General features: G+C 45.1%; 2 protein-coding genes across 2 annotated transcripts; both read left to right on the top strand.

Annotated features, from left to right (window-relative positions):
• Positions 1-9,389: 9,389 nt before the first annotated feature.
• Positions 9,390-82,446, top strand: LGI1 (leucine rich glioma inactivated 1). Its single transcript, XM_044299227.1, has 8 exons — positions 9,390-9,589; positions 9,826-9,897; positions 32,505-32,576; positions 33,293-33,364; positions 50,730-50,801; positions 62,716-62,885; positions 81,367-81,531; positions 81,626-82,446. Exons 1-8 carry the CDS (start codon positions 9,390-9,392, stop codon positions 82,444-82,446), a joined length of 1,644 nt encoding a protein of 547 aa, XP_044155162.1.
• A 7,507-nt stretch (positions 82,447-89,953) lies between these two features.
• SLC35G1 (solute carrier family 35 member G1) lies at positions 89,954-137,562 on the top strand. Its single transcript, XM_044298061.1, has 3 exons — positions 89,954-90,284; positions 133,257-133,434; positions 136,660-137,562. Exons 1-3 carry the CDS (start codon positions 90,023-90,025, stop codon positions 137,417-137,419), a joined length of 1,200 nt encoding a protein of 399 aa, XP_044153996.1. The 5' UTR covers positions 89,954-90,022; the 3' UTR covers positions 137,420-137,562.
• Positions 137,563-144,179: the final 6,617 nt, after the last annotated feature.

The following is a 144,179-nucleotide window of genomic DNA, read 5'->3' on the forward strand; positions in this document are numbered from 1 at the left end:
CCGAAAAAAAACTGATCCGTCACCGTTGACTTACATTGGTTTTCATGACGAATCGGTCTTTATCAGTATCCCATGACGCACTCAAAAACGCTGCTTGCAACGCTTTTGTGTGCATTATGGGAACGCAATGAAACGGAACGGAATGCGTTCTGGTTCAGTTCACTTTTGTCCCCATTTACAATGAATGGGCACAAAACTGAAGCGTTTTCCTCCAGTATTGAGATCCTAAAATAGCTGTGATGACAACTCCCTCTTGGGTTGTAGTCCAGCTTTAGACTCCTGAAAGATAAAGACACACTCGTCACTGCTGGCACTTATAGTTGGCTCATAGACTTTGATCAATGTATTATTTGTCAGTCTCATTTCTATATCTTGAAGATTTTTTTTGGGGCGCTTAGGACATGTCACCGCAAAGATTTAATGTTCGGAATAACAAAAATACAGATAATAGCTGGAAGGACTATTGACCTTTCCACCAGAGATAGCAAGTAGTGGACATTGAGATTTTGGTAGTGTTTGGTGGCAAAATAGTGGAACAGTCACTTTATTGATAGATGCCTGTAATATTTATCTATGTTTCTATATTTTATTGGAGGCCCCCATTTCGAGGTCCAATGTCCAACAACCAGGTGGTATTCTCTACATAGTCTCCTCATCTCTTAAAACTCTGTTCCTCTCTTTGTAACAGCATTTCCCATGAGGTCAGATACAATAGTACTCGCACTATACACAAATCACGACACATCAGGTTTGAAAACTTGTACCTGTTGTGTCTTCAGTACTGGCCAATTATTTGCGGTTTCCCATCAGAACATCCGGGATAGACTATAGGAGGGACAAGTGGAGCAATTGGCTCACAATCTCCACCATAGTGTAGTCAAGATGCCAGGGGCGGATTGGCTATAGACCTTACAGGGAAATTTCCCCTCCTCCCAGCCGACCAGTGGAAGTTTTTAGGGATGTATTTTGTGATGGACTGTGGTATTTGGCTCTGTTGGGGTGGTATAATGTGCCACAATATGGTATTGCTGGCCCCGTCTACTTGTGTTGGCCCTGCCTTCCATCAATTTGGATGAAACTACAAAATGGGGCCACTTTTAGTATTTTTTCCAGGGCCACTTTAAGTTCCCAGTCCGCCCCTGTCAAAGGCATTCCACCACCTTAAAACGTGCATCTCAATTCAATGGCATGGAGACTATGGGAGTGGAGAGGATTCAAGAGGAACTTTTGTCAGCAATGCACTGAACTTACAGCAGAGACTTTCTCACCACTTCTACTGGAAAGCTATCAGTATTACTTGCAATTTCAGAAAGAAATATGCAATGAGCAGGATGCGGGGTAACGCTGACGCCACTTATGCAGTAGGCCAGGATACGGGTATTTAATGTTCTGTATTTGTCGTGACGCCAATTGCAGCGTGCGCAGGGTCCTCCCAAGGTGTTATAATGCACGTCCTAGGTTAGGAACGCCAGAGTGGTGTAATGGCCTATAATATCTGTATGGTAATGATCTTTGTGTCAACGGTGTCTCCTACCTGGGTACGGCTGGAATCCTGGCTCCTGGCTCACTTGCAATAAATTTGAGTGTAGTGATAGTAGGAGTAATAGAGGAATTTTGTAGCAGAAATGATGTCCAGACCTCTAGATGAAGTTCAAACTTTTCTTTACTGAAGATAACTTTTATCCAAGCAGTATACAGCTTTGGTCTTTGGTCCCAGCAGGTTTTAGCAATTGTTGGCAGGACTAAACACTTCTGCACTTTAAATGTGAGCTTGCAGGATAATTCGTCTGCTTGGTAGCTCTGTAACTGTGGCAGGGATTAATCTTCTGCACCTTTCTGTACTTCTGTGTGGGGACAGACTAGCTGAGGAGGATATGGCTTCTCCTAGGTCTCTGGACTTTACTCAAAGATAGTTTCTCAGGTGATGCTTGGTTCCTGGAACCCTGGAGGTTGTCTGCTTTCTTCTTCCAGCTGAGGGTGAAGGTTCTCAGACTGGGTATGTGATCAATGTCTCAGCCGAGACAAGATCCTTGCTTTCTTCCCTATGCAGGGGGACTCCTGAACTCTATCACACAGCCTTCCCCAACAGGGGTGGCTGGCACACTGACTCTAACTTCCTACTCCACCCATGCTGCAGGATGTGGGAACAGCCCACACCTCCACAGAGGGGGAGCTAAGCTGGAATCATCCATTCAAGCCTAGATATACTAAACTAAAACTAATACCTGGCCAATGGATTTTCTGCAACCTGCTGGTCAACCTGGAAAATTATAACAATAATTGTATTTAACATGGTTTTACATGCACATTTGTAAGAACATTATGTAAATTACATCTAATGACAATGTAAAAGCTTATAGAAGATAGTAGCGGGGTAGAGGCGTGTAGTAACACAACTCTGGGGTGTTACAAATATATATTGATTCCTGGATACACTCAGCACCTAGATATACAGAGTATATAAGGCAAAAAACAGCTTTTTCAGGAGCTATGTGGAGGACCAAGATGTATAAAATCGACCAGTCCAAGCCAACGGCAACCATGACAAGCTTTGTAAAGCACTTGGCACTAGGACGTGTTTTACACAGAGCTCCAGCTTCTCAATGTCATTGTGTGATTGGGAAATCAGATGCCTGTGCACTCAGGGGGGAGAGAAGTTAATAGCAACGACCACCCCCTGAGAGCAGCAATCTGAAATCCCCAGCTGCTGGGGCATCTGTTTCTATGGTCCTGAACTTGGTCATTTTAGTAAATCTATGGTGTAAAGTTACTGGCGCCTGAATGTATTTCCTTCCATCACTTTACACTTGCGTCTTCACATAAATTCTTAACACCAGTTAATGTCCATGACTTTGGATTAAGGACAGAAACTATTAAAAAGAAAAACACAGTATACCTATTGGCATGGCAACCATCTGAAGTCAATGTGCTCAAAACAAGGTTCTGATATGCTATGTCCAGATTTTAATTTTTGCACATCTTTTATTTTCTGGTTGTTTTTCTTTATTTTTAATTTTTATTTTTTACGCACTTATATAGCGCTACTGTATTCCGCAGCGCTTTACAGACATTATCATCCAACTGTCCCCAATGGGGCTCACAATCTAAGGTCCCTATCACTATGTCTTTGGAGTGCGGGAGGAAACCCGAGAACCCAGAGGAAACCCACACAACACGGGGAGAACATACAGACTCCATGCAGATGTTGTCCTTGGTCATTAATATTCTGTTTAATTTGTGTTTTCATATTTGATGTTTATTATATTCTTTAGGTTGTTTGAATTGTGTAATACTTTCTGGTAGACATTCTATGTAAAAAACGAACACCAAAAAGGCTAATAGACCCCTATAGGCTTCACAGATGGCAAATGAATATCCTTTTTAGAATCGACCAGGCAGGTATATATTGCTATGCCTTTATTTTTTCCTCTTTTGCTGTTGTACTATACAGCTGGGCACCAAAAAAACTAAAAAAAATTAATAAAAAGATTCCTGTAAGTAGTACATCTGGTATTTATGATGTATTTTTTGTGCATTTTTGCATTTGGCACATATGTCGTTCATACCAACATCCAGCACAAGTACCCCCACTTCTGGCCCGGATTTACATAAACTCCACTCATTTCAAGCTGGGAGAAGCTGAATTTGCGGGGGTTGTCTCTGAAAACTGGTGACAATCTCAGAAACCTCTGGACTGTGGGGGAGAGTTATCAAAACTGGTGTAAAGGAAAAGTGGTTTAGTTGCCCTTAGTAACCAGATTCCACTTTTAATTTTCCAAAGGGGCTCAGATTTTTTTTAAAGTGGAATCTGATTGGTTGCTATGGGCAACTAAGCCAGATCTAAATTACACCAGTTTTGATAAATCTCCCCTATGATCGGACAACGTATGTGGTAAATGTAAAGCTAAAATACATTGCGGCAGATTTATGAAAACTGTCTAAAGAGAAATGATCCTTGTTGCCCATAGCAACAAATCACAGCACAGCTTTCATTTTTCAGGGGCAGAATATGAAATGAAAGCTGTGCTGTGATTGGTTGTTATGGGCAACAAAGAAAGTCTCTGTTTTAGACAATTTCATAAATCTCCCCATGTAAGCAGCTTTTTTGTTTCTGTATTTATTTTCACACGCAGCAGAACGGGGACTTTTTAGGCCAATTCCACACAGAGTTTTTTGGATTAGGTTTTGACACAGATCTGCCTGCAGCATTATTTGCCAAAGTCAGAAGTGGAATCGGAAGGAACCAGAAATATAAAGGATGGATTTATACTTCTGCCTGGTGGATCTACCTCTGGCTGAGGGTCCATGTGAACCTACCTATAGGGCGCCTGCACACAGTGTAGATTTGTAGGCAGGAAATTTTCCCAAAAACATCACAAAAAAGCACAATTTTTTACAGTTTTGCAGCGTTTTTTTCTGTGGTTTTTGGTGCGGATTTGCCGCAGATCTCATCCTTCCATTAAAAAGGGTGACATCTGCACAAAAAAAAAAACGCATTAACTATTGACATGTTGCAGAATTCAAAATCTGCACAGCAGGTCAATTTCCTCAACTAATAAAAGAACACACTTTGCTGGTATTGTAATATGTCGTGGATTTTCCGCACAAACATTAGTCCGGAAAAAACGCATGAGTTGCCAAAATGTGTGGCAAATTTATCAAATGCTGCACAATGTTTGATAAATTTGGTACATCTTTAAAGGGGTGTTCCGGGACTCCCATAGAAATGAATAGAGCAGCCGCTCGCATGTGCGACCAGCTGCTCCGGTCATTTCAGGGGAGAAGCAGGGGATCACGTTCTCGTGATCGATGGGGGTCCCGGCGGTAGGACCCTCACCAGTCTGTAAGCTATCCCCTATTCTGTGGATAGGGGATAACTTACCTATCGGAATACCTTTTTAAGTCCAAGAGGGGGATATGTAAAAGGCTTTGCACTAGAAAAGCGTAGTGTTTTTGGCTGTTTTGTTGGTAGAGTAAGGCCCCTTTCACACGGGCGAGTATTCCACGCGGGTACAATGCGTGAGTTGAATGCATTGCACCCGCACTGAATCCTGACCCATTCATTTCTATGGGGCTGTACACACGAGCGGTGATTTTCACGCATCACTTGTGCGTTGCATGAAAATCGCAGCATGCTCCTCTTTGTGTGTTTTTCACGTAACGCAGGCCCCATAGAAATGAATGGGGTTGCGTGAAAATCGCAAGCAAGTGCGGATGCGGTGCGATTTTCAAGCACGGTTGCTAGGTGACGATCGGGATGGGGACCCAATCATTATTATTTTCCCTTATAACATGGTTATAAGGGAAAATAATAGCATTCTGAATACAGGGGTTAAAAAAAATTATAATAATAATTTAACTCCCCTTAATCCACTTGCTCGCGCAGCCGGCATCTCTTCTGTCTTCTTCTTTGCTGTGTGCAGGAAAAGGACCTGTGGTGACATCACTCCGGTCATCACATGATCCATCACCATGGTAAAAGATCATGTGACGGACCATGTGATGACCGGAATGACGTCACCACAGGTCCTTTTTCTGCACACAGCAAAAAAGAAGACAGAAGAGAAGCCGGGCTGCACGATCAAATGGATTAAGGTGAGTTAAATCATTTATTTATTTTTTTAACCCCTCCAGCGCTATTGTACTATGCATTCTGTATTCAGAATGCTATTATTTTCCCTTATAACCATGTTATAAGGGAAAATAATGCAATCTACAGAACACCGATCCCAAGCCCGAACTTCTGTGAAGAAGTTCGGGTTTGGGTACCAAACATGCCGATTTTTTTCTCACGCGTGTGCAAAACGCATTACAATGTTTTGCACTTGCGCAGAAAAATCGCGCATGTTCCCGCAACGCCCGTGTGAAAGGGGCCTAATATCCACAACAAATTTGTGATGTGTTTGCAACAATTTTTTGTGGTTTGCACTGTGCCTGGCATTTTGCATTTTACATAGGGGTGCACAGGTGTTTTGTGGGTGGAGCTACATTTTTAGCAAAATTTATCAATTGCAATTTTTTCTAAAAAGTAGAAGTAAAAACTGATCACTTGGTAATTCCTGCAACAAATTTAATAGATGGTGCAAAAAAAAAAGCACACACTCCCAAAAAGTGACTTCAAATATTACCCTCGTAATGCCTTACACTTCTGTCTTGTCGCAGTTGATAAACTAATGATGCCCTTCTCCCCATCTACTTTTCAAAACTGGAGTGAGTGGTGTAAAAATGCAAAGCCTTATTACTATTTATGCCAGAATTCTGGAGTGCAGGGCTTGATAAATTCCCCTCCTACGGGATCACTGTTCTCCAGGAAGCCCAAGTCTACAGTATTAAAGGGAATCTCCGGCCATTTCACCTAATTGGTAGTTGTAACTAATCTGCAGAAGAAAGTGCCTTCACATAGTACTTACTCGTCCCTCTCTCCTTGATGCCACCGTCTCCACATGCTGTGAGATCTTCCGCCCGGGTCCCGACCAGCTGCCACATCCGGTCAGGACCCGGGCTGCGAGCAAAGGGGAAATGGCAGCATACGTGTAGCGAGGGATAGGTACCACGTAATAGAGCCTCCTTCCACAGGTTACTTACAGCTATCAATTAGGTGAAATGGCTGGAGAACCCTTTTCTCTAGGGACTTTCATCGACTCATTAGTGACTGTCTACTGTAAAAGATTAACAATAGGGAACCACATCTTGTGCAATGAAGCGAAAACTTGTACTAAGGAGACAGGATACCGACAGAGGATTAATCACATAGCAGCGCAACTACAACTGATCAAAACACAACATAAAACCAGAAAGTAAAGAAACCTCCCACGTTGTAAAAATGGGTATCATTGATTTTGGGCAGTATTATGGCTTTGCCGTTCAGGGGTCCATGGACGAAGGACATCTGCCTGTACGTTCTTCTCCTATTTCCGTGGGTTTCTCCCATTACTCAAAAAACGGCTGATTGGTTTTCTAAGACGTGCGCATGTGTCTATAACTATAAAACTTTTCGTCTGCTACTGGGCAAAAACCATTTGTCCTATACTAAATCGAGTGTGCGGATTACAAATCCGAAGTCAGAATTGTTGTAACACTTCGCAAAATTTTGCTATGCATGAGTATGCCTAAATGAATTAAGCCCTTGGAAAGCATTGAATAATGAACAGAACGAGTTTTACTCCAACAGTTACCTGATCTACATCAGAGTTTGCGTAGTAAACAGTGTATGCAAATGTAAAGGAATAACAACATTTCAAAAAGTCTTGTTTTTCAGTTTATAAGTCTTAGGCTAGTTTCACACTTGCGGCAGGACGGATCCGACAGGCTGTTCACCATGTCGGATCCGTCCTGCGGCTATTTCGCCTTGCCGCCGGACCGCCATTCCGTCCCCATTAACTATAATGGGGACGGGGGGCGGAGCTCCGCCGCAGCACGGCGGTGCACGGAGGAAGCCGCCGGACTAAAAAGCCTGACATGCAGTAATTTTAGTCCGGCGGGCTTTCTCCGTGCACCGCCGTGCTGCGCCGGAGCTCCGCCCGTCCCCATTATAATCAATGGGGACGGAGCGGCGGCATGGCGAAATAGCCACAGGACGGATCCGACATGGTGAACAGCCTGTCGGATCCGTCCTGCCGCAAGTGTGAAAGTACCCTAACTTGAGCAAGGCCCAGTACTGTTAAAAATGTTTCAGGCATCTGCTTTTGCGTTTGCGAACGGTCATATTTTCCCGTTGCAAAAACCAGCAGTAGTCCCCCATCATGTTGGGATTCCAGCGGCCTTTATACCGGTTCTTCATTGTAAAAATATCTTTATGGAACCGCTCTCCATGTTTGTCACTTAAGCGTCCCAAATTGGGTGGGAAAAAGTCAAGATGGGAATGTAAGAAATGCACTTTCACTGACATTCGGCAGCCAAGTTGTTCATATGCTGTAAGCATGTTGTCTACTAATTCAGCATAGTTTGCAGCTCGTCTGTTCCCAAGGAAGTTCTGCACTACGAGCACAAATGCATCCCAAGCTGCAAGACGCACTCGCTTTTCAGATTCTTGCGCTGAGCATAAGTAGTGTATTTGCCACATGTGTAGCGGAAATTGTCTGGATCGTTAACACATTTGCGTTTATCCATCTTAAGTTTCAAAACTGATAGCACTATAACAGATCACTTTATCAAAATCTGTCCAGCTTGCCTTATATAATTACTGCTGACATCAGCCTGAGTGCGTCCGAACAGGTCTGGAGTATCTCCAATATAATGCATTCATATTATAACTGAATAGGCTTTGCATGTATAACTTACAATCTAGACGTGTCAGGCGAATTCCGAGTCCGTATTTGGAATCAGCGCGCTCATTTTAGCATAAATCACATGTTTTTTCTCTCAGCAGCAAAATCGTTGTTGCGCGGTGTAACGGAGAATTAGATTGTGAGCCCCACTGAGGACAGGGACTGATGGGAGCGGCGATAGAATATGTTGGCGCTGTATAAGTAAATGACACGATAAATAAATGATAGCATCCAATAGACAGGACATCAGAGCGTGCACGCAACTGTTTAGTAGCAATGCAATATTAGTAGCATTAAAACTTCAATATTAATCCATTTAACCCATTACCTCCTGGTTTGACTTTAAGACACTGTTAAAAATGCATTTCTCCTCCGCCGCTATAAATTGACTAGCTGGAGGCTCCATTATCGGAAGCAAGGCGTACAGTAAATACCTTGGAGCAAAGATCTAAACCAGCAATTTACTAAAAGCATATGCTTGTCCTCAGTCAATAAAGACATCTGGTTGTCTCCAGCGGCACTGGGCTGCACAGTGATGAGCCGGATAAGAAGATGATTGCCCGCGTCTTAATGCCCAGTGACATTGTGTGCTTTCACTGCCTTGGTTATCAGCATTGCTTTCTTGATATCTTGCCCTATAGGAAACCCTATCTCCATAGGATTTCACACTGGAAGGATCCAGTGAAAATGATGAATTCCCTCCCCTCCTCGAAGCCCCGGGAAGACATAATGCTGTACTATTTTTGGTTCCCAAGAAAAGGGCCTCCCTTTGAAAGCAGCAGGCTGTGCATTTTCTAAATGACATCACTTGGCATTCTACTGCTGTGTGAGCCTGATATTTACATGGCAATGCATGTATCCCTTGTTCTCTCCCTTATTGCCAGGCAGTTGGATATTCCCCATCTCGCAGCACAGCACTAGTCTCTCCTCTGCACACACTACACACACACACAGCATACAGATAAAGCTGCAGGTTCCTCCAAGCCAACCCAGCGGCTGAGAAGAAGAAGACAGCCTAGGGGACAAGCCGAGACCCTTGTGTTGGCCTTACAAAAGACCACAGCTGCTGTTCATGGTTTGGGATATCCGTCTTACTGGCTGCAGTCAGAAATTACCTGGAGGATGGGGAATGGCACCAGGCTACATAGAAGATTTGCTCTATTCTATTGCATTTCGGTTGGTCTCCTATTGATAAATGAGATTGAAGGGAGAAGACCGAGCAAGTCAAAATGCCCAACCTGGTGCACCTGTACCAAAGACAATGCCTTATGCGAAAACGCCAAGACTATTCCTCGCACCTTCCTTCCTGATGTTATCTCACTGTAAGGGCTGTAAGCATTTTCTTCTTCCTGTACAGGCTTTCTGTATGAGGTGCTATAGGCACGCAGCGATATGTGATGCATGCTGCCTTGCACATTGTATTAGAAGCTGGTTTTAGGTTATTGTGGCTTTTTTCGTGATGCATTTTGAATCTAGATTGTGCTACTGCTATTGTTTATTGCTATGGTCTTTTTGCGCCTTTTTTTACATTACATGTCTACCTATGTGTTTTTTGCAGGTCCTTTGTCAGGTCTGAATTTACAGAAATCCCAGAGGGGAGCTTTTCACATATTCCATCTCTGCAGCTCCTGTAAGCAAGGTTTATTTCCTATATCCCAAGGCTACTTGTGTGTGGTATATGATGATGTGAATGCGGTCACCTGTTTAATGGGCGCTCGTTTTGTTTTGTAGAGAAAATTGCCCTACTGCAAAGCGACCGAGACCTTGTCTTTTCCTTTAATTGAAGGCACATATAATTACATTGAGTGCATTGACTACACAGCGTTCTGCAGATCTCTAGGCTGGGAAGGAGGTGCTGGGAGGCTGAGTATTTAAGTCTGAGCAATGCAGCAAACATACATGCTATCGAGACTCTCTGCATGTCCACTTGTCTTCTCCATATGCTGTCCTTATAGACCTTTATTGAGAGTCTTTGTGCATTTGTCATATAGTTTTTATTTGGCCAGGATCATTTAAACAATTTTTCATACTTCCCGTAGATTCAGGACTACATCATGTATCATTGTACAATTTTTGTTAGTTTTGTTGTAAGTGGCAATTTAGTATATTGTATATATTTTTCTGCACAATCCTACTGAAGTGAAGAGACATGATTGGCACATATGTGGTTACTGGGTCACAATGCATAGGTGCCCATGCCACGTGGCAATTCAGCCTGACCTATAATATAGGTTTAGTTGCCGCACGCCGGCCCACAGCTGGAGAGGATGGCAGTGATGGCTGCAGCAATGAGGGTGGTTGTAGTTCTCACGGTGGCTAAATACCCTGCTCCAGCACTTCTGTAGGCTGGATGGGCAGTGAATGGAGGGGCGCAATGGGGGAACACCCTGGACTTTAGGATCTCCTGCTTGTTGGTGGCTAGGGTGCCCTTAATGTTAGGTGGACAGGAAGCTGGGTGCAAGACAGGAGAGAAGGTGTAGGGCCGGCGGATGGTAATGACCAGGCCCGTATGGTTATAATAAATAAAATCTCTCTGCTGAATAGCTGATGGAGGTTGTAGTACAAACACTAGCAGTATGAGCAGTTCTAAAGTATATAACACAGCAGGTTTCTTCCAAAGGCTGTATATAGGAGGTAGCAGCAATGATGGTCTACCCCTGAGTATCTTTCTATATAACATGCAATCTTCCTAAGTTGACCAATGTGTGAGGTTCAGATCCTAGATCAGGTGGCCACTTTGCCAAGAAGAGAAGAAAATTTATATTTTCAGAAAGTTGAGCACCTATTTAAGGTCATGCCGAACTGAGAGAGTAAGGTAAATGCACGTTTATGGCAATAGAATTTACTGCTTGTTGTAAAGGTTAAAGGAGTTGGCCCGTTTATATTACCAGCTGCACATATGCTGGGAACAGAACATGCGTTATTAAACTATCGGCCCTGAATATCTACGTTTATATGTTGCGCTGTGAACATGGCTGCAGATTGAGGATCTATCCCCTGTATAAATGAATGGAGGCCGCTGATGGGATGAGAACCTCCATTGTTGGCTATGATCCCTGTGCAGCGCCAATACGCAGGTTACTAGCTGCATGCATGTGCTTTTCCCAGAATATGTACACCTAGCAATATAACCTGGCCAACCCCTTTAACCTTAACCACCAGCAGTAAAGTCTATTGCCATAAATGTGCGTTTACCTTACTGTCTCAGTTCGGTATAGCCTTAAATTGGTGCTCATTAACTTTATGGAAATATTTGTTTTCTTGTCTCCTTGGTAAAGTTGTTTTTCAGGCAACTTTCCACTCATAGAAATGGTGTTTTCCTGGAAAAGGCTTCTGTTTCGGTCTACTTTTCAACAGCACATACAAGCAGGTCTTGTCTATTGCCTGTTCAGAAGCAGGCCCTCAACTAACTAACCAGGGGATCATAGGACCAGCCGACTACTAATGACTGCCAATTAATGTCTTCGTAACCATATATAACCGTTTGGGATACATAGTGCACTACACATCTCATTAAACACATTAACAGCTTGTAGAATGTGACATTAAGCCTTTAGCAGTGATCCAGTGAGTCACTACATAGTCATTAGGCAACCATATTACAGACGGTATTAGTTATCGTTACAGAGGTTGTCTGATTTGCATGCAAACCTCTCCATTGCCCACAAATGTGATGCAATAATAAAATAACATATACTCATAAAATTTCCCCTTTATGCCATTGTGTTAATTGGAAATACAAAACACACATGCAGTAATATGTTGTATGAAGAAAACTACATTGACGCAAACCATAGTACTAAAGCTGTTGACAGTTGCATCTTGCATATTCCTTTCAGAACTGGCTGGTTGGATTTAGGGCCTGTTCACATAATGGTTATCCTTTTTAAATAACCCTCGATCATTTTTTGGAATGTATCTGTCAATGGATCCATAGGTTTTCCATAGTGTGGCTACTACAACCACGGTTAAAAGCCTCCGTCCATCCCCACTGAAAAGTTTCCGTCAGGATAAATTTTTTCAACAGGGTAGAAAGAGTGAGACTGCCTTATTTTTCGGTCCAGAAGGATCCATTTTTAATGGCAAAGTTTCAATACACTGGAAAAACTTTGGGGGGTGTTTATTAATTTTGGTCTGTTTGGAGTCAGGTTTAAGACTGTTTTTGGATTTCTTTCATGCTCCAAATCATAGGTTTGGCGCATGGTAGTATTCATTTTTACGCAATTAGAAAAGTGGTTGATGACACATAGATGTTGTGTGCTAGGCGTATGAAATTACGCTGGGAGGGCTGGTGTGGCGATGCAACGTTTTTGTGATGTTTAAAAATTATTGCACTAAATATATTAAACTGTTGTATATTTAAACATAATCTAAATCCCACCTCACATTTTAAACCGGCACAGGATGCCAAATGTTGCAAAATTTTTAGCAAAACCACGCATACGCCAAAATGCGCGTCAAATTTCCCCCAAAAAACTGACATACCACATTTGCTAAATGTCCCTACTGGACTCCTAGACACAGAAAGAGCTGGGATTTAAATTAAATAATTTCGAGTTATACTGAATGTCCACACATGAACACCATTTTTTGTATTCTAATTAGGTCCAGTATTCTGTGCATATTAATTTTATCATTCATTTTTATTGGAACCCATTTTTTTCTGATACACTGTTCCAAAACCGCTGTACAGCTACAGATTTTAAGGAGTTTTCTGGGTCTTACATATGGGTTTCCTATCCTGTAGATAGTTTACCAACATCCCAGTGCTAACCACTGAGCTACCATGCAGCCCCTCATAGATCATCAATATGTATGTCCCAGAAAACCCCTTTAAATGATGAAATTCTGCTGCCTGTCACAAGCACTAGAGGGAGCTTTAGCAGATTACTACATCCAAATAATTCAACAATAAAAGAGTAGGAAGTACCTAAACTCCACATACTGGTGGCTGAAGGTAGCCATTTGCTTATACTTAAAGAGAACCTGTCACCGGGATTTTGTGTATAGAGCTGAGGATATGGGTTGCTAGATGGCCGCTAGCACATCCGCAATACCCAGTCCCCATAGCTCTGTGTGCTTTTATTGTGTAAAAAAACGATTTGATACATATGCAAACTAACCTGAGATGAGTCCTGTACGTGAGACGAGTCAGCGACAGGACTCATCTCAGGTTCATTTGCATATGTATAATTTGTTTTTGTTTTTTTTTAAAAAGCACACAGAGCTATGGGGACTGGGTATTGCGGATGTGCTAGCGGCCATCTAGCAACCCATGTCCTCAGCTCTATACACAAAATACCGGTGACAGGTTTCCTTTAAATCTATATGAATGAAGGGAATGTGAAGTGTGAAATATATTGAGATCCATGCCTAATAATGATCCTCTCAAAATCAGAAACATTAGCAGAAATAGAAGGTGAATGATCAGGTCACCAATGTAAAATGGAGTCTTAGTGATTCTACCCTCTGATAGCGAAGCTTTAGATGGGTCTTTAATGGAAAACTCTTTATATTTCCTTATGCGCGGGTCCTAATCATGTAGTGTCCAAAGAATGAAAACGAGCAATAATGTCTATCTCAGAGAGGTTTTACTACTTTCCTTTAGAAAACCTGCATTATGGTTGAATAGGGTCTCTGAACAGGCTCTGAGCTTTGGCTTAGGGCCCTCGCTGTACCCCTATCTGCCCCTGATTTCATACAGAGACATATGTCGTTTTTTGTTGTCGTGTTCATGCTCCTGTTTGGAAGCTCAAAAAAGAAAAAAGGTAGCAGCACTTACGAATCTATAGCAAAAAGTTTCTATGGTGGTGGTGCCCGCAGTGTTGGCTACCAGTCTGTGGTATCCCCAAATCATCCAGAATAAATCAAATATAAAACTGCAGCACTCGCCGGTCTTCAATTCATGCTGGTTTATTCATCAAAAATTGGGACTTTTCGACCTCCCGGTCTTTCTCAAGCAAACCTGGTTTGCTTGAGAAAGACCAGGAGGTCGAAACATCGCAATTTCGGGTGAATAAACCAGCATGAATTGAAGACCGACGAGTGCTGCAGTTTTATTTTTGATTTATTCTGGATGATTTGGGGATACCACAGACTGGTAGCCAACACTGCGGGCACCACCACCATAGAGACTTTTTGCTATAGATTCGTTAAGTGCTGCTACTTTTTTTCTGTTTGGAAGCACTACATAATAACGCTGTGCCATATGGTGGCTCCACATGGAGTTCCTGTGGCTTTGTGTGTCGTTGTACAGGCTAAATGCACATGGCACTGATATGTATATGAGCACTGATATAATGGACAACATCTGCATGGTTTCTCTACCAATGTCTTTTATAACCTCTATAACTACAATACTAGGAAGTACAGCAGACTGTACCTAAGGAACTTCTGCTGATGGCAGCCTTTTATCCCATCTGTAAAACGCACATGGAACCAATTGGAAAGAGATAATGCATTTTAAGTGGATGAGTAAAATGGAAGGATCTAGAAGATACACTAACATCACTTTACAGCAATTATAGGCTGATACTTGAGGAATAATATTAAGATCAATTAAAGAAAAAATCCTTTCAGTTCTTCATAACTCTATATCCGGTATTCCTAACTTTTCTGTACAGGCTCCTCAGCAAAGAGAACAGAGTGATGTCTAGTTCTCACCATGGTTGAAGTCTGTATAACATTAAACACCACACTGCTTTTGGCCACACTGCACATGTGAATACACAATAAAAAAAATGATCATAAAAAAGTTTGTAAATGGTTGATTGGTTTATAGAGTTCATAAAAAAAATGTTGTTGAGTTCGAAGCAGGAAAAATAGGCAAGTGTAAGCATCTGAGAGATCGGAGAAGGGCCAAATTGTGATGGCTAGATGACTGGGTCAGAGCTTCTCCAAAACTGCAGGTCTTGTGGAGTGATTCTGCTATGTTGTGGTTGTAGATGTTCAAGGAAGGACAACTAGGTGAACTCGCGACATGGTCATGGGCCCCTGAGTCTCATTGATGCTTGTGGCTAGTGAAGGTTAGCTTGTCTGGTCTGATTCCACAGAAGAGCAAGAGTTGGCCATGATAGAAAGGTGTCGGAAGACAGCTTGGGGCTGCTTTAAAGTCATGGCTGATTGGTATACAATCCACTGAGTCCCTGAATTATCAACAGAGGACAATCTGAAGTTTGTCTTCAAATTTGACTATTTGGGTAAAGGAAACTGTCTATTAGCCAAATTTATAAAAGTGCACAGCACTTGTAAAGTTCAGCAAAGGACAATCTATTATAATGTGACTTATTTTCACCCATCACAGCTACGACAGGTCAGGCGTGGAGTCCAATTTTTGATAAACAAGGCCAAAAATCAATGTACTCCACAGGAACACTCACAAAGCTGGATTTCTGAAGTTGACTTGGCAATAGCAACAAATAACTTTGTCCTGTCACAGACTATTGATAAATTTGTCTTCCAAGCAAAGCGACAGAAGAGTCGCCACTGGTGGCATGTGTGCCATGACCGAGACCCCTGAATCGCTGCAGGATTTTTTGCCATTCACAGATTGCAGTCATGGCACATGTGCAATTCTTGCTGCGACCCCATTTATTTCTATGGGATCACCACTACACTGCGATGCCCCTGCAATCTTTGGTGCGATAGTTGTCACACGACCAGTGTCGCCGTGTAGCCGTACCCTGGGTCCATACACATGATTTTGGTCTAGCTTGTTTTGTGCAGTAAAAAGCCATGCATCGAAACCGCTGGCTTTTCCCCCCTCAAATGTTTGCAGAGACACGTAGCTGTAGGAAGCTCCATTCCCGAGTTATGATAATTGTTCTTGATATGCTAATTAGACCTTTGGCCCAACGAGGACGTCGGCATTGTTTTTGTTGCACCCAAGCTCCGCTCCCTTCTGTTGCCAGTCCACAGAAATGAGTGGAACCTGGGTGTAATATGAGGAATGTGGATGCCCTCATTGCACCAAGGTCTAATTTGCATAATACATATAACTAATTAGCAAATTATCATAACTTGGGAATGGATCCTCCGATCAATAATAGAAAAACAGTGTTTCAATCAGGCGAACCACAGCTATGTGTCTATGCAAAGAGTTTGTTAGGGAGGTCTCTGTGAGACAGATTTGCTGTACGGTCCATCTAGGTGTCACCAGTTAGGGGGGTGTCCCTACACTCTATGACACTGGCAGCACTGATTGGATAGTGTCAGACTATGCTCAAAGGGGTTTTCTGGGAGAAAAATATTGATGACCTATTTTCAGTATAGATCATCAATATTATATCAGTCATGGGGTTCAACTCCTTACCATCTCCCATGATTACTTGTTAGACAGCTGTACAGTATTAGAATGTATTGGCTCAGATGAGCGGAAGTTATTACTTCACAAAGTCTCGCATGACTTCGAGTAATAACTTCATAGATTAATTTTTACTGCAAAAAAAACATTTCCTGGACTCTGGTTCGGTTCCAAGTGGTACATGCACACTCATGCACATTTCAAAAATAAACATGAATTAACACAGACAGATGTTTTCAAGTTTTGCCTACAGTTAACCCCAGCCCACGTCAAGGGTCCTTTTTTTCTTGTGAGTTCCTACACTATCTACATATAACCCCCCCCCCACCAAAAAAATTCTAATAAAAAAATCACTAGAAAACAACAAAAACTATGATAACCAGAGTCCAGATCACTTCATGGTCTGCCATGAACTACGTCCATCTGCCACAGCAATGCACCCTCAGGACTTGAAAAATATTCTTCAAAGAGGTCGTCCATGAAGGGTCTGGTCCCATCCTCCAGATGAAGAATATGTACTAGGTTCTAATAAATCAAGTTCTGAGGGAACATCATGAATCCTGATGAATCCTGCTTGAATAACCCGGGTGCCATCTGTAAGGATGACAGTAATACTCTCCACTTGTGTGTAAGTATTCCAAACGCACACTCAACCTACCGACGGGCTCTACTCAGCCGATAGTTGAAGATACGTCTGCTGTCATCCAGGTTGCGTCTGGGGAAGGGGCGCATGACATGTGGTGCCAAAGCAAATCCTTCATCAGCCACAATTACAAATGGTAGTCTTCTGGGTTCTGGGACAATTGGTTGGTTGGCTTGAAGTCTTTCACACATTTTAGAAGAACTGAAAATGCGCATATCTGCAGTGCTGCTATAGGCCCAGATAGCCACAATGATAAAACTTGTAGGTACTGTCAGCCAAGGCCAAAAGCACTAAAGAAAAATATTGTTTATAATTGTAGTACCGGGACCCTGAGTGAGGCAGCTTCTTAACACGTATGTATTTGCCATCCACTGCCTCAATGCAGTTTGGAAACTGCGCTTCAACATAAAAACCCACAGCTATTCGGATCCAATCCTCAGCCTTGGGCACTGGCATCACCGCTTCCCGAAGTCGCTGTCAAATCACATCACAGGTTTGACGAACTATGAGAAATAGTTGAGACTATGAATTCCCAGTTGCCAAAAATCTGGAAAAAAAAGAAAATCTGAAAAAAAACAAAAAAAAACTATTACTGCTACACAGAAATACTCTCACACCAAAAATACACACCAAACCTAAATATGCACATTATTACATTGTAGCTACACTATCACACATATTAAAATGAGGTAAAATAGTATAATTTGCACACTCGCCAATAAGAAAATAATTTACAAAGTACATACCTCAATGTCACGATGAGCCGTTCCTCAGGAGAAATGCAGCTCTTCATATTTGTGTCCTGGTATGTGAGGACAGTAAGTCCAGTTGCATTTTGCATGCGCGTGAGAACAAACTGAATGTGGTACCCAGACCCAAACCTGGACTTCTTCACAGAAGTTCAGATTTGGGATCGGTGTTCTGTAGATTTTATTATTTTCCCTTATAACAATAATAGCATTCTTAATACAGAATGCTAAGTAAATTAGGGATGGAGGGGTTAAAAATAAATAATAATGAAAAAATAAATACATTTAAACTCACCTCATCCACTTGTTCGCGCAGCCCGGCTTGTCTTCTTTCTTCTTCTTTGAGGACCTGGGAAAAAAGGACCTTTGGTGACGTCACTGCGCTCATCACATGGTCCATGTGAGGCAGTATTGGCAGGTTCTATGTCAGAGATTCTAATCTTATCTAAAATGGCATTAAGAGTTTTAATTAATCTAATTTGTGCCGTATAACTGATCTGAGGTTGAACTTGATGGATATGTAAAATACGTATTGAGCAATGATCAGCTCCTAAAGTTTGCATTAGGCTTCATGTACATGACCATAATTATTGTGCGGTCTGCAAATTGTAGATCCACAAAATACGAATACCATCCGTGTCATATCTGTATTTGTTGCGGACCCCTTGACTTCAGTGGGTCTATGGTTTGCATTTTGCAGCCAATTAAAGGACATGTTCTATCGCTTTGTGGAACGGACATATGGATGCGGAAAGCACCGATCATCTGTGTGCTTTCAGCATCCGTCTGTCCTATCCGCAAAAGGATAGACTATGGGGGTCATTTACAAACAGATACATGCCACTACTTTGGAGTATGACTGTCGCAGATTGCGGTCCGAAGGTTATTTGCGCTGCAATCTGCAACTTTTTCTGCTTTTCTGCTGCTCACGTGAGGTCTAAGAAAGGGGGAGTGGGTGGGTAAAAGGGTGGGCCGGCAGCCCCATCTCATTTATCATTTTCTACGCCTGTTTTAGGCATAAAAAATGGTTTAAATCTTCTCCAGCAAATGAGTCAATGAAAACACTGGGGAACATTTATCAATAATGGCGTAATTTGCGCAATTTTTTTTTCTAACTTCACAAGACAAAAGTGGCGATTTATTTCACCTCATATCAAAAGGTGCACGCCACTTGTAAAATGTCTTTAAGTATCAACTTGATTATCCGCCTATGTCTCTTGATTTGTGACTTGATTTTAAAACCAATACCACTAAAATGAGGCTTTTTTTAAACTGAAATGCGCCATTTCAGCCACCCCTGTCCAGGCCACACTTGCGACTTTTGAAACATATTTGCGACATTTCCAGTTGTAAATTGCGACTTTTGTCTCAGACTTGGGCCTTTTTTATTATTGTTTTGTTGAATGACAATTTACTGACAGAATCCTGCTTCTTTGCTCATTTATATCGTACTGTTTTAATTCTTACATTTCACTTGTTCCCACTACAGGTTGGTTTTTGTTTTCATAAATGCGATATTTTGACAAAAAGTTGCATATTTATGTAATTAATGCGACTTTTTACACAAACCACCACCACGTAAGCTGGCTTAATTGTTCGGGACGATTTAAGCCATTTCTGCCCATAAGAGGATGATAAATGAGGCGTAATATGCGCCAATTTGATAGCCCCTCCCGCTTTGACATTTATAATTCACTTCTGATGCAGTGCATTCTTTATGGTGAAAATTGTGGGGAGAACAGTTTATATATCTGGCGCAAATCAAAACGCCATTCCTTTTGGTGCCTTTTATTCCATAATTCTGGTGCAACATGCTTAATACATGCCCCCAATGGGTCTGCAAAAAAGTGTGGACGGTACATGGGTCACATCTGCTGTGTGCATGAGGACATATATGTATATTTTGCAGAAGTGATTCATGTACTGACACAGGAAGGTCCCCAGCCATATATATAGCCGTATATATTGTGGCACTGAGCTGTTTGTTATGTTGTCCATGGATACAATGGTGTCCAATGCAGAGGTCGGGCCAAAGGGCTATGAGGTCACATAGCAACAATCTGTCTGATGCTATGTATAGAAAGAGACTTTAGAAGAAACAAACCACAAAAACAGAAAAAAAAACTAATAACTGATCTGTATGATTACAGTGGTAATATCAGGGGCAGTCAGAAGAAAACAAAGACGCTACATTGAAATGCGATCCATACATTACAATATATTGGCAGCATACTTCAAACTAGAAAAGCTACAATTTCTGGGGAAATGATGTGAAGTGTTCTTGCCTCCACCAGTAGTCTACAACTGGAGTGGGTGGAGTAACTGGGTGGAGTGGCTGGCGTAACGGTAAAAAAGGTTGGACTGGGCAGAGTAACTTTATGGAGTGGGCAGAGTAACTGTGTGGAGTGTTTGGAGTGAGTAAAGATAGTAAGCATTACACTAACCAATTGATTGATCAAATTTAAAAAGTGCATATGGCGAGCTTGATATAGAGTGAGAAATGCATTTCAACTTCAATTTATTTATATAGAATATTTAATTGCAATGTTGTTGCCCAAAGTGCTTCACAGTTACATTAAAACATACATTTTTAAAAACAGCAGCCGATTTGTGTAGGTGGGCTTGAAAATGAGGGAGTGGTGGCAGTTTGGAAATCATGTCCTGATTTTTCAGCTCACACTCTAGCTTTTGTCACTCTGCTGGCTGCTCACACACCTGGGTTCCTATGGCAACTTACTCTACAGCAAGGTCAGAGAGGAGCGGTTAAAAACAAACTGCTCCAACTTGCTCACTTCACTGGCCGTTGCCATCTTTAAATGGTTGTAGTTTAAAAATTATAAATCCTACAGCGAAGAGCTTTATATTGTGAAAATCACAACACCCAGACCTACATTTTGATGCATAGTATGTCTCTGAAATATTAAAAATAAAGGCACAGTCACAGTTTATAAATTGCCCTTTAAATTTGAGGTGGCTAGAGTGGAGATTTAAAGAGGACCTTTCACCAGAATAAAACTTCTAAACTAACTATACAGGCATGTAGAGCGGCGCCCAGGGACCCCCCCTGCACTTACTGTTATACCTGGGCGCCGCTCCGTTCTCTCGTTATTGCCTCCGGTATCTTCATCGTTAGGCTCCACCCAGGGGAACCTGCCGTCATGCCCACGAGGAAACCACTACAAGTCCGAGCCTGTCCTTTCTTAGTGTGGACTGGAAATCCATATGAAAATAACCCATGGTGGTATGGGAAAAGTGTTGCGTCCCACGGACAACTATAGCACATCTGTTACATGTGCACTTGGCAGCTGAAGGTATCTGTGTTAATCCCATGTTCCATATGTGCCCGCATTGCTGTAAAATCGATGTGTTAATATATGTAAATGAGCCTCTAGGAGCAACGGGGGCGTTGCCGTTACTCCTAGAGGATCTGCTCTCTGCAACTGCAATGCCCTCTGCACTTTGACAGGTCCAGGTGTGATAATTGTTTTCACTGCCTGGCTCTGCAATCAAAGTGCAGAGGGCACAGCGGTTGCAGAGAGAGCAGAGCCTCTAGGTGTAATGGCAACGCCCCCATTGCTCCTAGAGGCTCATTTGCATATATTAATATTAAAACCTCATTTTTCTCAGCAATGCGGACACATATGAACATGGAACCAACACAGATGTCCTCAGCTGCCAAGTGCACATGGAACAGGGTCAGCTAGTGTCATAGGTACATATCTGCTGACAGATGCCTTTTAAGTCATCATACGTCCTGGAAAACCCCTTTAAATTCCAGTTAATTCCTTTGATTTACCGTTTAATTTTATTTTTGTGATGTAAAACCATTGGAAAACATTGCCAATAAAAGATGCCGCCATATCAGACCAACGTGCCATCTCGTGTATCGAATTAATATTCTTTCTTCATAAAGCTGCATCATGTTCTTTGAAATACTGAGCTCCTGGGGTTAAACAATTGTATTAGGACACAGAAAACACGCAGCTCCGGCCATGTGGAGAAGTAAATCTCCGCGTGCCTCATGTTGTGGCTTAAGGATAACATCTCGATTGTGCTGTAAATTTCCTAACATCTCGAGACGGTTGCTAGGCAGCTGCCGAGGTGATTAGAAAGCCCAGCATGAAAGAGCGGGAAGAAACTCTACAGCGGCGAGAACAAGGGACTACTTCAGACGTGTCCTAGATCTGTAGAAATATACATTACCGGGTGCATGTTCCTCCAATGTTTAATAGAATACATTTAGCAGGTGGACTAGTTTCTAGGGGAAGAGATGCCTAGCAACACCTAGAAAAAGCTGTAGTTGCCAACAAGTATCCATAGCAACCAATCTTCTTTTAAAGTATGTTTTAAATAACTGTTAAAGGGGTTGTCTGGATTAGAAAAACTAAAATTAAAATCAGATTTAGATACACTATTAGGGAATATAGGATCTCCTCTATACAGGATCCTCATCTTTTTAACCAGAGTGGAGAGTGGCGATGAGGAGCATCACTCTCTCTGGAGGACCTAACACATCCATGCTTAAAGAGGTTTTCTGAGATCTTTTTACTGATGACCTACCCTCTGGATCTGATTGTAGGGGGTCCAACTCCCAACACCCCCGCCGATTAGCTGTTTGAGAAAGCATCAGCGCCGCCACCTTCTAGCAGCTTTTCCTAGGCCATGTGACATCATGTTCATCGGCCACATGGCCTAGTCACAGCTCAGCCCCATTGAAATGAATGGGGCTGAGTGGGATACCAACCACAGCTGCTATACGAGTGATGGCTAACCTCCAGCACTCCAACTGTGGTGAAACTACGACTCCCAGCATGCTCCATTTATTTCTATGGAGTTCTGAGAAAGGCCAAGGAAGTGTACATCTTGGGAGTTGTAGTTTTATCACAGCTAGAGTGCCGAAGGTTAGCCATCACAGCGCTATACAATGTACGGCTCTGTGCTTGGTGAGCAGGTAAAAGACCACAGAGCTAAAGTGAGAACTGGTGCCTTCTCAAACAGCTGATCTACAGGGGTCCCGGGTGTCGGACCCCACTGATCAGATACTGGAGACCTATTCAGAGCATAGTTCATCAGTAAAAAGATCTCAGAAAACCTTTTAGTTGCTGTGCAATGCTTGGATATTGATGACTTGTCCTTGGGATTGGTCAACAGTATCAGATTGGCAGAGGGTTCAAACAACCGACACCCGGCCGTGAAGAGGGTGTAATTACACTGCTCCGATCTAGACAGCAAGCAGGTTAGAGGACATGTGTGAAGAAGTATGCCAGGTGTCAGACCCCCGATGATCTGAAGTTGATGGCCTGGCCTGAGGATAGGCTATCAATATCAGAATCCAAGGTAACCCTTTAAAGTAAATTCTTTCCATCTATGTTGTTTTTTTTCTTATGAAGCATGACATCCCTTCAGATGAACATGTATTACAAACAAAAATAGATAAAAATTGTAAAATCAGCACATATTCTGCTCATAAAACATTACTGCCTGATATGAATATGTTGGATCGGAATGTTTAATAGGATCTGTTCTATACACAGCAGTCTGCTGAGCGTGCAGCTGGATAACGTCTGTTTACAGGGTAACAAGGATTGTAAAGTTCAGTAGTGATAGCACAGGTAGGCTAGAGTAAACTTCTGCCTCTACACAGCAACGGTCCACAAGCCAAACTATTAGCCACCGTCCATATATATTCTACTACGTCAAGTTAAACAGACACTCATTGAAAAAAATAAAAAAAATAATGCACCAGAGGAGTTATGTAGGAAGGTACAAGGGGTCGTCATTGAATGGTAGGTATGTGTCACCGAGGTTCCTGGCCTCGGTGAAGTAAGAGCCGGTATCTTCATGTGTCAGATGCAGATAATGCTGATTGACACTTTTGCTATTTAGTATGGCTGTAAATAGCTGATCCTTGATGGCTCTTATTGGGAGTAGTCAAAGTGCTGGGTGGGTGACTACTCCCCACGTTCCAGGTCGGGTTTTGACAGCACCTGGCTATCCTTAAAAAGGCAGCTGGGCTCAGCAGCAGGGAACGCCCTGTGTGTTGTGATCTGAGCCATGTGCTAGGCTGAAAAGCTGAGACATGGGTGTTGGGAGAGCAGGCCACCTAAATCCTGCGTTTAGACTGCTGGAGGCAGAACTGCCGACAAGGTGATGTTATTGTACTTTAAGCATGAACTTTCTCCTCGGTGTGAACAAACACCAACCCTGCAAAGAATGTTGTTTGTTTGACCTTATGTGTGAATAAACACGGACATTTGAATTACGAACTTGTACTTTGCCTCTGTACTGCACCCGCTTATCCCAAATACCAGAGCGAATCCCACAGTTATTACAGTATTAGAGCGAAAGGAGAAGTTGTTGGTGAAAACTGTACAATTGAAGGGAGGCTCTGGGACCTTATTGGGCACCTCTAGCCTGGATACAAGATGAGATATGGTTGGACATGGAGGCATACAGGTTCTGTATGGTATCTGCGGCACATTTGCCCACAGATGTTACAGCTGGGCCTGTAGATCCTGCACACTCAGATTGACGAGTCCCAGCTGCTCCCATAGATTCTTGATTGGAGATAAATCTAGAGACCGAGGTGTTGTGGATTAGACATTTCTGGGAAATCCTTGCTGTGTGTGGGAGAACATTATCCTACTGTTTATGCCTTTTAATCCTACATGATATGTCTAAGGCTACATTCACACTTGCGTTCGGAGCGGATCTGTCTGGTGTCTGCACAGACGGATCTGCTCCTATAATGCAGACGATGGGATCCGTTCATTATAGTTTAGAAAAAATTCTAAGTGTGAAAGTAGCCTCAGACGGATCCGTCCAGACTTTACATTGAAAGTCAATGGGGGACGGATCCGTTTGAAAATTGAGCCATGTTGTGTCAACTTCAAACGGATCCGTCCCCATTGACTTACATTGTAAGTCTGGACGGATCCGTTTGCCTCCGCACAGCCAGGCGGACACCCAAACGCTGCAAGCAGTGTTCGGGTGTCCTCCTGCTGAGCAGAGCGGAGGACAAACGGTGCCAGACTGATGCATTCTGAGCGGATCCGCATTCACTCAAAATGCATTAGGGCAGTACAGATGCGTTCGGGGCCGATTGTGAGAGCCTTCAAACAGAACTCACAAGCGGAGCCCCGAACGCTAGTGGGAAAGTAGCCTAAGGGTCCATTTACACGTCCGTATGTGTTTTGCGGATCCGCAAAACACGAACACCGGCAATGTGCGTTCCGCGTTTGGCGGACAGCACATTGCTGCCACTCTCATAGAAAATGCCTTTTCTTGTCCGCAACTGTTGACAAGAATAGGACATGCTCTATTTTTTGGCAGGATCCGGAAGTGCAGACAGCACATTCCGGCCCTATTGAAAATGAATGGATCCGCACCAAACTGATCTGCTCCACTAGGGGTCTTCTGAGCCCTCATGTAACCACTGCTCCTAACACCTCCTAAGAGGTAGGACAGAATGGCCTAGATGGGGGGAAATTAATTGAAATACCAATTTTCCTTCCCTCAGTCCAATAATGTGCCCCCTCTCAAAGTCTGCCAGTTGGACAAAATGTCTCTGTATCTTATAGCAGGCATGTCTAACAGTCAACTATTTCTCACCGAGGTACAATACCTAAAAGTAACCTCTGAGAGTCTTTTTATAGGTCAGTGGTAGAAGCACTTTTACATCCTCTTGTGGAAAGGCCGAGTGTCTAATCAGACCACACCTGTAATCATTTACACATCGCCTGAGACAACTGCATGCCGTTTTGCAGCAATCTGACACTTCTATCTGGGTGCATTATATTTTGGTCAATGAGTGTAAAACTCCTAAAAATTTGAAGAGTATTTCTTCCTAAATTAGAAAAAATAAAGCACCACCAGGGTTGATTTTAGCACTATCTCGTGGATTATCTCCCAGCTTTCCTATACTTCTGAATGGCATGAATAGGTAGTGGGAATGGTCAAGGGATCAAGTCACATCTTGGAAGGACTCTTAAATGTGCACCTTGCAAATTTTCTCTGGCGTTGATTTGACTGATGATTTTCCCCATCATATTCACATTTTTTAAGATCTTCCAGATTAGCAAGAAACTGTAGATGTTACAGACGTTGTTGCAGCCTCAACCACACAGCATTGTCTGGGGACCTCATACCTCCCTTTTGAATGTAGAGTAGGGAGCCTGTAGGTTCTGCCAAACATTGGGAAAAGCAAACCACTTCCAACACATTTCACAGGACCTGCAGGCTGCGTAATATATGGTTGAATTATGGACCCTGTCCATGTCCGTTTTTCTTCTGGAGTGTTACTAGCTTTTATGCTTCAATGTGTTTGTAAAATGGGTCATTTCTGTCCTGAACCTTTCTGGCTACATGACATGATGCTAAAGTCCATCAACATTGTGTGAAAGAAGGATAGGAAGGGGCACATCCATGATTCGTACGCTACCTCTCGGTATTGCAATAGATAGAAACAAAAAAGTAACTAAATACAGTGGTCCCTCAAGATACAATATTAATTGGTTCCAGAATGACCATTGTCCGCATCCGCATTTCTGGAGAGCACCATCCATCTTCTGGTCCACAGCTCCGGAAAAAAAAAAGAGCATGTCCTATTCTTGTCGAATAGGCATTTCTATGGGGGTGCCGGCCGGGTGTATTGTGGATCCGCAATGCACTACGGACGTGTGAATGGACCCTAAATGGTATTACTACCCAGAGTGTTAAGAAGCCCCTTCTGAGACATTATTTTGTTGGAGGAGCCCTGTACCGAAAGTAAGGCTACTTTCACATTAGCGTTTTCAATCCATCATAGGATCTCAATAGCGGAAGAAAACGGTTCAGTTCATTGTCAATGGGGACAAAATTTAACTGAACGAGTGCATTCTGTTCCAATTGGTTGTGCTCCCATCGCAGACAGAATAACGCTGATAGCAGCTTTTTTCTGTCCGCGATGTGGTGCGGAGCAAGACGGATCTGTCCTAGCACAATGTAAGTCAATGGGGACGGATCCGTCATGGCCATAGAAGACATAATACAACAGGATCCGTTCATGACGGATGCATGCAGTTGTATTATGGTAACGAAAGCGTTTTGGCAGATCCATGACGGATCCGCAAAAAAACACTAATGTGAAAGAGGCCTAACACTCCTACATATGTGGTGGGATTGTGGTAGGGTAAGAAAATTTGACCTAGCCCCTGACACTAGCTTTGTGAGATATGGGAACGTATAAAGTAATCGGGTGGGAGAGTTGGATAGTTGCAAGTATCTTAACAGTGGCCAATGTGCTGACCTTAAAGGAATGGAGAAATGGTAGAAGAAGACGCACCATTAGTGACGTAGTAAGATTAGTAAATACCTGTCTGCTATACGAATTTCGGCTACAGGGAAACGGCAAAGATACTAAAATAGTTAAGTTCCAAGAGAGATGGAGCGAGTAGAGCAACTGATAAAACCTAATTAAATAGGTGGTCTCAGTTATTAAATATGGGCAATATAGAAAAAAATATCTAAATAGGTGTAATGAGATGGAGGGGAAAGTTTACAATTTTCTTCTCTATTTATTATCTATTCTTTCTTTTTGTGTTTTTTTCTTTTTTTGTCTCTCTTGTTCTATTTCTCTAAATTGAATATGGTTGATATGATATCAATTGACAGTGTAAATAGACAACATAATATAAATAAAAATTAAAATAAAAAGGTGTCTGGCCCGCTTTAGAAAGACCCACTGCAAGAAGATGTTGTCAGTTGAGACAATGTTAAAGCAGCAGATCCTTCTTCTAGGTTGGTTTCACTTAGGGCTCATTCAGACGTGTGTTTTGTGGTCCTCAAATCGCGGATCTGCAAAACATAGATACCGGCCGTGTGCGTTCTGCATTTCTGCTGGATCTGAACAAACAGGTGTAGATCATTACCTTAGTCCAGGCATCCTCAAACTGCGGCCCTCCAGCTGTTGCAAAACTACAACTCCCAGCATGCCCGAACAGCCTACAGCTATCAGCCTACAGCAGGGCATTGTGGGAATTGTAGTTTTACAATAGCTGGAGGGCCACAGTTTGAGGATGCCTGCCTTATACCTTATGTCTGTGCAGGCTCCAATCCTGGTTTTGGCTCACAATCACTGATAGAAATCTCTGAACCAAACACTGATGTCAGAATAACGCATGACAGACACATTGCAACTCATCCGTTTGATTTACTACTTTATTAACTTAAGAATAGAGGATGATTTTTTTGGAGGATTAAGCATGCTGGGAGTTTGCAATGTACTCTAAATCTAAATTTTAAGGTCCTAGTGCAGTGGTGGCGAACCTATGGCACGGGTGGCACAGGTGGCACTCAGAGCCCTCTCTGTGGGCACCCGCACCCTGGAAAAAGTCTATGGTGTACCGATATGCCTTAGACTTTTCCTGCCATTCATCAGCACAGGGCGCAGTATGAACAGCACAGGCAGCGCACTGAATGTAGCCAGGCTTTATAGCTAAATGATAACGTACATGGGAGATATACTATATTGGACTGTAGTATTCAGGGTAAATTGCCGTGTTGGCACTTGCGATAAATAAGTGGGTTTGGGTTGCATTTTGGGCACTCGGGCTCTGAAAGGTTCGCCATCACTGTCCGAGTGCAATTTGTGCTTTAGAGAGTTACTGGAAAGGTTCTTTGTACATCAATAGCAACGGCGCCACCTTGAGACAAATCAAACAATACAATAGTGGAGAGTAGAGTCATAATACTAGCTGTTTTTTTAATACATTATTTATAGTGATAACGTATGTTATGAGTCACTAATATCTGAATGACTCCTATTGGCCCCCACCCTTACTGCCGCCACAATGTATGCATCCCTCCTAATGCTATAGCCAATGTATAAGGCTACTCTAGCAAAAGGAGAACTTTCCAACTCCATGTGGATGGATTACTGCAAGTAAGCATAAGGGCACAATATGCTGGCTCATTGAGTGCCAATATCTTCATATTGTATAACGGCTACCCATTGTCTCTACCCATTGATTGCTCATAGTTTAAAGGGGGTTATCCAGGACTCAGGTGTCTTCTTAGGCCAGTGATGTCATGTTTATCGGTCACATGTCCTATCTGAAGCTCAGTCTCATTCAAGTGAATGGGACTGGGTTGCAATACCAAGCACAGCCGCTATACAATGTACCGCCCTGTGCTCATCCGAATGCTGCAGCCACTTGAAACAGTGCATTGATGGGAATGCCGAAAGCTGGACCCCCACGATCGGATATTAATGACTTTCTGTATAAGGATGAGTGAATTGGTTCTACTGGTTCGGAATTCATTCCGATTTTTTCTAAAAGTTTGGATTCAGACGCAAATCGCATATTTTAATTCGACTGGCATGAGAAAAGATTAGCATTCTTTTCATTTTTGGAATAAAAGTTAATTTTAATATCTTTCCCAAAAAGCCAAATGTATGCAAATTAGTTTGCCTGGCAAAAAAGAAAAGAGGGGATCCTATCTAATGCCAGAAGAATTAAGATATGCAATTTGCACATACTCTTCCTAAAAACCAAGAGTAGTATTGCCTGGCATACAATACTCATGCATATTTTTTGTCCCCCTAATGACAAAGAGCACCCCCACAAAGCCAGTCAACCAAGTAAGGCACATTTTTCGTGAGACATTCTGGTTCTCTTATCCTTCTAGAAATCGGACTAGTTTGTTTCATTGTGAGAAGCGTAAGTTTTGTGGAATGTTCTAGTTCTCTTGTTTCAGTTGAATATTATTTTGGAGGCGTCTGGTTCGTCTGAAGTTAATTGTGTGAAAAATGGCGAAATTCCATTGCTCATTCTTAAAGGGGTTGTGTGCATTTGCTATACTGATGATATATGCTCAGGTAAGGAGCAGTCTCATTGACATGAATTAGGACACTTGCTTGCTGCTGCACGGCAAGTAGGAAAACAGTAAGGAGAGCACAGCACCCATAGCTGCGTTGCGTTATCTTCACACAGCCGATTGGCAGGGGTGCTTTCTAGCCTTTTAAAAATGTTTTTTGTAGCAAAGCTAGGAAAATAGCTAAGGTAGCCTCCTATCTACAACTAGGTCAAAAACCTTTTATCAGAGCAAATCAGATGGGAACAGCTTTTCTATTTGCAAGGCCTTAGGGGGAACCTCTGGGTGGGTACTATTTCCATTATGAAAACCAGTTGATATATACGTGATGACTAGGGATGAGTTGACTTCCAAGGTACCACTTGGAACCGAACTAGAGTTCGGGAAATGTTTTTTTTACAGTAGAAATTGATTTGTGAAATCATGCGAAGTCTCACGAGACTTCGCACAGTAATAACTTAAGCTCATAGGAGCCAATACATTCTAATACTGTACGGAGCGCTTGCTCCGTACAGTATTCAAACGAAGTATTATGCGAATCGACTTCGGATGTTTCATTCGCTCATCCCTAGTGATGACTATTGTAGGCTAGACAACTCTCCTCTTGATGTCTAGGGGAAAATATATGCAAATTATCATGGCTAACATCAGATAGACTTAGGAATGCTTATTTAAATATATTTCCCAGAAACTCAGAGGGGCATTGCCTGGCCTACTGTACTCCACATACCAGGGGCTCTTCATCATGAGAAAGAGTACCCCTTAGATAATGCATATATATGGTCAAGAAACACAGTTTAGTATACTTCATTACTGAATCATTACTGCAGTCCCCGCTTCTATGCAAGTCCTATGCTGTCTTGGCACAACAGAAAACACTAGGAAAGTCCTGCTCAGCCAATGTATTTCATGCCAAACCTATGAAGTTCAGTATCCATATTTCACTATTGTATTTCATTTCTCAGAGACCATGCAGAACAAAATAAATTGTTACATGCAAAACATATATGTCACCTGAATATGTATGACGGTCCTTATCACTAACCCAATGGCAGATGTTAGGGGGGGGGGGGGGGAAGTGTAAGGCAGTGGGATTTCACCTGAGGCGGCTTTCTCTCCATTGCCAGCACAGACATGATTAGCTGATCTGACCGTGCATGTGTATGGCGAGAGCAGGAGAGAATGAGTGTTTGTCCGACAGTTATCTCATGTGGACGATGGCTATATTAGATTAATGTCCGCTGAACCTGCCCATTTCGGTGGACTTGTCAACCGTCTAATGGGTATGGGAGCCTACACACTCTCTCTCAACAGCCAATATCTGCGAAATAAGGGTCAGTGGATTTCAACATGTCTGATCCTTTTTCTCTTAGGCAGCTAGGCTGTCATCAGAGGTGTCTGACAGTGGCTTACTTCCCTCATCCTATTCAGGAGAGAGCTCAAATACATGTCTGACCGCTATCTGAAATGTATGGCCAGCTTAACGTGTAACGGTCGTTTCAGTTTATTTTTAGTAATGTGTAGGAACAGGGATGTTAAACAATTTTTATTAAGGAAAGATTTTTTTGTTCTACAAAACAGGGTGTGAAGAGTCTTTTTAGCAAAGCTCTAACAGTATTGCTAAGAAGAGTCTGTCTTCAGCTCTACTGAGCGTTGATGTCTGTGTGTAACTCCCAGCCGCCTCTTGTGATTACCCCAGCCCTGACTGTGTACATGTGCTCCAGTGGCATAGCTAGAACTGACTGGGCTTCACAGCTATTTTTTTTAACACGACCCCCTAATGCACACCTCAAACTAGACCCCCCCAAAAAAAAAAAAATTACCTCTCTTCTCGTCCTGTGGGCGCTTTCGCTCTTCGTGCAGCACTGTGTCTAGGCATGTTCAAACTGTGGCCCTCCAGCTGCTGCTAAACTACAACTCCCAGCATGCCTGGATAGCTTACAGCTATTAGGGCATGCTGGGAGTTGTAGTTTAGCAACAGCTGGAGGGACGCAGTTTCGACATGCCTGCACTACACTGTGACCCGACATGGCACAGTGTTAGGTCATAGACCGCTCCTGCGCACACTACGCCCCTTCCTGAAACTGTGCGCTGCCAGGACTTAGTGCAGCACAGGTACCTGGGAGTGGTGAGTAATACCAGTGCTAGGACTGGGAGCACTATACTCACCACTCCCTGGGCCCTGAAAATAAATCCATATGTCCTCCACCTGGGACCCTTTCTAAATTTGGGCCCTGTAACAGCCGCTTCCCCAGCTTCCATGGTAGCTACACCCCTGATGTGCCCTATCACTGCCCATCATCCTGCTTATCTGACGTGATACACACAAGCATCTTTAGCGCTCAATAAAATACTGACGACTGAAGAGAGACTCTCTTTATTAGCGCTGTTAGGGCTTTACTAGGAAGACTCCTTCCTAAACTGAAATGCCAGTTACACTTTAAGGCCCAGCAACAGCTATAGTCTATGCCGATTACAACAGTGGCATTCCCAGCAATGTGATGTATTAGCTAAAAATCCAAATTTATGAAAGATATAACAAATACTCTAATAACTGCTATTAACACAACCTTCCCTTTTTAACTCATTTGTGTGACGATCTAATCCTACTTTTCTGCAAATTAATTTTGATGTTATTATTAAACCACTGTCTCTTCCTTGTCCTAATTGTATGTGTTATACTTACGCAGACTGTTCACCTCAAACACTTTTGATGCAATCAGTGATGATGCATTTACTGGTCTTCCTCACCTAGAGTACTTGTAAGTATCAGCACCAACCCATTGCTGTCATTACGACGCACGGAACAGCATTATTTGCCGAGAATGAGCAGGACTGCATTCAGTCTTCATGTCTTATTTATTACCGCTCTTTAAATTTTCTGTAACTTATAATGAAAAATCTAAACTTTTGCATAGAATGAGCCATTGAGCATGTGCTCCTGCTAATTCTATATCCCGTCTATGTCATACCTTATATACACAAGTTATGTTGTGTTGATTTTAGCGAATTTCTGTTATGATGCATGGTTCCTGTCTGAACCCTTGTTCTGTGCATCGCCCTATACCCCATGACGGTACCCTTGTGATTGATTTTTATGTTTACCCCTGGAACCTCTATAACACTCACAAACGTCTTATTTCTAACATGCAAATAGGGTGTTAATATGAAAAGACTTTACATCCATATGTTCTGAATTCATACAAGGTTGAGTGCTCAGGCTGAGGGATGGTAATGGGCTGGGGGAAGGGTGGCTATTGATTGGACCTAGAGGGTAAATGTTCCCCGGGCTTTTCCTATTATCCTTTAGTGCTGCAATTAATGAATCATCAATTCATAAAGCCATTACTGTAAATGTCTTTGCGTGCAAGGAACATTACTATACCACATGTTCCCTATGGGTTTCAGGCAAAAAAGATGCCATGGCTTCCCTGATAAAGTCTCGCCACATAACTAATCTTCTGATTTGTTTTTGCAGGTTCATAGAAAACAACAAAATAAAATCAATTTCAAGAAATGCTTTTCGCGGATTAAAGTCTTTGATTCACTTGTAAGTACTGAACTAATAGGTCGGGGGTTATTCAGATATCCCGTTTTAAAATATTTTCAGATCTTTTATTTGATTTCCTCAAATAATAATCCACATGTGTTTTAATAAAAAATTGGTTATTAAAGCCTCTTTCACATGAGCGTGTCCGGATAAGGTCCGGATGCGTTGCGGCAAATCCGCGCGAGTAGGTACGCAATTGCAGTCAGTTTTGACTGCGATTGCGTTCCGTTTTTATTGCGCGGGTTTAATGCATTTTGCACGCGCGTAATAAAAAAACTACTGTGGTACCCAGACCCGAACTTCTTCACAGAAGTTCAGGTTTGGGTTCAAGGTTGTGTAGATTGTATTATTTTCCCTTATAACATGGTTATAAGGGAAAATAATAGCATTCTGAATACAGAATGCATAGTATAATAGGGCTAGAGGGGTTAAAAAAAAAAAAAAAAAAAAAAAAGTGACTCGCCTTAATCCACTTGTTCGCTCAGCCGGCATCTCTTCTGTCTTGTTCTGTGAGGAATAGGACCTTTGATGACGTCACTACGCTCCTCACATGGTCCGTCACATGATCTTTTACCATGGTGATGGATCATGTGACGGACCATGTGATGAGCGTAGTGATATCAAAGGTCCTATTCCTCACAGAACAAGACAGAAGAGATGCCAGCTGTGCGAACAAGTGAATTAAAGCGAGTTATTTTTTTAATTTTTTTTTAACCCCTCCAGCGCTATTTTACTATGCATTCTGTATTCAGAATGCTATTATTTTCCCTTATAACCATGTTATAAGGGAAAATAATAATGATCGGATCCCCATCCCGATCGTCACCTACCAACCGTGCGTGAAAATCGCACCGCATCCGCACTTGCTTGCGGATGCTTGCAATTTTCACGCAGCCCCATTGACTTCTATGGGGCCTGCATTGCGTGAAAAACACAGGAAATAGAGCTTGCTGCGATTTTCACGCAACGCACAAGTGATGCGTGAAAATCACTCCTCATGTGCACAGCCCCATAGAAATAAATGGTTCGGGATTCAGTGCGGGTGCAATGCGTTCAACTCACGCATTGCACCCATACGGAAAACTCGCCCGTGTAAAAGGGGCCTAAAGGAGTTATCCAATATCAATAACTGCTGCCGAACCTCCACAGGTAATATACTCACCTGGGTCCCCTCACCGCTGCTACCGATTCTCCCCGTGCACGGATGAAAACATCCGGTGTCCAGGGGAGCAGCCAATAGCAGGCATGGACGACGCTAGTGACGCTAGGGAGGCTCGTCCCCGCCTGCCATTGGCTGCTGTAAAACGGCTAGGGCAGCGCTAAAGCCCCCCATCAGAGCTGGTGACATCACTGGGAACACTGCTAGGCAGAAGCCTCCGCCTAGCACTGTAATAACAAACAAAAAAGCTGGATTGCGCAGGGCAAGGGCTTTTTTTGTTTATATTATTACACTGCTAGGTGGAGGCTTCTGCCTAGCAGTGTTCCTGTTGATGTCACCAGCTCTGATGGGAGGACTTTAGTTCTGCCCTAGCTGTTCAACGCAGTTCAGTGCAGGGCAAAGGAGAGCATCAGAGCATGAAATTTCTCTCTAGTTTCTGGTAAATCTTCAAAATTAAAGCATTAAAGCGGGTTTTATTTGATTACAATAAAAAGTCTGCTTTTTTTTACATTATTAGTGCTGCACCTTACCATGGACTGTTTCTAGTAATGCCACTTAGCTCCATTAAAGTGAATTAGGCTAAACTGCAATGCCACGTACAACCTGCGTACAGGTGTGGCACTGTTTTTTGCAGAAAGCAGCCATCTCTATGTATATAACTTCTCATGTTATCAAGGATGCTGAGATATTCTTTAAGGGGTTTTCCAACATAACACTATTGATTGCGTATCCTTAGGACAGGCCATCAATATCACATCTGGGGGGGGGGGGGGGACCCTCAGCACCCCTATTGATAAGCTGTTTGAAGCAGCAGCTTCATAGACAAAAGACAGGCCATTGGTGTTGTCTCATAATCCCTTTAAAGGGAGCCTGTCACCACGTACCTCCCTATCAAACTAAATAGTAACATAGCTGAAGTTCACCTGATTAAAAAACTTTTTTTCTTATGTTGATCTGAGGGTATCGCTCCCAAGTTAGTATACTTTTTCTAAATATGCAAATTAGACATTTGGTGCAATGACGACATCACCATTGCTCTTCTTGCACCCAAGCTCCACTCCTTTGTTGCCTGCCACTCCCTCGCTGCTATGATTGACAGGGACAGGCAGTGCCAAAGCAGCGAGAGAGTTGGCTGGCCACAGAAAGGAGTGGAGCTTGGGTGCAACAAGAGCAATGGTGATGCCACCAGTGCACCAAATGCCCAATTTGCATATTAAGAAAAAAAGTATCATAACTTAAGAACGGAGACTCAGATCAACAAAAGAAAAACAGGTGAACTGGAGCGAGGTGTCTAGTTAGATAGTGGTCTACTTATAAGTTAAAGGGGTTATCAGTGACAAAAAAATGCCTCCATATGCCCTGGCCCCTCACACCGAATCTACTATGGCTCCGTTCACCGCTCATGGTCCCCGCACCGCCACAGCTGCTTCTCCCCATGTGCGGAAAACATCCGGTGTCGGGAGGAGGGGGGGGGGGGGGTCAGCCAATGGCAGGCGGCAACGAGCAGCCCCCCCGCTCCTGCTTTCAGTGCATCTCCTCTCCTGCTTTCAGTGCATCTCCTCTCCTGCTTTCAGTGCATCTCCTCTCCTGCTTTCAGTGCATCTCCTCTCCTGCTTTCAGTGCATCTCCTCTCCTGCTTTCAGTGCATCTCCTCTCCTGCTTTCAGTGCATCTCCTCTCCTGCTTTCAGTGCATCTCCTCTCCTGCTTTCAGTGCATCTCCTCTCCCGCTTATTGCTGAAATCTCACACTGTTCAGTGAAAACTACATCTTATCTTTATCCTTATGCTGGGTTGGTGGAGACTAAGGGAGTCATTTATTAAGACCAGCGTTTTAGACTGGTGGTGGATGCGCCAAATTTATGTAGAGGCTCCGACCATTACATAACTTTGGCGTATCCACCACCTGTCTAAATCTACGACAGCTCCCTTGCTGGCATAGGTTTAGACCATTTTCTACATCTATGGCTACTTTCACACCAGCGGCAGCCTTCTCCGGCAGGTGAACAGCCTGCCAGATCCGTGCTGCCGCTAGTGCACGTGTGCCGCCGGAGGTCCACTCCAGCCCCATTGACTATAGAGAGGAGGCCAGAATACAACTGCGACATGTCGTGGGTTTATTCCAGCCACCTATTGTCATGTTTGCCGTACTGCTGCCGGACTAGCCTGCCGCTAGTGTGAAACTAGCCTTAAACAGGCATACAAAATGATAAATGATACAGGCCTGATGGCCACCCACGCCTTCTTTTTTTATACCTGGCACGAGCATTGAAGAGTTGCAAATATATGGTGTATATCTGTTAGTAAATGCCCCCCTAAGTTTTGCTTATGAATACAGCACAGTCTTAGGCCTCCTGTTTACGGGCCGTTTTTTGCATTTCGTATACGGAACCATTCATTTCAATGGTTCCACAAAAAAAACGGAATGTACTCCGTATGCATTCCGTTTCCTTATTTCCATTCCGTTGAAAGATAGGACATGTCCTATTATTGCCCGCAAATCACAGTCAGTGGCTCCATTCAAGTCAATGGGTCCGCAAAAAAAAAAAAAGGAACACATACAGAAATCCATCCGAATGTCTTTCGTATCCGCTCCATTTTTGCGGAACCATCTATTGAAAATGTTATGCCCAACCCAATTTTTTCTATGTAATTACTGTATACTGTATATGCCATACGGAAAAACGGAACAGAAACCAAAAAAAATTAACAACGGATCCGTGAAAAACGGACTGCAAAACACTGAAAAAGCCATACGGTCGTGTGCAATAGGCCTTAAATACATTTAGATTTTTAAAATGCTTATTTTAATAGCTGGCTTGAAAACTTTTGAAAAGTATTATACAGCCATTCTAACATGAATTATCATAGTAAGTTCACCAGCCTCAGCAGGTCTAAGTGATCTGTTTAATAATGTATGCAGTCTGAATTGTGAAACCTGGTGAAAGATCTTTAACTTCTTCAACTAGAAGGCCTCTTGCACACGAAAGTTTTTTTTTCCGTTTACATTCCTTTTTTTGCGTTCTGTATACGGAACCGTTTATTTCAATGGGTCCGAAAAAACCAAACAAATAGAAGGTACTCCGTATTCATTCCGTTTTTCCGTTCAAAGATAGAACATGTCCACATAACGGACAAGGATAGTACTGTTCTATCAGGGGCCAGCTGTTCTGTTCTGTTTTTTTTGCGGACCTCAAAATACTGAAAAGCCATACGGTCGTGTGCGATAGGCCGAAGTAGTAGTGCATTTTCTAGGCTGAGGCGTCTTGCACACAAACTTGAACAGGCTTGCAGTCACGGAGATATGGAACGGAAGCACGGATCGGAACCGAACTACGGAGTGCTTCCGAGGTGTTTGTCTGTGCCTCCACACCACAAAAAAATAAAATAAAAATATAATAGAACTTGTTCTATTTTTTTGCGGTGCGGAGGGATCATGGACCCATTCAAGTTGAATGGGTCTCGATCTGTCCTGGCTGCCGCACAGACGTTGCCCGTGCATTGGGGACCTCACATTGCGGTCCCCATTGCACAGAACGGATGCACAACGTTCGCATGCAAGAGGCCCGAGTATGAGGTCTCCCAAGAACATGCTGATGAGGAGTCATGCCAGCTGGTTAAGGTCGTAAATGGGGGGAATCACAGCAAGTCTTTAAGGGTCAAGAGAATAAAATGATAACCTTTTCATGTATAAAGCATACAAAATACTCTGTAAGAACTTTGAAAGACTTTGGTGATCATGTATTAAGACCTGTGTTTTAGACGCCGGCCTTAATATCCCCCATAGCTGGCGCTGGATCCGCCAGAGTTACGTAGATGTGATCCACCTCCGCTTCTAGATGTAAGACAGCTTTCTTGTTGTATTACATTTAGACAATTTTCTACGCCTAAAACAGGCATCGAAAATGATGAGAAGGGCCTGCCGCTTTTTAGACCTGGCGTGAGAGGTGAAAAGTTGCAGATTGCGACGCCAAGGATCTTTGTGCCCCAATCTGCTCCAGAAATATGCCCAATATAGGCCTCATGCACACGGCCGTTGTTTTGGTCCGCATCCGAGCTGCAGTTTTGGATGCGGACCCATTCACTTCAATAGGGCCCACAGAAGATGCGGACAGCACTCAGTGTGCTGTCTGCATCCGTTGCTCCGTTCCGTAGTCTGCAAAAAAAGATATAATCTGTCCTTTTCCTGTCTGCGATTTGCGGACAAGAATAGGCAGTTATATTAAAGGCTGTCCGTGCAGTTCCGCAAAATTGCGGAACGCACATGGACGCCCTCCGTGTTTTGCGGATCCGCGGACCGCAAAACACACAACGGTCGTGTACATGAGGCCATAGGTGTATTTCTGGTTAGTAAATTACCTCCTTAAGGTCTGGGCCATACCAACATCAGCCACCTGTGTGACGTCACACAGCAATGATGCATCTTATTAACTTAAAGGGGTTCTCCAGGATTTTAATATTGCTGGCCTATCCTGGGGACAGGTCATCAAAATTAGATCAGCAGGAGTCTGATTAGCTGATAAGCTTTTGAAGAGGCCATGGTCAAGGTCTCTTCCTACGCCATGAGACGTCACCGCACATCAGTTACATGGCCTAGGCGCAGCTAAGTCCCATTCAGAATGGGCCTGAGCTGCAATACCAAGCACAGACACTATACAATGTATGGCGCTGTGCTTGGTAAGCTGCGAGGAGGCCGCAGTACTTACAGCTCTGGTGAGTGCAGCATCCTCTTCAAACCGCTGACCGGTGAGGGTACTGGGAGTCGGACCCCTGCCAATTTGATATTGATGACCTATCCTGAGGATAGACTATCAATATAAAAATGCCAGATATCCTGTTTTTAAAGGAAAATTCTGGGAAAAGGGATATACTACCTATGGTAGAGCCTTAAAGGGGTTTTCCCCATCCCAGGCAATGGGAACATACTGCAAGGATATGGCCCAATTGTCTTTAGGTGCAGGTCCCAGCGCAACCGGAGCCCCGAAAGTTGTGGAGGACGCACTGTGCAGGCCCAGCCGCCATCCATTCATTTCTATGGGGCCGCCGAAAATAGCAGAGCCCTGGGAGCGGTGGCCGTGTAAGCGTGGTGCGCTCCCATTCAGTACTATGGGGAGAGCGCTTGGTGGTGGCTGGACCTGGGGGAACCCGGGGTCCTCTGGCCAGCACCTTCCCCGCTCCGTCCAGGGGTGGGACCCGCATCTATCAGACAATGGGGGGCATATCCATAGCGAACCTGGGAATACCCCTTTAAGAGATGGTGTATACTATACTGCAATACAATCTGTATCATCTGCAAACTGTCATAAAGGCTTCATGTCTGATATACGACGGCTGTAAGAAAAACAATGGCTCCAGGAAGGACTGCTCCACTAGAATCCCAGATTTATTTCAATGTGACTTGTCCAATAGGATTGCTCTCATTATCTGGTTGCAGCTGCAGGAGAAAAAACATTTGGTTGTATTTAGCATTGTTGGAATTTAGCAGTTTTTTTTTTCCCCTAAAGATCCAAAAAGTTCATTAATTTTTCAAAACAAATCCACATAGAGCACAACTCTTGGCTGAACTGTGCAACACATTGTCCGGCTCCATGTATATTTAGTTACGATGACACTGACATCTCTCATGATCCAAGGATATTTCAACAAAGGCAGCGCGATCTCATGGAAGGCGGAGAACTATGCATGTGGGAGAATAATACAGTCACATAATACAGTAGTTTATTTTGTGACATTTGCCCACTTAGAAGGAAAAAAATCCAGCAAAGCAATAAGTGGATGATAGAATAACAGCGTTTCACTTCTCAGAGCCTTGAGGTGAAAGAAACAAGATGCATAGGGAGAAGATAATCTGTCCTGATAAGGGGGCATTCACACGACTGTGTCCGCTTTGCGGACTGCAAACCGTGGATACGAAAGACGCAGACACCGGCCATGTGCGTCCAGCATTTTCCCCTTCTTCAGGTTGGGCACTATGTTCCAAATGTCTATTAATGTCAACAAAATGGACAAGAAAAGGCATTTGTATTTTTTTTTTTTTATGTATTGATCTGGACACAGTAGTGTGAATGGGCCCTGAGGGCTCATGCAAACAACGATGTGTCGGCTGGACTCGTAATGTGGCCCGCAAACTGCGGGTCTGCAGTATTCAGGCCCCGGCCCTCTTTGCACCCATTACTTGTTGGGCAGTGGCGTCGCTACAGGGGGGCAAGGGGGGGGGCAATTGCCCCCCCTATGTTATTCTTTGCCCCCCCCGGGTACCCCCCCACTGATTCCCCAAAGCAGCTGCTCTGCCTCTTGAGCCCCAATGGCCGGTGAATACTAATGAGCGCTTCCATTATGAAAGCGCTCATTAGTACTGAAGGACCAGGAAGCGGTAAACGCTCTGTACTTACCGCTTCCTGGTCCTCGGCTGTCAGCTGTGCAGGGCTGCGCACGGCATGAGGGCGCTCTGTGACTTCACACTGTGCGTGCCAGTTCAGAGCACAGTCGACTGAGGAGAAAGAGAATTGCAGGCGGCGTCCAGGAGCAGGAGAGGTAAGTGGTTTTTAATTTTATAAAAAAATTAGGCTGCTGGGGGCATAATAAGGGCTAATGAGAGGCATAATGGGGGCTAATTAGACTCATAATGAGGCTAATTAGACTATTAGAGGCATAATGGGGCTAATGAGGCATATGGGAGCTAATGAGGCATATGGGAGCTAATGAGGCATATGGGAGCTAATGAGGCATATGGGAGCTAATGAGGCATATGGGAGCTAATGAGAGACATAATGGGGGCTAATGAGAGGCATAATGGGGGCTAATGAGAGGCATAATGGGGGCTAATGAGAGGCATAATGGGGTCTAATGAGAGGCATAATGGGGGCTAATGAGAGGCATAATGGGGGCTAATGAGAGGCATAATGGGGGCTAATGAGAGGCATAATGGGGGCTAATGAGAGGCATAATGGGGGCTAATGAGAGGCATAATGGGGGCTAATGAGAGGCATAATGGGCTTATTATGGTGGCTAATGAGGCATCAGGGCTGATAAGGGGGCTAATGAGAGGCATGGGGGCTGATATGGGGTGATGAGAGGCATAATGGGGGCTAATAAGAGGCATAATGGGGGCGAATGAGGCATATGGGAGCGAATGAGGCATATGGGAGCTAATGAGAGGCATAATGAGGGCTAATGAGAGGCATAATGAGGGCTAATGAGAGGCATAATGAGGGCTAATGAGAGGCATAATGAGGGCTAATGAGAGGCATAATGGGGGCTAATGAGAGGCATAATGGGGGCTAATGAGAGGCATAATGGGGGCTAATGAGAGGCATAATGGGGGCTAATGAGAGGCATAATGGGGGCTAATGAGAGGCATAATGGGGGCTAATGAGAGGCATAATGGGGGCTAATGAGAGGCATAATGGGGGCTAATGAGAGGCATAATGGGGGCTAATGAGAGGCATAATGGGGGCTAAAGAGAGGCATAATGGGGGCTAATGAGAGGCATAATGGGGGCTAAAGAGAGGCATAATGGGGGCTAATGAGAGGCATAAGGGCTTATTATGGTGGCTAATGAGGCATCAGGGCTGATAAGGGGGCTAATGAGGCATCAGGGCTGATAAGGGGGCTAATGAGAGGCATGGGGGCTGATATGGGGTGATGAGAGGCATAATGGGGGCTAATAAGAGGCATAATGGGGGCTAATAAGAGGCATAAGGGCTTATAATGGGGGCTAATGAGAGGCATGGGGGCTGATATGGGGTGATGAGAGGCATAAATGGGGCTAATGAGGCATAAGGGCTTATAATGGGGGCTAATGAGGCATAAGGACTGATATTGGGGCTAATGAGAGGCATGGGGGCTGATATGGGGTTGATGAGGCATAATGGGGGCTAATGAGGCATAAGGGCTTATAATGGGGCTAATGAGGCATAAGGGCTAATATGGGGGCTAATGAGAGGCATGGGGGCTGACATGGGGGTGATGAGAGGCATAATGGGGGCTAATAAGAGGTATAATGGGGGCTAATGAGGCATAAGGGCTAATATGGGGGCTAATGAGAGGCATGGGGGCTGACATGGGGGTGATGAGAGGCATAATGGGGGCTAATAAGAGGCCTAATGTGGGCTAATGAGGCATAAGGGCTGATATGGGAGTGATGAGAGGCATAATAAAGGGTAATGAGAGGCATAAGGGGGGCTAATGAGAGGCATAATAACAGTGTCTTCCACAGATCCCCCATAACAGTGCGCCTGTGCACTGACAAGAGACAGAAAGAAGGGGAAAGAATCCGCGGAATCAAGCAGAGGACGGCACAGCAGACGACTGAATAGCTTCTTTTGTAAGTAAATTATTTTATTATAAATGCATCCCTGCATACCGCAATTCTCTCGTATTTTGTAATCTTATTTATATATACTTATTTTGTTTTTGCCCCCATTTTTGACAGTGGTATCTTTGTACCCCCCCCCCCCCCCTATATATTGTTCCTAGAGTCGCCACTGTTGATGGGCCCACAATCCAGAAGGTCTGGTGCGGAATGGAGGCATGAGACCCCATGGAAGCACTACGGAGTGCTTCATTGGGTTTTCTCTCTGCACCGTGAAAAAGTTGTGAATGCACTACTTTTTTGTGGTGCAGACGGATCACAGACCCATTCAAGTTGGATCCGTCTGTGGAACCCACACAGATGTTGCCCGTGCATTGGGGACAGCAAATTGCATTCCCCAATACGTGGAACAGCCGTGTGCAGGAGGCCTAAGGCTGAAGTTAAACTATTGCAGTATGACAGCCATAGTCTATAGGAATACACTCAGTCATGCATCTTCCTGTGAGGTTTTGTGGCCTGAAAAAAAAAAAAAAAAAAATAAAAAAAAAAATATAATAATAATATATATATTATAATTCAAGAACAAATGTTAGCAGTCGAGCCCAAAAGTCTGGATTGTCCCCCAAGATTAATAAATCAGATGAACTCTGATTGTAATGCTAATGTAATGAAAAGCCAAACTAACGTCCAGAAAATGCAGCGTACTACACACACTTTGCACGAGCCGTCACACTCTGAACACCCTTGGGGGCCGTGGTACTCTTCACCCTCTTCCAGCAGGACAGGGGACTTTGGCAGAGCCCTTCCCTGGTGTCAGTAGCAGGGCGGCTGGTGGCCTGGGCACACTGGCCGCAGTTGGGCAAAAAAAACAAAGTAAATACCGTGACACTGAAGCAATGGTCAATAGGGAAACACAAGAATGGTCAGTAAACGTAAGCCAGGGAACAAGAACCAGAAGACAACCAAAGCCAGAGCCAGAGTCAATAACCAGAGAAACCACTCACCAGATAGCTTCAGATCCAGAGCCAGGAAGTGACTGAATAATCAGCAGTGCGTGAGGGAAAAGACCAGGTTTAAACATCCCTCCACAGACCACCTGACACCGCTGAGGTCACACCCAATCTCCACCCTCAGCCCAGGGAAGCACAGGTGAGTGCAGAGGAAGGAACCTCCCACCACATGTCCAAGTCAGGAGACATGACAACAGAGGTTTCCTGGCAACAGCTGACGGTAGGAGTTCTGGCGTCCCGGGGCCCCTGACCAGGGTCAGCGCTCGGAATGACCCGTCCCGTCTCCCAGCAGCCCCAAGATTCGGAATGGATCCCACAGAGTGACGCTCACGAGTAAGGCTACTTTCACACAAGCGTTCATGGGTCCGTTCGTGAGCTCCGTTTGAAGGAGCTCACGAGCGGACCCGAACGCCTCCATCCAGCCCTGATGCAGTCTGAATGGAGCGGATCCGCTCAGACTGCATCAGTCTGGCGGCGTTCAGCCTCCGCTCCGCTCGCCTCCGCACGGACAGGCGGACAGCTGAACGCTGCTTGCAGTGTTCAGCTGTCCGCCTGGCCGTGCGGAGGCGTGCGGATCCGTCCAGACTTACAATGTAAGTCAATGGGAACGGATCCGCTTGAAGAGGTCACCATATGGCTCAATCTTCAAGCGGATCCGTCCCCCATTGACTTTACATTGAAAGTCTGAACGTATCCGCTCAGGCATCTTGCGCACTTAGAAAATTTTCAAAGTTATTAATGCAGACGGATCCGTACTGAACGGAGCCTCCGTCTGCATTAATATGATCGGATCCGTTCAGAACGGATCCGATCAAGCGCTAGTGTGAAAGTAGCCTAAAGCGCAATCCTTTACTAGCTCCGCCCTCCAGAGCAACACTTTGCCCTTCGTGGCCAGCGAGGGATGAGGGATGTCCCGCCGGAGGGCCAGAGACCCCCTGGTGACATGCTTCTGGTGAGACTGTGTCTGTCTCCCCAGCTGCCTGACACTGATATTTAAAGCGGCGTCGCTGTCATATCATTTTTTTATGTGTGGGGACAGTGCGTGTGTTTTTGTAATATACTTATTAGGGCATTTTGATAACTTTCTTTTAGAAAACTGCATGTAAAGTGTTACCTTAGCAACACACTAACTACCCTACATTCTACATTCAGTGTCCCCACACATTAAAGGGGTTGTGCAGTGCAAAGACATTAATAGCCCAGCCTCGGGATAGACAAAAACCAGGACACAAACCTCAGGACAGGCCATCAATATCAGATCTGTGGGGGTCCGACTCCCCGTAGCCCCACCAATCAGCTGAGGTAGCATAGCTTGCACGATGGCAGCACCTTGTAATTACTGCAGCTCGTCCCATTCACTCAAATGGGACGAGATGTTGCAATTACACTGTGCCACCACTGTATATGAGACGGCGCACAAGTAATTTTGAAGAAGACGAAGCGCTGGTGCAGCGGACCGGACCGCAGGGGCAACACGTGAGGCTACGGTGGGCCGATAAGGTAGTAGTAGTTAATTTACTCACGGTTAGCAGAGCATCCCTGGGCCGGCGTGCAGTGATGGGGAAGACAGCACTAAATCCTCCGGGCACTCTCTATTGCAGGGAACACCAGCCAGATGGAAGTTGAGGTGCCCTTGATGGTATAGGTGTTTAAGGTGCTTTGGCTGGGCCCCTGTGTTCGTGATGCCAGCACCGTAAGGTGCAAATGTTGAGAGTAGTAGAAAGAATGAGGAGTCAATTGTTATAAAACAGTTGAACATTTACCAAATCAATGGTCTCAGGGCAGTTGGTACAGTTCATTTATATATCAAAGGTTATAATCCAGATGTTACTTTAGCTGTAATTCCTTAATACAGGTCTGGCAATTGTCAGTTGAGGAGTTCTCCTAATACTTTGGGTTTAATAGGCAGAATGACAATTCTTGCTTAAGTAGTTTTGCACTTTCTAGCACTCAGGTACTGAATATAATGATTTCCTATTTCTCTTGAGCAATCCAATAAGGGCGTTCTCCCTTGTGACAGGCAAACTCTCTGTTACATTATTTGATGCAGGATGCTCTCCTGAAGTATGTTCCCAGAAGGCATTTAGTGAAAAAGGACAATTCTGCCCACTAATTATCCATTTGTGTCCAGGTACCTTTAAGTTCCTTCTGGTCACTTGTGCTTGGTTTGTCCTCTCCAGGCTTGATCAGGGCCCAGAGGAAAGAAAGGCAACTAAATTGTGAAACTTGCCTATTGTCCTCTATACATCTCCTTCCTGTCTCTCTCTCTGTTTCTTTCTACACACTCAACTAACTTTATCAGCAAACCCCTGGCTATATATAATATGTGGCGCCAGCACCACCTAGGGGCGAATAGATGTAATGACAATGCCAGCCTTATATTAGGAAAATACAATACATTAAATATGACACTGCACTGGCATGATTGGCGCTACCTCTTCAAACAGCTGATCGGAGGAGGTGCCAGGAGTCGGATATTGATGACCTAATCTGCACTGTACAACCCCTTTAAAAAATTGAATGAGAGTTATATTTTAAAGGGAGGCAGAGAAAGAAGGAGCAGCACACATTTGCACAGGGAGGCTTGGGTCTGCCCTCAGTGCACTTAACTCCTCATCTGCATACAGATTAACCTTTTCTCCAGAGTGAAGCAATGATCACTAAGTGAAGGATATCACTATTACAAGACAGTGTTTCCTGGTTTAACAGCGAAATTCCCGGTAACAATCTCCCTTTAAATATAGATAGTGACATGGAAATCTCCAATTTAAAAACTCAAGGGATACATGGACCTTTATCACACCCAGGCCCTTTTGCACTTATGCCCTACCCATTGTATCATCTCAGTGACTGATACCTGTGGAGATACCCTGTATGTGCTAGCTCCCTCTGCTGGCTAAAATAATATTTGAATTCCTTTGGACTAAATATAGCAGTTCTATTAATGGCATGGCTGTCAAATCTGTGCCCAGGTGCCAGTCTAGGAACTGTGCCAAGTATATTCCCAGTGTAACGTTACAGTCATTAACTTACCCTGTATTAATAGGAGGTCTGGCTGGCAATGTCCACAGTTTAAAAATGTAGTAACAGGAGCAGGAAAGCTGGGCACATGCAGAATATACTTACTTTTCACCGCTCTTGACTTCAGTACACAGATTAGACATTCCACCGCTTAAATACCTAAAGCTCCTTCTTGGCTGCTAATACGAGTGGCCGGCGTGATATATCCCTTACCTGTGCAGACATGGAAAATATATTAACGTTCTGCAAGTAAAATAAGGTAAAACCTGCGTGAATGGCCTTAAAGGGGTTTTCCAAATGTTTTATACTAATGACCTATCCTCGGGATGGATCATCAATATGACATTGGTAGGGGTCTGACACCCGGCACCCCCACGTGATCAGCTGTTTAAAGAGGCTCCAGAGCTCCTCCTCGCAACTTACCAAGCATAGTGCCATACTGTACCTTGTATAGTGCTTGGTATTGCCTAGGGTAAATCATTAGGAGTCTGCCGCCTCTTCAAGCAGCTGATCGGTGGGGGTGCCAGGAGTAGGACCTCCACCGATCAGATACTGATAGGTCATCAGTATAAAACACTCACGCTTTAAGGCTAGAGACACAGATTCGGCAATGTCTGGCCACTTAGCAGCTCCAGGCCAACATGTGTTTTCACTGCAAATCAGCACCTTGTTCAAATGTCTACTCAGTTTTGGCAGGTAGACAGCAATTTAACTTGGGTGGGCAGTGGCCATCACATGTGTTTACCCTTAGGGTGCTGCCACGTGTAAATCATGTTTTTAGAAGCCAAAATCTGCTGTGGATCATAAAAGTAGAGAAAAAAACAAAGAACAGATAATATCTTGCCTTATTTCTTAATTCACTCCTGGTTTTGGCTTTGAAAACCTCATTATAAAACCTGCACGTGTGGAGTACCCTAAGGCCTCTTTCACACGAGCGAGTTTTCCGCGCGGGTGCTTTGGGTGAAGAGAACGCATAGCACCCGCACTGAATCCGGACCCATTCATTTCAATGGGTCTGTGTACACGAGCGTTTTTTTCACGCATCAGTTCTGCGTTGCATGAAAAACGCAGCATCTTCTATATTTTGCGTTTTCCACGCAGCCCTGGCCCTATGGAAGTAAAAGGGGCTTCAGTGAAAAACGCATTGCATCCGGACGCAATGCTTTTTTAAAGATGGTTGCTAGGGGATGTTGTTTGTAAACCTTCCGTTTTTTATCACGCACGTGAAAAACGCATTGCACCCGCGAGGAAAACACTGAAAAACTGAACGAAATCGCAGACAAAACTGACTAAACTTGCTTACAAAATGGTGCGAGTTTCCCTGAACGCCTCCTGAATGCATCCGGAGCCAATCCGGACACGCTCGTGTGAAAGAGGCCTAAGGTTGCTGTCATGATCAGGCCACGGGGGGTACTCTGGCATTCACAGCAAACGTGACCATGGATGTGATTGTAAGGTCTAACTCCGCTTCCACCCTCGCTTTCCAACTAGCCCAACGAATTAGGCCACTAAGGAGTGAAGCGACCCCCAAACACGCCAAAGATTTACTTAGAGGATGAGGGCATGTTTACAGCAGCAAGGAAGAACCTTTTAAATTTAAGATTTAATATATAAAAAGTTACAAAAAGATGACAAAAAAACATACAAATAAGCAAATAGTACAGAAATAAAAGGGATAATAATGAATCGCCTACCAATTAGACCAGTGAGAGACCCACACTGTGAGAACAGCTGAAAGTTGACCAGACTTAGGCCACTTTCACACGAGCGCGACGGATTGGCTCCGGATGCGCTCAGGGAAACTCGCACCATTTTGCAAGAAAGTTCAGTTGATAAAAAACTGAAGGTTTACAAACAACATCTCCTAGCAACCATCAGTGAAAAACGTACTGCTTCCGGATGCAATGCGTTTTTCACTGAAGCCCCATTCACTTCTATGGGGCCCGCACTAACGCAGAATATGGCTACATGCACACAACTGTTGTGTGTTTTGCGGTCTGCAAATCGCGGATCCTCAAAACACGGATGGCGTCTGTGCGCGTTCCGCAATTTGCGGAACAGCACGGACAGCCTTTAATATAACTGACAAGAATAGGACAGGTTAGATTTTTTTTGCGGACCACTGAACGGAGCAACGGATGCGGACAGCACACAGAGTGCTGTCCGCATCTTTTGCGGCCCCATTGAAGTGAATGGGTCCGCGTCCGAGCCGTTTTCACGCAACACAGAACTGGTGCATGTACACAGACCCATTGAAATGAATGGGTCAGGATTCAGTGTGGGTGCTATGCGTTCTCTTCACACATCGCACCCGCACGGAAAACCCGCTTATGTGAAAGAGGTTTGGCAATCACTGGTGAGCCGCATGCAGATCCCGCTGCCAGGGCCGCATCATGTACAGACAGCTTTCGCCATTCAGGCCTAGCAGTGTGAGTTTAGAAATAATTAATACTATATAGAAGGATTACAGAAGGGCCATTATGCCCACCACAATGGAAGAGAAGGGTCATTCTACTAGTAGGTGGGCACCTAGAGGTAGTTTGTAGACATAACAGATATGCCATAAATGTCAATCAGTGGGAAAACTCATTAATATCAAAACTGCACATTAAAATCAACATGTAATAATGGATTATGGTGCACCTCGTACTAATTGTACTAAAATGGGGCTCAGTTTTGCATAATTAGGTGCAACTAGGTTTAGAAAAATTGTATTCATCCAGCCTGAAAAAAGAGTGTGAATTACCAAGAAAATGGGCATGACTTCTCAATAAAGGGGTGTGGCCTAATATGCAACATTTAGCTCCAAAATTGCACCAGAATACTTCAATTCTGGCAGAAAATTGTGTCTCAAAGTAAGCCTACCATTGGTGGACAAATGTGTCTACACCTGCACCAGATTTATCATCCAGCCTGAGCCCCTGTGATAAATCTGGTGCAGGTCTAGACAGTCTGTAAGCTGACGTCGTCTACAGGATTAGTAAATCCGCACTACTGCCTATGTGCAAGGGGCATAACCATCTTCAACTAAAATCATTCTGCATGGCACTAAAGAGAAGCTGTCAATGCAATTCAAATTCACATTGCAATGGTCAGTGTGTCCTGGAAGCTCACATGCACTGGTCAGTTTATTCCCAGAAGACAGGTGACCATGGATAATACTATCATTAGATGTCCTTCTATAGTAAAATTATAATGACACTTATCTTATTGAGCTGATACAAACTTAATGTGAAATGTATTATTTAATGCTTATCAAATGTATCATGTAGTTAAAGGGGTTGTCCCTCGAAAAATATTCTACAGTTTTCAAGGCAGCATCTGGATCTGAATACTTTTGCAATTGCATGTAATTAAAAATGTTGTATAGCTACTGAGTTATTCAATAAAATGTATCGGTATAGCGCCAATTATTTTCTTATTTCTTTGTCCTGCTCACTGAGAAAGCCGCACATGCTCAGTTTCATCCTTCAACTGCCTCCCGAGCTGTGATAGGGAGAGCATGGACACGCCCCCTGAGCTGTGATAGGGAGAGCATGGACACGCCCCCTGAGCTGTGATAGGGAGAGCACAGACACGCCCCCTGAGCTGTGATAGGGAGAGCACAGACACGCCCCCTGAGCTGCTGCAGAAAAGACACTCCCCTTGAGCTCTCAGGTTGATATGAGGAGCAATGAATGAGGAGATCTCTGGACCCATGTGAGGTACAGGGCTGGTTCTAGCTTTGTTAGAAAGAGACTGTCCTGCACTATATGATGTATGTATGATATATTTTCATTTTTTACATTAGTCATGTGATAACGCCTATTGTATTGCTGAGCATGTGGCCTCTTACATAAAGCTACTATTGTGCCTGTATTACAGGAGCCTGGCCAATAATAACCTGCAGTCACTTCCAAAAGATGTCTTCAAGGGGCTGGACTCGCTAACAAACGTGTAAGATAAGATTTTAAGTGTTTCTTATGATTGCAATGCATTAAAAAGGGTACATGATTGCAGCAAATGTACTATGCATGTCTATAAGTATGTTTGTATATACAGTACAGACCAAAAGTTTGGACACACCTTCTCATTCAAAGAGTTGTCTTTATTTTCATGACTATGACATTTGTAGATTCACACTGAAGACATCAAAACTATGAATTAACTTGGGGAATTATATACATAACAAAAAAGTGTGAAACAACTGAAAATATGTCATATTCTAGGTTCTTCAAAGTAGCCACCTTTTGCTTTGATTACTGCTTTGCACACTCTTGGCATTCTTTCGATGAGCTTCAAGAGGTAGTCACCTGAAATGGTCTTCCAACAGTCTTGAAGGAGTTCCCAGAGATGCTTAGCACTTGTTGGCCCTTTTTCCTTCACTCTGTGGTCCAGCTCACCCTAAACCATCTCGATTGGGTTCAGGTCCGGTGACTGTGGAGGCCAGGTCATCTGGCGCAGCACCCCATCACTCTCCTTCATGGTCAAATAGCCCTTACACAGCCTGGAGGTGTGTTTGGGGTCATTGTCCTATTGAAAAATAAATGATGGTCCAACTAAACACAAACAGGATGGAATAGCATGCCGCTGCAAGATGCTGTGGTAGCCATGCTGGTTCAGTATGCCTTCAATTTTGAATAAATCCCCAACAGTGTCACCAGCAAAGCACCCCCACACCATCACACCTCCTCCTCCATGCTTCACGGTGGGAACCAGGCATGTAGAGTCCATCCGTTCACCTTTTCTGCGTCGCACAAAGACACGGTGGTTGGAACCAAAGATCTCAAATTTAGACTCATCAGACCAAAGCACAGATTTCCACTGGTCTAATGTCCATTCCTTGTGTTCTTTAGCCCAAACAAGTCTCTTCTGCTTGTTGCCTGTCCTTAGCAGTGGTTTCCTAGCAGATATTGTACCATGAAGGCCTGATTCACACAGTCTCCTCTTAACAGTTGTTCTAGAGATGTGTCTGCTGCTAGAACTCTGTGTGCCATTGACCTGGTCTCTAATCTGAGCTGCTGTTAACCTGCGATTTCTGAGGCTGGTGACTCGGATGAACTTATCCTCTGCAGCAGAGGTGACTCTTGGTCTTCCTTTCCTGGAGCGGTCCGCATGTGAGCCAGTTTCTTTGTAGCGCTTGATGGTTTTTGTGACTGCACTTGGGGACACTTTCAAAGTTTTCCCAATTTTTCGGACTGACTGACCTTCATTTCTTAAAGTAATGATGGCCACTTGTTTTTCTTTACTTTTTTCTTGCCATAATACAAATTCTAACAGTCTATTCAGTAGGACTATCAGCTGTGTATCCACCTGACTTCTCCACAACGCAACTGATGGTCCCAACCCCATTTATAAGGCAAGAAATCCCACTTAATAAACTTGACAGGGCACACCTGTGAAGTGAAAACCATTTCAGGTGACTACCTCTTGAAGCTCATCAAGAGAATGCCAAGAGTGTGCGAAGCAGTAATCAAAGCAAAAGCTGGCTACTTTGAAGAACCTAGAATATGACACATTTTCAGTTGTTTCACACTTTTTTGTTATGTATATAATTCCACATGTGTTAATTCATAGTTTTGATGCCTTCAGTGTGAATCTACAATTTTCATAGTCATGAAAACAAAGAAAACTCTTTGAATGAGAAGGTGTGTCCAAACTTTTGGTCTGTACTGTATGTGTATATTTATACTGTATTTACCTATTTATATATCCCTGACTGACTGTATTTATGTCGGCCTGTATGTATGTATGCAACACTCCAATTCAAGTGAAAAATGGTGGACTCACAAGCATGGGTGAATTAATAAGAGGATGAATAAAGAAGTCCACCAGTTTTTCTCTGTAATTGAAGTGCTGCCTCTTTTTTCAATTTTTTTAATTTGTTGGTTCCTAATCTGTGATCTTTAGAGGGATTGCACCCGCCATTTTTTGAGTGTGCTGCTTATCTTTTTCTATTGCACTATACACACATTTATGTGTGTGTGTGTGTATATATTTATATACATATAAATAGAAAAACCAACAGCAGCACTCTATAGGTTTGCCAGGTGCAAATCCCGCAATGATTCCCGGACCAGGAACAGTAAACTAGAAACGATGAAAAGAGGGCAGCACTCCTGGAATCCACAGAAAAGGTTTTTCTTTATTCACCCATGTGATGCACCCAACCTTTCTAACCATTTTTTGTCAGTGCCGCCATTCTTCTATACTATATATATATATATATATATATATATATATATATACAGGTGAAACTCGAAAAATTTGAATATCGTGCAAAGTTAATTTATTTCTGTAATGCAACTTAAAAGGTTAAACTAACATATGAGACTCATTACATGCAAAGCGAGATATTTCAAGCCTTTATTTGTTATAATTTGGATGATTATGGCTTACAGCTTATGAAACCCCAAAGTCACAATTTTGAGGTACCCTTTGCTCAGGGGATATGGATTAGAGTACTTTCACACTTGTGTTGTTTGATTCCGGCAGGCAGTTCCGTAGCCTGAACTGCCTGCCTGATGAGGCAAACTGTATGCAAACGCATGTCATTTTTTCTGACTGATCAAGCATTTTTCAGACTGATCAGGGTATTTTGAAATTTTTCGTTCTCTTTCCCCAAATTGAGCTGTTAACGCGTGCCTCGGTTGCAGATATCTAAAGAAAAAATTGCGAGGTAACTTGATTTTCTCCTGCATCTGCGAAAAGGAACACAGAGTGCCCCCGACATATAGATCTCTCAGGGTGAGGACCCCATGGGATTTCCACAGATTCACTCCTTCCAATTCTCTCAGATGAGCAAACATGGGATTATCCCATATTGGAATATAATCCGGGAGATCCCTAAACGATTGCATCTTGGCAGCACTCCATACCTGGTGAGCTAATTTATGTATAGGGAGCAAGCGCGTAGGGACGGAACGTGACTCTTCCAACAATGGCCACAGGGAGGACATGTGTAAATATTCCCTAAGATAATATTCCACATTTGGTAATTCTGATGTTGAGATCCAGGGAGTTAAGAATTTCAACTGACCAGCCAGGTAATATAGGAAGAAATCAGGCAGGACGGCTCCCCCCTCTAGCTTAGATCTCTGCAGAACATTAAGGGAAAGTTTCCGTTAGACTCTCCCCAGATAAAATTAGCCACCAATGAATGAGTGCAACCAAAGAATCCCTGTGGTACCGGTGTGCATGCATGTGGCAGGAGGTATAGCCTCTTAGGCAAAAGAATCATTTTGACCAGATTTAATCTCCCCATGGTTGATAACGGTAGGGGTGGCAGGGTTTTTAAGTCTGTCTTTTGAGGATAGCCTGAATGGCCACCCTCCCTGCCCCCTGAACTGTGACCTCCACAGCACTCCGCTCCCTTAACAGTGTCATCCACAGCACCCTGCCCCCTTAAAGATGACCTACAGCAGTGAAGAAAAATGGCTGGGTTGTTATAGAAATCTGGTGTAAAACTGTGTGTATGTAGAGACTAAGGACCTGCAAGCTTCTATTGGCTAATGTAGGTCATGTGATGTGCCATATTAGCATTTTTTGTAAATATCTCAGAAACAGTATGTGCTAGGGAGCTGGGACCCAGTCTAAAACCTTCCCGGACACCTGATGTACCTATATACCAAATGTCGTGATTGTAAATGGGACAGTGCGGATTCCTTTAGCGCACATACATACATACACACACTTTATATATTAGATTGCATTACACTGTATTAGATTACATTACACTGTATTATATTGTATATTACATTAAACTTTATTATATCATACATTAAATTACACTGTATTATATTACATTACACTGTATTATATTATATATTACATTATACTGTATTATATTGTATATTAGCTGAAGGACCCGGCTTCGCACGGGTATATTTCATCTATTTAATTTAATGTTTGTGTGTGTCATTAAAAGATATCGACAGTACCCCCCATAACAGTGACCTCTACAGCACCCCGCCCCTTTAACAGTGAACTCCACAGTCCCCCACCCCTTAACACTGACCCTCCCCACAGTGCCCCGCCACTTTAAAATGGGACCTTCACAGCAGCCCATTCCCTTAACTTTAACCTTCGCAGCAGCCCGCCCCTTTAACAGTGAGTTTCACAGCACCCCACTCCTTTGACAGTGACCTTGTCAGGGGCCCGCCCCCCTTAACAGTGACCTCACAGTACCCTGTTGCCTTAACAGTGACATCCACAGCAGTTGCCCCTTTAATAGTAACCCCTGCCCCCTTAACAGTAACCTCCACGGCATCTGCCCCTTGAACAGTGAACTCCACAGCAGCCTGCCCCCTTAACAGTAACATTCACAGTGAACGCTGAAAGAATATTATTCTTCTCTCTATGCACCGTGATTCCTTTCTGTGTCCCCGAAGACAGACGTTTGGAGAACGTGTCAATGACAGATGCAGAATTATGTCAGAAACAGTTCTATTTATTGTTCGTCGTACAGGGCCTTATATACATCCATGCATACATACAAGAATAGCTGCAGCTCTCATTACAATAGTAGCAGTTCATTATACAGCTCTCATTATAATAATGCTGACTAGAAACTTTCCTTATAAAGACAGAAGGTAAATTGTATACATAAGTGATTATTATAGGTTTATAGTGGCTCACCCTTCTGTTTACCAGGTTCAGTGCTCTAACTATGATGTGGTTCACCCCAACCACATAAGGGGTTAACAATAAAGAAATATGTGAATTATAGTGAGCACTCAATATCTGTGGTCATATATCAGGTCTGTTGATATAACTATTTTATTAGAACATGAAATGGTGCATACAATAGATATAGCATAATAAAATATCGTACCTTAAGATTAAAATTAAATAATAAAACAAAATATGGAAAAACACAGTTGGTTATACCGATAGAAAATTGGTCACTTAAGGTTGGTATTGTCAGTAGCTACTGAGGAAGAGGTCAGAGACCTTGAAACGCGTATAGCGGTTGGGATCCCTATAGACGACTGGACACTTTAACCCATCGGAGCTGATCAGCACACGAAATCACGGACACGACCGCATAGACGGTGATCGAAAATATTCCTAATTCATCACAGGAGTCTTGAACCAATCACAGGTAGAGACTTCATCGGCGCCCTGATCACGTGGAGTGCCGGCAAAAAGCACAGGACGCCAGCCACACGTGGGACACACAGCGGCCACCTGGAAGCAGGATTACCGTAACCGCAGACTTTGATCATCGGGAGATATCCCACAACTTTTCATCGGGTAAAGACCTCCCCGGCACCCTGATCACGTGTAGTGTCAGCAAAAAAGCAGGACGCCAGCTACACGAGGGACGCACAGCGGTCTCTTGGGGAGCAGGATTACCGCAACAACACCGCGGACCGTGAATATCGGAAGACACTCCAAAAACGTTACATTGGGTGAGTGCACTGACCCACGGTGGGACGCCACCACGGACAGTTACACACGAGCCGAACCCCAAACAGTGAGTACTTCTGGCTAACTACATGCACGGACACACTATTGATAACTGAGATATTTAACGTTGGGAACAATGTTGCAACACCTATAAAAACAAAATTGCAGCCTCTATAAGGAGACAATACCAACCTTAAGTGACCAATTTTCTATCGGTATAACCAACTGTGTTTTTCCATATTTTGTTTTATTATTTAATTTTAATCTTAAGGTACGATATTTTATTATGCTATATCTATTGTATGCACCATTTCATGTTCTAATAAAATAGTTATATCAACAGACCTGATATATGACCACAGATATTGAGTGCTCACTATAATTCACATATTTCTAAATTGTATACATAGTCACCCTTCAATATGATGTCACCCAACCTCTTGTCCTTCATACAGATCACACAGCTAATTCTGTTTAACCCTTCAAACGCCTCTCTAACAGTGACCTCCACAGTGCCCGCCCCTTTAAAATTGACCTCCACAGCGCCCTGCCCCTTTTAAAAAATCAATTTTTCTGCGACTGTCGCGTCACAGCCGCAGCATGTCACATGTCGCAGTGCAACACCATAGACTATCATTGTAAAAATTGTCGCATGACATTGGTGCGACTCAATGTCGTGCGACACATGTAGCAGTGTAGTTGTGCCCTATTTGTCGCGCGACACATGCTGCGTGTAGCCCTAGCCCAGGGGTGTAACTACCATAGCGGCAAGCCATGCAACTGCTATGGGGCCCAGGGCAAGGGTGGGCCTAGTCTTAGTTGGGATTATCTCCTCTTCCACTGGAGATAGACTCTACCCTCTAAAGGAACAACTATTAGCAAATGAAGCAGTGGAAAAATGGCCCAAGGGCCATTGAAAAGGGTTTAGGCAGAAACCCTTTTGTCCTGTGTGGGGGCCCTTACTTCTCTATGTACGCCACTGCCCTAGCCTAAAGCTCACCTACAGCAGTGAAGAAAAATGGCTGGGTTGTTATGGAAACCTAGAGTGAAACTGTGTGTATGTGGAGACTAAAGGCTTCTATTGGCTGATAAGGGACATGTGACCGTGTGTATGGCAGTTGGGATATGAAGAGAAAGACTTGCAGGCTTGTATTGGCTTATGCAGGTAATTTTTGGGGAATATCTCAGGAACGGTATGTCCTAGAGAGCTGTGACCCCCACAAGATTTCTTTCCAGGTAGCAAGGGATGTGTATATCAAGTTTCGTTGAAATTGATGGTTGTGTTTATGAGTGATCACGGAACATACATATACACATATATACGTCCTTCTTTATACACTATATATACTGTATATACACTATATATAGTGTGTGTGTGTATATATATATATATATATATATATATATCTGCACTATATCAATGAGTGAAATGAAAAAAAGAAGTGAAAAAAAAATATACATATAATCTGTCTGCATGTGTGTACGCATAAAAAAATATCATATTGTTAATGGCACTCAAACAGTACTGGAACACAGATGGACTGAGCTGTTTGGCCAGTAATGCCCAGGGGTAGCTTTCACCATTATAAGCAGCTCCCAAGGGAAGGCAACTCAACAGATACCTGATAATTAGGGCTAATGCACACGAACATGTGTGCTCCGTGCCCGTGCTGTGGACAGCAAATTGCGGGCCACAATGCATGTAGAACTGTTTATATGCACCCCATCTGCTGATGTGGACCCATTCATTTGAATGGGTCTGTGATCCACAAGAGATGGTCCGCACTGCAAAAAAATAGAACATGTTCTATTTTTTGTGGTATGGAGGCACGGCCCGAAATACCACGGAATCGCTTCGTAGTTATTCTGTGGACATCCGCTCCGTACCTCCGCTCCGTATCTTGCAGATTATGAACCCATTCAAGTCAAGTGCACACGGCTGGTGCCCTTATATCGCGGACCCGCCATTACCTGAGGTCTAAAAAAACAGGGCCCAGTAGTAAACCCTTGTCTGAGGCCGTCTGCTATTGCTGTAGATAACTCTGACATAGATCTTCTGGTGTATTTATTGGTGACATTTTAGATGAGTAAAGACCCTACCAATTCCAACGGTGAGGAGCCTGCAAGGTTCTCTAATGCACTTACCGTACATATTACTGGTGGCGGCACCGGTAGTGGAGGTGCCATTAATTTTTTTGTCTGAATACAGTAAGCAGTTAGGCACCACTGGGATCAAATACTGATGCTCCTTGCGGCTGCTGTCCGCTCCGGATCACCGACGAGGCTTCTCTTATTAATTTAAAATCTAAACCAGTAAAAGATGATGGGGGCAATATTATTGATCCACATTCCAGTATTTTAGTCTTTATTGAATTATGTGCAGGATTTATGCCAAATACAGACTAGAACACTTAAAATGTTCTATTCTGTATTTGTCATAAATCCTGCACATAATTCAATAAAGACTAAAATACTGGAATGTGGATCACTAATATTACCTCCAATTTGCTGTCCATAGGTGAGATTCTGACAAGGTAAATTTGCTCACCTCTAAAGCTTCTCACACATATACCAGTAAGGTCGCCTGAACGAGCCGGGGTGTGAGGGCTACAGACATTACCATCAAGCTGTCCCGAGTGGCGCCTATCACTATGTCTTTGGAGTATGGGAGGAAACCGGAGAACCCGGAGGAAACCAAGACAAACACGGGGAGAACATACAAACTCCATGCAGATGTTGTTCTTGGTCGGATTCAAACCCAGGACCCCAGCGCCGCAAGGCACCAGTGCTAACCACTAGGAGAAATAGCTGTTGCTTTCCCCATTTTTCTCATTTTAAATCACTTTCTATGGGTGGGCAGCAGCTCATCCCATGTGACCATCAAGCAACTGCATCTCCCAGGAGTGCATTGTAGTCTTAACAATTACATGGACATATAAACCTGTGTCTAGGAAGACGTCCACCATTTATACATAGAAACCAGTGTGGCTTTATTTTCTTTTTCTAGAGAGAGATACAGGTATATATTTTTATAAATTTAGAAGTAAGGATGAATGAATCTAAGACGTCTGGGCTGCTTCACCCGTATTTTGCAGTCATAGTTCTTTGGAAATGCCCTATTTATCGCACAGTAAAACTTTTTATGGGATAACCCCTTTAGCTATCATTGAATAAATTGGGGGAGATTTGTCAAACTGGTGTAAAGTAGAACTGGCTTTGTTGCCCATAGCAACCAATCAGATTCCACCTTTCAATTCTCACAGCTCCTTTGGAAAATGAAAGGTGGAAGCTGATTGGCTGCTCTGGGCAACTAAGCCAGTTCTACTTTAGACTAGCTAGATAAATCTCCCCCATTGTGTATTAGGTCACATATTATCTCCTGTACGGTCATTGGGGTCACTTATTGAGAATGAACAACCTACAATGTCCTCATCAATAAAAAAAATTACAATGTGAACCCAAGATTCCTATCAAAGATACCAATCAGAAAAATAATAAAAGAAACTCCCATATAGTTCATAAGAAAATACAACATTTGAAATATGCAGTATTCTAAAAGTTCATAAAAAATACAAAAGGAGAGAAAAAGACTGATCAGATGGAAAAGCCAATACGGAAAAATAGCTGGGCGTGTAAAGAATATATACATATTATACAGAAGGTCTACAGTGTAATGCCTCTCTCATTATCCCACCTCTAAACTAGATTATAACCAGTCCAGCTGAGGTTGGTGTGCACCTCACTGGGCCTTCCTAAGTAATAACGTACATGTAGATCTCCAAAATCAAAGGATAACAATGATGAAAAGTCAGATATACATACATACCCTGCGACATGACAGTTCATACATAGACAGCCCCAAGCTCTGGCTCCTCAATGTGCGCCTCACCTTCGTCAGGAGGTGATAGCATTAGCAGGGTATATATAGAGACCTAATGAGGTCTGTGTATCCTGTGTCCATGCTTGTACGGGCGTGAATTCCCCATGATAGTGCTCCCCATCTGAGGCTGCTTATATAAAGTTATCCTCTGTCCACAGGATAGGGGCTATTAGATTGGTGGGGGTCTTACGGCTAGGACACCAACCGATCATGAGAATGGGGGCCCCGTAAGCTGTAGAGCCCCTTTAAAATGAATAGGGCAGCAAGTTGGGCATGCCTACTGCCGCTCCAATTGTTTCTATGGAAATTCTGGAGATAACAAAGCGGCTCGGCTATGTCTGGAACATTCATAGAAAGTTAATTTCAGAAGGCTCCACAGGGTATGGTGTCCTCTTTCTCACGATCGGAGAGGTTCCCAGCGGTAGGACCTCCACTGATCTAATAGTTAACCTGTGAATAGGATAGGAGATAACTTTATATATCTGGAATACCCCCTTTAAATGTTGCCCAGTGCCCAAAGCCTTCCAATATTCCTGGCACTGAGAGCGGCAGCCTCCTATATTCTAGCACTATTCCTGGCTGGCTAACACAAGTTACACTTCTATATTATCCATGGACGTTTTCTGTAGACTCGTTTAATGGAAATCCCTTATTAATTAGATGACTGCAGATTTCCTGACAGATGAATTCATATGAGGAAAACACTACCACTGAAGGGAAATGAGCGCTCTGCTCCAGTCTCAGCGGTGGAGGGAATATCACTAGACGACTATTTATACTTTCTATACAACATTATACTTTCAGGAGAAACTAAAAGGGAACCACATGTATTGGCCATAGACCCTACAGGGATATTTCACTATGAGCTGATGTTCAGGGGGCCGCCTGATCCCTCCTCACTACCGCTGGCCAGGTATATAATGATCTGATGACAGTGGGAGCATCAGGTACTTCTCTACCTTGCCGGGGCCCATAGGCGCCCTCCTGAATTCACCCCTCCCTTAACTAAACATCTAATGGAGTCATTTATCAAACTGGTGTAAATTAGAACTGACCACCTTTCATTTTTGACTGCTCCTTTGGAAAATGAAAGGTGGAATCTGGTTGCTATGGTAAGCCAGTTCTAATTTACACCAGTTTGATAAATGACCCCATACCGGCCATACGTGCCTCTATGGAAGCCACACGTTGACTGCACACGGGTCTCTTCTGGGAACTTTTCATTTTTTTTGAGATCTAATACTAGTTTAAGGGTATGGCCAATCAGGCCGAACTTCCACAGTGGAATTTACTTTGTGGATTTTGCAGCCATTCTGCTGCAAAATCCATTTCAAATCCACTACAAAATGTTGCAGTGAATTTTTTTATGGAATTCTACTGTGAAGGATGAAATCTACTGTGGAAATTGACATGCTGTGGGATGTTAAAGGGTCACTGAGTTTTCATAAAATGGTTCATGTGTCATAGAGACAGATCAAAGTTTTTGATAGGTGGGGGTCTGAGATCTTTGACTCCCACCGATTGCTAAAACGAGGAGAGAACAGCTCCCATATCACAATTTCTCTCTCCTCTCTGCAGGGGATGGAATCAAGACGGGCCCATAGACTTCTATTGAGTCCACCTTGCTTCCTCTTCTGCAGCAAGAGAGCCCGATATGTGAGCGCTTCTCTCTCTTCATTCTAGCTTCGGTCATCCTCGTGGTGGTAGGAGTGCTGAGACTCCCACTGATAAAAATCTTGGATATGTCTCTATGAAAACTTTTATGAAAACTCTGCGGTCCTTTAAACTCTCATCCACTTTGCATGTACCGTAATACGCTTTTCCACACACAGTTGTGAATATTTGTAGCATATCTTCTACGCTAAGGACACCTTTGGGAGCAATTTAGTTTATTATTGCATTGTACTCATTTTGAGCTAAAAATATATATTTTTTCAATTGGTCTTTATTAAAAAATGTTGAGCCCTTTTCTCTGTACAGCCCTGGGATTCTCTAATGGCATGTTGTCTGTCAGTCAGCTCAGCTAACAGCTCCTTATATCTGATCTCTGACCTCCTAAATACTTATTCTAGCTCTATTCTTATATTACTGATAAGAATGTGGCTTAAATAAGTGTTTATGACTTTTTAGTAACCTAAAGATAAGGGTTATTATTAGATGACTGGCACAAAGTAAAATTACAATTCACACAAATAGACAGTTAACCCTTTGTGACAGAGCGGCTAAATATTTTTAATAATGACCAATTGAAAAAAATGAATTTTAGTCCAAAATGTGTAGAATGGAATCATGAAAAAAATGCCCTAGAAGATGTTAATAGCCTTTAATTGGGATAATTGGTGGATTGTGTACATATGCCAACATCTATTGGGCCTTTGGGGGATCCATGATCAACTTTGTAGACATACTCCAACTGTAGAGGTAACAGTGGCCCCACATATACCTTGAACCCAACCTGAATACCAGTAGGGAGACTTCCTGATTATTTCTTCATGTCAGTCTGTAGACATGATGAGGGTCGCTAGGATTTTCGGTTTTCTGTTGCCTGCAATTTTCATGATGTTTCCTTTTATATTGCAGAGACCTAAGGGGCAATTCCTTTCATTGTGACTGCAAATTAAAATGGCTGGTAGAATGGCTTGATAAAACCAATGCAACAGTGGAGCAGATTTATTGTGAAAGCCCTCCCGAATATAAAGGACGCAAAATCAACAGCCTGTCCGCTAAAGATTTTGATTGCATAACTACAGGTAAATGTGACCAGAAATAAAAGGGCATCATTTATTGAATAATGTAGACAGGAGCGCACATGTTTTATTGTTTTAGATGTGTTAACTATTTTATCTGTAAAAACTTTTATCTATAATATATAGACGGTACAACAACAGATGAATGTTTTATGTGACGGCAGGAATAGAATGAGGCTTAGGTGCTTGGGCTGAAAATGTCCCATAAATCAAACTGTCTGTATGCCCCATATTAAAGGGGTTGTGCCAAGTCTTCAAGTAATCCCCTATTCACAGAATGTGGAATAACTAACTGTTTCATAGGAGTCTGACCACTGGGACGCCCACTGATCCCAAGAATAGGGGTTTGGTTCCTGTGTCCTGATGGAGCAGCGGGCTTAGCATGCACCTTGCTGCTTCATTTATCCTTTATGGGACTGCTATACCTGGCTATCTCCGGCAGTCCCGTAGCAATGGAGAGGCAGGGGACATGCTCGGCCTGCGTTCCCTCAGGATGGGGAATGAGACATCCATTCTTGGTAACAGTTGGGGTCCCATCAGTTGGACTGGAAAACTTTGCACAACCCCTTTCAACCACAGAAGGATATATCTATACATTCTACTCTCTGCTATTGTAAAATCCTGCCTATCTAGCCTCCAGATGTCACAGTACAGGGATGATAATCACAGTGATGTCACAGTACAGGGATGATAATCACAGTGATGTCACAGTACAGGGATAATAATCACAGTGATGTCACAGTACAGGAATAATAATCACAGTGATGTCACAGTACAGGGATAATAAACACAGTGATGTCACAGTACAGGAATAATAAACATAGTGATGTCACAGCAAAGGCATAATAAACACAGTGATGTCACAGTACAGGGATAATAAACACAGTGATGTCACAGTACAGGGATAATAATCACAGTGATGTCACAGTACAGGGATAATAATCACAATGATGTCACAGTACAGGGATAATAAACACAGTGATGTCACAGTACAGGAATAATAATCACAGTGATGTCACAGTACAGGGATAATAATCACAGTGATGTCACAGTACAGGGATAATAAACATAGTGATGTCACAGCAAAGGCATAATAAACACAGTGATGTCACAGTACAGGAATAATAATCACAGTGATGTCACAGTACAGGGATAATAATCACAGTGATGTCACAGTACAGGGATAATAAACATAGTGATGTCACAGCACAGGGATAATAAACATAGTGATGTCACAGTACAGGGATAATAAAGACAGTGATGTCACAGCACAGGGATAATAAACACAGTGATGTCACAGCAAAGGCATAATAAACACAGTGATGTCACAGTACAGGGATAATAATCACAGTGATGTCACAGTACAGAGATAATACACACAGTGATGTCACAGTACAAGGATAATAAACAGTGATGTCACAGTACAGGGATAATAAACACAGTGATGTCACAGTACAGGGATAATACACACAGTGATGTCACAGTACAGGATAATACACACAGTGATGTCACAGTACAGGGATAATAAACACAGTGATGTCACAGTACAAGGATAATAAACACAGTGATGTTACAGTACAGGGATAATACACACAGTGATGTCACAGTACAAGGATAATAAACACAGTGATGTCACAGTACAGGGATAATACACACAGTGATGTCACAGTACAGGGATAATAAACACAGTGATGTTACAGTACAGGGACAATAAACACAGTGATGTCACAGTACAAGGATAATAAACACAGTGATGTCACAGTACAGGGATAATAAACACAGTGATGTCACAGTACAGGGATAATACACACAGTGATGTCACAGTACAGGGATAATACACACAGTGATGTCACAGTACAGGCTAATACACACAGTGATGTCACAGTACAAGGATAATAAACACAGTGATGTCACAGTACAGGGATAATACACACAGTGATGTCACAGTACAGGGATAATAAACACAGTGATGTCACAGTACAGGGATAATAAACACAGTGATGTCACAGTACAGGGATAATAAACACAGTGATGTCACAGTACAGGGATAATAAACACAGTGATGTCACAGTACAGGGATAATAAACACAGTGATGTCACAGTACAAGGATAATAAACACAGTGATGTCACAGTACAGGGATAATACACACAGTGATGTCACAGTACAGGGATAATACACACAGTGATGTCACAGTACAGGGATAATAAACACAGTGATGTCACAGTACAGGGATAATACACACAGTGATGTCACAGTACAGGGATAATAAACACAGTGATGTCAAAGTACAGGGATAATACACACAGTGATGTCATAGTACAGAGATAATAAACACAGTGATGTCAAAGGATTATAAAACAAAAATCTCACAACAGGGATGAGCGAATCGACTTTGGATGAAACATCCAAAGTCAATTCGCATAAAACTTTTTTCAATACGAGCGCTCTGTACAGTATTATAATGTATAGTCTCCTATGAGCCGAAGTTATTACTTTGCAAAGTCTCACGAGACTTCGCATAATAACTTCAGAAATTGATTTAGACTGTAAAAAGACATTTCCCGAACTCGGGTTTGGTTCCAAGGTACTACTTGGAACCAAACCAGAGTTCGGGAAATACAAACCGGATTCCAAAAAAGTTGGGACACTAAACAAATTGTGAATAAAAACTGAATGCAATGATGTGGAGATGGCAAATGTCAATATTTTATTTGTAATAGAACGTAGGTGACAGATCAAACGTTTACTCCGAGTAAATGTATCATTTTACAGGAAAAATACGTTGATTCAAATTTTCACGGTGTCAACAAATCCCCAAAAAGTTGGGACAAGTCGCAATAAGAGGCTGGAAAAAGTAAATTTGAGCATAACGAAGAGCTGGAAGACCAATTAACACTAATTAGGTCAATTGGCAACATGATTGGGTATAAAAAGAGCTTCTCAGAGTGGCAGTGTCTCTCAGAAGCCAAGATGGGTAGAGGATCACCAATTCCCACAATGTTGCGCAGAAAGATAGTGGAGCAATATCAGAAAGGTGTTACCCAGCGAAAAATTGCAAAGACTTTGCATCTATCATCATCAACTGTGCATAACATCATCCGAAGATTCAGAGAATCAGGAACAATCTCTGTGCGTAAGGGTCAAGGCCGTAAAACCCTACTGGATGCCCGTGATCTCCGGGCCCTTAAACGACACTGCACCACAAACAGGAATGCTACTGTAAAGGAAATCACAGAATGGGCTCAGGAATACTTCCAGAAACCATTGTCAGTGAACACAATCCACCGTGCCATCCGCCGTTGCCAGCTGAAACTCTACAGTGCAAAGAAGAAGCCATTTCTAAGCAAGATCCACAAGCTCAGGCGTTTTCACTGGGCCAGGGATCATTTAAAATGGAGTGTGGCAAAATGGAAGACTGTTCTGTGGTCAGACGAGTCATGATTCGAAGTTCTTTTTGGAAATCTGGGACGCCATGTCATCCGGACCAAAGAGGACAAGGACAACCCAAGTTGTTATCAACGCTCAGTTCAGAAGCCTGCATCTCTGATGGTATGGGGTTGCATGAGTGCGTGTGGCATGGGCAGCTTGCATGTCTGGAAAGGCACCATCAATGCAGAAAAATATATTCAGGTTCTAGAACAACATATGCTCCCCTCCAGACGTCATCTCTTTCAAGGAAGACCCTCCATTTTTCAACAAGATAATGCCAGACCACATTCTGCATCAATCACAACATCATGGCTGCGTAGGAGAAGGATCCGGGTACTGAAATGGCCAGTCTGCAGTCCAGATCTTTCACCTATAGAGAACATTTGGCGCATCATAAAGAGGAAGGTGCAACAAAGAAGGCCCAAGACGATTGAACAGTTAGAGGCCTGTATTAGACAAGAATGGGAGAGCATTCCTATTTCTAAACTTGAGAAACTGGTCTCCTCGGTCCCCAGACGTCTGTTGAGTGTTGTAAGAAGAAGGGGAGATGCCACACAGTGGTGAAAATGGCCTTGTCCCAACTTTTTGGGGATTTGTTGACACCATGAAATTCTGATTCAACATATCTTTCCCTTAAAATGGTACATTTTCTCAGTTTAAACTTTTGTTCCGTGATTTATGTTCTATTCTGAATAAAATATTAGAAGTTGGCACCTCCACATCATTGCATTCAGTTTTTATTCACGATTTGTATAGTGTCCCAACTTTTTTGGAATCCGGTTTGTAGTTTTTTTTACAGTCTAAATCTATTTTTTAAGTTATCATGCGAAGTCTGAAATAAATATATGTATGGGGAAGGACGCTAAAACAAAATAACAAAATCTTTATTATAATGTCTCAGTAAAATATAGGGGTGTCTACCCAGACTGCACAAAGCAGCTGATTGAACCGTCACTGATTTATGGGACCACCATCATAATAACCACACTGGTGAAGGTGGAACTGCGCTGGAGCAGAATGAACGGTGGGTCCCACAAACTAAAACCCACCAACACTAGGGGGCAAATCACCACAGGATCCTAGGTGTGAGACCTGGGTGCAGTACTGTACAGCTGGATATCTGGTACCAAGTATAGCACCAGGTATCACTACTAACAGTGGATGTCAGCGCGCGGACATCCACTGGACTGACACAATACAGGTGCAGGACTGAGACAGGGTAAGAGCCGCTGACTCCGACTGATGTGACAAGAGCACCGATTCCCCTGACACTGTGGCCGTTAAAGCGCCGATTTGTTTGCACACCAGCACGCTGCCCCTCAATCTAGAGGTGGACGGCTTAGGCAGGACCGTAGGTTCCACTGACGATACCGTGCCTCACACTAGAGGAAGTCGGTTATAGGCAGGTCACCCTACCTCTGCCTCCTTGTCACAGCCTCAGGTGAACATCCATATTAGAGGCTGTGGGCTCCATTTACGGTGCATGTTGCTCCTGATGAAATGGAAACGCGTTGAGCACTAACTATATAGGACAGTGTCAGGGGAATCGGTGCTCTTGACACATCAGTCGGAGTCAGCGGCTCTTACCCTGTCTCAGCCCTGCACCTGTATTGTGTCAGTCCAGGGGATGTCCGCGCGCTGACATCCACTGTTAGTAGTGATACCTGGTGCTATACTTGGTACCAGATATCCAGCTGTACAGTACTGCACCCAGGTCTCACACCTAGGATCCTGTGGTGATTTGCCCCCTAGTGTTGGTGGGTTTTAGTTTGTGGGACCCACCGTTCATTCTGCTCCAGCGCAGTTCCACCTTCACCAGTGTGGTTATTATGATGGTGGTCCCATAAATCAGTGACGGTTCAATCAGCTGCTTTGTGCAGTCTGGGTAGACACCCCTATATTATAATAAAGATTTTGTTATTTCGTTTTAGCGTCTGTCCCCATACATATATTTATTTGATTGTTCAGTGGACGCATACCCATTACACCACTTTCTAGTCTCGCATAATACTACCTGGAATCGAACCCGGAAGTTTAGATTGAAAGATTGATAAATACAAATACTGAGTCTAACACAGATCTCGGGGGTGAAAATAAAGCACAAACTGCTCCAGAACGTCATCCACCACCCCTTTAAATAATACATTGCCCAATCTCTAAAAAACGTATAACTTTTAGCAAAATATCCAGGGATCTTCCAAGTGCTGATTAGCTAGAAATGCTGATAATACATGATTTTCAAATGTCGCAATAAAGATTTGTAATTTCACATTAACATGTCAGATTAAAGGTTCTCATGCCAAAGCAAAGATTTTCCAAGATTGTCCTGGAGTCGACATCAGAGGACAGTTTTACAGCATAGTTGTAATGTGTTTTTATTGCTGTTCTTCGCTTTCTTAGCCAATTTGGTACCTTAGAAAGCAGCTTTATTTTAACACACTCTCTAGACCAGACATCCTCAAGCTGCGGCCCTCCAGCTGTTGCAAAACTACAACTCCCAGCATGTCCAAACAGCCTACAGGTATCAGCCTACAGCAGTGCATTGTGGGAGTTGTAGTTTTACAGCTGGAGGGCCGCAGTTTGAGGATGCCCGCTCGTCTAGACCAAATGCAGTATCCTTAGAATAGGTCATCAATATCTAAAACCCCTTCAATGTAAGAATCTGATAGCCCAGTTGTCTGCAAAGGCTGATGAATAATTGGTGGAATCACACAAGACTGGGCAAATATCACAAAGCAGAAGAGGAGATTCTATTGAGTGAGTTACAGTACAGTACCCTAGTTTATATTTTTTTTAACAATTTTTTTTATTCTTTAAATTTATATACAGAATTTTTGATAATCCAGCAACTATTCCTGTTCGCACTGGCATCATAGCTTCGACTGAAAGCCATGACCCTGTGTCAGTTTAGAAAGGTGACCGACAGGTCTGTGTTTTGAAAAGGTTTCTCTCATTTTGATGGTACGAATACTGCTGCATGCTGTGCTACCTATACACCACCAATGAGGCGAGGTGAGGCAATTGCCTCAGGCGGCACCAGATAGGGGCTAGAGGGGGGCAGCGGAAGGGGGATTAGGCTACTTTCACACTAGTGTTTTAGTTTTTCGGTATTGAGTTCCGTCATAGGGGTTCTATACAGGAAAAAAACGCTTCCATTTTGTCCACATTCACTGTCAATCGGGACAAAACTGAACTGAACAGAACGGAGTGCTCCAAAATGCATTCCGTTCCATTTAGTTGCGTTCCCATACCGGAGAGCAAACCGCAACATGTTGTATTTTGCTTTCCGTCCTGGGATGCGGAGCAAGACGGATCTGACATGACCCCCAATGCAAGTCAATGGGGGCGGATCAGTTTTCTCTGCCACAATAGAAAACGGATCCGTCCCCCATAGCCTTATCTGTTTCTGCAGTATAGTATTGGGAAGCTGTATTACCCTGTATGTATTTTCCAAGTATGTCTTTAAGGGTCCATTCACACGTCCGCAAAATGGGTCCGCATCCGTTCCGCAGTTTTGCGGAATGGGTGCAGACCCATTCATTTTCAATGGGGCCAGAATGTGCTGTCCGCATCCGCATTTGCGGATCCGCATCCGTATTTGCAGATCCACACTTCCGCATCCGTGCTTCCGTTTCTGCAAAAAAAGTAGAACATGTTCTAGCATTTTCTATTATAGTGCCGGCGATGTGCGGTCCGCAAATTGCGGAATGCACATTGCCAGTGTCCGTGTTTTGCGGATCCGCAGAAAACTTACAGGGGTGTGAATGGACCCTAAGGGCTCATGCACACGACAGTATGGCTTTTTCAGTGTTTTGCAGTCTGTTTTTTACGGATCCGTTGTTGCATTTTCCGTTGTGTTTCCGTTTCCTTTCCGTTCTTCCGTATGCCATGTACAGTATACAGTAATTACATAGAAAAAAAAGTTCACTTCGGTCTTCGGCGCAGGTGCAGTGAGTGAAGGCCACTCTCCTGATGCCGGCTTCCTCACTGTGACGTAGTCGGCGCAGGCGCAGTGAGGAAGCCGGCACCAGGATCGCATCATTCACTCACTGCGCCTGCGCCGAAGACCGAAGTGAACGGCGCAGGCGCGGGATTTCGCCAACGATGCAGGGAACAGTGGCATCAATCAAGAGGAGCTGGGCGGGCAGAACAGGGGACCTGGGCGGCATAATGGGTGAGTGGCGGAGCCTCTAGGTGCTGATTTTACGCCCATATAGCACCTAGAGGCTCATTAGCATATAATAAAAGTGCTTTTTTTAACAAAAACGGCTGCAGGGAATAACATTAGAAACATACTGTTATGTAGTGCTGACATGGGCGCATCGCTAATGTCAGTCAGCTACATAACAGTATTTCTGGTGGTAGAAACCCTTTAATGACCAGACTACTTTTTACAATTCTGCACTACACTACTTTCACGGTTTATTGCTCGGTCATACAACTTACCACCCAAATGAATTTTACCTCCTTTTCTTCTCACTAATAGAGCTTTCATTTGGTGGTATTTCATTGCTGATGAAATTTTTACTTTTTTTGTTATTTATTGAAATTGAACAATTTTTTTGCCAAAAAATGACATTTTTCACTTTCAGTTGTAAAATTTTTCAAATAAAACTACATTTATATATAAATTTATCTCTAAATTTATTGTTCTACATGTCTTTGATTTAAAAAAATGCAATAAGTGTATATTTATTGGTTTACGCAAAAGTTATAGCGTTTACAAACTATGGTACAAAAATGTGAATTTCCGCATTTTGAAGCAGCTCTGACTTTCTGAGCACCTGTCATGTTTCCTGAGGTTCTACAATGCCCAGACAGTAGAAACACCCCACAAATGACCCCATTTAGGAAAGTAGACACCCTAAGGTATTCGCTGATGCGCATAGTGAGTTCATGGAAGTTTTTATTTTTTGTCAGAAGTTAGCGGAAAATGATGATATATTTTTTTTTCTTTCAAAGTCTCATATTCCAATAACTTGTGACAAAAAATAAAAACTTCTATTAACTCACTATGCCCATCACGAAATACCTTGGGGTGTCTTCTTTCCAAAATGGGGTCACATGTGGGGTAGTTATACTGCCCTGGCATTTTAGGGGCCCTAATGCGTGAGAAGTAGTTTGAAATCCAAACATGTAAAAAATGCCCTGTGAAATCCTAAAGGTGCTTTTTAGAATTTGGGTCCCTTTGCCCACCTAGGCTGCAAAAAAGTGTCACACATGTGGTATTGCCGTACTCAGGAGAAGTAGGGCAATGTGTTTTGGGGTGTATTTTTACATATACCCATGCTGGGTGAGAGAAATATCTCTCTAAAAGTCAAATTTTCCAATTTTTTTTATACAAAGTTGGCATTTTAGAGAGATATTTCTCTCACCCAGCATGGGTATATGTAAAAAGACACCCCAAAACACATTTCCCAACTTCTCCTGAGTACGGCGATACCACATGTGTGACACTTTTTTGCAGCCTAGGTGGGCAAAGGGGCCCAAATTCTAAAGAGCACCTTTAGGATTTCACAGGGCATTTTTTACACATTTGGATTTCAAACTACTTCTCACGCATTAGGGCCCCTAAAATGCCAGGGCAGCATAAATACCCCACATGTGACCCCATTTTGGAAAGAAGACACCCCAAGGTATTTCGTGATGGGCATAGTGAGTTAATGGAAGTTTTTATTTTTTGTCACAAGTTAGTGGAATATGAGACTTTGTAAGAAAAACAAAACAAAAAAAAGAACATCATTTTCCGCTAACTTGTGACAAAAAATATAAAAACTTCTATGAACTCACTATGCCCCTCAGCGAATACCTTGGGGTGTCTTCTTTCCAAAATGGGGTCATTTGTGGGGTGTTTGTACTGCCCTGGTATTTGAGGGTCTCCGCAATCATTACATGTATGGCTAGCATTAGGAGTTTCTGCTATTCTCCTAATATTGAGCATACGGGTAATGAGATTATTTTTTTTTCGTTCAGCCTCTGGGCTGAAAGAAAAAATGAACGGCACAGATTTCTTCATTCGCATCGATCAATGTGGATGAAAAAAATCTCTGCCAAAAAAAAAGGAGGGGAAAGACATCTGCCAGGACATAGGAGCTCCGCCCAACATCCATACCCACTCAGCTCGTATGCCCTGGCAAACCCGATTTCTCCATTCACATCAATCGATGTGGATGAATAAATCATTGCCGTTTATTTTAATTTTTTTTCTTTATATACAAAGTGTTTGCCAAAGCATATGAACACCGCCCCTCAGCTCATAAGCCTCGGAAACTTATCTTTTTTACTGCAGAGGAGAAATCTCGTCTTGCAGCGCCGCATACACCAACTTTTGTGTAATCTGACAGCAGCGTAATGCTTCTGTCAGAATGCACATCAGTGCTGCAGCTGGTTCATCGGTTGGTCCACCTAGAAGGTAAAAAAAAAAAACTGCAAAAAAAAAAAACAGGCCGCAACGCAATAAATTTATTAACATGAACTTTATAATAACATTTGAACAGAACATTAACTTTTATAAACTTTTTTGAACTTTTGGAACAGAACATTAACTTTTTTGCTTACCGGTGATTTATTTATTTTGTTTAGATTTTTTTTTACCTTTATAGGACAAACCTCTCCTTCCCCATGGGACAATGTGCAAAGCGCAAATCGCCCAGAGATGTGGCGAAGTACATTATGCACTTTTTCCCAGGTGAAAGGAGAGGTTTGCAGCAGCTCTGTGTGTGAAAGGGCCCTAATAGCCCTGTGTGCCTGTCCTGTGAGATGCAATCCCTATGCTAATAGTGTACCTGTGTGTGGTACTTCCAGAAACACTCCCCTAAGCATAGGGCAGGGTGGTCAGGGCAGTCAGGACAGAAATAGCGGGTGTCACGCCTTATTCCACTCATGCTACAGACACATCTTTTTCGGGGTGGCGCTTGGGTTGAGGTACCAGAAACAACATTGGGGAAATGTCGCTCGTGTAGACGGCTCACTACACTGGTGGATGGGGCCACGGAACCTCCTGGATACAGGAGGTTCTCGATGATCTCTTCCTGAAATTTGAGGAAGGATCCTGTTCTCCCAGCCTTACTGTAGAGAACAAAACTATTGTACATAGCCAATTAAATTAAATATACAGACACCTTCTTATACCAGCGTCTGGTGCGGCGGGACACTAAATAAGGAGCCAACATCTGGTCATTGAAGTCCACCCCTCCCATGAGCAAATTATAGTTGTGGACCGAGAGGGGATTTTCAATGACACGGGTTGCTCGCTCAATTTGTATTGTCGTGTCTACGTGAATGGAGGAGAGCATGTAAACGTCACGCTTGTCTCTCCATTTCACAGCAAGCAGTTCTTCGTTACACAAGGCAGCCCTCTCCCCCCTTGCAAGACGGGTGGTAACGAGCCGTTGGGGGAAGCCCCGGCGACTAGGTCGCGCGGTGCCACAGCAGCCAATCTGTTCTAAAAACAAATGCCTGAAGAGGGGCACACTTGTAAAAATTGGCCACATAAAGATGGTACCCCTTGCCAAATAAGGGTGACACCAAGTCCCAGACTGTCTTCCCACTGCTCCCCAGGTAGTCAGTGCAACCGACCGGCTCCAGGGTCTGATCTTTACCCTCATAGACACTAAATTTGTGCGTATAGACTGTGGCCCTTTCACAGAGCTTATACAATTTGACCCCATACAGGGCGCGCTTGCTTGGGATGTATTGTTTGAAGCCAAGGCGCCCGGTAAAATGTATAAGGGACTCGTCTATGCAGATGTTTTGCTCAGGGGTATACAAATCTGCAAATTTGGTGTTAAAGTGGTCTATGAGGGGCCGAATTTTGTGGACTGGGTGGCCTCTGGGACGAGAGGTGCTGTTGTCACTAAAGTGCAGGTAACGCAGGATGGTCTCAAATCGTGTCCTGGACATGGCAGCAGAGAACATGGGCATGTGATGAATTGGGTTCGTGGACCAATATGACCGCAATTCATGCTTTTTTGTTAGGCCCATGTTGAGGAGAAGGCCCAGAAAAGTTTTAATTTCGGAAACTTGGATTGGTTTCCACCGGAAAGACTGGGCATAAAAGCTTCCCGAGTTGGCGGCTATAAATTGAGTGGCATACCGATTTGTTTCTGCCATGACTAAGTCCAAGAGCTCCGCAGTCAAGAACAGCTCAAAAAACCCCAGTGCCGATCCGATCTGAGCTGTCTCAACCCGAACTCCAGACTGGGCGGTGAAAGGGGGAACTACTGGTGTGGCTGAAGTTGGGGGCTACCAATCAGGGTTTGCCAGCACCTCAGGGACTCTAGGGGCTCTATGGGCCTGTTTCTGCGGTGGCTGCGACGGGGAAACTACTGCACGTGCCACCGTACCAGCTTCAACTGCCCTTCTGGTGCTCGCCACTTCACCATGTTGTACAGCAGTGCTGGTACTAGGTCCAGGAAGGGCTGCGCTGCTGGTGTATGCCTCACCACGTAATCCGACAGCGCCAGCCCCACTCTGCTGCCCTTGAAGCGGATCCTGCGCAACCTGTGGTCTAGCAACACGGGGCCGGGTACGCCTGGTGCTATCAGGGACCTCAGCCTCCTCATCCGAACTTTGGATCAGACTGCCACTACTTTCTACAGGTTCGTATTCTGACCCGCTGGATTCGTCGATGAGGGTTCCCATTCCTCATCCGACTGGGTCAGAAGCCTGTAGGCCTCTTCAGAAGAATACCCCTTATTTGCCATTTGGTCAACTAAATTTAGGGGGTATTCCCTGAGACTACCCAAGAAAAAAAGCAAGCCTGTCTTACAAATGGGAGGCTAGCGAAGTACCGGAGGCCGCTGCGATTGATTTATCGCCGCAGTGCTTGTAAAGTGATTTTGCAGTGATCAAATAAAAAATAATTTTTTGTCACTGCGGCGGGGCGAGTGTGGGTGAACGCACGTGTGGGCGACCGATCAGGCCTGATCGGGCAAACACTGCGTTTTGGGTGGAGGACGAGCTAAGGTGACACTAATACTATTATAGATCTGACTGTGATCAGTTCTGATCACTTACAGATACTCAGGGCTGGCCTTAGGTGTTCAGGCCCCCTGAGGAAAACAATCTTTGTAACAAACAGTTTTCTTTAATTACAGATAATTTAAGTGCAAGTGCAAACAAGTACAATCATACCCAGTGTCACCCATAGCCAGTCTCCTGCCCCACTTAATCATACCCTGTCACCTTTGCCCAGTCCCCTGCCCCCCTTAATCATACCCAGTGTCACCCAGAGCCAGTCCCCTGCCCCCTTAATTAGACTGGCTTTAGTGGACACTGGGTATGATTAAGGGGGCAGGGGACTGGGTAAAGGTGACGGGGTATGATTAAGGGGGCAGGGGACTGGCTATGGGTGACACTGGGTATGATTAAGGGCCTTAATCATACCCAGTGTCACCCATAGCCAGTCCCCGGCCCCCCTTAATCATACCCTGTCACCTTTACACAGTCCCCTGCCCTTCTTAATCATACCCAGTGTCACCCTTACCCAGTCCGCTGCCCCCCTTAATCATACCCAGTGACTGTCACGGTGTCACCCACCTTATCCAGTCCCCTGCCCCCTTAATCATACACAGTGTATGTCACCCTTATCCTTATCCAGTCCCCTGCCCCCAGGCCCCATTTAAAGAAAGATATTTGGTTAAAAAATAAAATAAAAGAGTACCGCACATACCTGTTACATCCAGTGACATCTCCAGTGAAGTAGACTTTCCTCAGCATCTTCATTCGGAAATAGGACCGTCATGATAACTTCTTTTAGCCGCGTCTCGTCTCTGCAGAGTTTCACAGAAATTTATGGGGATTTCTCACTTTACTATCATCCTCAGATAACAGACCTCCCCGTAATGCCCATAACTATAATGCCCTCTGTATAATTATAATATATACTGGCCCCTTTATATTATTATTATTATTATTTCCTCCTCTGTATTATTATTATTATTAATATTATAATGGCCCCCTCTGTAGTATTATAGTAATAATTATGCCCCCACTTCAGCCCCTCCAGCATACAGTCCCATGTAAGATACAACCTTCCCCCTGCCTTCTGCCCCTCCAGCATACAGTCCCATGTAAGACACATTACTTCCCTGCCTTCAGCCTATCAAGCATACAGTCCCATGTAAGGTACATCACTCTCCTGCCTTCAGCCCCTCCAGCATACAGTCCCAAGTAAGGTACATCACTCTCCTGCCTTCAGCCCCTCCAGCATACAGTCTCGTGTAAAATACATCATTCTCCGCCTTCAGCCCCTCCAACATACAGTCCTATGTAAATAATATCACACTCCCTCTCTTTGCCGCCTGCCTTCAGCCCCTCCAGCATACAGTCCCATGTAAGATACATCACACTCCTGCCTTCCAGTCCTTCTTGCACAGTCCCATGTAAAATGCATCACTCATCCTGCCTTCAGCCCCTCCAGCATACAGTCCAATGTAAAATATATCACTCCCCCTGCCTTCAGCTCCTCCAGCATACAGTCCCATGTAAGATACAACGCCCCTCCAGCATACAGTCCCATGTAAGACACATCACTTCCCTGCCTTAGCCCCTCCAGCATACAGCCCTATGTAAAATAATATCACCCTCTTGCCTTTAGCCTCTTCAGCATACAGTCCCATGTAAATAATATCACCCCAACTACCCTCTCTTCAGACCCCTCTAACATACAGTCTCCAGTACAAAGATGATTCCTTCTCCCTTCAGCCCCTGCAAAAAGCCCCCCCAAGTAAAAATAACAGTCACTATTCTCCTCCACATACTTACCTGCAGACTTTGCTCCTGCTCTGTAGAATCTCCTGCACATCTTTAGGCCACGCCCCCTGGATGACGAGACTCCGCCTCTTTACCTGACATCATACCTCCTAGGATCAACTACATTCTCTTACACTACGCTCGCTCTACTGCCTGCAGTCGGTCTAGTGGCCTGAAGCCTATGAGGAAGAACAGTGGGGACGGGAGCCATAGGCTTCCATGATCCTCATTTTAGTGTTTGCTGCCTGGCGCCCCCAGCAATTTTGCACCCAATCTCGGCTCAGGTCGGGCTGGCCGGCTGCTGTAGCCTGTAGAGACCGACTGCAAGCTGTGTCGGCCGCCGGGCGCCCCTGTTGCCATGGCGCCCTGTGCGGCCGCACAGCTCACACACCCCAAAGGCCGGCCCTGCAGATACTATAAAAGTACCAATGCTGATTAGCGATAAGGTAATCAGCGAATCAGTGACTGCGGTGCGGTGGGCTGGGCGCTAACCGACGCTAACTACCTAACCAAGGGGCCTAAACTATCCTAAAACCTAATACTAGTGAAAAAAAAAATGGGACAGTTTACACTGATCACTTTTTTCCCTTTCACTAGTGATTGACAGGGGTGATTAAGGGGTGATCAAGGGGTTAATTGGGGTGATGGGGGGTGATCTGGGGCTAAGTGTAGTGTTTGGTGTGTACTTACAGACAGGGCCACCCAGAGGACGAGCGCGCTCGCTGGCCCTGTGAATTAACATGAGGAGGGGGTGTTTTTATGAAAGGAGGATGCGGCTGCTACCAGCAAGTAACCGCCCTACCTGCTGGTAGAGAGGTAATTTACATATTATAAAAGTCCGTTTTTTTAAGAAACTGCTGAACGAAAATGAGTAAGAGCATTATATATTGATATTTCGCAGTATAAGGAATTTAAGTAGCCCCAAAAAAATAAAAAATGACTTTAGTGGGGTGACAGAAGCCCTTTAAACCTACTTTATGTTGACTAATACAAAGTGTTCCAAATATTTTCCTTTAGTTTTTCCATACTGACCTTGACTTTCTCCATATCATATTGTCAGTACTGTAATGACTATATAAACTGCTGTTTTAATTAATTTAAACTGGTAGACAGACAGACAGATAGATAATATGATATAATAATATAAATTCATATAATCATCTGTACAATACTTAGAATACAAGTCAACCGGGTGTCACCTATACAGACACTGAACCAGCAGGGGGAGGCTGTGAGTTTGTAGATCAAACTAAACCTGCAGATTTCCAAAGGAATCACTGAGTGAAGATGAAAAGATTATAGCACATAAATCAGGATCAGTAAATGCAGTTTCAGAACTTTTGATTAATATATGCAATTATATCCAGATATTGACTGTAGAATGATCTTCAATAATGCAGTAATATAATAACATAGGTTGTTAGGCTGAAAACAGACATCTGTCCATCCAGTTCAGCTGTTGTCCTGCAAAGTTAATCCCAGAGGAAGGTAAAAAAACAAAAACAAACATAAGGTAGTAACCAACTTTCCTCATTTTAGGAAAAATCTACTTCCTAGATCCAAATCAGGCAATCAGATAACTCCCTGGATCAATGACCCCTCTCTAGTAGCTATAGCCTGTAATATTATTACACTCCAGAAATACATCCAGGCCCCTCTTGAATTCCTTTATTGTACTCACCATCACCACCTCCTCAGGCAGAGAGTTCCATAGTCTCACTGCTCTTACCGTAAAGAATCCTCTTCTATGTTTGTGTACAAACCTTCTTTCCTCCAGACGCAGAGGATGTCCCCTCGTCACAGTCACAGTCCTGGGGATAAATAGATGATGGGAAAGATCTCTGTACTGACCCCTGATATATTTATACATAGTAATTAGATCTCCCCTACTTTCACACTAGTGTTTCTATTTTCCGGTATTGAGATCCATCATAGGGTCTGAATACCATAGAAAAATGCTTCCATTTTGTCCCCATTCATTGACAAAACGAAACTGAACAGAACGGAACGCTCCAGAATGCATTCCGTTTTGTTTGGTTGCGTTCTCGTACTGCAGAGCAAACTGCTGCATGCTGCGGTTTTCTTTCCGTCATGGGATGCGGAGTAAAACCCACAATCCAAGTCAATCGGGGTGGATCAGTTTAACTCGGACACTATCTGAAAAAATAGAAAACAGATCCGTTCCCCAGTGACTTTCAATGGAGTTTGTGACGCATCCATCTTGGCAATGTTAAAGATAATACAACCGGATCCGTTCATAACAGATGCAGACGGTTGTATTATCAGTAACGGAAGTGTTTTTACTGAACTCTGCCGGATCCAACAAAAATGCTAGTGTGAAAGTAGCTTTACTTGTCTTTTTTCTAAAGTGAATAACCCTAATTTTGATAATCTTTCAGGGTACTGTAGTTGCCCTATTCCAGTTATTACTTTAGTTGCCCTCCTCTGGACCTTCTCCAGCTCTGCTATGTCTGCCTTGTTTATAGGAGCCCAGAACTGTACACAGTACTCCATGTGTGGTCTGACTAGTGACTTGTAAAGTGGTAGGACTATGTTCTCATCGCGGGCATCTATGCCCCTTTTGATGCAACCCATTATCTTATTGGCCTTGGCAGCAGCTGCCTGACACTGGTTTCTACAGCTTAGTTTAATGTCAGTTAAAATTCCTTTTAGTTGTCCTTTTTTATGTCAGTGTTATAGTTGGTTCTACACTTGTAAATAAATTGATATAATGTAATTTCATAACATTAATAAGGTATAAAATGCTGAATATAAATATGAATGTATATGCAAAATATTACCAAATCTGATGTGTCTACATACAGTCTCTAAATCCAGATGTGTGGATTCAGTACAACTGCAAAAAAAGGGGGTCAGTCAGCACATCCCAATGCGCAGGTGCACGCTGCCATGGCTAGAAACACACAGAAAAAAAAGACAATGCAGAAGCATTCTGCAAATACAAATAAAGTACAATAATGCCGTAATTATAGAAAACATTCTGGTGCTAAGAATGCGCTTATTTTGCTAATTTAAGATTCATGGCAAATACATTTTGTGCAAAATTATTTGGGCCCGTCTGCCAAACGTCAAGGTGATCTCTTTAAGACGGGAACCTAACACTAAAACCTACCTGTTATGTGCCTTAATGGCCACCATAAAATTCAGGGAGTGCAGGTTCCATATGCATGCTGGGTCCACTTCTGCTTTTTACCATTTTTGGTGCCATAACGGCCTCCATTAAATCCAGGGATGCAGGTACCAACAAGCATGCTGAGCCCATTGTATACTTCTCCTGGTGCCAATAAATACAATGAGAGCAGGCTACAGCTTTATACTTACTCTAATCAAAATCAGCCCATGGGCCAGACAGGCCAGTCACGAGTGCAAGACGAACTGGAGTCTGCCACACCTCCAGCTCCAGCTTTCACAACTGAAAAAAAAAGGAAAGAATCTCAAGATTCTCAAATTTGCAAAGTAAGTGTAGCATTAGCACCAGAATGTTTTCTATAATGTTTTTTTTCGATGTGTGGATTCACCTATATACCACAGTAAGAGCAGGTCAATCAGTGTGAGGAGACTTGGACACAGGCCTCTCACCCAGTTAAGCCAGTACTCTCTGCTCTGCACTGATGAGGGGCAATCACCCTGAAACAGCTGTCTGCAGATGAGATGCTGGCTTATTTAATATCCAAGCCATGTCTCAAGGCTTATTTTAAGAGCTGAACATCGACTTATAGGATAGCTGCCTTACATCTGGTGTCTTTAGAGGCAGAGCTTGTTAAGAGCTCATTTTCATCCCTTCTCTCATAGTAAGAGCAGGGATGTCAAACTCATGGCCCTACAGCTGTTGCAAAACTCCAACTTCCATCATGCCTGGGCAGCCTACAGCTGTCACAGCATTCTGGGAGTTCTAGTTTTGCAACAGCTAGAGGGCCACGAGCGTGACATCCCTGACATAGAGGGAGACCATGCTATTGTGTCCTCGGAGAGACATAGTCCCATACTCTGTTACTGGATGGCCAGAACTTCTGCAAAACTTCTCTCTCCAAAGGAACTATTAGCAGAACAAAATAGTACAGTGCTGGCTAAAGGATCATGGAAAGGGAAGACAAAATATCAGACTCTTCAGTTTTGGCAAGCAAAACCTGGCACCACAATGAGGGGTGGGGGGTGGCAATCTTTATGTATGCTGTAGCCACTGGAAAACCTAAAACATGACTATATAATGTTGTTGTAAGATATACGTGACGCCTACTGTATATTAAAAATTAATCACAAAACATTGTGTATTACAGAATTTGCCTTGTACAAATCATTGCCCTACCAATCCCTGTCCGTGGACACCTTTACCTATATGAATGATGAGTACGTGGTCATTGCTCAACCGTTTACTGGCAAATGTGTCTTCTTGGAGTGGGATCATGTGGAAATGTCCTTCAGGAATTATGACAACATCACAGGTATCACTGATGACCAGCTAATGATAAAATACTGTATATCGATGTGTAAGTGCTCATCATGGGTCCCTAAACCAAGTTTTTTTTGTTATCCTAGGCACATCTACTGTGGTCTGCAAACCCATAGTCATTGAGAAGCAGCTCTATGTGATAGTGGCCCAACTGTTTGGTGGCTCTCATATTTACAAGAGAGATATTTTTGCAAACAAGTTTATCAAGATCCAAGACATTGAAGTTATTAAGATCAGGAAGCCCAATGACATTGAGACTTTCAGGATAGATGACAACTGGTATTTTGTGGTTGCTGATAGCTCGAAAGCTGGTTGTACAACCATCTACAAGTGGAATGGAAATGGCTTTTATTCTCACCAGTCTGTACATATGTGGTATCGAGATACAGATGTGGAGTACCTTGAGATTGCCAACAAGCCACATCTCATTCTTTCTAGCAGCTCGCAACGCCCAATTATTTACCAGTGGAACAAGAAGTACAACAACTTCTCAAAGCATGCTGAGATACCAGACACAGAAGATGTGTATGCCGTCAAACACTTTTCTGCCAAGGATGATGTCTACCTCTGCCTAACGAGATTCATTGGAGATTCCAGGGTCATCAAATGGGAAGGAGGTTCAGTCATTTCAGATATTCAAAGGATGCCTTCTCGCGGCTCTATGGTTTTCCAGCCTTTACAGATTAACAACCACAAATATGCTATCCTGGGCAGTGATTATTCCTTCACTCAGGTGTTTCATTGGGATGTGGAGAAAGGAAAATTTGTGAAATTTCAAGAGTTAAACATCCAAGCCCCCAGGTCGTTCACACATGTGTCCATAGACAAACACGACTTCCTGTTTGCTTCGAGTTTTAAGGGGGCTACACAAATATATGAACATGTTATAATTGACCTGAGCGCATGACCACTGAAAATCTAATGCATTAGAGACGTTCTAACCAGGACAGTATGAACTAAATGCATGATAACTATCTCTTGACATAATTCTGGATGACCGGCTTCAAAAGCTAGGAAGGCCAGAACAGAAGCATTGCTTGTTTCTTCTTCATTACTTTGTCATGTATAGTGGTTTTGAGAGTTGTACTTTTTCTATAAAAAAAAACCTTAAATCTTGATAGTTGACTGCCCTTTCCATTAACAATTTGTACATATTTGTGCATATGTCCATCTGAAAAGAGATATATAATGATAATTTTCTGTTTATTTATTCACCCGATGAAGACAAAACTGCCAAATAAAATGTTTACATTTTGTGTCTTCCATGTTACAAATTCATTTCGCTGCTTTATTAGAGAAAATAGGAGGCGGGTTCAATTTATTGACACCCGCCATCCCCCACCCCAGGCTTCTACTCCTAGTCTATATTACTAAATTCCAGTATAGTTGACACTACTACAGTACTTGATGGATTACAAATAGATGGCATTAAACCCATAGCAAAAGAATGTATACTTTAGGGGTTGTCTCCTCACAGAAAGACCTGATACTACCAACAGATCTGCAGTGTATCCCATATAGGGCTTCTCCCATATAGGGGCAACCCTTCTCCATTGTGGTAGACTACAGGCATGCTTTATGCTTTTTAACTTTGGCTAGCAAGGGTTCTTTCGTTTTTGCATTTTCATTTTTCTTACCTATTTTCGTGAGCCATAACTTTTTATTTTTTCTGGTCACATAGCTGTATGAGGGCTTATTTTTGGCGGGACAAGTTGTACTTTCTAATGCCACCGTTAATTATGGCATAAAATGTTGTGGGTGGAATTGGAAAAAAATATGCAATCCCTCCACCGTTTTACAGGTTTTGTACCCACAGCGTTTTGTTTGAGGCAAAACTGACCCATGCCCTTCATTCTCTGGGTCAGTACGATTACAACGATATCCATATGTGTAGGTTCCTTATGTCTAAATAGTGTAAAAATAAATTTTAACTATGAGAATTTTTTATCACCATATTCTGACCCCCATAACTTTTTTTTATCCTTATGTCTACTGAGCTGTTTAGGGGCTCATTTTTTGCGGAACAATCTGTACTTTTAATTGATACCATTTTGGAGTACGCGTGACTTTTTGATCACATTTTATTACTTTTTTTGGGTAAGAGAAGCAATGAAAAAATGGCAAATCGGCCATTTTGACCCTTTTTTTGTTACGACATTCGCCGTTTTGGAATTTTTTTTTTCTATTTTAATAGTATGGGCATTTTCAGTGGCAGTTATACCCATGACGTTTATATTTATTGTTATTCAGGTATTTATTTTTTTATTATACGGAATGGGGGGTGATTCAAACTTTTATATATTTGTTTATATATTTTTTTAACATTTATTTTTTTGGGTGATCATTATGTGCCTCATATATGAATTTATTTCATTTTTTGTATTTTTTTTATTTTGGTTTATCAGGAATTTATTATTAGCTTATTTTGCTCACTTTTGCTCATTTCTTATCCTGGCCTGCCATCTAGTGTCCAAAATAAGAATTGCAGTTTAAATACTGTTAGCCTACTCAGTAAGGCTACCAGTATTCAGCACAACTACCTATGCCCGTATTGGACACACGGGGCATAGGTATCTTCCGGGTTTTTGCGCATTTTGGTAATTAGCCGCAGGTCTCTGCTGTATGAAAGAGCAGAGATCTGCCGGCCATGACGCCCGCTGCACGTGCGAGCGGGAATTATGTTTACGCAATCCACCAGCGCCGTACATGTATAGCGATGGTAGCCTAAGGGTTAAAGGGCATCTGTCAGCAGCTTTGTACCTATGACACTGGCTGACCTGTTACATGTGCGCTTGGCAGCAGAAGGCGTCTGTGTTGGCCCCATGTTCAAATGTGCCTGCACTGCTGAGAAAAATGAAGTCTTAATATATGCAAATGAGCCTCTAGGTGCAACGGGGGCGTTGCCGTTACACCTAAAGTTTCTGCTCTCTCTGCAACAGCCGCACCCTTTCTACTTTCATTGACAGTGCCAGGCAGTGTTGCGTGACAGTAACACAGTCTCTAGAGTCTTATTTGCAAAGATTAAAAGTTTTATATTAAAAAAATATTCTTAGCATTGGGGGCACATATGAATATGGGACCAACACAGATGCCTTCAGCTGCTCATGCAAGAGGCCAGGTACATACTGTAGGTACAAATCTGCTGACAGATGCCCGTTAATAGAATTTCAACTTGGAAGTGTGATGTTCCGTCTGTCATGACATGCACTGCTGCAGCCATTCCCTGGCCTCAGTGGTCATGTGACACTTGGGGCCATTGAATTCCACAGCTTTGCACATCATGACGGATGGGACATTACACTTCTGGTCTACAGGAAACTGAAAGCAGTAGGGGCAGGACCCTCAGAGATGGAATTTAGGGGGCAATTTCTTATTCTCATGGCAAGGGCCCCGACTAATCATTACTTATACTAGAAACTGGCATAACAAATGGCTGAATCTATGGCAACTCTGAGCTGTGCCAGACTTCATTGCAGCTCACAGAGAGCTGGAGGACGCAGGTCATTTACTACAAGGCCATATAATTCATAAATGACATGCCTCCTCTATCTGCGCATGCTGCATGTAATAGCAGGCGGTCTCCTCCGCTGGCGAGCAGGCGATTGTCGGGAGGGAATCACTTTCTGCGTGATTGATTTGCAGAAAACTAATATTTATCTTGTATTATCTACAAATTTAATTTAATTCAGAACCCTAATTTCCCACAGTACACAATCTGATACATCCTCATGTAGATGCATAGAGCATAAGCAACAGGATCACAGGATCCCTCAAGCCAAGAGAAAAAGTATAGTCGGAGACATGTATATTGGGAAATTACTCATAATGCAAAAGTGATCAACTTTGCTTAATAGAGCCTGCTAGCTGTGACTGTCAGGGCATGCTTGGATTTGTCCGTTTGCAGGAGCTGGAGACACGTTACCCGTCAGCAGTACAGAACCCGTAGGGGAGGAGCAGTGAGCAGATTACAGGTGAAACTCGGAAAATTAGAATATCGTGCAAAGTTCATTTATTTCAGTAATGCAACTTAAAAGGTGAAACTAACATGTGAGAGACTCATTACATGCAAAGCGAGATATTTCAAGCCTTTATTTGGTAAAATTTAGATGATTATGGTATAACTTACAGCTTATGAAACCCCAAAGTCACAATCTCAGGTCCCCTTTGCTCAGGGGGTATGGATTAATTAGCTGACTAGAGTGTGACACTTTGAGCCTAGAATATTGAACCTTTTCACAATATTTTAATTTTAGGCTGCATTAATGCAATTCCTTAAAAGGAGTCTGTCACCTCCATATGGCCATATACAGCGCTTACATTGTCCTGTCGCACATCTATACATGAAGGTAATGGTACCTTTGTCTTCTTCTTTACACTTGCAGAAGCTGGAAAAAAAGAACTTTGATTCATATGCAAATGAGCCATCACAAGGGGCGGTGTTCAGTGTGTAGGAGCCCAGGCTGCTGCCTTCTTTCATTGTTTCCCCGCCCCAGCGTCTTCCTTTGCCCGCCCTCCTATTCCCTTTCGTCATCCTTCGGTCCGGCTGAGATCCTGCGCCTACGCACTGCCTCGCTGGAGCATGCGCACTGCGTTGCCCATTGTGGGCATGGCATCGCTTTAACTACTGCGCATGCCCCGGCAAACACTGCATTGCCGCTGGTTTCGCGGCGGTGCATGCGCAGTAGTTAAAGTGATGCCGTGCCAACAATGGGCATCGCAGTGCGCATCCCCCGGCTCGGCGAGGCAGTGGACCGAAGGATGATGCAAGAGAATAGGAGGATGGGCAAAGGAAGAGGCTGGGGAGGAGTATCGCTGAAAGAAGGCAGCAGCCTGGGCTCCTACACACTGAACGCCGCCCTTTGCGAGGGCTCATTTGCATTTGAATTAAACGTTGTTTTTCCAGCTTCTGCAAGTGTAAAGAAAAAGACAAAGGTACCATTACATTCAGGTGTAGGTGTGCGACAGGACAGTAAGCGCTGTATATGGCCATATAGTGGTGACAGACTCCCTTTAAGTTGCATTACTGAAATAAATGAACTTTCGCAAGATATGTACACCTGTACATTGTCTGAGGAAGGCAAAAAGTCACCTAGCAAGAAATCAGCAGCACCTTTACACAGGAAAAACAAAATAATTAACCATTTCCTCTACAGGTAGCATGAAATGTTCATGTACAAGTTTTTCCTATGCTGCATAAAGTACACGAACAGCAATGACTGGTTCTTCAGGTGGTCCCTGACCAGTGCCAATTACGGTACCCAAAATTAGCAGATTTGATTATTCTTTTATTCATTTTTTTTCAGTTGAAAATATGCAATTTTGTTTGAGAAAGTCTATATTAATTTATAGGCATTTCCTTCATATGTAAGTCTGTATGAAAAAAGGCGTTGCTGCTCCCCACAAAACATGGATGTCATATAGATCGTCTTGACCTGAAATAGCGAATGGCAAAAAGGTAGCAGGTTCATCCTCTAGATCATTGGTGGCAAACCTATGGCACGGGTGCCAGTGGCGGCACTGAGAGCCCTCTCTGTGGGCACCCGCACCCTGGAAAAAGTCTATGGTGTACCGCTATGCCTTAGACTTTTCCTGCCATTCATCAGCGCAGGGCGCACTATGAACAGCTCGGGCAGCGCATTGAATGCAGACTATTATAGCTACATAATAAAGTGCATGGAGGATATACTATACTGGACTGTAGTATTCAGGGTAAATTGCCGTGTTGGCACTTTGAGATAAATAAGTGGGTTTTGGGTTACAGTTTGGGCACTCGGGCTGTAAAAGGTTCGACATCACTGCTCTAGATTGTGAAACTTGGGAAAGGTTCATGGAGGAAATGCATTTAGAGAAAACTAAAGCTTAGAGGTAAATTATCTGGAAGCAAGGCCGGCCGCTGTGACTCATTTCACCATGATGTAAGAGTCTCTTCACACATGGCAATCCACATTCACATGCCTTCAATCATTTGACTTTCCGTATGACTCAGCAAGGAACCGTGTAGCAGCAATATATTTGTAACAGCACTAGTTATAAAACATGTCCTAATCTCAGAAAAGAATAGGCATTTCCACAATAGTCGTAGTAGCAGGCAGCACTCCGGTCTCCAGAGGAACAAAGTGGATCTTTATTACACCCAATAGCAATGCCACGTTTCAGCTCTCTCAATGGAGCCTTTGTCTAGCAGTGAACACAGTGCTCTGAACACACATTTAATAAGGCTTCGTTCACACCAGCGTTCAGCCTTTCCGTTCTCCTGCTCCGTTATAAGAGCAGGAGAACGGAAAGGACGGATTGGGCACATAACTGAGCCGAGCGGAGCCTACGGACCCCATAGACTATAATCGGGTCCGTTAGGTTTACGCTCAGAAGATGGTTTTGGGGCAGAGATTAAAGTAGTACATGCAGGACTTTTGTCTCCGCTCCAAAATCATCTTCTGAGCGTAAACCTAACGGACCCCATTATAGTCGGCTCAGTTATGTGCTTAATCCGTCCTTTCCGTTCTCCTGCGCCTATAACGGAGCAGGAGAACGGAAAGGCTGAACGCTGATGAATAAAATTATAAAAATTTTTGAAAAATTATAAAAATATAAATACATTTCCTATAGATATTCCATATTTAAATCCAGTGTACTACATGATTATATACATATCAAGTGTCCCATAATAGTATAAATAACATAATAATGTAAAAATCCATAATGATGTATCATTAAAGCATAATCGATTCAATAAAGTGCGCATGTGCTAACGGTGAACATAATTATCGGTTAAAACCCAAGACATACACGCACCATGATCCCGACCATGTGTGGAAAAAGTTGGCGCCCCATGGTGAATAATGAGCGTGCGCTAGTATACAACAGGCTAACGCGAGAGCCCATTGCATCCCGCGCATGTGCATTACAAACAAAGTTCATGCCCATACCTACGATGAAGGGCTAAGCTTAAGCAATCCAATGCGCATGACTGGGCGGACCGAAATGTGTATGGATCAATGGAATAGCCGATCCTCTGTCTATCAGCTGAAACGTTGCATTGCTATTGGGGGTAATAAAGACCCACTTTGTTTCACTGGAGACCTGAGTGCTGCTATGACTTTAGTGGCTGTTTTTGTCGTCCAAAAACCTTCCAGGGATATTGCACCTGGCATCTGAAAAGAGTGCTGCTGTACTTATTATTATTTCCATTTCTACGATAGGGACCGATGAAAGTGCAGGATGCACACGGCCGGGATCTGTATTTTGTGGATCTGTGGTTTGGTTTGTTTGTCCCGCTACGGATGAGCACAAATCGTTCATCATATTATCTGTATTGTGGCCAAGGAACTACCTATATCGTGATGTTAAAATGTATTCTTTGTGATGAGGTCAGAATAAGATGGCTGCCAGTATTGGGAGATCATCTTAATCTTCAGCATGCGCAGTTACTGTGATTAGCGGCAGATGAGCGAATATACCTTATTACGAATCCGCAGGCGCAACCTTAAAGGGGTTTTCTGAGACTTTATAACCGGTGACCAATCTTTAGGATAAGTGATCGGTATCTGATTGGTGGGGATCGGACCCCCAGGACCCCCGCTGATCAGCTATTTGAGAAGCCGCGGCACTGAAGGGGTGTTAACCAGTTTGGGGGGGGGGGGGGGGTCCCTGCACAATCTGACTCTATCCAGTCAATGCTGCCATTTTTAGACTGTACAGGTACACCCCCCCCCCCCAACTGGTTACCGCCCCTCTGTACCCTTACTGCAGACTGCTAGCAATTCATTCATAACTTCTAGTAGAAATAATAGAGGAATAGGCACAACATAGAGACATAAGAATAGATGCTCCAGAACTGTTATTACGTGGGGACTGTCAGGAGTGGTGACAGGTCCTCTTTACATGATTTTTGTGGGACAAGGTTGGGACATAAGGAACGCAAAGTCGCACTGCGACATTGCATTGAATGATTGTAATTTAGGCTTGTGATGTGACATGGTCCGACTTTATAAACCAAAAAGCATGTTGTGTGCAACCTGTTCTATTAGAGAAATCTTCATTCATGCTTCAAAATGTTTTTCTGTTTTTAATTAAAAGCTGCAATCATATCATCTACTTTACTACTGACCATGAAAAATACCTGCGGTCTCAACTAGGAGAAAATGAGGGAGCTTGTCCTACAAAGGCTGAATGGTTATGTCTACTGAATAGCAACAATAGGGAATTAATCAGCTAATATAACACTAGGGGCTGCACAGGGACAGTGCACAGGACTAATCATACAGCAGATGTTTACAAATAGTCCCTGCGCTGAGGACCGGCTTGTTACATTGTATCCTTCCTGTAGAACGTTATGTATCACTTGTAGGCCCCGCCCCCTCAGTGATGTCACTTGCCGGCTCCTGCTCTCTGCTGCCCCCAGTGGCCGTCTCTAACGCACACACACCGGGATGGTGGCACTGGGCACATACAGATTACCGGCTTAAGAGGATACCGGGGCCGCCATGGGCTACGATGACCGGGAAGTTAGTGAAGAGGAGCCGGAGGCCATAGACCTGGAAGGACTGAACCGAATTCCCCCTCCAGATACAAATGGATGCCTGCAGGAATCCTCGTGGGACGGTGACGAGCAGTGTACTGTCTGTGCAGATCCCGGTGACAGCCCCTTCTCCTCTGGATGTCCCCCGGGAGGGGACACAAAGGACAAGCAGCCCTGCTGTCCCTGCACCTCCTGTGTCTGCCTGCTGGTGACCGACGAGAAGACTGGTGAGAGGCTCTTCTATCAGTACATTATCCACCCATATGACTTCAGTGTACAGTATCCGGGGTATATACCTGTAGAGATGAGTATACAGGGTATATGCCTGTACAGATGAGTATACAGCGTATATGTCTGTAGAGATGAGTATACAGTGTATATACCTGTAGAGATGAGTATACAGGGTATATGCCTGTACAGATGAGTATACAGCGTATATACCTGTAGAGATGAGTATACAGCGTATATGCCTGTAGAGATGAGTATACAGGAGTATATGCCTGTAGAGATGAGTATACAGGGTATATACCTGTAGAGATGAGTATACAGTGTATATGTCTGTACAGATGAGTATACAGGGGTATATACCTGTAGAGATGAGTATACAGTGTATATGTCTGTACAGATGAGTATACAGCGTATATACCTGTAGAGATGAGTATACAGCGTATATGCCTGTAGAGATGAGTATACAGGAGTATATAGCTGTAGAGATGAGTATACAGGAGTATATAGCTGTAGAGATGAGTATACAGGAGTATATGCATGTAAAGAGGAGTATCTACTGATATGTGTCTGTAAAGATGTGTATGCAAGGTTATATGGCTGTAAAGAATAGTATACAGGGGTATATGCCTATAAAGATGAGTAAACAGTTGTATAAAATTGTACAATATTTGGGTATCTGACTAATATAAAAAGAATATACATCTTACATGGCCTATACTTACATTATATGTGTACTTGGGGTAAAGCACTGTAACAATGAGTATACAGGATATGTGAGATTGTAAAGTATCCAGGGTAAACTGACTGCAAATATAAGGGCACCTAACGTATGACTGTAACGTAGAATATACAGAGTGTGACTGTAAGGTAGAGCACAGGGCCATTTGATTGTAATATACAGATGCATATGTATACTATACAGTATTACTACATTGTAGTGATGGAACTTACATGCCCAACAACGCAATATAGTGCCCCCTTATGTGCCCCAAACACATTATATTCCTCCGTATTTGCCCCAACACAGAATAACGCTTTCTTATGTGCCCCCAACACATCATGGTGCCCACTTATGTGCCCCCAACACAATATTGTGCCCTTTATGTGACCCCAGTACAGTATGGCGCCTGTTTGCCTACATCACACATTGAACATAGTAGATCTCTCCCTGCAGATCAGCCCTATTCTGTCTGGTGGCATCACTTCACTGTGCACTGCCCATCATAGGGTGAATGGTAAAGCATGGAGCTGGTACCTCCCTGCTTCACTATTGTATTCAGCTGTATACAGTTAAAATAGTGCCCCTGCCAGGGGGAAGCAGGGGGCTCACCAATCTCTGGGGCCCCATGGAAATGTGTGGTTGGCGTAGTGGCCCAATCCGCCACTGAAGCTTATCTGAGGAAAGTGGTGGCCTGCGGCCAAAACATATTATGAGCATTTCCCCCTTTTCTATCTTTCAGGCCTCATGCACACAACCGTAGCAGGTCCGCAATATACAGGCACTGTGTACCGTATCAAGTGAATGGGTCCGTGTCTGCAGATGGCGGGCACATGGTCGGTGTCCTGCATTGCAAACTGCAATTTTCGGTCCACGGCACAGGCACGGAGTTCACAAAGTCGTTCGCATGAGGCCTTAGTTTTTCTGTACGGGTTTCACTACTTTATATATAACTTTTTAGCTTTACTATTGAATAAACTGTCTCTTTTGTGCGGCGCAACTTTATACGTGTATCGTCATTGACCTCACGACAGTGTATCGTTATTGATGACCTCATGACAGTGTCATTGTCATTGACCTCACGACAGTGTATCGTCATTGACCTCACGACAGTGTATCGTTATTGATGACCTCATGACAGTGTATCGTCATTGACCTCATGACAGTGTATCGTCATTGATGACCTCATGACAGTGTATCGTCATTGATGACCTCATGACAGTGTCATTGACCTCACGACAGTGTATCGTTATTGATGACCTCATGACAGTGTCATCGTCATTGACCTCATGACAGTGTATCGTCATTGACCTCATGACAGTGTATCGTCATTGACCTCATGACAGTGTATCGTCATTGATGACCTCATAGACAGTGTATCGTCATTGATGACCTCACAAACATGTACTTTTCATTGGTGACCTCACAACGATGTACCCACCACAGACGCCCTGTGCCTACTGTGTCACAGCTCTACGCTTAGTGTATATATTGGGATGAGTTTAACATCAATAGGGACCCATTCAACCAATGGAGGCCAAAAGATTACCCTTTTGTCCTCTGTCAGGTCGGCATACCTTTTATTTTACCTGTATAGAAAAGTGCAGCATACTGTCCTATCCTAAACAGAGGACCAATAATGAAAGCATGTGCTGTCTATATGGAAACTCCTCTGTATCCAGTGACATAGGCTAGAGCCTCCCAATGTATATGGTCAATGAAAAGTGCTGGAACCTCATGGATCACTGCTGACACTGGCAAACTATTCAGGGACACGTCCTGTTGACAAGGAGAATGTTTACTTGGCGATTTATTCATATTTATTTCCAGGGAGCATTACAGAGGAATGGCAGAATGCAGAGCTGTAGAGATGTTATTCATGGGAAATCTAAGTATTTACTAACCAGAGCCGTGTCACTACGGAGGTGACTCTACAGCCTCACTCTAGGCCTCATGCACACGACCGTTTCGTTTTTTGCGGTCCGCAAACCGGTCGTGTGCATAGGCCTAAGGTTAAGAATCCACTGGGACTCTGTGACGCCCACTAAATGCAAAACATTAGTAAACATACACTACTCACAAAAAGTTAAGGATATTCGGGTGAAATTTATGTAAAACGTAAAAAGTTCACGCTACAGTTATATTATATCATGAAAGTAGGAAATTTAAGGCTACTTTCACATTAGCGTTTTTTGTGGATCCGTCATGGATCTGCAAAAACGCTTTCGTTACCATAATGCAACTGCCTGCATCCGTCATGAACGGATCCGGTTGTATTATGTCTTCTATAGTCGTGACGGATCCGTCCCCCATTGACTTTCAATGGTGTTTAAAACCGATCCATCACGACTATTGAAGACATAATACAACCGGATCCGTTCATGACGGATGCAGGAGGTTGTATTATGATATTATGGTGTCAGAGAAAACTGATCCGTCCCCATTGACTTACATTGTGTGCCAGGACGGATCCGTCTTGCTCTGCACCACATCGCGGACAGAAAAACGCTACTTGTAGCGTTATTCTGTCCGCGATGTGAGCACAACCAAACGGAACGGAATGCATTCTGGTGCATTCCGTTCTGTTCAGTTCAGTTTTGTACCCATTGACAATGAATGGGGACAAAACTGAAGCTTTTTCTTCCGCTATTGAGATCCTATGACGGATTTCAATAGCGGAATTGAAAACGCTAATGTGAAAGTAGCCTAAGAGTCCATTCACACGTCCGCAGAATGGATCCGCATCCGTTCCGCAAATTGCGGAACGGGTGCGGACCCATTCATTCTCAATGGGGCAGGAAAAGATGCGGAAAGCACACAGTGTGCTGTCCGCATCCGCATTTCCGGAGCGCGCCCCTGATCTTCTGATCCGCAGCTCCGGAAAAAAATAGAACATGTCCTATTCTTGTCCACAATTGCGGACAAGAATAGGCAGTTCTATGGGAGTGCCGGCCGGGTGTATTGCGGATCCGCAATGCACTACGGACGTGTGAATGGACCCTAAGACCTCATGCACACAAACGTATTTTCTTTCTGTGTCCGTTCAGTTTTTTTTGCGGACCATATATGGAACCATTAATTTCAATGGGTCCACAAAAAAACCTGAAGTTACAATAGAACATGTCCTAATATTGTCCGCATTGTGGACAAGGATAGTACTGTTCTATTAGGGGCCAGCTGTTCCGTTCTGCAAAATAGGGAATGCACATTGAGGTCATCTGTATTTTTTGCGGATCCGTTTTTTTTCAGACCGCAAAATACATACGATCATGTGCATGAGGCCTAAGTAGAAGCATGCAGTGGTGATCTCAAATAAGACTGCAACTATCGACTATTTTTGTAATTGAGTATTCTATCAATTAATCCAACGATTAATCGAGTACTCTAATAACAAAAAAGTAATTAAAAGAAAGTTTTTCTTTATAAAAACTCATCAGCCCCCCCATGCATCAGGCTCCCCCCTAGCGCCATCATCTGCCCTCTCAGTGCCATCATATGCCCCCTCAGTGCCACCAGCTGTCCCCCCAGTGCCATCAGCTGTCACCCCCAGTGCCATCAGCTGTCCCCCCCAGTGGCATCAGCTGTCCCCAGCAGTGGCATCAGCTGTCCCCCGCAGTGGCATCAGCTGTCCCCCGCAGTGGCATCAGCTGTCCCCCCCAGTGCCATCAGCTGTCCCCCGCAGTGCCATCAGCTGTCCCCCGCAGTGCCATCAGCTGTCCCCCGCAGTGCCATCAGCTGTCCCCCGCAGTGGCATCAGCTGTCCCCCGCAGTGGCATCAGCTGTCTGCCATCAGCTGTCCCCCAGTGCCATCAGCTGTCTGCCATCAGCTGTCCCCCCCAGTGCCATCAGCTGTCCCGTCCAGTGCCATCAGCTGTCCCGTCCAGTGCCATCAGCTGTCCCCCGCAGTGGCATCAGCTGTCTGCCATCAGCTGTCACCCAGTGCCACCAGCTTGCCCCCAGTGCCATTAGGTGCTTCCCAGTGCCACCAGTTTCCCCCCCCAGTGTCACCAGCTTCCCTCCCAGTGCCACCAGCTTCCCCCCAGTGCCACCAGCTGTCCCCCAGTGCCATCTGCTGCCGCCAGTGCCATCAGCTTGCCCCCAGTGCCACCAGCTTCTCCTTAGTGCCACCAGTTCCCCCCGCAGTGCCACCAGCTGTTCCCCCCCAGTGCCACCAGCTGCCCCCCCAGTGCCATCAGCTGTCCCCCCTAGTGCCATCAGCTGTCTCCCCCAGTGCCATCAGCTGTCCCCCCAGTGCCACCAGCTGCCCCCCCCAGTGCCACCAGCTTGCCCTTCGGTGCCACCAGCTTACCCCTCAGTGCAACCAGCTTGCTTCCCAGTGCCACTAGGTGCCCCCCAGTGCCACCAGCTGCCCCTTCTAGCCATGTCCCCAGCGCCAGTGAAATAAAATACCTCTTCTGTAGGGGCGCCACCCCACAGCTCATCCATCTTCTTCTCCGCACGCTGCACTGTCATCCTGACGTCAGACAGCGTCGGGTCATAGTGTACGCTTACTAGCACTATGTCCTGATGATGTGTCAGGAAGAAAGTGCAGCTTGGTGGGGCCCGCCGGGAACCACAGAGCGGTGAGTAATAGCAAGCACTTCACTCCTGCTCCGTGGTCACATGACATAAACGAATCCTTAATGCAAAAAATTTGCATCGAGGATTTACGAATTACTCGATTCAATTGAGTAATCGTTTCAGCCCTAAATCACGAACAATTTATAGACAACAAAAGCCAACAAAAATGTCAATGTCTCAATAACTTGTGGCCTTGAGCATCAATTACAGCTTGACAACGACGTCTCCTGCTGTTCACAAGTCGTTATTGTCTGCTGAGGCATGGCACCCCACTCTTCTTAAAGGGCGGCCCTCAGGTCATTGAGGTTCTGGGGTAAAAAGTTACGAGCCTCTACACAGTGAATCATCTGATCCTATAGGTTTTCAATGGGATTCTGGTCTAGAGAAAGTTGAGGTACCCCAGTCTCCAGCAGTCTAATGATGTGACCTTGATGAGCTGGCACATTGTCATCCATGAAGATTAAATTAGGCCTGTGTTGTTCATGCAGAGACACAATGACCGGATTAATGATGTTATTCAAGTAGTATGGGCTTGTCATTGTACCATTCACAAAGTGTAGGGCAGTTCTGTATTGACTAGACACACCTGTCCACACTGTAACACCACCACCACCAAAGGCTCCTCTGGGGACAACAGTTAGTGCTCTCCTTGACGCAGGGGCGGATTGGGAACTCAAAATGGCCCTGAAAAAAAAAGATGAAGAGGCCCCATGTTTCTGGTGGGGCCTAACTGGTAGAAGATGTGGCCAAACCAAGTAGACCGGGTCACTTTATATGTTGTAAATTTTGTGACCTTCATTTTGCAGCAAAAGTGACATAACTTTGCTCTCCAGGTCAGTACGAGTAAAACCACACCAAATACATATTTAAAGTTTTACTACTTTTTTGTGCTTTTGCTTCGCCGCATCTGACGACTTATAACTTTTTTATTTTTCTTTCTACGGAGCTGTGTGAGGGTTTGATTTTTGTGGGACAAGATAATTTTTTGGGGTATTATTTCGGCATACATATTTGGTGGAAGATCAGAACAAAACGGCAAATCTGGCACATGGTCACTTGACACCAACCTGAAGGAGCATTCACAGTTTAAACATTTAAATGATATCCATAGAATGTAAACAACCAATATCTAAGGGTCCCAGAGGTGGACCACCTTGTGGGACAATGAGGTCCTGTGACTCCCATTCATGCGGAACTCTAGTACATGGCCCTCTCCACTGAAGTCTTTGGCAACTTTTAAAGACCCTTTTCTTTTATAAATGCCATTTGTATTGGGCCTATGGTATTATGGAGGTAAACCTTACAGAGCATGACCTTTTCATGCATAATAACATAGACAACATGACCTAAGAAGCCTCAGTGACAAATAACAACTGTCTTCATGCTTCTATTTTCTGTATATTGGCAAGATGGTAGAAGTTTTTCTGCTGTGATCTCACCCCTCATTAAAGGTCCGGCTTACACAGTGACACTGGTCGTTCGATAACTGTCGTGGCCAGAATCGCAGAATAGCAATGATCCCCTAGAAATGTATGGGATTGCAGCAAGAGTCACAAAAAAATCCAGTTATGTTGAGTTTTTTGCAACTCACGCTGCAATTCCATTCATTTCTGTGCCGTGACAGCTGTCCCGTGACCAGTGGCCTACATAGAGAAGTAAGGGCCCCATAGCAAGGATCAAACCAGGCCCCCCACACAGGGCAGAAGGGTTTCTGTCTAAACCCTTTTCAATGACTCTTGGGCCATTTCTCCACTGCCTCGTTTGCTAAAAGCTGTTCCTTTAGAGGGTAGAGTCCTGACCAAGTTTTCACCTCCAGTAGAAGAGGAGATGATCCCAACTAAGACTGGGCCCCCTCTTGCCCTGGGCCCTATAGCAGTCGCATGGTCTGCCGCTATGGTAGTTACACCCCTACCCGTGACCAGTGCCGCCGTGTAGTCTTACCCTAACATAAAGAAACCACCCACAAAGCAAAGAAAAGGCTCTGTAATGCAGATGTCAAAATCAAGGACCTGACTGGTAGTAGTAAATGACCCCAAGTCATGGCCATCATGTCCCCACTGTTGTAACACTTGTTTTCATGTGTTAAAGGGGTTGGCCAGTTTCCTATATTGATGATCTATCCTCAGGATGGGTCATCAATACCAGATTGGTGGGGGTCTGACATGTAATACACACATGTCTGATGTAGCAGAGCTGAGCATAGCTCATCAAACTGCTGGTAAACTTATCCTCACTCACAGGCCAAATGGCAAACTCAGCTTTACTATATTAGGTAGATAAAGAAAGTAATGTGTGCCCCGAGCCAGCAGTGATCACTCCCTGGTGCCAGGTTGCCTGGGCTTCTGGCTGAGCCTACCCTTTTTCATCAGGAGTATCTTCTACGAGAGTTTTGCTTTTGTTCAGATTCTACATGGTCCAGGGACAATACAATTCCACCGACAGTCAGCACTTTACAGGGCACAGCAGTAACTCCATATAAACCCTAAGCACGAGCTCTGCTTCTTATCATCCAAAGGAGGAGGAGGAGAGAGGACCGCAGGGAGACAATACACGCAGTGGTATACACTCACCTAAAGAATTATTAGGAACACCTGTTCTATTTCTCATTAATGCGATTATCTACTCAATCAATCACCCTCTACTCAATGCGTGTAGGGTTGTGGTCCTGGTCAAGAAAATCTCCTGAACTCCAAACTGAATGTCAGAATGGGAAAGAAAGGTGGGCTACAACAGCAGAAGACCCCACCGGGTACCACTAATCTGCACTACAAATAGGAAAAAGAGGCTACAATTTGCATGAGCTCACCAAAATTGGACTGTTGAAGACTGGAAAAATGTTGCCTGGTCTGATGAGTCTCGATTTCTGTTGAGACATTCAAATGGAGAGTCCGAATTTGGCGTAAACAGAATGAGAACATGTATCCATCATGCCTTGTTACCACTGTGCAGGCTGGTGGTGGTGGTGTAATGGTGTGGGGAATGTTTTCTGGGAACACTTTAGGCCCCTTAGTGCCAATTGGCCATCGTTTAAATGCCACGGGCTACCTGAGCATTGTTTCTGACCATGTCCATCCCTTCATGACCACCATGTACCCATCCTCTGATGGCTACTTCCAGCAGGATAATGCACCATGTCACAAAGCTCAAATCATTTCAAATCGGTTTCTTGAACATGACAATGAGTTCACTGTACTAAAATGTCCCCACAGTCACCAGATCTCAACCCAATAGAGCATCTTTGGGATGTGGTGGAACGGGAGCTTCGTGCCCTGGATGTGCATCCCTCAAATCTCCATCAACTGCAAGATGCTATCCTATCAATATGGGCCAACATTTCTAAAGAATGCTATCAGCACCTTGTTGAATCAATGCCACATAGAATTAAGGCAGTTCTGAAGGCAAAAGGGGGTCCAACACCGTATTAGTATGGTGTTCCTAATAATTCTTTAGGTGAGTGTATGTCAGGAACAATGAAGGGGGAGGCGTGATATCACGGTCAGGGGATCCGCAAACTTGAAGTCAGCACGTCCTCCAGCTGCTGTGTCATTTCTACCTCACTAGTGCTGGGGACATGGCGTCTGTGCGAGATTGCAATCTGTAATGAGAGCATGTAAACAGCAGCTGTCTAAATGGCATTCATTAACAAGCAGTAGCAGCAGCAGGGTCACTGGCCCACTGCCTTGTAAAAGGCAATCGGCCCACCGAGAAGTTTCCCGGTGGAGTACATTGCCAATCTGCCCCTGCCTTGACGTCGCCAACATAGTTGGCAGCCATCATTTCTGCTCAGCGTGAATCGACTTTTCATGGTGTGGTCAGGTCGTCTAGCACACAGACCTCCTCTCAGGATGCAGGACCTAACCTTTAAATGTGCCAGGAGTTGTGTGTCATTCATCATCCGGTTCTACAGGGCATTGTTTACAATAAAGCAGTAATCAGTGTGGGAAGCGGCCAAAAGATGTCCACTTCTTTGCCTTTCTGTGACTCTTCAAGTCTCTCTGTATCTCTGTAGCAACCTGCTGATGACTCTGTGACACTCCAAGCTCAGTGGCCACTTCCATCTGAGAACATCCTGCTTGAAGCCTCACTGTTGATCAATTGTTAGGTGTCGTCTTGGTCTCATGATGTCTAAATGTGAACAGCATGATGGGGAGGACTGTTTAAATACCAATTCTAATTGAACCAGGAAATTTATTGGGCAATTCATGGATCAAACACCTGTTGTGAATTTTGCCAATAAGCTACTTGTTAAGAACAGCAAGTTGTGCAAAAAGTACTGAAACACTGAACAGTTGGACATGTGCATTCAAAATCTTATATCGGCGGGGGTCCGAGTCCAGGCACCCCTGCCGATCAGCTGTTTCACGGAGCTGCCGTGTTCCCCTAATATGGTACAGAGGCTGTGCTTGGTATTGCAGCTCAGCCCCATTCACTTCAATTGGTCAGAACTGCAACTAGTCCATGTGACCGATGTAATCGACGGGCTTCCAAGGATAGGTGATCAATCCCTATTAGCAGATACCCCCTTTTTGTGATAACTCCTATTTCAGTAGGAGGCCCCGTTTGGAACTTCTTCCTGCGTGAAAAGGTCTCCACTAAAAAAATCCTTCTCCCTAACGGATCCATTTATATCAGTTATGTGATGTCACTTCTGTTATTTTTGATTATTTTTATTTATTTATTTTTATAAATGGAAATTTATAATGTTGGAGTGATAGAGCCCTTAAGGCTAAATGCACACGATCAGGATTGCATGCGGATTTTCCGTGCGGATTTGCGTGCGGAAAATCCGCACCGTAGGTCATGTACATTGTATTCTATGAGAATTTTACATTCTCAATGCACTCGATGCAGATTTTTTTCAGCGCAGATTTTGACCTGTTGCGCGTATTTTAAAATCCGCAGCATGTCAATTTATAAAATTTTTCCTGACCGGATTTTCTTCATTCACTTAGTAAAATCTGCACCAAATCTACACCAATTAATGTGGATTAAAGGGGTTCTGCACTTTCAATTAACTGATGATCTATCCTCTGGATAGATCATCAGCTTCTGATCGGCGGGGGTCCGACACCCGGGACCCCCGCCGAACAGCTGTTTGAGAAGACAGCGGCGCTCCAGCAGCGCAGCTGCCTTCTCACTGTTTACCGCCGGGCCGCCCGACCACTGACGTCACAACTTGTATCAACTAGAGTGGGCGCGGCTAAGCTCTGTTCACTTGAATGGAGCTTAGCCGCGCCCACTCTAGTTGATACAAGTCGTGACGTCAGTGGGCGGGCGGCCCGGCGGTAAACAGTGAGAAGGCCGTGGCGCTGCTGGAGCGCCGCTGCCTTCTCAAACAGCTGATCGGCGGGGGTCCCGGGTGTCGGACCCCCGCAGATCAGAAGCTGATGATCTATCCAGAGGATAGATCATCAGTTAATTAAAAGTGCAGAACCCCTTTAACCGCACGGATTTGCCTGTAAACACCTGTGGATTTCAGTGCGGATTCTCCGCACATGAATCCTGTACTTGTGCATGTACCCTAAATGTGGCCACATAATTCAGTGCAGGTGTTGTCTCATTAAGCCTCATGCGCTTGAACTGAAATTCCTTTGTACTGATGAGATAGACGACTGTAGGCAGCAGCGAGAAATGAGCATCACAATGACTGTGCATAAAACTATACTTGCATAATAATGCAGTAATTCATGTGGAAGGTGCATTGCCAAAGCTTATCTATCCTTCCCTTGTACAATGACCTCTGCACAGGTCAGGAAGAGCTCAGGCAAGATGGCCGCCCACATAATCATGTTCGGGAAATAGAATAAATAAATCTACAATGAGAAAATAAAAACAGATTAGAAAAAAGGAGATGTGCTGCTCTCTGGTTTTAAATGGCAGATAAAAAATTTCGTGACGCATTTCCTTTAAAGGGCCCCTAAACTTTCAGCTGACTATACAGTGTTCCTGGGGTTTCTCAGAACTCAAGGCTCTCACTGATCAGATTCTTCTGGACTTCTGCCATCCCGTTGAAGGACATTACAATCAGCCGCTGCGCAGCCTGACATTTCTCACCGCTGATAACAGTAAAATTGCAATTATCTGCTCCAGAAAATGAAGGCGGCCATGCACATTACACAAGCGTTTATTGATGGCTGAACTGCGATTGAACAGGTGCCCATCTGGTGAATGATAGATTCGCAGACATGGCCATACACAGCATAGGCTACCTTCACACTAGCGTTTTAGCTTTCCAGGATTGAGATCCGTCATAGGGGCTCAATACCGGAAAAAAAAAAACGCTTCCGTTTTGTCCCTATTCATTGTCAATAGGGACAAACCTGAACTGAACGGAATGCTCCAAAACGCATTCTGTTCTGTTAAGTAGCGTTCCCATAACGGAGAGCAAAACGCAACATGTTGTAGTTTTCCTTTTGTCCTGGAATGCAGAGCAAGACGGATCCGGCATGACCCCCAATACAAGTCAATGGGGATGGATCAGTTTTCTCTGACACAATAAAAAACGGATCCGTCCCCCATTGACTTACAATGGAGTTCAAGACGGATCCGTCTTAGTTATGTTAAAGATAATACAACCGAATCCGTTCATAACGGATGCAGACGGTTGTATTATCAGTAACGGAAGGGTTTTTGCTGAACTCTGCCTGATCCAGCAAAAACGCTAGTGTGAAAGTAGCCCTAGTCCATAATGCCTGTTACGTTTTTATTTATATTTTTTTTATTTTATGCATTTCTTTAGTCCTACTATAGCATCGGGCTGTCCCCAATGAGGTTCACAATCTAAGTTCAAACTCGCCATATGCAGTGGGCGAGTCAGGTGGATAATATATCCTGTATTTTGTCGTGACGCCAATTGCAGCGTGCGCAGGGTTCTATCCCAGGGCCCTTCCAAGGTGTTATAACGCACGTCCCAGACTAGGAATGCCAGAGTGGTGTAATGGCCTATAATGTCTCTGTAGGATAGTTGTGTCACGGTGTCTCCTACCTGGGTACGGCCGGACTCATGGTTCCTGGCTCACTTGCAATAAATTTGAGAGTACTGATAGTAGGAGTAATAGAGGACTTTTGCAGAAGAAATTATGTCCAGACCTTTAGATGAAGTTCAAACGTGTCTTTACTTGACAATGGCGGAGCAGGATATGCTGATGCCCGCTTGAGTTGTTGGGGGGACAGAATTAGGTGATGGAGAGGGTGTATAGTGACATCGGATTATGCCTCTGTAGATTAGAACATATAGGGGTTACCCTGATCACATGCATGTCTGACTTTATTGTAATATGCAGATTGATCATCCGGACAGTCTGGGGCCATTACCCCACAATCCATACCTGTGTGGATTGGGATCATTGATCATCTAGTTTCCCTTATGCATGTGATTGATCACTGTTTACAGGTATGGGACTTCTATGGATCCCTGGATACCTTCAGTGTTTTTGTGTGTTGCCGCGGTAACACTGGGACGCCCTGTGTGAGGTCAGTAAGTTGCGCGTCGACGCCAGGATGATATAATCGGGAGCGCTTGTCGCGACCGGATGACGTCGGCAGTAGAGGACGGAGCAACATGACGCCTCGGGGCGGACCGACGGACACAGTACATAGACCATCAATGACGATGTGAATGATTAGACAGCTGGGTATACAAGGATTGCCGGATATGGCAAGTGTTGTTTTGCTTTATATTTGAGACTTAGCAATTACAGACGTGATGCGATGATGGGGTTAACCTTCAGGAGGATGGTTGGATACTCAGGTGAGGCGTATAGGGGAATTAGACAAAGTGAATACGCATTCTCATTGGTGTATTTGTGCCATTGCCTGCAGTCTGGATGGGGGGGGCACTTGTTTTTATTATAAATGGATGTATGTAACACAATGTGAGTAGGCTTGACAAAGGCTGTGTATCAGCCGAAACGTTGCCATTTGTATTACTGCTTTGAAGTCCGAATAAAGTCGATGATGTGAGATGCTGCTGATACCGTCTGCATTTTTCTGCATATTCCGGCCGTTGGATCCAAGGCCATCGGCGAGGCTGTTGCATCTATTTGGATACATCAACAAGGACCGAGTGGCGCTGCTTCTACACTTTGTTTATTGCTATTGTGAGGATAGGTCATCAATATAAAAACAGAGGAAAACCCCTTTTATTCAAATGTGTATGGCCACTCGTGTATAATGTGATGAAAAATGAATCAAGCCAGCAAAGGAGGCAATATGGACCATCACAATACATTATATTAACTTTGTGTACATGATAAATACCATTTGCTGAAGTGAGACAACCCCTTTAATCTGGAATCCAGATGTCTGAAAATGTGGGTATTTGGACAAAAGCTATTTTGAGAAGGCACCGGTGCTCCTTCTCTCAGCTCACCAAGCACAGCGCCATACATTGTATAGTGGCCGTGCATGGTACTGTACTCAGCCTTATTCACTTTAATAGGGCTAAGGGCTCTTTCACACTTGCGTTCTTTTCTTCCGGCATAGAGTTCCGTCGTCGGGGCTCTATGCCGGAAGAATCCTGATCAGTTTTATCCTAATGCATTCTGAATGGAGAGAAATCCGTTCAGGATGCATCAGGATGTCTTCAGTTCCGGACCGGAACGTTTTTTGGCCGGAGAAAATACCGCAGCATGCTGCGCTTTTTGCTCCGGCCAAAAATCCTGAACACTTGCCGCAAGGCCGGATCCGGAATTAATGCCCATTGAAAGGCATTGATCCGGATCCCGCCTTAAGCTAAACGTTGTTTCGGCGCATTGCCGGATCTGACGTTTAGCTTTTTCTGAATGGTTACCATGGCTGCCGGGACGCTAAAGTCCTGGCAGCCATGGTAAAGTGTAGTGGGGAGCGGGGAGCAGCATACTTACCGTCCGTGCGGCTCCCGGGGCGCTTCAGAGTGAAGTCAGGGTGCCCCACGCGCATGGATGACGTGATCGCATGGCACGTCATCCATGCGCATGGGGCGCTCTGACGTCATTCTGGAGCGCCCCGGGAGCCGCACGGACTGTAAGTATACCGCTTCCCCGCTCCCCATTACTACTATGGCAACCAGGACTTTAATAGCGTCCTGGCTGCCATAGTAACACTGAACGCATTTTGAAGACGGATCCGTCTTCAAATGCTTTCAGTTCACTTGCGTTTTTACGGATCCGGCGTGTAATTCCGGCAAGTGGAGTACACGCCGGATCCGGACAACGCAAGTATGAAAGAGGCCTCAGCTGTTCCTAGGCCACATGACACATGAAGGTGTTGTCACAGGCCAGGGAAAAGCAGAGAGAAGGCCGCGGCACTCACAGGAGCTAATCAGCGGGGATCCAGGGGATAAGTCATCAGTTAGAAACTTTTGGAAAACCCTTTTAAAGGGAACCTGTCATCAACGTCATGCTGCCCATACAAACGGCAGTATAAAGTAGAGACAGGCGAGTTGATTTCAGCGCTCTGTCATTTAAAAGTTAAAGGTAAGTAGTTGCCGAGAACCAACATCACAATCCTTGCAGACTGGGCCTGGAAAAGAGTCCCGGCCACCTGAGAAGAGTCCTGGTTATTCATGAAGTCCTGCTCTCCTGCCCACTTGCTGATGGCTGACAGTCTTCTACCTAGTTTTCTCCCTTTCTCTCTAGGAGAGAACTGCCAGTCATCAGCAGATGGGCGAGAGAGCAGGAGATTAGGAATAACTCTGACTCTTCTCAGGTAGATTTGACTCTTTTCCAGGCCTGGGCTGCAATGATTATGATGCTGGTTCTCAGCAACCACTATTAGCTCATGGATGACACACCGCTGACATCAGCATTTCTGTCACTATTTTATGCTGCCCTCAGTCAGGTCTGCATAAAGTTGATGACAGGTCCCCTTTAGCTCAGATTGCCTATCTTATTTACAGTGTATAGTGAGTCAGTATAACAATTGATATCACCAACTTCCTAGTACAGGGCTGTAATCAGGACCTGTAACAAAGTCCACACGTGTTAGAAGGTAATTTCTTTGAAAGGAGAAGGACCACAAGCAGCAGACTGTACTGTAATCAGAAAACCAGGTTACCCGCTGCCTCAAAGTGATATTCCTGGCAAAAACTTCCCGTAATCACAATCCGACTGACAGTCTGCACAGAAATTTCCTTTGTGTGTGGAATGTCAGTTTCATTTCACTATTTTTGGCTTTCACGGATACTGGGTTCCAGGTACTCCTCACTGCACCGACCCTTCTTGGAATACCTGGAATCTGCTTTCTGCACAATGTACATACCTCATGATCAACCCGGAGACAAGGGCTACGTAATGACCACTTTTAGGGGAAAATGTAACATAATTAAGGATTTTCCTAAGTCATGACGTAAAGTCATGATTTTATGAAAGACACGGAGGCGAGTATTTGCTTAACTCTTTCTTTACTGGAATTTAGCAGCAAAGACAATTGAAGAAAAAAACCATAAGAGTATCCATGGCAACAACTCCACCCCTTCTACCCCTATATAAGGGACATCTCTGGCTGGACACTTTCTCTTTCTTTGCAGTCTTCAAACGGCGAAAACTGAACCCTGGAACGGACAACAGCAGCCGGAACAGCAGCCGCGGAATAACCAAACGGAACCTCTGGAAGGTGAGTATCAGAAGACGGACGACAAAGGTGCATCAACCTGGAGGGAAGAGAGAAAAACAAACATCATTATAGTAAACTACCCAACTGTATTGTTCTACGAACAACCACCAGCCCAACTACTCCCCGTGCATTAAAACAGACAGATAAATAATATCATACAGTACAAAAACACTACAACCCAGCAGGGAGGGCGTAAATGCAACAGGCGGGAAATACTCGCCTCCGTGTCTTTCATAAAATCATGACTTTACGTCATGACTTAGGAAAATCCTTAATTTTATTTCAAGACACGGAGGCTCATATTTGCAAGTTTAAAGCTGAGCATTTACGGAGGTAAAAACATGAGGATCCGGCCTGAAATAGAATTCCCGAAAGGTAGAGACTCGGGACCAATCCGCCAACTTCATGACATCCTCCAAACGGGCCCCTGCCACCGACATTGAGGTAGCCGCCGCTCCCCGTACCGAATGTGCGGTGAAAATGGAAGTATCAATACCGGAAAGGGAAAGGATCCACTTAACCCACCGGGAAAGCGTAACGCTGGTAACCGGGGAAAAGGGGCGACGGAAAGATATGAACAATTGCGGGGAATCCCGAGAGCGAAAAGCTAAGGTGCGAGACTCGTACTCCCGTAAGCAAGCCACGGGGCACAGTTGCAGAGAAGAAGGAAAAGACGGGTAAGTAACCGACCTAATACCCGTTTTAGTGCGACGAGAGATATTGAACAGAACCCCTTGTGGTGTAAAATAACGCGCGTCAATGTCCAAAGCCCGGACGTCAGAGACGCGTTTACAAGACACCAAACAAAGAAGGGTCACCAACTTGGCTGAGAGTTGTCGAAGAGACAGCAACGAATTGAGGGGCCAACCTTCCAGAAATCGGAGAACCGTCGCGACATCCCAAGTGGTAGAGAAACGCGGTCTAGGAGGACGCGACAAGCGAGACCCACGTAACAGCCGACAGATCAAAGGGTGTTGACCGGCGGGGCAACCATCAAACCCGGAATGTCTAGCAGAAATAGCCGAGCGGTATACGTTCAGGGTACGGTAAGCTTTACCCGCCTCAAAGAGAGAAGTGAGAAACTGGAGAACAGCGACTACAGGGGCTTGCAGGGGATCCAAGTCCCGTGGAGCGCACCAACGAATCCATACGTCCCAAGCCGCCTGATAGGCTCGTCTAGTGCCTGGAGCCCAAGCTGACTCCAACAGCTGTCTGGTTGCTGCCGAAAATTCTGAGGGATCCCAGGGACCTCTGAAACTCGGCATGCTAGAAGCTGCAGAGATCCGTCTAGCAGAAGTGGGTGATGGCGACCATAAGGGTCGAGCAAAAGCTGTGGAAACGACGGCAGAAGCCGAGGCTCCTCCGTGAGAAGATGCAGTAATTGGGGAAACCACGATTGTGTTTGCCAGAAGGGAACCAAAAGTACCAACTGCGCCTGCTGGCGACGAACCTGAGCGAGTACACGAGGGATGAGAGCGAACGGGGGAAAGGCATAGTGGAGGGAGGCATAGTGGGTCTGGACGCCAACTGAAGTACCTGGGCAGTTGCGTGTTCAGGCGTGACGCGAACAAATCGATGCAACACGGGCCCCAAAGAGATACAATATCTCGGAAGACCCTCGAATCCAACCTCCAGTTGCTGGAGTCCGAAATGCAACGAGAACTCCAGTCGGCTAATGTGTTGTGGAGGCCTGGAATGTATTCCGCCACCACCGAAATTCCCCTGGAAAGACAAAACTCCCAAAAATCTTTGGCCAGATAAGACAAAACCCTGGATCGAGTCCCCCCTAGGCAGTTCACGTACCGGACAGCAGAGACATTGTCCATACGTAGGCGAATACACGCCCGCACGGAACCCTGTGCGAAGCTGCGGATCGCGAAAGACCCCGCCAAGAGCTCGAGGGCATTGATGTGAAGATGAGCCTCTTCTGGGGACCACGCTCCACCCATGGATATCCCTTGACAGTGTGCTCCCCACCCCATCAGACTGGCATCGGACTCGATAACCAGATCCGGGTGCGGGCCGAAAATAGCCCGGCCATTCCATACCGACAAATTGTGTATCCACCACACCAATTCGTCTCTGGTCTCCGTGTCTAAGACAAGAGTGTCCGAATATGAGGCCCCTGCTCTCAGGTGAGCAATTTTCAGTCTCTGTAGAGCACGATAATGAAGGGGAGCAGGGAATATCGCCTGAATGGAGGAAGTGAGAAGACCGATCAAGTGAGCAAGGTGCCGGAGAGATAACCGTGGAAGCAAGAGAGCATGACGAATCTCCTTGCGGATCGTTTTGACCTTGGCTAAGGGCAGACTGAGTGATTGATCCAAAGAGTTTATGGTAAAACCTAGAAACTCTACTTAGGTGGCCGGAACCAGACATGACTTCTCTAGGTTGAGAATAAATCCCAACCCCTGAAGCAGGGATTTGGCCATCTCTAAATGATACAACAGAAGGGAAGGATTCTGGGCCATGATCAGGATGTCGTCCCAAATAAATAATTAGACGCACCCCTCTCGCTCTGAGCCAAGCCACTTCTGGTTTCATGATCTTCGTAAAACACAACGGGGCGGATGATAGGCCAAACGGGAGGCACGTAAACCGCCATGTCTGGCCTTTCCATAAGAACTGAAGGAGATTTCGAGACGGAGGAGCTACTGGGATCGTTAGGTATGCATCCTTCAGATCCAGTTTGACGAACCAGTCTCCTGGAAGTAGCATATCCCGGAGAAGATGGATGCCCTCCATCTTGAAATGTCTGTAGCGAACGAAGACATTCAAATGTTTGAGATTTATGACTGGCCGGAACTGGCCACCCTTCTTCTGTACTAGGAAGATACTGCTCAGAACCCCTGTGAGAGGATCGGGAGATAATTCTATGGCTCCTTTGAATAGAAGGGAAGACAGTTCTGCATTTAAGAGTGTTTGGTCCGAGATCGGACCCCATGAAATAGTGGGAAGGCCCTGTGGGGTGGATACCAGCTCGATGGTAAAACCCCGGACCGTAGAAAGGACCCACTGGTCTGAGGTGATCCTTGACCACACATGGGAAAAGTGACGGAGTCTTCCCCCAACCTGCTGGGAACTCAGAGACGACACACAAGGACGACTTACCATATGGGCGCCTTGATCCAGGAGTGCCTCGGAAACTTCTGGAACGGGAAGGACCTCCGCGGGACGGGAAGAAGGTAGGTTGGTACCTGGAGTCCTGCAGCGACTGTCGGTAATTAAAGGAGCCACGGCCCGTGCCTCTGGGCTGAAAGTTGGATCGGCCGGACAATCGGCCCCTAGGATTGCCGGCCCTGGCGGAAAAACGCGTCTGAAAGACGCGGCGCATGGAGCTCTGCGCCTTATCGAGGGCCGTAAAGGCGCCAACATACTTCCCCAGCTCCTTTATGAAGGGGTCTCCAAATAATAGGCCTTGCGCCTCTTTCCCGGATTCTGACAGGGATAAATTTGCTAATTTAGGCTCAATTTTCATCAGTATGGCTTTCCTCCTTTCAATGGCAATTGAGGTATTTACATTGACTGCCATACAAATAGCCCTTTTGGCCCAACCACTAAGATCTTCAGGGTCAACCTGTGTGCCCGCTGCTTTAGCAGATTCGGCTAGGTCAAATATTTTGGCCAGCGGCCCGGTCATATCTAGCAACTTGTCTTGGCAAGCTTTTAATGCCGAGTCCAACCCCTTACGCGGGTTGAACCCCGTTTTTGCTAGAAATTGAACCACCTTAGGTTCCACACTAGGTGTCTCACAAATCCTGTGGGGAATCAGGGGTCGTGGGCATTCAGCCCGAAGCTTGCTGCGAGCTTCTTTGGAGAGGGGAGTGCGAATCCTCGCTTCCAGATACTGCGCCACATGAGTGGCGGGAAGCCATTCGGAGGATCTAGGATGGTGTAACTGGTCTGGATTAAATAGGGGGTCACCCATGGGATCCAGAATTGTGTCCTTGCCGGACTCCAGAGGGTCTACATCGGTCCCCGTTAATTTAGACGGGTCCTCCTCAATAGCAGGATCAACTGCCACGTCAATTAAATCATCTTCCCCAGAATGGTGGGGGTAATCATCATAAGCCTCCTCAACAGACTCTGCGTCTGAATCAGAAACCTGCTCCGGTAGGGACCGGGCAGTTTTCCATGCTCATGCCCTTTCTGCCGGGCGCGGATTAGCTCTTTTACGCGATTTGACTGCGCATTCATTGGATGGGCCAGAGCCCACATTCACATGTGTTCTGGAGGCAGGAGGGGGCATTACAGGATTAGTTTGAGCCCTTAGGGCCTGGGATATAGATTGTGATAAGGACACTGAAACCGATCCCATAGCAGCTACTATAGCTTCAGAAATAGACTGCTGTAGGTTAGCAGCCTGCAACTCCTGGACAGGGGCATCATTAACCCTATGAGGGGGGGAAGGTGAAACCTGACTAGGGCGTCTCACCTGCACAGAGCTGACCGGGGACACAGGTGTAACGGTCAGCAGAGGAAGAGACCGTAGAGCAGGACTCAAGTACAGTGCAGCAGACAAGGAGGCTGAAGTAGAAACCGGCTTTATTAAAGGAGAACTCTAACTGCCGGAGAAGCAGATTTACAATATGAACAGCTTGAGAATTCACAACAAAGATAATGGAAATTTGCATAAAGAAAACAAATGAATCACAAACATAAGTACAGACAATAGCAGGCTACTCTCTTCTAGGTAGTCCTATCTGTCCCCGCTACCCGGGGTGCACCTCTACGGTGCACTAAACTAAATCCTATTCCACTATGTCCTAGCTCCGGTTAGCATCAGTGCACTCACAGTTCGGTGTCCGGCACATGCAGGCAGATACAGTCTGGGTCCCGATCTGGTTGCTTGCTTGCTTCAGCGTGGCTCAGCTCTGGCCTCTCTTTGTAGTCTCTGTAACTCTGGTTAGAGATAATCAGCAGCTCTGGACGTGTAATCAGGCAGGGCCTGGAATTCACTCACAGTTCCTCTGGTAAGTGCCTCACACTGCAGCAGTCTCTCTTCTACACCAGGACACATCAGGTCAGTCAGAGAGCAAACACACTCTAATGTCCCAGATACCATGTCACAGCAGGTTGGCAGGGAGAAATCACTCTAATCTTCCCTGTGGATCTCCCTCTCAGTGCACAGCGTCCTTCTTCCTGTGTACACAGACACCTTCAGCCCAGACTCCCTGCTCAGCCCGGGAAAAACACTTAACTCCTTGTCCTCTGGAAACAACTCCTCACACTGTCCTACTCAGCCACAGTGGCCTCTGGTGGCTGGAGGGAAACATGACAGTCTGCTATATATATATGTGTTGGAAATGTTGCTGGATGATCAGGGCTGCCTCTTACATGCCTCCCCACTTAAAGGTGGCCGTCCTCGGCCTTGCTATATAGTCCATAGAAATAATGGTTAATGTAACTTTTTATACAGCAGTACAACATTGTCCACAATACATACAGGTGGACCAAATGAACTCATCAGCAGCGTACCTGTTTGGTGGAACCCCTGCAGTAAGCCTACTGGATCTCCGGAGGTCCTGGCTATCTGTTACGACCTGACTCTCTCCACTAGGAACTGCCAGTCTGGATTCATCCACCACAATAGGAGGTTCGGGTGTGTCCGAGGGCCCCTCTCCATTACGGGCCGGCAATGGTTCTGTGACAGTGCCTTCATCACCTGTAACCTGGGAGGCTTCTTCAGTGTTGGGAGCAGTCCACCAGTCTTCACCACAATCTCCATCAGAGATAACAAGTTCTGAGTATGGGGCAGGAGGAGGTGTCCTCTGAACAGGTGCGGGATCTTTGGACCGGCATGGCCGTAACATATTCCTATGTAGAGTCCGTGAAGCAAATTCCTCATTCTCAACCTGCACTTCGTAGACCGGACCATTAGGGTACACTCTCTTGATCACTTTATACGGCTGTACTTCCCAACGCTCACTCAACTTGCCTCTGGGACGTTTCTCTCGTACCAGTACCCGATCCCCAGGCTGCAATGGAACCTCCTGAACTGGAGGACGGGCTGTATGAGCTCTCTCCTGTAACCGCTGACCTGCCAACCGGCGAATGGTCTGGAGACGCCGACGGTGTTCTTTCACCCATGAGGTGGTTGATCGCTCTATTAGGTCTTCTGGCTGTTCTAGGTTTAATTCCACGATCTCTCGACCAGCCCTACCGAACAGTAACATGTATGGGGTGTAACCGGTGGTGGTGTGGACACGATTATTGTAAGCCCAGACTAATTCTGGCAGGTAGTCAGGCCAGTGTGCCCTCTTGTCTTCCTCTAGTGTCCTCAGCATTTGCAGCAATGTGCGGTTAAAGCGCTCACAGGCTCCGTTTCCTTGGGGATGATAAGGAGTTGTCCTGGATTTTTCAATGCCGTACAGTCGATGTAGCTCTTCCATCACTTTTCCTTGAAAGCACGCCCCTTGATCTGAATGGATCCGCTTTGGACACCCATAGACCCGAATGAAGTCTTGACAAATGGCTCGTGCCGCGGACTCGGCCGTCTGGTCCCGAGTTGGGGTGACTACTGCAAACTTGGAGAAGTGGTCGATCATGACCAGGCAATACTGTGGACCTCTTGACGATTGTCCCACAAGAAGATAGTCTATCATCAACACTTCCAGCGGTTCTGTGGTCTGGATGGACTGTAGGGGTGCTCTCTGTTCTGTACTCTTCGTGAGTTCACACACTCGACACTGTCGGCAAACTTCTTCAACTGTGGCCTCCAGTCGCGGACAATACACATAACGCTGCAGCCACTGGTATGTCTTGACTGGCCCGAAGTGAGCTCCAAACTCATGAGCCTCTTTGGCTATCTCCCGTGCCATTCTTCTGGGTATCACTACCTGCCACCTCGCCTCTAGGTCGGCAGGCTGTTGCCACTTGCGGAACAAAACAGCTCCATGCACTTCCAGTCTGTCCCATTGATGTAGAACGGACTTCATCTCGGCATCCAGATCAGTCCTTTCTTCTTTGTTGGGTTTCCTGCACTGGGTTACCCAGCTTTTCATTTGCTGCAGTCCAATGTCTTCATCTTGCAATCTGCCCCATTCTTCATTAGTTCTCCCCAATGCTTTGGGTAGCTTACGGGCCTCCCCACTTGTCTGGGCCGCGACTGTTGGGGGAGCGAACTTGCGGAAGTCAGGAGTTTCATCTTCTTCCTTTTGTTCATCCATATCCCCTACTGGAGTTTCAAAAGTAACCCTTGAGAGACCATCAGCATTAGTGTTCTCTGTAGCGGAGCGGTAGCGAATTGAGAAGTCATACTTTGCGAGGCGAGCCGCCCAGCGTTGCTCCAGGGCTCCCAACTTGGCAGTACCCAGATGGGCCAGGGGATTGTTATCCGTCCGTACGAAGATCTTAGCTCCTGTCAGATATCCTGCAAATTTCTCCGTCATAGCCCACACCAGGGCAAGGAGTTCCAGCCGGAATGAACTGTAGTTATGGGGGTTTCGCTCCGTATCTCGCAAGGATCTACTGGCATAAGCGATCACTCTCTCATGTCCATCCTGTACCTGCGACAGGACTGCCCCAAGTCCGTAGAGGCTGCCATCAGTAGCTAAGATGAATGGTTTATCAAAATCGGCATAAGCCAAGATGGGGGCCGATGTCAGGGCTTCTTTCAGGGCCTGGAAGGCCTCTTCCTGTTTCTGTCCCCAGGGGATACTTTGGCCCTTGGGTTGCCCAGCCGTTCCTCTCAACAACTCATTCAGAGGGCCCGCTATTTTTGCGTAGTCTTTGATGAACCGCCGGTAGTACCCAGTCAGTCCCAGGAAGGCCTTCAACTCACGCAGTGTTCTCGGCACTATCCATTGTCGTATTGCAGCCACTTTGTCTTGGGACGGTAGCACTCCGTCTTGGGACACCCTATGGCCCAGGTACTCGATCTCCCTCTTGAAGAGATGACACTTCTTTGGCTTTACCTTCAGGCCATGGGATCGCAGTCGCTCGAGTACCTGCCCTAGCCGATTCAAGTGTTCTTGAAAAGTAGCAGAGTATACGATGATATCGTCTAGGTATATCAGAGTGGCTTCAAAATTCAGGTCTCCCAGGCATCTCTCCATCAGCCGCTGGAAGGTTCCAGGGGCATTAGTCAGTCCGAATGGCATCCTGTTGAATTCAAATAACCCCATGGGGAGTATGAATGCTGTCTTTGCCTTGTCCTGCTCAGCCACTGGTACTTGCCAGTACCCACTTGCTAGATCCAGGGTGGAGAAGTATTTGGCTCGTCCTAGAGCCGTCAGAGACTCCTCGATGCGTGGCAGAGGATATGAGTCTCGCGCAGTGCAAGCATTCAACCGCCGGTAATCCACACAAAATCGAATAGTGCCGTCCTTCTTCTTGACAAGCACCACTGGGGCTGCCCAAGGGCTCTGGCTTCCCCGCACCACTCCGGAATCTATCATCTGTTTCAATAGCGTCTTCACTTCCTGGTACAACTTGGGAGGAATCTGTCGATATCTCTCCCGAATTGGTGGAGTGTCCCCCGTCGGTATATCATGTGTGATAGCATTCGTGCAGCCAAAGTCATCGGCGTGGCGGGCAAATGCAGCCTGATTCTCCCACAGCATGGTTTCAACTGCTCGCTGTTGGTCTAAACTGAGAGCCTTAACATCTATCTCCATTTGATCCAAGATGGTTCCCCCATTCCATTCTGGGGTCGGCGCCTCTTCTGCACTGGCAGTAACTGCCAGGGTCCAACCAGCATCCCCTACCGGAGCTAGAGTCACTTCTCTCTGACTCAGGATTTCTCCCTGATGTAGGTACACACGAGCCAGTTCCACCCCTGGCGTCAAGGGAACTTCTAGATATCCCACATTCACAGCTCTTATGGGTACTCGTCCATTCTGGACCACTCCCAGTGTCCGGGCCACCAGGACGTCCTGACCCAGCTCTCCTAGGGCTGTTGGTTCAACGAACACCTCCATGCCTTCAAGATTACGGAAAGTTCCCACGGGTAACGTCAGCACGGTCTCCCGACCAGGGGGAAGGGTGAAGGTAGCCTTTCCTGGCGCTCGAATCGTTCCCACCGCCTGGTGTGCTGGTACACTTTTCTGTGTTCCACAAAAACGGATTAGCCGTTGAAATGCTTTCTGGGTAGGTTTGTGCGGGGTGGCTTGTTTCCAGTAACCCGGCCCCCGTTTGGTGAACATGATCTGATCCAATTCTCGCAGGATATTCATGCCCATTATCACCGGCACATCTTCTTTGAACGTTTCGGGGACCAACAAGATACCTTTCCGCCCCACTTCCTGTCCACATAGCCGTACATTCATCCACACGACCCCTGTGACAGGAATCTGTTGTTGGTTAGCCGCTGTAACCCGGACCAGTGTCTCTCGTTCTGGCTTGGCCAGCGCTTGAAAGTAACGGTAGAAGAATGACTCGGGCATAGTTGTCACTTGAGACCCAGTATCCACTAAGCAGTCGACAGGAACACCTTCGAACTCAGCTCGTATAGTGGGGCACCCTGCGACCAGGTGTTCGGAGCTTTGCTGGGTAACTTGGCTCTCCACCTCCCCTGCAGTACGCCCCACTACTGCAGGGGTCGGTAGTTTAACGGCGGCTCTTGGCGTCCAGCTGGATTATTCCGACACTCTCTGGCGAAATGTCCTAGATCTCCACACCGCCAACACTGTGCCCCTTGACGGCCCACTTTTTGCCTGCGAGTGGGAGGTGCCCTCAGAGCTTGGCTGGATGGCCCCACTGAAGGGTAATGAGGGGCTTGATGGTATGGTAAACTAGCATAAGGGCATTCGGGTGTAGGAACCCACGGAGTCGCCTGATAGGTTTGTTGTCGGGCTGGATAGGCAGCCTCAGTAGTATAGCGCGACTCTATCCGTTTCTCCAGGTGTGTCAACTTTTCGTGCATGGCACTCAGGGAGCTCTGCAAGTCTTGTACCACTCTGACCAGGGCTTCCTCATTTCTTGTAACCCCGGGGGGTGTAACGGTCTGGGTCCGTATTACTCCAGAAGCATAGCCGTCTTCTTTGTTTCGCGTCACAGCCTCTGCCAAAATTTGTCGAAAGGTTAGGGTAGGGTCTACTCTGACTCGTTCCCGCAGAGCCTGTTTCAGGGGATTGCTGTAGAGCCCCAGAATAAATTGTTCCCGCAGTATCCGGTCTATGGGTCCCATGCCAGTAACCCCATCTGCCTCTTTTTTTTGTACCTCGGCCAACACTTCCTGTAGGGCTGTAGCGTACTGAGAGACACCTTCGTCTTCCCGTTGAATCCGGTAAAAAAACTTCGCCCGGAGGTGCCCTGCACTGGCTGTTTCCCCATATATTTCTTCCAGGAATCTCACCATCTCTTGCAATGTATTGCGCGTGGCTTCTGGTTGTAGGAGAACATTTCTTCGGGCCTCACCCTCGAGAGCGGCCAAAGCAATTTCTACTTGTAGTTCTGGGCTGACATTGTAAATCCTAACAGCACTCTGTAACCTTGTCACCCAGTCTGACAGTGTCATGTTCTGGCCATCAAATTTGGGTAGCAAGTTGAACAATGTGCCAATAGGAAGGGCCCTTGCAAGGGTTCCACCATTGCCTGAGGTACTCACATTAACATCATGCACATTGCCTTCAGCCGCCTCCATCTCTGTGACTGTACCCTGCTCGCAGCGCCACTTGTAACGGTCAGCAGAGGAAGAGACCGTAGAGCAGGACTCAAGTACAGTGCAGCAGACAAGGAGGCTGAAGTAGAAACCGGCTTTATTAAAGGAGAACTCTAACTGCCGGAGAAGCAGATTTACAATATGAACAGCTTGAGAATTCACAACAAAGATAATGGAAATTTGCATAAAGAAAACAAATGAATCACAAACATAAGTACAGACAATAGCAGGCTACTCTCTTCTAGGTAGTCCTATCTGTCCCCGCTACCCGGGGTGCACCTCTACGGTGCACTAAACTAAATCCTATTCCACTATGTCCTAGCTCCGGTTAGCATCAGTGCACTCACAGTTCGGTGTCCGGCACATGCAGGCAGATACAGTCTGGGTCCCGATCTGGTTGCTTGCTTGCTTCAGCGTGGCTCAGCTCTGGCCTCTCTTTGTAGTCTCTGTAACTCTGGTTAGAGATAATCAGCAGCTCTGGACGTGTAATCAGGCAGGGCCTGGAATTCACTCACAGTTCCTCTGGTAAGTGCCTCACACTGCAGCAGTCTCTCTTCTACACCAGGACACATCAGGTCAGTCAGAGAGCAAACACACTCTAATGTCCCAGATACCATGTCACAGCAGGTTGGCAGGGAGAAATCACTCTAATCTTCCCTGTGGATCTCCCTCTCAGTGCACAGCGTCCTTCTTCCTGTGTACACAGACACCTTCAGCCCAGACTCCCTGCTCAGCCCGGGAAAAACACTTAACTCCTTGTCCTCTGGAAACAACTCCTCACACTGTCCTACTCAGCCACAGTGGCCTCTGGTGGCTGGAGGGAAACATGACAGTCTGCTATATATATATGTGTTGGAAATGTTGCTGGATGATCAGGGCTGCCTCTTACACAGGGACCATAGACATTATAGACGGAATACCTGAGGAGTAGGTCACCCCACCAGATAGAAGAAACGCTGGCACAGAGAGCTACAGTATCGATGAACGATGCGGAAAGCGCACTGCGATACAGTGAGCCGACGAGGAGCGCAGGGATAAGACTCCTCCCCTTCACCCAGAGTGTCCAATGAGGTGACAGGGAGGAGAAAGATGGCGCCCGAGAATCTCGCTCAGCAGCGCGAGATCTCGGCGCCAGAAGGGAAAAAATTAAAGATGGCGCCCGAGAATCTCGTCTGACGAGATCCGAGATGCCGAAGCCCGGGAAAACGGAGAGGGAAGGGACAGGTAACGAAGAAGAAGAGGGGAGGAAATAGAAAGGGGGCGAGACAAAATGGCCGAGAGACAATTATTAAGGCTATTGAAAAACGGGGCACCGAACGGCAGGGAACTGACCAGGCGTCACAGGGGTGAGCGGAAGGGATAATAAAGCGGCACAATTAACCCATGAAAGTGGAAAAAACACAGAATAAACAAACTAAGGAAATAGCAGAAAGATAAAGGGATAAAAGACCGCCCCAAGAAGGAACTGGGGCAGAAATATATATCAAATAATAAATCTCAAAATAGTACTCCTCAGAAACATATAAGGAGAAAACACCAGTAAGACAGTCAGTATGAAAAAATGTTAACCACTTATCTGAGCTGGAGCAGCAAAGAAAGAGGAAGTGTCCAGCCAGAGATGTCCCTTATATAGGGGTAGAAGGGGTGGAGTTGTTGCCATGGATACTCTTGTTTTTTTTCTTCAATTGTCTTTGCTGCTAAATTCCAGTAAAGAAAGAGTTAAGCAAATACTCGCCTCCGTGTCTTGAAATAAAATTATAGTTACACGCCACAATGTCCTATGAAATGTCATATATACTGTATATCATAAAAAAATCATCTACTGTTTAAATCAAGTTTTTTGTGAGGGTGGGGAGGGGTTCTCATAGCCTTGTAACCTTGTCTTCTGCTATGTTACCTTGATGTGTCACAAGATGACAAAGTGCTGGAGTTCCCCTTTAAGATCACAACGTTCTACTTGAAAGTGCTGTTCTCACATCAGCAAGTGGCATTTATCATGTAGACAAAGTTAATACAAGCCATATTGTCCATATTGCTTCCTTGGCTGGCTGGATTCATTTTTCCATCGCATTATACACTGATCGTTTCCAGGGGTTACGACCACCCTACAATCCATCAGTGGTGGTCGTGATTGAACACTATATGAAAAAGCAGCGGCCTATGCACACGAGAGAGGCTAGTGCCTTTTCCTATGTTCAAGCACGGCCACCACTGCTGGATTGCAGGATGGTCATAACTGGGGATGTAGGGATGAGCGAATCGACTTCGGATAAAACGTCTGAAGTCGATTTGCAAAATACTTTGTTTCAATACTGTGCGGAGTGAGCGCTCCATACAGTATAAGAATTAAGTGTTGGCAATTGTCATTCATAGAAGGTGACAGGTGGATTGTTGTGACATAAACAAGAGATGACGGGGACAGGATTGTTGTCACTTTCTACAGGTAAACGGCCTTTTCTGTATTGAGTTTTACCGGTGATAAATTGCCTTGGGAGACTGAGGAAATCGCTGACAATTCAGTTACGGTTTGGAGGTGATAAAATAAATGGAAAAATAATACAAGGAATGTATGAGATTTCTCTCTGCACTGACTGTAGGTGCTCCTGGTATATACTCTCTAAGGCTGCTGTCAGATGGCTGCAGTGTTGTGCGGTCCACAAATTGCAGATTCACAAAACACGGATACAGGCCCGCGTGTGTTCCACATTTTGCGGACCGGACATATCCGGCACCATGATAGAAAATGTCTATCCTTGTCCGTAATTATGGACAAGAATAGAACATGCTCTATCTTTTTTTGCGGGGCTGCGGAATGGAACTACGGATGGGAACAGCACGCGGTTTGCTGTCTGCATCTTTTGCGGTCCAATTGAAATTAATAGGTCCGCACCCGTTCCCCAAATTATGGAACAGATGCGGACCCATTCACACTGTCATCTTAATAAGCCCTAAGAAGCATGTTCATTTGTCCCTGCACTAAGTCTATGCAGAAATAACCTACAGCACTGTACATATCAGGTTATGTAAAAGTATAGAAAAGCCATTTTTTAATATCTGTAGTGCCCTGGAGCAGGAGTTCTTTGAAGTCTGGACATTTGTCCCGGTTGCCCCTATGCAAAGTCATCAACTCCTTACATAATTTCACTTGCATTGACTTATACTGTTTAATACCTTGTAACTGCATTTTGTATGTATGGTATATACAAAGTAGTTTGTTCATTTGCACTAAGTTTGCATGACACCGTGGGAAGGGTTAATGAATGCTGAGAGACTTTTGCAGCTTTGAATGAGAAGCTGGTCATTTTCCACAGCTGCCATAAGGTTTAAAGAAGAGCATGTTTTGGAGGGAAAAAGCCAGACCTGTTTACCACCAAAACCAGACAGACTGACCTTTTGAATGTCTGATTTAGCTCTGTTGTTATGTCTGAAACCCAGTTTTGTCTGGAAAAACTGATGTCCCATTGCCATTGAGTATCATTGAAGCTCTAATGCACAGAGGCGTACATAGGAATCACTGGGCCCCATAGCAAAAATCTGAATTGGGCCCCTTAACCCCGCCCACTACCCACCATGGCCCCTCCCACTTCCTGACTTTGCTCCTCCCATGCCACACCCCCATTAAATAAATTTATACATGACCTACAGAAACTGTTAGGGGTTTCCTGGGGGTGACCTGTCACATGGGATATCTGCTGCAGCCTGCAGGTCTCCTTATTTGGGGTGCCATGTTAGGCTACTTTCACACTTGCGTTCGGGTCTCCGCTTGTGAGTTCTGTTTGAAGGCTCTCACAAGCGGCACCGAACGGATCCGTCCAGCCCTAATGCATTCTGAGTGGATGCGGATCCGCTCAGAATGCATCAGTATGGCTCCGTCTGTCCTCCGCTCAGCAGGCGGACACTTGAACGCTGCTTGCAGCCTGGCCGTGCGGAGGCAAACGGATCCGTCCAGACTTACAATGTAAGTCAATGGGGACGGATCCGTTTGAAGTTGACACAGTGTGGCTCAATTTTCAAACGGATCCGTCCCCCATTGACTTTCAATGTAAAGTCAAAACGGATCCGTTTGCACTATCATGAACAAAAAAAAAATGTTGTTTTTTTTTTTGTTCATGTTAATGCAAACGGATCCGTTCTGAACGGATCTAAGCGTTTGCATTATAGGTGCGGATCCGTCTGTGCATACACCAGACGGATCCGCTCTGAACGCAAGTGTGAAAGTAGCCTTAAAGGGAATCTGTCACTAGCAATTTACCCCCAATTTTGTTTTTCATGAATCCATGTTTAACAGAGTACCTGTTTTCCAGCTGTCTTGTTCTTTTGATTGTGAGTCTTGTCATGTCTTCAAAAAATCGATTCTTATGATATGTAAATGAAGCTGTAAGGAGCCCAGAGGGGCGTTATTCTTTCTCCACGGTGCCCAGGAACGCCCCTCTGAAGTGTCGTGCCCGGCTAAGTTTGAAAACTAATAACGCCTCCAAGTTCATCTAAATCGCCTCCCAGAGGCACGGCTAAGTGCTCAACACCCCCCTCCTCAGTGCCGCGCTCTGCGGCAAACACCCCGATCCTCCTCTCGCCGGCATCCCAAATCCCGCGCAGGCGCAGTGCCGTCAGTCATCTTATCATAGCGCAGGCAATCGCCGGCACTGCGCCTGCGCGGGATTTGGGATGCCAGCGAGAGGAGGATCGGATTTGGGAGGCGATTTAGATGAACTTGGAGGCGTTATTAGTTTTCAAATTTAGCCGGGCACGGCACTTCAGAGGGGCGTTCCTGGGCACAGTGGAGAAAGAATAACGCCCCTCTGGGCTCCTTACAGCGTCATTTACATATCATAAGAATCGATTTTTTGAAGAAATGACAAGACTCACAATCCAAAGAACAAGACAGATGGAAAAAAGGTACTCATGGATCCATGTTTAATAAAGTACCTTTTTTCCATCTGTGTTCTTCTTTTCCATGTCAGTCTTGTCCTTTCTTCTAAAAATCGATTCTTGCTGTAAGCCGGACTGGAGCCCAGAGGGGCGTTTTTCTTTCTCCACGGTGCCCCTCTGATTAGTGCCGTGCCCGCCTAAATATGAAAACTCTAACGCCTCCATCATTTAGCTGAATCGCCTCCCAGAGGCGCGGCTAAGTCCTAGACACCCGCCCCCCTCCTCAGCGCTGCGCTCTGAAACACCCGATCCTCCTCTCGTCGGCGTCCCAAATCCCGCGCAGGCGCAGTGCCGGCGATTGCCTGCGCCTGCGCTCTGATAATATGGCTGAGGGCAACAGCTTCAACATCGTCACTGGGCTCGGCATGCCCAGTGACGATGTTGAAGCTGTTGCCCTCAGCCGTATTATCAGAGCGCAGGCGCAGGCAATCGCCGGCACTGCGCCTGCGCGGGATTTTGGGACGCCGACGAGAGGAGGATCGGGTGTTTCAGAGCGCAGCGCTGAGGAGGGGGGCGGGTGTCTAGGACTTAGCCGCGCCTCTGGGAGGCGATTCAGCTAAACATGGGGGGGGGGGGCCCTGGGGAGAAAAGCAGCCGCATAGCCGGCTGCTGGTCATCAGTGGGCGGGGCCTTATCTGCGCTACGGGCCCCCCAGTGCCGCGGGCCCCATAGCAGTGGCGTGGTCTGCCTCTATGGGCGGTACGCCACTGCTAATGCAAATCTATGACAGACTGGAGTTGTAACATTGTATTTGTTTGTGCTGAGTTTCTCCACTCCTCCCACTAGAAGGTTCCTGTCTAGCTAGAAACTGTATATGAGAGCAGTCAGAGCCCCCTAGTGTTCTGCAGTGAGGGAACAGTGCTTAGAAGAGGAGACTCTGCCAGACTACTAAGTGACCAGAAGAAGATGCTGAGACGAGGATACTTTGCCACAGACCCTGGATCACCAGCCTTGGACCAGGATACCAGCCTTCTGAGAGTGAGAGAGAGACAGCTAGCTCAGGCATTTACTCAGCAACAAAACCATCTTCTGCCAGGGAGGAGACTGGAGAAGCCGGCCCAATGCCTCGCCTGTATTGTTTTGTACCTGAATTCCTCCAGTAAAGAAGCACCCTGGTTTACTGCAGACCCTGACTCTCTGGACTTATTTCCCATTGGGGTGCACCACGCCTTACCATCCCTTCCGGAGAGCAGCAACATGCATAATGCTGGGGCCACCCCAAACCTGACCACCGCATATCCTATAACAGCATTTCAAGTCCCTCATTGTGGACCTGCAGAGTAAGCAAGCAGAATGGGGCAAATTTGCCACAAACATTACTATTCCTCAAATGAATTTCTCTTCCAGGACATGTTAGTAAGGGATAATAAAACCTCAGGCTGTCCCTATAAGTGTGGTAAAATAACGAAAAAATCTATTCTCTCTCCTTCTTCCTGTGCTGCGCCAAAATTTGTGGAGCGACGGTTTAAAGCCGCGGCAAGAATGGACATGTCCCTTTCTGGCGCTGTCACAGCTTCAAACTGCCGCAATCCTCAGCTTTACCTCCCATTAATGAGCCTCTAGGAGCAACAGGGGCTTTGCTGTTACACCTAGAGGCTCTGCTCTCTCCGCAACTGCTGCACCCTCTGCATTCTGGTTGAGAGGGCCAGGCAGGGAAAACATCATCATACCTGCCTGGCCCTCATATATTGAAACATAATTTTTCTCAGCAATGCAGGCACATATGAACATGGGACCTAAACAGATGTCTTCAGCTGCCAAGTGCACATGTAACAGGTCAGCCAGTGTCATAGGTACAAATCTGCTGACAGATGCCCTTTAAGTGTGACTTTTTTTTTAATGTTCTCTCTTTACTTTGTATGTAGCATGGATTGAATAATCTGACGTTCATCAAGCAAATAATACACAGATTCATACAGTAGATTGTAAGCCCTTGCAACCAGGGCCCTCATTCCTCTTGTTTTAATTGTTGACCTGTTTGCTGCTATGTAATTTATGACTCTGTACTTGAACCCCCTGATTGTAAAGAGCTGCGGAACATGTTGGCGCTATACATGTGATAAACCTGACTATAAGGTATAGATGGAAAGAATGAATACGTATATGGACTGCATAAAATGTTGCTGGTAGGTTTAATCTTCGGAGGACATCGGACATTGTATTTGCACTGTAGCTTTAGTAAATGAAGGTGAGGTTAATGACATTGCAGAGAAATGCTGAACTAGTGAAAGTCACTAGTTTATGGTTTATAAGTTATGCATTCTGCCAAGTAGGAGATCTATTGGTCAGTACAGAACCTCCTGCCTTATCAGCAGTATAAATAACTAGCAGAAGGACCCAGCTTCGCACGGGTATATTTCATCTATTTCATTTTATGTTTCCGAGGGTCGTAAAAAGATATCGACAGTTTCCCCCATAACAGTGACCTCTACAGTACCCGCCCCTTTAACAATGACCTCCACAGTGCCCGCCCCTTTAACATTGACCTCCACAGTGCCCGGCCCTTTAACAATTACCTTCACAGTGCCCGCCCCTTTAACAGTGCCTGCCCCTTTAACAGTGACCTCCATAGTGCCCGCCCCTTTAACAGTGACCGCCCCTTTAGCATTGACCACCCCTTTAACAATGACCTTCATAGTGGTGTAGTGTCCCACTATGTAAATGTGGGCACTACTCAAGGGTCAATTGGGTCACGTTGTGCCCCACCTTTTGTGGAACATGGTCATTGTATTTTGTATGGTATTTTTAATGTGTATTTTCCTGGTATCTCCTGTACCAGGCCTGTTAGGTGTTTAGTTCCTCCTCCTAGGCAGTAGAGGGAGCTAGGGAACCCCCCAGTATATATAGTCAGGTCCAGTTCAGGGAGGGTCAGGAAGTTGAGGAGTGTGTAGTTAGAAGCCAATGGTGTACTTTAGCTAGAGAGCAGCTGAAGTTCAGCTTCTAACATGCAGCTAGATAGCCCAGGTTCCTAGCTTGCATCCAGGAGAAGAAGTTGCCTCCTGAAGATATCTAGCATCTTGCAGAGTACAGAGCAGAGCCAAGTTTATCCAGCCAAGTAGAAAGCTGAAGGGCAGAAGGATATTTACAGCAAGAGGATTTATACCAGAGGAAGGTTTCCGTACCCAAGAATAAAGCCAGCTATAGGGCTTACGGCCCTTGGAGAAAGCCAGACAGGATCTGAAGAAAGTACAGCCTGATCTGTGAGTGTTTATTTTCCCTCTGAGTATCTTGCAAAGACTTTGCCTGCCATTTATGTGAAGCCTGCCTGTTATCAAGACCCTGCATATGGAACTAACTGAAACCTGTATATAGTTGAACTGTTCAGTAAAAAGGAGTTCTGGTTCACTGCAACTGTGTGTGCCTCAATTATTCCTATAATAAATCGGTGTTCCACCGTTACTGGCGTCACGAACTATAAGGGATCTTGCCACCGCCACACTAAACCTACAACACCCAGGGCACCTCACCTACCACCAGGCCTGGTCCCTATTTACAGAGAGTGCCCCAGAGGATCCATGTGCCAGCCTCTCTATCACTGCTGTACGCCTGCCCAGGGTATATAAAAACTGTGAGTACCAATAGCAACCCTCGGTCTGCTAACTGTCCCCTGTGTCCTCATACTCGCTCACCCTGCAGGACTGGCGTACTGCATATTTTGGCGTCACGAACAGGATGCGAATATTTCTACGCCATAGTGGAATTTGAACTGTGTGCCATAATCGCCTATTAAGTGATAAATGCCATATCTGTTTATTTGAAAATTTTGGGGCCAAAAAGGCCAACTGTGAAAATCGCGTTGTGAAACTGTACATTGTGGACTGTTTGCTGATTTCTGAGTCACCACTTGCTGTCAGTGAATTGACAGCATTATGCTTAAAGATGGCCACCTAAGCTGACTGGAATAATTGCTGCGCCATCGCTGTATTGTATTGGCGGGAAGAATTTGGTGCCTTCTGCTGAAAGAGCGGGAAGGACTGTATTTTTGCGCCACCGCCTTTAATTTGCATATTATGCCAAGATGGCCTCCCCCATGTTGGAGGACCTAGGGGGCGGCCTCCCGGAGCAGTGGGAGGTCTTGTGTGAAGTACTGCGTGCCGCCCTGTTATGCGCAGTAGGGGGATCGGGCATGTCGGAGAGTGAGGATTCCACAGACAGAATGGCTTCACCTGCAGACAAGACCACAGAGCCTGCAATGATCGAAGAGGGAGAAGCACCACCCACCTATACTCCGGGACCGGAGAGGCCACCTTACTTCCCACCGCAGTCGCCGCCCGAGCCGTGCTTTGGTTCGCGTGGGGGATTTGTCAAGCCCTCTGCGCAATGGCCCCTGCTGATGGCCGAGATACGCGCCGTGGCTATACGAAAAACCACTGCAAAAAAGATATACTTCGAGGAGCTCGCGAAGACAGTATACGAGCACCATGCGAATACTCAGCCCCGTCTGGAGAGAAGGATGGAAGTGGTGGTAACATTTGATAAAGGCCGAGGTTTCAGGTTCATCAAGGACTTCTCCGAGGCCTTTATGTGAATCAGAGGTCTGTGAAACGCAGCTACTTACCCGAACATTTGCATAACCTCCGAGAAGGGGAAGAAGTGGAATTCAACCCCGCCAAGGGCCTGAGGGGTCCTTACGCAACGGTGGTAACCTTCCCAAGTCGGAACCAGAGGATTGGAAGGAGCCTGAGGAGCCTACCAGTCCCGCATGCAAGCCAGAGAATCCGGCGGAGCCGGCTCGCAACACTTAGCAGGAGAGGAAAAAGGGGGTCAGTCAGCACATCTCAAAGCACAGGAGCACGTTGCTATGGCTGAGAACAAGACTATTAAACAAGACATACAATGCAACAGCTCACTGCAAACCAAATAAAGTACAAAATTGCGTCACACAGTTGCAAATGCTATACTAATAAGTTAGAGATGCTTGGCAAATCATTTTGTACAAAATTATTTGAGCCCGTCTGCCGCACGTCAAGGCGAGCTCTAGTTAGACGGGTTCCTAACACTAAATTCTATCTGTTATGTGCCATAACGGCTATCATATAATTCAGCAAGTGTAGGTTCCACATGCCTGGGCCTGCTTTAATTTCTGTCATTTTTTGGTGCCAAAATGGCCTCCATTATACAGGTCCTTCTAAAAAAATTAGGCAATCAGCCTGTGGCACTGCTGAGGTGTTATGGAGGCCCAGGATGCTTCGATAGCGGCCTTAAGCTCATCCAGAGTGTTGGGTCTTGCGTCTCAACTTTCTCTTCCCAATATCCCACAGATTCTCTATGGGGTTCAGGTCAGGAGAGTTGGCAGGCCAATTGAGCACAGTAATACCATGGTCAGTAAACCATTTACCAGTGGTTTTGGCACTGTGAGCAGGTGCCAGGTCATGCTGAAAAATGAAATCTTCATCTCCATAAAGCTTTTCAGCAGATGGAAGCATGAAGTGCTCCAAAATCTTCTGATAGCTAGCTGCATTGACCCTGCCCTTGATAAAACACAGTGGACCAACACCAGCAGCTGACATGGCACCCCAGACCATCACTGACTGTGGGTACTTGACACTGGACTTCAGGCATTTTGGCATTTCCCTCTCCCCAGTCTTCCTCCAGACTCTGGCACCTTGATTTGTGACATGCAAAATTTGGTTTCATCCGAAAAAAGTACTTTGGACCACTGAGCAACAGTCCAGTGCTGCTTCTCTGTAGCCCAGGTCAGGCGCTTCTGCCGCTGTTTCTGGTTCAAAAGTGGCTTGACCTGGGGAATGTGGCACCTGTAGCCCATTTCCTGCACACGCCTGTACACGGTGGCTCTGGATGTTTCTACTCCAGACTCAGTCCACTGCTTCCGCAGGTCCCCCACAATCTTCCTCAGGGTCCGGTCACCTCTTCTCGTTGTGCAGCGTTTTCTGCCACACTTTTTCCTTCCCACAGACTTCCCACTGAGGTGCCTTGATACAGCACTCTGGGAACAGCCTATTCGTTCAGAAATTTCTTTCTGTGTCTTACCCTCTTGCTTGAGGGTGTCAATGATGGCCTTCTGGACAGCAGTCAGGTCGGCAGTCTTACCCATGATTGCGGTTTTGAGTAATGAACCAGGCTGGGAGTTTTTAAAAGCCTCAGGAATCTTTTGCAGGTGTTTAGAGTAAATTAGTTGATTCAGATGATTAGGTTAATAGCTCGTTTAGAGAACCTTTTCATGATATGCTAATTTTTTTAGATAGGAATTTGGGGTTTTCATGAGCTGTATGCCAAAATCATCAATATTAAAACAATAAAAGGCTTGAACTACTTCAGTTGTGTGTAATGATTCTAAAATATATGAAAGTCTAATGTTTATCAGTACATTACAGAAAATAATGAACTTTATCACAATATGCTAATTTTTTTAGAAGGACCTGTATCCTAGGAAATCAATAGGTTTTGGAACCGCGCTGCTGGACACTATGTGTTCCGGTTACAAGTGGGTGATGCAAGGGTGTCCACCCCTCTCCTCAATGCCAAGGAATATGATCCTCCCAGATCTCCTCCTCTACAGGATTTAAGGTGATACGAAGAATAGTGAAGCACCCTTGAGAATCTTATCTTAAAAGGTTTTATTCTACTTACAACAGATCAGTAGACAAAAGGCATAAAATACAGAGTGATCGTCACATTCCTGCCCGACCCGGGTTTCGCTGCCTCGCTTCCTCAGGGGAAATGACCTGAGGAAGCGAGGCAGCGAAACCCGGGTCGGGCAGGAATGTGACGATCACTCTGTATTTTATGCCTTTTGTCTACTGATCTGTTGTAAGTAGAATAAAACCTTTTAAGATAAGATTCTCAAGGGTGCTTCACTATTCTTCGTATCACCTTAAATCCTGTAGAGGAGGAGATCTGGGAGGATCGTATTCCTTGGCATTGAGGAGAGGGGTGGACACCCTTGCATCACCCACTTGTAACTGGAACACATAGTGTCCAGCAGCGCGGTTCGAAAACCTATTGATTTGACTTTTGCCAGTGTGATACCTACCACACTATCCCGGGACCAGCAGCAGCACAAGTAATTGCCCGTGTTGGGGCACAAGACTGACCTTTCTATCATATCTGTATCCTAGGAAGGCAGGTACCAACATGCATGCCGGGCCCACTCCACAGCACTCACAGCGCCAAATGGCCACCAAGGACTGCAATGAGAGTCCACACACTATCTCTCTCCTGGTGCCAGATGGCTTCTGTGAGTGAGGGGGAGCAGGCCAAGCTATATACTCACACTAGTTAAAAACAGCCTATGGGGCAGACGAGTAGAGGGGTTCCTTCACCGGCCCCAACATCTTCTGGCAGCCCACGGTGTTAGAGAAACGAATGAGTCCATATCCTTCACCTGAATTGCCCCGCAGGGAGAAGACACAAGTGGAGGTAGAAAACATGCATAAATTCCATGAGACCCTTGATTTCCTGCGGCAAGAAAAGAGTCACGACTCAGCACCTGTACCTGCTGCGACTGCACCGGATCCCTGCAGTGGAGCGTCACATGAGACTCTGGAGGAACAGATCGCCAGGCTAGAAGTCCATCTTGATGGCCTGCGTCAAATTGCTGCGTCCAGAGTGGCACCAATACCACCTGACAATAGCGATACATCTAAGAACTCTGATGTTCCCGGGCCTGCAGCGAAAGATCCCAGCGCCACCAGTTCGGCGACCACCATGACTGCACCAGCAGAGAAACTTTGCTACACCAGGAGTCGAGTCCGACGTATAAAGCCAGCGACACCCAGACCTATGGAGCCTCCTGCATCATTTAACCCTAGGCTTGCGGAGCCTATACCATTGACAGGCCTATTTGTTCTTCAGTTGCCTGTTAACACTATTTTGTGGGCCCAGCCAAGTGAGAATTTCCGTTCCTGGCCAAGACTCAGAGCAGAACCAGGTTGCCCCACGTCTGATGATCAAGACGAACTGGACATATACCTGTGAGTAGGCCTGCTAGGCCATAATTGCTGAGGGACCCTTACAGTGAATTTAACTGTTTCAGGACAGAAGTCCTATGTTTTGGCACAATGAGCTGCTGCTAGTTTCCCACGGCCCAGTAGTGGTTGTAAGGCCACTGAGAATACCAATTGCTCTTTTGCTATACTGTTTACCAGGACATCCTGCCTGCTTTAAGTGCCATTCCAAGTTGTGCCTGCTGTTTTGCACTTTTATCCTTTTTAACCCCCTTTTCAGGTTGAGTAGGGGATATCACAGCGCTACTTTATTCTGCCAGGACTTGCCAGGGGAAAGTATCCCTGAAATGTGGAGTTTTGTGCTGTGACTTTTATGTGCAATCTTAATTTAAGAACTGTGCCCAGAGATGACCCCAACACATGTGGGCCTCTGAGATGCTGTTTTATGGGACTATTGTATTTTATTATTATGGACTATCCTGGTTATTCCTGATACGCTGTACTAGGTCAGCACCCCCTGTTCCATGTACCATGCTGCGTAGAGAACGACGCCCCTTTTCACCGCACTTGTTCCTTTGCCAGCGGAGCTGCCTGATATTTTATTGCAAATGTAGTGATGGTTTGTCTTTCAGGTCACAGTTTCCAGCTGGGCGGGCCCGCTGTGTTGCACCGAGGACGGGAAACCTCAAAGCAGCGGAGTATGTAGTGTCCCACTACGTAAATGTGGGCACTACTCAAGGGTCAATTGGGTCACGTTGTTCCCCACCTTTTGTGGAACATGGTCATTGTATTTTCATTGCATTTTAATGTATGTTGTCATATTATCTCCTGTGTACCAGGCCTGTTAGGGGTATCGTTCCTCCTCCTAGGCAGTAGAGGAAGCTAGGGAACCCCCTAGTATATATAATCAGTTCCAGTCCAGGGAGAGTTAGTGTGTGGTTAGAAGCCAGTGTTAACCAGCCAAGGGTAGCTGAGGATCAGTTTCTAACATGCAGCTAGATAGCCCAGGTTCTAGCTCGCACCCAGGAGAAAAGGTTGCCTCCTGAAGTTCCCTGCATCTAGCCAAGTACAGGGCAGAGCCAAGTTTATCCAGCCAAGTAGAAAGCTGAAGGGCAGAAGGATATTTACAGCAAGAGGATTTATACCAGAGGAAGGTTTCCATACCCAAGGATAAAGCCAGCAATAGGGCATACTGGCCTTGGAGAAAGCCAGGCAGGATCTGAAGAAAGTACAGCCTGATCTGTGAGTGTTATTCCCTCTGAGTATCTTGCAAGAACTTTGCCTGCCATTTATGTGAAGCCTGCCTGTTATCAAAGTCCCTGCATATGGAACTAACGGAAACCTGTATATAGTTGAACTGTTCAGTAAAAAATTCTGGTTCACTACAACTGTATGTACCTCAATTATTCCTACAACAAATCAGTGTGCCACCGTTACCGGCACTGGCGTCATAAACTATAAGGGATCTTGCCACCGGCACACTAAACCTGGAACACCCAGGGCACCTCACCTACCACCAGGCCTGGTCCCTATACCCAGAGAGTGCCCCAGAGGATCTATGTGCCAGCCTCTTCATCACTGCTGTACGCCTGCCCAGGGTATATAAAAACTGTAAGTACCAGTAGCAACCCTCGATCTGTTAACTGCCCCTGTGACCTCACCGTCGCTCACCCTGCAGGACTGGCGTACTGCATTGGGACCCCATGAAATGAACAGAGCAATAGGTCTCCTAGCCCTCCATTTATCTCTATGGAAGTTCCAGAGACAGCTGAGTTTGGTGCTTGGATATTTGCAGTGTGCGTGCCCGACTTGTAGCTTGTTTTATTTCTGAGGGGTATGGGGTCATCTTTCTTAGGGATATTTTTCTGTTGGTTCTTATTCCAATGCCATTTAAAGTCCTGGTTAATCATGAATGATTGCTTTGCTCTCTGTCTGTATTGACAATTACTTGCTTATTTTTTACATCTCTAAATCATCTTTAGTTTTAAATCTGTTATATAATTTCAGCTTAGAGTCCGCTCCAGTCTCATTGTGTTTATGCTGGTTACGGTTCTTACTGTTTACTAGAAACAACTGCAGACAACCGCCAATTCAAACTGACCTCAAAATAGGATAAGGACATGAAAGGGCATCTGTCAGCAGATTTGTACCTATGACACTGGCTGACCTGTTACATGTGCACTTGGCAGCTGAAGGCATCTGTGTTGGTCCCATGTCCATATGTGTCCGCATTGCTGGGAAAATCTATGTTTTAGTATATGCAAATGATCCTCTAAGAGCAATGGGGGCGTTGTCGTTACACCTAAAGGCTCCTCTCTCTCTTCAACTGCTGCGCCCTCTGCACTCTCATTGACAGGGCAAGGTGTGATCACGTTTTCACTGCCTGGCTCTGCAATGAAAGTGCAGAAGACACAGCAGTTGCAGAGAGAGCAGAGCTTTTAGGTGTAACGGCAACGCCCCCGTTGCTCTTAGAGGATCATTTGCATATAATAAAACGTAATTTTTCTCAGCAATGCAGGCAGATATAAACATGGGACCAACACAGACGCCTTCAGCTGCCAAGTGCACATGTAACGGGTGAGCCAGTGTCATAGGTACAAACCTGCTGACAGATGCCCTTTAAGGATAACCCATTGAGACCTGTAATAGCGGCAGTAACTGGTATTACTAATTCGATATTTTTTTCGATATATTAAGTTTATAGGACCACAGGATGACTAAAGCTGGCCATACACCTTCCGTGGCCACCTGCTATCATCCCGACTATTCCGTGCACATGAACACTGAGTTTATCCCGAGATATTTGTTTTCTAAATGGGGATTTGGGGAGTACTATCTCTCCTTGGCATCAATCAGCGTAATCCCTTTCTTCTACAGGAGGAGAAGGAAATAAGCAGTTACCAGACAGCTTTGGTGGCAGCTTACCTCCCACGTGAACAAGGACTCGGACATGTTGAAATTCAGCATGTCTCATTCTCTTTTCCTCTGAGATCTCCTGCTGGCACACAAAACCGACTTTGCTGTTATGTGTATAACCCCCTTTATACAGGGTGGCCCTTGAAAAAGTAGCCCACCTCCAGCGATAGTGTGACAAGATGAACGAGCAAGTGGATAGTTTTTTTTATTTTTTATTTTAATTACCCACCAGTCACAGAAGATGCTGAAAGCGGTCCCCGTTCAGGTCTCTGCACCTTTGGGCAGGTCGGGTTATGTTTACTGCTTGTGATGCTGCGGATGGTGTGTGTGATGTTTTCCTTGAGTTCCTCCAGGGGATGTGGATTGTTAGCGGACACTTTCTGGTTTAAATGTCCCCACAGATAAAAATCGCATGTGGACAAGTCTGGGGAACGTGGTGGCCATAACCCCTTCGCTCCTCTGTAAACAGTTCATGAACCCGTCCAGTGAGCTCTGTGAGGTGCGGTATGTTGTCCCATCTTGTTGGAAAAAGCAGGACGTTTTTTCTTGTGCAGCATCACTTGCGCCTTCTTCTCGTCACACTATCGCTAGAGGCCCACGTTTTTGGTGGGCTACCCAGTATTTACTGGAGAGTGACCGATTTTAGGGGACGCTCTCCCAGTTGCTATACGTGCACCTCTATTCTCTTACCTTTTCTCACAAGTATTCTTTTTTGTCTTTACAGGGAAAAAGAAATGTAAGTGCCCGGGTCTTGGGATCTACTACACCATTTTGTCCGCTTTGTTCTTCTCCTCAAGCTCCTTGTTGGTTAAGAAGATTGAAGATATGCATTCTGTGGAAATTAGCGCCATTCGCTGTGTTTTTCAGATGATTTTTGTGCTTCCGGGTTTAATTTATTACAAGTAAGTCACAGGATAAAATATGAAATCTGATACGTAAAATACTGATTACACTGAATAGTGACATGGCAGGGAACATATTAAATATCAATTCCTTAAAGAGGTTGTCCAGTCTTTTTTTTTAAATGATGGCGTATCCTGTAGATGGACTATAACTGGCTGGTGGGGGTCCGGCAGTCCACGTCCCCGCTGATCAGCTGTTCAGTGTAGCTGGAAGTCGGCACTGCAGTTACGATGCAATGTTAACATTGTAGTGGACAGTGCTTGTCACTGCAGCGCTGCTCACTGTTGTTAAGACGAATTATGATCTGGGCCTAATAATCGGAATAAAGCTTAAAGGGACACTGACAGGGCCAATAAGCATATTGAGGTATATATATGGCACTACAGGTCTTATAATGGGTATTACAATCATATAAGTATCCCCCCTGTCCACATTATACATACAGTAAACTTTAAGTTTTATAACCTGCTCCAACGGTCTTCAATCTGCCCAAGGGGCGGCGTTTCACCTCTCTTGCGCCCAGCCAGCCTCCCCAACTGCCGCTTTGAAGCGCCGCCCAGCTCATGAATATTCAGTTTGCTGGGCGGCTTCTGCGGTCCCCGCTCTGAAGCGCTGCGCTGAACAGTGCCCTGCGCATGCGCCGGATCTTGTGAAGTCGGGGACAGTAAGCGCCGCCCAGCGAAGTGAATATTTATGAGCTGGGCGGCGCTTACTGTACCGGACTTCACAAGATCCGGCGCATGCGCCGGGCACTGTTAAGCGAAGCGCTTCAGAGCGGGGACCGCAGAAGCCGCCCAGCAAACTGAACATTGATGAGCTGGGCGGCGCTTCAAAGCGGCAGTTGGGGAGGCTGGCTGGGCGCAAGAGAGGTGAAACGCCGCCCCTTGGGCAGATTGAAGACCGTTGGAGCAGGTTATAAAACTTAAAGTTTACTGTTTGTATAATGTGGACAGGGGGGATACTTATATGATTGTAATACCCATTATAAGACCTGTAGTGCCATATATATGCCTCAATATGCTTATTGGCCCTGTCAGTGTCCCTTTAATCTCTGGAAAAGAACCGAGGATTGCCATCATCATTCAGCATTTTTCATCATAATTCGTCTGAACAATACTGAAATTGATCACTTAAAAAAAGCTGGACAACCCCACTGAAGGAGTAGCCGTCCCCTCTCCTGACATGTCTGTTTTAGTAATTATTTGCATAACCCATATAATAACGATTCTGGAGCATCTATTCTTATGACTCTATGTTGTGACATTCCTCTATTATTACTACTAGAAGTTTATAAATGAAACGCCAGCTGTCTGCAATAAAGGCCCAATTGGATGTTACCAGTTGGGGGGGAAGGGGTCCCTGCACAGTCTGATATTATCCAATCAGTGCTGCCAGTGTCAGGCTGTGCAGGGACACTCCCTAGTTGGCAGTTCATTTTTCAAACTTCTAGCAGGAGTAACAGAGGAATGGCACAGGCTATGTACCCATCTGTGTGGGAGTCTCCATCACAGGTTCCATCATATCTGACATAAAAAATAGTGCTGAATGCAGTGCTTTCCCTCCATTATAAGTCAGCGGGGTCTGCTGGGTGCCGATACATCACATGATAGATCCACCGGAATATGAATACTGCCTTTTTAGGATACTCCTGAAAGTGGACCTGTCACCGCTCCTGACATGTCTGTTTGATAAAGGCTGTATTCATCAAGAAATAACAATTCTGAAGCATATTTTCTCATAAGTGTGTGTCCTCCTCTTATTCCTCTTGAATATTTTTGAATAAATTGACCACTGGGCGTTAACATTCCCTCTTGTGAAAGGGGTGCATCCCTAAATACTGCCAGCACTGTTTGGACAGGGTCAGACTGGGAAGGGTCACACCCCCACTTGATAACATCCAGTTGTCATTTCTGCATGTATTTTATAGGAGGAATAAAAGGGGAACTGTAAAATGCAGAGTTATAAGAAAAAATGTCCCAGAATTATTATCACATTGGGAATACAAGTAGTTACTGAAACAGACATGTCAGGAGAGGCGACAGCAGCTCTTGAATAATTCTAAGAAGTAGTGCCCGCTAGCCGGCTGCCCCCATATGTGATACCTACGTAGCGGAGCCATCGTCCAGTTATCGCTCAGCGGTCTGCTCTACGTAGCGGAGCCATCGTCCAGTTATCGCTCAGCAGTCTGCTCTACGTAGCGGATCCACCGTCTAGTTATCGCTCAGTGGTCTGCTCTACGTAGCGGAGCCATCGTCCAGTTATCGCTCAGCGGTCTGCTCTACGTAGCTTAGCCATCGTCCAGTTATCGCTCAGTGGTCTGCTCTACGTAGCGGAGCCATCGCCCAGTTTTCACTCAGTGGTCTGCTCCACGTAGCGGAGCCATCGTCCAGTTATCGCTCAGTGGTCTGCTCTACGTAGCGGAGCCATCCTCCAGTTATCGCTCAGCGGTCTGCTCTACGTCGCGGAGCCATCCTCCAGTTATCGCTCAGCGGTCTGCTCTACGTTCGCGGAGCCATCCTCCAGTTATTGCTCAGCGGTCTGCTCTACGTTGCGGAGCCATCCTCCAGTTATCGCTCAGGGGTCTGCTCTACGTCCCGGAGCCATCCTGTAGTTATCGCTCAGTGGTCTGCTCTATGTAGCGGAGCCATCGTCCAGTTATCGCTCAGTGGTCTGCTCTACGTAGCGGAGCCATCGTCCAGTTATCACTCAGTGGTCTGCTCTACGTAGCGGAGCCATCGTCCAGTTATCTCTCAGTGGTCTGCTCTACGTAGCGGAGCCATCGTCCAGTTATCACTCAGTGGTCTGCTCTACGTAGCGGAGCCATCGTCCAGTTATCACATAGTGGTCTGCTCTACGTAGCGGATCCATCATCCAGTTATGGCTCAGTGGTCTGCTCTACGTAGAGGAGCCATCGTCCAGTTATCGCTCAGTGGTCTGCTCTACATAGCGGAGCCATCGTCCAGTTATCGCTCAGCGGTCTGCTCTACGTAGCGGAGCCATCATCCAGTTATCGCTCAGTGGTCTGCTCTACGTAGTGGAGCCATCGTCCAGTTCTCGCTCAGTGGTCTGCTCTACGTAGCGGAGCCATCGTCCAGTTATCGCTCAGTGGTCTGCTCTACATAGCGGAGCCATCGTCCAGTTATCGCTCAGTTGTCTGCTCTTGATGAAGCATCATCCAAATTTTGTATTTTTGTGGCTAATCATTTCTCTTTTATTATTTACAGGACTGGGTTTTTAGGACCCAAGGATCAAAGAATTTTCCTTTGCCTCAGAGGGCTCCTTGGCTCCACGGCCATGATACTGCTATATTATGCCGTCCAGTCCATGCCCTTGGCAGACGCCACCGTTATCACCTTCAGCAGCCCGGCCTTTACTTGCATATTTGCCTGTATATGCCTCAAGGAGAAGTGCACCGTCTGGGACATTGTGTTCATGCTCTTCACCATCACTGGAGTTGTTCTGATAGCTCGACCTCCATTTTTGTTTGGACCCAACAATGACAGCCTTGAGGATGATTATTCCAACCACATGAACGGAACTATCGCCGCCGTGTTTTGTGCGATCGGTGCTTCATTAACTTTTGTGCTGCTAAGAAAAATGGGCAAGTCCGTGCATTACCTGCTGTCCGTCTGGTACTATGCTGTCATTGGCCTCATTGAGTGTGTCATTGTCCTGTTTGTCATGGGCGCCTGGACCCTGCCTTACTGTGGGCTAAATAGATGGCTTCTGGTACTTATTGGTCTCCTGGGCCTGGGAGGCCAAATCTTTCTGGTTAAAGCTTTACAGATTGAGAAAGCCGGTCCAGTGTCTGTCATGAGGACCATGGACGTGGTTTTTGCTTTTATTTTTCAGACCCTTTTCCTCCACCGCATTCCCACATGGCTGACAATTGGTGGGGCTCTATGCATTGTCACCAGCACGGCTGGTACTGCCATCCTCAAGTGGTACACGAGCTCAAGGAAAGCGAAGCAGATCGAATTGTAAATCATACATGGGAAAGATTGTCTAAGGGCTCATGCCCCTGGCCGTTGCCCTATTGCGGCCTGCATACGGCGGGTCCGCAATACACAGGCATTAGCCGTGTGCATCACGGATCGCAAACCCATTCACTTTAATGGGTCCTCAATCTGGGAGATGCGGAATGGAGGCACAGATCAAAAGCCCACGGAAGCACTACAGAGTGCTTCCATGGTTTACTGTACGTGCCTCCCCACCACAAAAAAGTAGTGCATGCACTACTTTTTTGCGGTGAGAACCGTAGGATGCGGATCGCGGGCCCGATTCAAGTGAATGGGTCTGCGATCCGCTTGCGGCTGCCCCACGGTCGGTGCCCGTGCGTTGCGGACCACAATTTGCAGTCCACAGCACAGGCACGGAGCCCTTACAGTCGTGGGCATGAGCCCTAAATCTGGGCTGAAATAATACTACTGTAAGGCTACATGCCCACGAAAAATGGACATGTAATGGACGTCTTTTTAACGGCCATTTACACGTCCGTGTTAAGACCAATGATAGTCTATGGGGTTATTCACACAGCAGTTATTTTGACGGCCAGTGAATAATGAACATCAAAACATAGAAAATGTTCTATCTTGTCCGTTTTTCACTGACCGACAGCCCCCATACAATTGAATGGGTGCGTTTTAACATCCATTTCTCAGAAAGGCATCAATGAAAAAAACGTCCTTTAAAAATGGACAGTTTATCCGTTTTTAACTGACTTTTTTTTCGCTGTCATGTGCATGTAGCCTAAGGCTACATGCACACGACCGTATGAGTTTTGCGGTCCGCAAATTGCGGATCCGCAAACAAAAAAATCTGATGACATCCGTATGCCATCCGTTTTTTTTGCGGATCCATTGTAACAATGCCCAAGAATAGGACACGTTCTATTTTTTTTGCAGGGCTACAAAACGGACAAACTGATGCGGCTAGCACACGGTGTGCTGTCTACATTTTTTGAGGACCCATTGAGATGAATGGGTCCGCATCCTATCCGCAAAAAAAACGGAACGGACACAGAAACAATTGTGTGCATGAGGCCTAACACTGCAAAAAAAGTGTGTGCAATAGACTCAAAAAACAATACAGTTTCAAAAAAAGTGAACCCTTTGGAATTGCCAGGAATTCTGCTCTGATTACTATTAAAATGTGATCTTGTTGTTATTTAAGTCCCAATAATGGACAAACATAATCGAACTAAACAACGAGCACACCGCAGTTGTACCGGTCACATGTTTTATTAAATGTATCGAGTAAAATTCACAGTGCAGGGACAAAAAGTAAGAGAACCCTTGAATTCAATACCTGTAGATCCATCTTTAGCAGCAATCACTCCCTCCAAACATCAGCTGTAGCTGCAAAGAAGATTTAGACTAATGTTGGGGAGGAATTTTGGACTATTCTTCCCTGTAAATGTGTTTTTCAGTTTTTCTTAGTATTTCTGGGACGCCTTGCATGCACAATATCTTGATAGGGTTAAGACCAGGATTATGACTTCTTATTTAAAGGGGTTATCCAAAGTCTACAACATGCCCCTCATATAGAATGGGTTATCCAAAGTCTACAACATGCCCCTCATATAGAATGGGTTATCCAAAGTCTACAACATGCCCCTCATATAGATTATACTTACGACGGGACCTGCGTAGCTCCTGAACCCCGCACGGCGGCCGCTGCATCTCCCTGTCACGTGGATCAAAACATCTGGCTACGGGGGGAGGTGCCAATAGCAGGCCACAACGGGGACAAGCCTCCCTAGTGTCACCTGAGCTTCTAGGGAGGCTCGTCCCAGTCACGGCCTGCTCTTGGCTGCTCCACCCATTGCCAAATGATTTGAACAGTGTGATGGGGAGATGCAGCGGTGACCGTGCGGGGATCAGAAGCGATGCGGGCGCTGGGAATTGGGGTAAGTATAATGTATACAAGGGGCCCAGGCATGGGGGGGGGGGCATGTTTTAGACCATGGATAACCCCTTTAAAATTGCCCATAGTGCTCCTGGAGTGAACTTACAGTGACATTGACCCGTAGATGGAGTGGTAACAGTCTTGATATGTAGAACATTTTTTAACTGGATTGATGTATACTCAGCTCTTTAGCTATGCTTTTCCAGCCTCCTTTGGCTCTATAACATGTCTTCTGAGGTCTTCTGAGTGTTATGTTCATCAAGGCATGGTTGGCACTGCGGCTCCGAATCTCCCAACCGGGCTCTACTTCCCCCGCTGCAGTGGTGACCAGTGATGGTCAGTTCGCAGTGTTCGACAGCGAACACATGCGGGCTGCCATCTTGACTCACCGGTCGGCGATGCACGGGTAAGCCGTTACCTGTGCCTGTGCCGCGAGCCGGTCTGAAATCATTTGATTTCAGACCAGCTCGCAGCAAAGGCACAGGTAAGGGCTTACCTGTGCATCGCCGGATGGGTGAGTCAAGATGGCAGCCCAGCATGTGTTCCCTGGCAAACACTGAGAACTGGCCATCACTGGTGGTGACATCATGTTGACATTTATTGCAGACACATGTCAAGGGCTTTAATAATTATCCCTCACCATGTTTAATAACATGACCGGTACTTGTGTTTGTGTGTTTTCGTTTAGTTACATTGTCTTTGTCTATAATTGTGACTTGTGCAGTAATCAGACCACATTTTACTAGAATCAATGCATGGATCCAGGTTGGCGTCGGACTGGCACACCAGAGGATCCTACGCTGAGTCCAGGCTCTGATACCATAATGGGCCCCAAAGGTCCAAGAGAAAAAAACACTTGGAGGCAATAAATTGCTACTAGGGTCTATTAATTTGAGTCAAAACCTACTAGACTTTATTGATGGTATGAGGGTTGGGTCCTGAGAACAATTTCCTCTGGTGGACACAAGGAACCCCGGTCTGACCCTGACGATTCCAAAGGGTTCCCTTACTTTTTCTTGAAATTGTATTTGAGCTGTGATGAAACAGGAGTTCAGTCCAGATGTGTCTATACAGGGATTTATAGTACATAAGCCAGGGGATATTTTTTTATGCACTAATAGCACTACTATATTCCGCAGCGCTTTACAGACATTGGCATCACACTGTCCCCAATGGGGCTCACAATCTAAGTTCCCTATCACTATGTCTTTGGAGTGCGGGGGGAAACCGGTGAACACCCACACAACACGGGGAGAACATACAAACTCCATGCAGATGTTGTCCTTGGTCAGATTCAAACCCAGGACCCCAGCACTGCAAGACATCAGTGCTACCCACTGAGCCACCATGCTGCTATCTACATAACTGCAAACATTCAGTTGTGTAACCTGCAATTAGGAAAGTGCTATTGGCTTTCATGTGAGCTATATATATATATATTCATAATACCATCTTCACTTTCTGATATAATTCACAGGAAGGGAGTATGTTATTCCTTATGATACACACACTTCAAGTGATAGTGATACACCAGACTTAGACCTCATGCACACAATCGTATGTATTTTGCGGTCCGCAAAAAACAGATTCGCAATAAATAAGGATGACGTCCGTGTGCATTCCAGTATTTTACGGAATGGAACAGCTGGTCCCTAATAGAACAGTCCTATCCTTGTCCGTGCGGACAATAATAGGACATGTTCTATTTTGTTGCCGAACGGAAATACGGAAACGGAATGTGCACGGAGTAACTTTTTTTTTTTTTTTGCGGACCCATTGAAATGAATGGTTCCGTATACGGTGCGCAAAAGGAATGGACACAGAAATAAAATATGTTCATGTGCTTGAGGCCTCAATCAAATAGAAGCATCTAAACCAGGGGTGCACAACCTGTGGCCCGGGGGCCACATGAAGCCCTTGATACTATTCTGTGCGGCCCCCAACCATCTGGTAACAGACATGTATGTCTATGTCTTGTGGCTGCTCGCATATATTTTTCATGTATTCTCCCATTAGATGGGAGTCCTGCCCCTGTAACTAGACATTATGGTATTGGTATATGCTGTATGTTCAATATGCCATAAATACAGTATGGCAGTTGTTAATACCCTTTTAAATTTTTATTTTTGGCCCTTGATGTTGGTTCAGTTTGACAATGTGGCCCCCACTCGGAAAACGTTGTGCACCCCTGATCTAAACCATAATAGCCTGAAGTTACATCAGGAATAGACAGATTTACTTCTCCATTCACATCCAAAGCTATGTTTATACGAAGACTAATGCCTTGTGGGCGCTCCGTTGGCTCGGCGAAGCTATTAGGGTCTCACGTCCTTTTGACTGGAGAAGCTGCTTGATTACCTTCAGACTATTGCCATGGCTGACATTGTCCGGTTGTTCTGGACCCATTTTAAATGAATAACGATGAATCCCTAAATATTTTTTGAGATTACTGTTTTAGTGTCATATTGTTTTTGTTAAAAAATGTGTATAATTTATTTCCTAAAATATTTGTAGCTGTCGAAAAGAGAATCTATTTTTTGTGAAAACGGATATCAACAAATCATTTCCATAAATATTCAGATGGTGGTTGGCTCTTACCATTGCTGTAGTGAAACCTCTCCAAAAGACCACCTCTTAGAGAAGACCACCCCCATCTGGACTGGATTTTTCTCTGACAGATCTCTCTATTTTGTAGCCCGCTGTTTGAGAAGGCCACCACCTCCCTTGAAGATCATTTTCACAGCAATTTTGGGTGTTTTCACTGTAATAATGATGTAGGTATTATTTATTGGCTTCTTAGATAAAACACGCTGCGGCAACTCGCACGCCTCGGCTGCCCCAGAGGTTAGAAGGGTCCTTCTGCGACAGCTGAGGCCGGTGACTGGACGCTGCGGTCACTGGACCCTGCTGCTTCCTGGTCCTGCGGAGATGGGAAGCAGCTGGGAACAGAGCAGCAGCAGGACCTAGGACAGGTGGGTGGCATTTTTTACTTTCTGGGGGCAGGGGAGGACCCCATTGGTTGTCTACTCCAAAGCTGGGCAAACCCTTTAACTAAAACTCGCTACATTAGTAGAGAAATCCAAGCCCCTTCTAGAACCCCTGCTGAGTGTCCCTTCTCTACCCATATCGAAGATTCAAGGGAAAGAAGGATCTGGCATGTTGGATTTCAACATGTACAATCTGGGGCATAGCTAAAGGCTCATGGGCCCTGGTGCAAGAGTTCAGCTCGGGCCCCCTTCGCTTCGTGATGAATTACTCCGTCACGAAGCGCATTTCATTGTAAGTAGTTGGTGCAATGACCGGGAGCAGCGATTGCTGATCATTAATATTAAGGTCTATAATAATAATAATAATAATAAAATCATGCTCGCCTCATCCATTTGATCGCGAAGAGCCCGCCGCCACCATCTTGATTGAAGATCTCGTGCAGCGTGTGATGCCATCATCGCGTCCGCCGGCGTGGTTACATCATACCTCAACTGCGCGTGCGATTTTGCGCGGGATGTTCCAAGATGGCGGCGGCTGGCTCTTTGCGCTAAAACAGATGAGGTGAGTATTATTTTTTTTTTACCCCATTACAGGGAAAATTGATTCGTTACCACGAAGCACAAGGAAATTTGGCTTTGCAGCAAATCAAATTTTTCCTGAAATTCAGATCGAAGTCCACTTTGGACAGTTTGCTCAACACTAGTCACAATGATTGAGGTATAGTCACAGGTCCACATTAAAGCTCCTGGGACACAACCCGTGGTCTGTACCTCATCCCGACCCAGAGTCGTCTGCAGCCTCAGCACTACTTACAGCCATACCACTCGACCTGGGAAATATGTAATAGATATTTCATTTTTTGACTTGGAGTTTGATTTGAAGGGCTCCTGATACTTGTAGTTCAACCCATGGAGCCTAGTAGTAAATGATGATCACATTGTAGTCACAGTGTTTTTTTTTAACTGAACATTATATGGACTTGCACCTACTGTTACAGTATGGTGTCTACATTGTAGCAACCAGTGCCTGTTAATTTCAGACTTCAGCTCCTTATGTTCTTGCTTTAGTAGGTGGCTACACAAAGTTGTGTGACTACTAAGCTCCTCAGCAGCGTTGAAGACCCCCCTAAAACTAAAAGACTAAAACAAAAAAACAGGGTATTGATAGATTTGCAGGGGGTTCTCAATGCTATGAGAATATTTATTTTAATGATTGGACAGGAGGATGAATTGTGGTATATGATGTCACGTCCTAGACTCTAAAGAGGATGACCACTGTGTAGCGCTATATACACGAAGGCAGTGGCCGCATGCAATGCCTCGACTATCATGACCGGTGGGGGATGTCGCCATACCCTGACGTCCTCCACCAGGCGCCTTTCTCAACACTACATTCTAGTTCCTGCTGTAGTGTACCAGCTGGCCTGTACTACACTTATTAGATTCTTCCTAGGAAAACTCTACATTTTCTCTCTATGAGAGTAAATTTGTTGCTTTTATGCAATTGACTCTCCTATTTTGTATACTTTTTAGGCTGTGCGCGAAGCCTCGTACTGTTCCAGAGCAGGCTATTTTTCTGAACCAGAATACTATTTCTTCAGTTCATTTAAACAGATGTTTATTTAAGAATATGAAACGGTTCGTTTTTATATTTTGCTTTATGTTTTTGTGTTTTCTTTATATTGTAATGCAGAAATTAGTATTTTTTTCTAAATGATCTATTCTCTTATCAGATCTGATACTAGTTTTAATAAAAATAATAAAAAAAAAGTTCAAACCTTCTCCAGGCGTCATTAGTGATTATTTAGCCACTTGATATGACGGTAATGTCCAGTTTTGTGGGGTTGATC

Source organism: Bufo gargarizans, chromosome 6 (genome assembly GCF_014858855.1).
Source record: "Bufo gargarizans isolate SCDJY-AF-19 chromosome 6, ASM1485885v1, whole genome shotgun sequence".
Lineage (NCBI taxonomy): Eukaryota > Metazoa > Chordata > Amphibia > Anura > Bufonidae > Bufo > Bufo gargarizans.

What these genes read in the sequence shown, in the direction of transcription:
- LGI1 (XM_044299227.1), top strand. Translation starts at nt 9,390, where the DNA reads ATGGGGAATGGCACCAGGCTACATAGAAGATTTGCTCTATTCTATTGC. An exon ending in ATTCCATCTCTGCAGCTCCT is followed by an intron (nt 9,898 to 32,504) that starts GTAAGCAAGGTT and finishes ATACTTACGCAG; the next exon opens with ACTGTTCACCTCAAACACTT. An exon ending in CTGGACTCGCTAACAAACGT is followed by an intron (nt 50,802 to 62,715) that starts GTAAGATAAGAT and finishes TTTATATTGCAG; the next exon opens with AGACCTAAGGGGCAATTCCT.
- SLC35G1 (XM_044298061.1), top strand. Translation starts at nt 90,023, where the DNA reads ATGGGCTACGATGACCGGGAAGTTAGTGAAGAGGAGCCGGAGGCCATA. An exon ending in GGTGACCGACGAGAAGACTG is followed by an intron (nt 90,285 to 133,256) that starts GTGAGAGGCTCT and finishes TTGTCTTTACAG; the next exon opens with GGAAAAAGAAATGTAAGTGC. An exon ending in CCGGGTTTAATTTATTACAA is followed by an intron (nt 133,435 to 136,659) that starts GTAAGTCACAGG and finishes TATTATTTACAG; the next exon opens with GACTGGGTTTTTAGGACCCA.